This window comes from Eschrichtius robustus, chromosome 14 (genome assembly GCF_028021215.1).
Source record: "Eschrichtius robustus isolate mEscRob2 chromosome 14, mEscRob2.pri, whole genome shotgun sequence".
In the NCBI taxonomy this organism is placed as follows: domain Eukaryota; kingdom Metazoa; phylum Chordata; class Mammalia; order Artiodactyla; family Eschrichtiidae; genus Eschrichtius; species Eschrichtius robustus.
The window spans coordinates 40,089,341-40,233,519 of record NC_090837.1 but is presented as its reverse complement, the minus strand read 5'-3'; the positions used below and the strand labels follow the sequence as shown (position 1 = coordinate 40,233,519).

At 38.4% G+C, this 144,179-nt stretch overlaps 1 protein-coding gene across 1 annotated transcript; it reads right to left on the bottom strand.

Annotated features, from left to right (window-relative positions):
- Positions 1 to 56,505: 56,505 nt before the first annotated feature.
- On the bottom strand, positions 56,506 to 137,997 carry RBBP8 (RB binding protein 8, endonuclease). The gene is made up of 19 exons (XM_068563228.1): positions 137,802 to 137,997; positions 135,062 to 135,266; positions 123,581 to 123,623; positions 118,742 to 118,837; positions 107,669 to 107,781; positions 101,651 to 101,717; positions 90,805 to 90,980; positions 88,768 to 88,872; positions 84,726 to 84,811; positions 83,099 to 83,208; positions 81,133 to 82,012; positions 80,924 to 81,050; positions 79,907 to 79,995; positions 78,879 to 78,996; positions 69,160 to 69,300; positions 65,195 to 65,264; positions 61,306 to 61,402; positions 58,387 to 58,528; positions 56,506 to 57,077 (listed from the first exon to the last, which is right to left on the bottom strand). Exons 2-19 carry the CDS (start codon positions 135,168 to 135,170, stop codon positions 56,980 to 56,982), a joined length of 2,667 nt encoding a protein of 888 aa, XP_068419329.1. The 5' UTR covers positions 135,171 to 135,266; positions 137,802 to 137,997; the 3' UTR covers positions 56,506 to 56,979.
- Between the last annotated feature and the right edge of the window lie 6,182 nt (positions 137,998 to 144,179).

Genomic DNA, 144,179 nt, shown 5'->3' with positions numbered 1-144,179 from the left:
TAGTGTGGGGAAATCCTCAAAATAAAATGGTAAATGATAAAAATCAGGGTATACAACTGTATGCGTGGTACACCCCTAAGGTTGTTTTACACACACACACACACCAGCACAAAATAGGCATCAAAATGTTAATAGAGGTTATCCTTGGATGTCGAAGCTATGAGTTTTTCAAAAATTTTAATTATTATACTTTTCCTTACTTTCCAAATATTCTATAATGAACATTTATTATTTTTATAATAAGAAGATGGATGTAAAATAGTAAAGAGGTTGTATATTGTGATTTAAATGTAGGCAAGAGCTTCTGAAGATTATAGTTTCCAAAGTTAATGTGGTTTTAATAGTCCTGTTTAGTTATGAACAGAAATCTGATTTTGCTACGCTGCTTTCCCTTATTCTAGGGGCTTTTTAGCAGATTCCTATTGTACTGCATGGTTCTTATCTTCTCAGCATGCACAGAATTTCCCAGGAGTACCTGCTAAATGTTTTGGGCAAATGACTTTCAGATGACTGGGGCTCAGCCTAGCAAAGGACTACTGCAGTGCATTGAGTTTCCTTCTAATTTAAAGGAGATTATTTAAATTTGCCTAAAGCTCTCAATGTGCTACTTGAAAGTTCTTGCTAAACATAGAACAAAACCAATAAAAATCTCTAGGGAATAAATGTGACAAAAATAGGACTAAGAAGCATTTTTATGAGCAGATATTTGAATATTAAGTGTTGAAAGACATTTATTAATTGGAGATAAACCTCTGAAAACCTATTGAAACATACACATGGGACATGATCATAATGCAGAGGTATTGATTTCTGCCTTAGAAAAGTATTTTTAAAACTTAATAAAAATAATGCCATTTGCAGCAACATGGATGGACCTGGAGATTGTCATACCGAGTGAAGTAAGTCAGACACAGAAAGACAAATATCATATGATGTTGCTTATATGTGGAATCTTAAAAAAGGCTACAAATGAACTTATCTACAAAACAAAAATAGAGTTACAGGTGTAGAAAACAAACTTATGGTTATCAGGGGGTAAGGGGGGGGGAGGGATAAGTTGGGAGACTGGGATTGACATATACACACTACTATGTATAAAATAGATAATTAATAAGGAACTACTGTATAGGGAACTCTATTCAATACTCTGTAATGGCCCACATGGGAAAAGAATCTAAAAAAGAGTGGATATATGTAATGTATAACTGATTCACTTTGCTGTACAGCAGAAGCTAACACAACATTGTAAATCAACTATACTCCAGTTAAAATAAAAACTTAATTAGAAAAACAAAATGAAAATTAGATTGGTATTTCCTAAAAGTTGGCCAGCCCTCATGGAGAAGAGCAGGGCATCCTCGTCAGGACCTACTTAGCTAGGGCTCGGTGCCTGTGGGATTATGAGGAGGTCTGTGAACACGCCTGGGTTAGAAGTGGGCGACACTGTGTGACAGAGCTTCACCTCTGGGGCTCAGAGGCATGGACTGTGTTCCTGTTTGCTGTCAGACCCCTTCCCTGCCTCTCCCCTGCTCCTATCTGCTATTTCAGGGAAAACACTTCTCAGATTCCTTGCCCTCTGGCTTGATGTAGTTTCCATTTGGCCAATGGAAGCTCCTGGAAGACTGGGGGAGAAGGGTAGAAGCCATGGTACTTTTCTCCCTCTCTCTGTACCTTGGGCGGTGTCTTTGGTTATAGCTTTTCCTCCTTTTTGGTACTGGCTTCTGCCAGGCGATTCCGAATTCTGGGCTCCATCAACACCCTCGGCTCCCTTTGCACTCCCAGCCTCCGTAGCTTCCAGCTGTCGCTAATCTGTTTGGCTTCTCTACTGTTTCATCACTTATATATTAAATTCTCAGTATTAAATTCCCTGCAAAATACTCAACTTGGTTTCTGCTTTTCTCACTAGACTTTGGCAATACAGCTGGTTATAATTTAGGTTCATGCTGGGAAATGCACCCCAGCTCAAGGGAACATACATAGGGGAAGAAAAGTGGAGAGTTTTCAAAGATCCACTGCATCTCAGATATTTTGTCTCAGTGGCAGCAGGGAAAACGCAGGGGCCGCATAGACTGGGGCTTGTTCATGCACAGAGATTTAGAGAGAATTTTAAGCATGTGTCAAAAGAAAAACAAAAGTCGGCTATCTTCATAATTCAGGGCTGATGGCTGATACCTGGCGACTTGTTTATGGATCATGTGGAGAAGCCATTTATTTCCTTAGGAATCAGCTTTGATTCCATGGAGCTTCAAACAACACTTATTCTCTTGAGTAGAAACTTTCTGGGAAGACCTAAATTTAATAAAACTTGAACAAAGTCTGAATATAAGAGGACGTCTCCCATGGCTGTGCTAAGCATGACTGGGTAACAGAGTGTATATAATTTTTAAAAAACCACTCTGGGATAATTACTAGGTGCTTTTTAAATTTTAAAATTCTCGACTCTATAAGTCAGGACCATAATTTGTGAAATCAAAGAATTACCAGTTGCAGGGGCTTCCCTGGTGACGCAGTGGTTAAGAATCCGCCTGTCAATGCAGGGGACACGGGTTCAAGCCCTGGTTTGGGAAGATCCCACATACTGCAGAGCACCTAAGCCGTGCGCCACAACTTCTGAGCCTGTGCTCTAGAGCCCATGAGCCACAACTACTGAGCCCGCGTGCCACAACTACTGAAGCTTGTGTGCCTAGAGCCTGTGCTCCGCAACAAGAGAAGCCACCGCAATGAGAAGCCCGTGCACCGCAACAAAGAGTAGCCCCCGCTCCCTGCAACTAAAAGAAAGCCCTCGTGCAGCAACGAGGACCCAACGGAGCCAAAAATAAATAAATAAATAAGTAAATAAATAAATAAATAAATAAATAGATTTATAAAAAAAGAAAAAAAAAAAGAATTACCGGTTGCTATAGTTTTGTCATCAATGGGAAATCCTTATGATAGAGGCAGGCATAGAACAATTACAAACCGTGCCCTCTAAAGAAAGACGGCAAACAAGACGTGCTCGGTACATAGCAGACAAAATCCTTGCTGAGTGAAGGCATGCACACCTGAAATCATCAATGAACAAGCAATTCTTTCTGTCCGGAATTAATAGTATCTTTTAAGTGAGGTTTTGAAGAATGGCAAGTCATTCTGCAGGCAAAAGCAAAGTAGGATTTCAGGAAGACCCAAGCGATAGAGTGGAAAGAATGAGCAGTGGCCAGGTGAGGCTGGAGTGGGGAGGGTTACAAGACAATGCTGGCTTTGTAGGTCAGATTAAGCAGTTTCGACTTCCTTTTGTGTCCCGGGGGGCACCGAAGGCTTTTGAGTTAAGGAATGACATGACCAGATTTGTGCTTTGCAAGTTCCTCGTGTTATGGAGTCCAAGCTCATACTGCTTGCTGCATGACAGGGCAATAAATCGAGAGATGAGCTGGGAAAGCCAGCAGCCCGAGAAGATGGTGGACTAGTGTCCCAAAGAACCATCTTACCCGAGTTAGAATTCAGGCTTCTTTTGTACTCAAAGGGGAGGGGGTGTGACTGGCTTTTGCCAATTTCTTGATGCCTGAATCCTTTGCTCTTGCATCTCTCCACATAGGTCTGGTCACAATGTCCCTATAAACCTCTGACAGGATGAATGTTATTCTCTGTTCTGCAACGTTTTATCTCTATATGAATGGAAAAGTGTTATATATTTAAAGGTCAGAACCTTGAGAATGGGCTATCCTGTATATTTCAGGCTATGGGCAGCATTCTTTTACAAGAGGTGTAGATCCAGCATGACTAAGCACAGGTAACAGAGCACAAAAGTTAGAGCTAAAGGAATAGATCCAATATGGACTCAGGTTTGTTCTTCTCTGTTACACTTGCATGCACAAGTTCAATAAGTATTTGTTAAACTAAATTTTTGAGAGATGATAATGAAACAGCAGCTAAAAATTCTTCTGAATATAATTACAGTGCTTTAGATTGGGAGCATTTTCATGTGAGGTGTGGTTAACACCTGCTGTTGGTTTCCTAGCAACCATGCCTCATTTTGGTGGAGAAAACCAAAGGGTCACTTAACATCTCCACTTAGAACCACTCACAGGACAGTTTGTCTCAAAGGAGACTTTTACCTCATTTGTTCCCTCAGCTTCCAGAGAATACAAGACAGGTCAGAAGGGATGACATGAGGTTTGGGGTGGGTGGGATTGTGCTTTTGCAGGAGGTTTGGTGAGTACAAGATGGGGGAAGCAGTGCAGTGCTCTCCTATCATGCATGCTTGCATCAGAATAAGGTTTTCACAGTAAATGTAAGCACAAAGGAATTGGCAGAGAGAGACTCAGATGACGTGAGAGGCAGGAGATTGCCAGATGAGCTCCAAGGGTGAGAGTTGGGTGAGGGAGGATGAAAACAGAAGGAGTGAAGAGCAGAGCATCACCAAGACACTGAGAATCTTTTTAGTGATCCTTAGAACAGTCCTGAAGGAAGTTGTTATCATGCCCAGTTTATAGGTGAGCCACCAGAGACCCATAGAAGTTAAGTGACTTGACCAAACTAGCCAGACCAGGGCCTCATCACTCCAGGCATGAGGGGCACAAGCACAGAACTCATTGACCCACTACGGTCACCTGTGGCCAACTTGTGCTAAGTCCACTCTCTGCGATCTTCCTTGACCCCTTTTTGGCACTTGCCCCTCTCCCACTTCCTCCTCAAAACATTGCGTGGTTCCTGTCCTCACCTCTTTCCTTCACCTCCTCCCTCTCCAGCTGCTCCTTGTTGGCGTCCTTGGCTGGCATCTCTTCCCTTCCTCTAAGAGGTGGTGTTCCCCAGACCTCCATGTCCGGCCTCTTCTCTTCTCAAACTACAAACCCTCAGGGGTGATTCGTCTACCATCTGGGCTTCAACCTGCACTTACATCCCACTGATGACCCGTAAATGTATGCCTTTGCTTCAGACAGTTCAGCTGCCTTCAGTTCCATACTTCTCAGATATAAATAGGTGGATATCCCACAATCATTTCAAATATCAAAGCAGAACCCACCATTCCTACCCTGAAGCCCCCATCTGATTCCAAATTCTGTTATGAGTTTCTGATCAGGGGACAGTTTATTTCAAAAATATGGCCAGTGTTCTCTGGGGATCCTTTCAGATCTCAAGTCTATAGTGGCAGAACAAGCATATCACAACCCCAGTTTAATGCCAGCATGGCTTCTCCGAGAGGGGAAAATAAATCTCAATCTGTAATGTGTGTTTTAGAAACCAGATCATAGCTTTGTCCCAAATGTGAGATTTGCTCAGTAAACCTCTCACTCCTCACTCGCACTCTTCCTGGTGATCTTTTCCTTGACTCTATCAGGTGAGAAGAGGAGCGGACGATGGAGAGGAGGGAGGGACAGGAGACCCTTACAGAACTGGGTTGGCAACTGCTGGGAATGAAGTCGATTGCCAAGCAACAGTGCCCTCTCCTCACCTCCCCCTAGATATCAGTTTGTGATATTCCATTCCTCCCTCCTTTCTTTTAGGGCTGCTCTTGTATTTATTTTAACTAGATTGTACCTATATAAAATAGGAAGGAAGGGGATGTATATGTCATATTCTTAGGATTACACAGCTGAATATCGAATTTGCAGATCATAAGAGAAATGCACAATTCTTCAAATAAAGATGTCTTATTTTGGCCATTACTTATTTAACAAATGTTTATTGAATGTGTCTGCTTTGTGTCTGATACTCTGCACAGTATTGAGTTGAAATATCTTCCACAAGAAAGTTTAGAAACAAAAATAGGTCCCTTGGGTCCAAGAAAGACTAAGAATTGGCTGAAGGATCACACATTAAAATTCTAACTTTAAGAACATATGTGGGTTGCTGAACATGACGTCAATAGATTAAAAATCAATTGTAAATACACCAGTAATAAGCATCTGAAAAATACCATTTACAACAGCAACAAAACCACAAAAGAACCTAGAATTAAACTAACAAATGATGTGTTAAGACTTGTGTGGACAGAATTATAAAACTCTATGAAAAAAATATTTGAAGAAATCTAAACAAATGGAGATATCTCTCCCATGTTTGTGGATGGGAAGACATCAAATCCTAAAGAAGTCAATTCTCCCTAAAGTAATTTGTGAATCCAATAGAATTTAGGCAAAATCCCATAGTTGATCCTAAAATTGATACAGATAAGTAAAGGGCCAATAACAGCCATAGAAATTTTAAATACAAAGAACATGGCAGATTTGTCCTACCAAATGTTAGGATTTCTTTTAAGGCTATAGGAATTACGGCAGTGGTGCCAACCACTGGAACAGAATGGGGACCCCTGAAATAGACTTATGCGTAACGGAGTCTTGATACACAACAGAGATAGAATTATCAATTAGTGGTGGAAAAGTTGGCAATTTAGTAAATGGTGCTGAGAAAACTGGCTCTCCACGGGGAAAAAAATTAAATTACATCACCATCGCACACCATCTAAGCAAAAATCTATTGCAGATAGCTTAAATATTAAAGTAAAACTTCAGTAGGCCTAGAAGAATAGGTACGAGATATGTTTATAATGCTGAGGGTCAGAATAATTTCTTAAGACACAAAAACACAGACTGTAAAGGAAAAGATCGATACATTTGTTAAAGGAAATTTTCAGAAAAGGTAAAATCATGACTCTCATACAGATATAAAATGAACGTGTATTAAAGATTTTATTTACTTCATTATTAATGAGGGAACCAGGCAGGCGTTACAACTGTTAAAAGGAGAAAGCAGAGAACCACATGTTTATATGGAATGAAGGAATGTTGAAATAAATTTACAAATGGATGTGAAGCTGGCTTTTCCTGCAGGCAGGTTGTGGGAGGAGGAGTAAGGGGTTTGGGCAGAAGAAGGCAACTGAACCACCACCAGACAGAATTTATTTTCACATCAAGAAACAACAATTATTTTGCATTGCTAGCAGTATCTGCAACTTAAAAGTTGTATAATAGCTCAAAACAATGAACAGCTAAAATCCAGTAACACAGAAGCATGTGCTCTAAACAATGCATGATTTTCCACTGAGAACACACAATAATCTTTTGTGTTTATTCCAAATCTGTCACATATTTGACAACATTAAAAAACAATTTTGCCCATCAAAAGACATTATAAAAAAGTGAAATAATAAGCCACAGACTGAGAGAAGCACTTTGTAATGACTATAATTAACAAAGGATTAGTATTCAAAATAGATAAAGAATTCCTACAAATCAATTAAGAAACATAAAACAGCCAGCAGAAAATGGGCAAATGACATGAACAGGCAATTCTAAAAAGAGAAACTCAGAATGACAAAGAGATGTATGCAAAGATGCTCAACTTCACCAGTAATCATAGAAATGCACATTAAAATCACAGTGAGATAACATTTGACATTCGTCAGATTGGAAAAAAAATAGAGTAGGCTGACAGTTACAAATGTTGAGGACTACATGGCACTATGGGAAAAAAAATTGGTCAGAGTGTGAATTGGTACAACCACTAGAGCAACTTGGTTATTGCTTGTAAAGTTAAGGCTGCATGCCCTCAAGCCAAGTGATTCATTTCCTGCAGGTCTGAGTTCCTGGGGCAGCGTCATGGCTCTGCAGAATGGCAGCAGTCGCCTTGAGTTGCTCAGGCTTTGGGGGGCAGCACCCCTAGCTTTGCAGTGATAGCCGCAGCTTCCTCACATGGCTTCATCTGTGGCTAGATCTGCAGCTCTTGTCTGAGTAGCACTGAGCCCAGTGTTTCAAGTCTTCCAAGAATTCTGGGAGATATTTTTTCTGCTTAAACTGGCCAAAGTCAGTTTCTGTTGCTTGCAATTTAAAATCTCGACTGATATGCCTTATAAAGCAGCCTTGAAATCGATAAAATAAAAAGGATTAGAATCACACAGAGAGACTGACAAATACCATGATCAGAATGGCTTATCCATGTTTTGGGGTTTTTTTAAACATCTTTATTGGAGTATAATTGCTTTACAATGGTGTGTTAGTTTCTGCTGTGTAACAAAGTGAATCAGCTGTACATATACATACATCCCCATATCTCCTCCCTCTTGTGTCTCCCTCCCACCCTCCCTATCCCACCCCTCTAGGTGGTCACAAAGCACCGAGCTGATCTCCCTGTGCTATGCGGCTGCTTCCCACTATATCCATATTTTTTAAGTTGTAAGAATTATGAACTTACTCTTCTCTCTTTGCAAGATAACCAAGAGGGGACAGAAACTAAATTATAAGCTCATATAATTTATGATTCTCCAAGTTTGCTACTTTGTGAATAGCAATAAAATAACTTGACAATAGTGAGAGGACCCAAAAACACAAGAGGTCATTTGATACGATGCTATTTATAGAAAACATGCCACCGTTATAAATTTAAGAGTATTATTTAAAATAGCCAACTGGGAAACCCATGCCACAAATCACCTTAGATTATGGCCTTCGAGGTCATTAAAAAAAAAAACACGACTTTTTGTTTACCCTAAAGTTTGATAAACAGGACTTTATAAAGAAAACTTTTTTTTGGGGGGGGATGATAATGTTGCCCTGTCTACCTTCTTAAAGAACAGAGAGAAATTATTTATTTCATTTGGCAAAAATACAGTTTCTCTCTTCCAAGAACTCAAAGTATGTGTACAAATATTAACTGATAGGCTTGTAGAGATGGAGGAGAAGGGGTGGAGGGCCGTGAAGGGGGAAAGAGGAGGAAGAGGGAAGGAGGAAAAGAAGGAGGCGACTGCAGGGGCACGTGGTCAAGATGATAAAATGATTTTCCTGTTTTACTGAATAATCCCCAAGGTGTCCACACCTAGGTCAGTTCACCAGTAAGTCAGCTGCAGTATACTCTGTCCTCAACCTAACATTTGATCTATAAATGAGAGCGCCCTGCTTTATATGGTTGTTCTTGTTCACTTGTGTCTCTGTCTCAGCTGGGAAAACGTGTAAATATTTATACAAACCAATCTGTTATCTCAGAATCCAGGATTTTCTCAAAGCGGCTTCAGTTCAGCTTAATGAATATTTATTGAGCATCTTCTACCTTCTGGGCATTCTAGGGATTTGGTGGTGGATATATTCATGCAGTGCTTTTCACAGTGCGCTCCTGGGGTGAGTAACCTCGGCACCACCCGGGAATTTTTGAGAAATGCAAATTCCAGGGTTCCACCCCATTGCTACACAATTGGAAACTCAGGGGTCCTGGGCCAGCAATCTGTATTTTAGCAAGTCATCGGGGTGACTGTGAAACAGTAACCTTTAAGAGCCACTAAAGTTGTGTTAATGGATGACTTTCAATACAGTAACAGCTCAGTAACTGTTAGATGAATGGATAAATGACAAAACGAAAACAACAACAACACAAATGAATGAGCTGCTGTAGAGTTCAGGACAGGATAAAGTATTTGCATATTTATAAGAATGGGCGAAAAGGACTCGGTCTCACAGCTTTCCCTGTTGACTTTGGCACACTCCCGTGTTCCCAGAACAGTTGTCGATTTCTTTTTCTCTGCTCATTAATTTATTGGTCATTGTTCACTGCCAGCTGTGGGAAAAACAAAACGACAAGATAAATGAACAAGATCAGACAAAACCAGAAGCAGCAGCATTTGGGAACCGGTGATGTCAGGACAGCAGTTTTGGTTTTCTACTGAGAAATTGGGGTAAACGTGAATAGAGTCTGGTTTGTTATTTATTTAAGAGACGAACAGAATTCATTGTCAATTCACTGTGCCCTGGTGTGGAGAGAAGACAGGCTTCCCCCTCTTTCTGGAAGAGGCTGGCAAAGCTTAGCTCAGCTGTTTTAGTGAAGTCAGAACTTGCCTGGGGACACAGGACTTCCTCCACAAAAGATTTTTTTTTTAATGAAAGAAACACTTTTGTGTCTTCTAAGCTTCAGCTGGCCCCCAGCCTGGCTCTCTGCAGCCCCTGTCTTCCCACGATCTGACTGCGAGTCTAGAGGGGCTTTCTTTGGCATTCTAAACCCTGCGACGTTTTGCCCAGGCCTTGGAGTGAAATAAGGGCCTCCGAGAACCTCTTGAAGTGAATTTCATGGGAGTCTCAGCTGGGAGCCCTGGAACGTATTCTGCCCCTGGGGAGACTGGAGATGAGGACACTTTGGTTTCGTAATGTGACTTTTGTCAGAGTAGAGCACACTTTGGATTCTCACTTCCTGTTTTAATTTTGTCTGGAAATAAGAAAATCTGCTGAGATTTCATTTCAAAAGAGCAGTTCGACTTCTTGAAGAAAATTTCTCTGCAAATTAGAAAAGCGAAGGAGAACAAAACTGTAGTCAGCAGTACAGACAGCCAGTTAAATACTAATTTAAGAGCCAGTTAACACTGGTGGTTAAATAGACAGTATTTAGCATGTGCACCGCGTTCTGAGCACCGTGGCGGCGGGGAGGAGGGGAGAGTAGAGAAAGCATCGCACAGGAGGGGCCTTGGAATGAGATCGCAGAGCTGTTGGGGGAGGGGGCACCGGGAAGGCAGGGGGGAGCACAGGGGTCGCAGGTGCGAGCGGATATCATAGGCTTGCAAGGCTGTCGGGAGTCAGGCTGTGAGGGGTCTTGTACCAAGTTAAAGAAACGTGGACTTCACCCCATAGGCCAGAGGGAGGTGTTGAAGGTATCTCCTCCGGGAGGATGGGCTGTGCCCGCTGGGCTTGCGAAGATCACGGTGCTGGAAAGGAGGAGGCTGCTGGGATAATCCAGGGAAGCAGTGGCCTGCGGGGGCGCAGCCTCCTGGTCTGGGCTCTTCTTTTACCCCAGAGCCCACTGGCAGAGCAGAGTTCACAGCCCCTGCCCAACTGGAGGCACGGCTGGAAACGGAATAAGGCATGCCAGAAAGTTCTTGGAAGTACCATATTTTGCCTTTAAAAAAATCATGCAAATGTTTGCATTCTGCTTCATTCAATCGGGGCTCCAGGAAGCTGGGCCATATCTGTTTCCTGTGGCCTTTGGTGTCCCCTGCATCCCCCAGGGTCACCCATACTCCAATCTGGGGAGGGGCCTGCCCCGTGTTGACATCCCCTTCAAACACCATAGGAGCAAAGTGTTTGAAGGGGCGGTATTTGCAGAAATAATACCTTTCTGTGCCATGTGCACAATGGCTCCACTTGTCTTAAGGATTTACTGAATTGGATTTCCTTAAATGGATTTTATTGTCATTCTCTAATACCTTTAATACCCCTCATACCTCTAATACCCCTCACTCTAACTGATAAATACGTAACTGACTTTACAGATCAATAGCTGGCTACTGAGTGGGTATAGAGTGCCAGGACTGACTCCCAAAAGGGAGGTCTGGCTTTAACTTGATTGCAGAGTATTTCATATTTTATATCTAACTTTTCTAAGATAGATAGTAATAGTTAACATTAACTGGGCACTTACTAGCTTCCAGACACTACACGGGGGTAGGTTATTTCATTTCCTCTTTACAAGAAGCCCCAGGTAGATGTGTTATTGTTATTATTATTATTTCCATTTTATAGATGAGGAAACTGGGATTTGGAGATGTTTTAAGTTTCTTAGATTTCCACAGTCAAGAAATCCAAGAGCCAGGATATGGTCTCAGGTGGTCAAAATCCAACATGTGAGTTTTTAGCCTCTCCACTAGAGGACTGAAATCGAAACTTTGGTGGATGACTAGACAGTAACACTTAAGATCTTTGCAACCCTGACATCCGATGATTTAGTGAACTCTTAAAAGAGCAGATGGATTCTGATAAGAATTGATGGATAGAATTTCCCTTGAAATTACACTTTTTCTCCAGTATGTTATCTTAAGACAAAATGGTACCCAGTAAGACTTTTCCATTGGATTTTTTTCTTCATTTTCATTGGGTATATAGGTAGAAGTGGCAGAGATTAATATATCTCAAAGAAAACTTGATTTTCTTTTTAGTTGTAAAACGAAAATAAAGATATTGTCACTGTCTTAGCCTCCTAGGGCTGCCTAACAAAATATTACAGACTGGGTGGCTTAAACAAGAGAAATTTATTTTCTCACAGTTCTAGAGGCTGCAAAGTTGAAGATCAAGGTGCCAGCAGGGTTTGGTTTCTGGTGAGACCTCTCTTCCTGGCTTGCTGGTGGCTACTTTGTCCTCATGTAGCCTTTCCTCTGAGGGAGAGCGGAGAGAGAGAGAGAAAGAGAAAGAGAGACCTCTTCTTTGTACAAGGCGACCAATCCTATTGGATTAGGGCCCCACCCTTATGCCCTTATTTAACCTTATTTACCTCCTAAAGGCCTTATTTCCAAATGCTGTCACCTTTGGTATTAGGGCTTCAACACATGCAGCTAGGGGACACAGTTCAGCCTGTAGCAGTCTCTGACATTTGCCTTGGCAGGTAAGCTGGGGCAGCGGCCCAGTGACTGTCCCAGGTCCCCCTTGCGCACATGGGGGAGCCAGCCCTTCCCAGGCTGTACATTTCACCTGCCTCACCCTCCTCCATGTGTCTGGAACACTCAGGGCCTGTGCAGATGCCAAGTCCCCATCTATCACTACCTTGCTGTGTTTTTGTTATCTTATGCTTGCAAAGCTTCCCCTGGGTTTAACAATGCAGTAGAAGTCTCATAATGAATTGCATCATTCTTTCTGGTGCATTTAAGTGGAAATCACTGTTATATATGTTCTTCCAGTGAAACTCCACTTCCTTTGCTTATACATTACAGAACAGCAATAATACAATTCATCATATTTCTAGAGCACTTTACAGTTTTCAGATTGATCTCACTTACCTAATTTCCTCATATGATCCCTAGGTGATCAGCAAGATGAGTATTATTACCCCCATTTTACAAATGAGGAAATCGAAACTCAGAGGAGTTCATCGACTCACACAGATAAGCTGGGAAATTCTTCTATCTGCAAATAGTGTTCTTCCTACAGTGTCTCATGTCTCACCTACACCAGCCTCTGTAGGCTTATGCCCCAGTTTCTCAATGGCATCTATTCAGTCTCTTATCTCCTCTGGGTTCAGTACCCCCTTGATCCAAGAACAAATTCTTCCTGGAATTAGGTTCTGGATTGTGGTGACCTTGCGTCAGTTCAAGGGCAAAGTTCTGGAAGATTCGGGGGAGGCTTGTTTGTAGTGTCCCTATGTGATGGCTGCCTCTGGGTGCTTCAGGGTCACTTAGCAGCTGAGACACAGCACTGCCTTGCTCACGAACACCCCTGGCTTGTTTTGACTGTACATCGATGTCATCTCTGGGCTGTGGCTACAGTGGTTTGGGGATGCAAATCTTCACAGATGGCAGGTCAGACTGTAAATACTCCACTCCCATCCCATCGTAAAACCAGTCCAAGGAAAACACCAGAAACTAATTAAAACTAAGACAACAGTGCAAATATTTATGGGGGCAGAAATTCAAACAACGCTAGCAAAAACAAAGCACGCTTTTCAGATCGGTATTAATTAAAGTAAAAGAAACATAATGCTATCTAACGGAAATATATATATTTTTTACCATCAGATTTGATACCTGCAAATGATTGTTTTAACTGGGAGGATAAAGTCATATAAGTTATTTAATCAAAATGGTAATTAATTTCAGCCATTTGCCTTCATACTGATCGTCTAGTGTTGCACGGTGTCATAGGAAGGGCACAGGAACGGGAGTCAGGATAAATGCTGCAAGGAGTTGTGTAACTTTGAGCATGTCACCTAACCCTGTCCAAAGTGACCTTCGGTTTCTTCATTTGAGAGGAAAAGAAGAGAAGAGAGGAAAAGAGAAAAAAGAAGGGATGGGGAAGAAAGACAGCTCTGAAGACACTATCATCCAGAGGGGCTGAAATGTCTAATCTCTAATGTATTGGCTCAGGCTGTGGACTTGAACTGGGGTGCCCAGGTTCAAATTCCAGCTCCATCATTCACTAGCTGTGACAAATTCCTTAGCTTCTCTGTGCCTTTTTTTTTCTTACTTGTAAAACCAATCTGTGTTGTGAGCATTAAGTTAGTAACTGTAAGTACTTTCAATAATGCCTAGCTCATAGGAAATACCTCATAAGTGTTAGGTGTTACTATTATCATCAGATGATCTTTACTTGGAGGATGGAATAATGTGCACTGGAGGAAAGAAAGAATGGAGGGGACTTCTCTAAGGATTCTGTGCTTCTGACTGGGGAATAAATAGCAGAGGGGAAAGAAACTAATATTTAAGTATGTGTTATATTGGAAGCTACTGTATTCCCACTGACTAGATCAGAGATGATACAAATGAGGACTCAAAACAATATTTGTTCTAGTAATAAATAATCCTGTGATAATTTTTTTTTAATTTCTGTTTTTTGGGAGAAGAGTCTGAAGATCAGAGAGGTTAAGTAATTTGTTTGAGATCACACAGCTAGCAATAGCTGAGCTGGGATTTGAGCCCAGGTCTCCGTGGCTCTGAAGCCCCTGCCCCTTCCATCATACCATGATGCTCTCACAAGGGGTCAGCCAGGAAGGGGACACTAATGTGCCCTGCCAGAGTGAGACAGGGCTCCTGCTTGGTGATTGCTGCACAGCAGACAGAACCAGGAGTGCAGTAATTCTACCAAGTGGTGCCTGGGTGCCCCTTTATCACTGGCTGCCACCCTCCATTGCCTTCCAGCTGCTACCATCATCCAACTCTCCCCTCGCCCCTCTCAGCTTCCATCACCAATGCTAGGTCGGGGTGGGCTTGATATGGTGTTGTTTCACATGCAAAATTAGCAGATACGTGGCTGACCCTTAGCTGGCACAAGGCAGGTATTCAATATGTTTGTTTTTCTCCCTTTGCTCCCTTAACCTCTGACAGCAGTTCGGACTGCCTAAGGCCAAGGACCCAGCTGATTTAGATGTTCATGTTAAAGGCCAATCATGGTATGAGCTGTTAGGGATCCTGAGGTGAGTGAAGCCCGCAGGACGCAGGACGCTGCCTTCGGGGAGTTTATGTGTAATCGGGGACAGAGCCATGCTGCAGGGGCGTGCAGAGTGGCGAGTGGTGACGCTAGTGGAAGGAGGAGGGGTGGCTCAGCTGCAGGAGGACTGGGGGGCGCTCCACACAGAGAGCGAGTTTTGAGCCAGGAAGGGGTGCGAGGAAGGGCAAAACAGAGACCACCACAAATGCAAAGGCCAGAGTCACAGAAGACCCAGAGCTTCCAGCACTTGGTGAGTGCTCAGGGCTGCACGTGGTACAGGCTGCCTGGGGAGGACATGGGGCTGCGCGGAAGGGACGTGCAGTGCTCCGGGGCCTGGACCATCCCCAGGGCCAGGGTCCGGGCGACTAAGGAGGAGAGCAACGTGGTTGGACTGGTTTGGGAGAAACTCCCTCAGGCAGTACATTCAGATGCTACGGTGGGGGGATAGGTTTATGCCGGAGGAGCAGTTAGGAGACCCTCCCAATTCATCCGTGGCCTCCTCTAGAGCAGGCGATTGAGGGAGAGTTGAAGAGAAATGACTGAGGCGGCATCATAAGGATTTGGTGACTGGTGGGGGTGAAAACTCAGGGAAAGAATCATGCAAGGGTTTCCAGTTGAGAGACTGAGCAGGTGATGACCATTTAACGGAGGAAGGAAAAGCCAGATGAGGACAGCGTAGGCTCACAGCCCAGCAGTATAACAGAGACAATACTCTCTTTCAAAAAGCACCCATGAGAAGAGTCCGCTCCCAGAGCCTCAGCAGGGAGGTGTGCCGAACCCCTGAGCATCCGGTGTGTGAGGGGGGCCTCAGGGACAGAGCTCTCAGAGGGAGAGGCTCCCCCACTACAAGGGAAGGGATTTCTGAGGAATTGCAGCCGGCAGAGCTCAGCTTTGGAGGAAGGCACTTCATTCATTCATTTCTTCATCCTTTCATTCATGGAGTGCCTGCTGCATGCTGGCTCAGAGCTAAAGGGAGGGAAGCAGAGGGAGGAGAGCCAGTGCTCGTCCTCCAGAGACTCACAGACTAGCTGTGAAGGAAGAAGTAACAGGGGAAGCATGTTCCAGTACAATCCACGCTATGGTAAAAGTGAGACAGGAAAGAATGGGGAAGGCTTCCTGGAGGAGGTGGCATTTGACTTGGCTCTTGAGAGGTTTGTAGAAGTTGGCCAAAGAATAGGACCTGCACCTTCCAGCAGAGGAAACAGCTTTTGCAAAGTGTGGGGAGGAAGCAGAGTGGGACCAGAAAGAGATTCAAGGTGCATGGAATGGGAAACAGGTGACTCTGGATTTTAAAAATGAACTTTGAAGAACAATGGTAACTATGTGAGGTGATGGATGTGTTAATGAACTTGATCGTGGTAATCATTTCATGATGGACACATATATTAAGCCCCATTGTACACCTAAAAAAGAAAAAGAATAATCATATTATACAACCTGATGTATACAATTTTTATTTGTCAATCATACCTTAATAAAGCAGGAAAAAATGGACTTTTGTTACCAACCCTTTCAAGTCAGGTCCCAGCGGGAGTCCTTCTGCCCGGTGTCTTTTGCACCAATAGAACCAGACCAAGTTGGGTTCAGAAGCAAAGGAAAGCTTTATTCTTTGATCAAAGAATGGAGAGCTGCAGGATTGCGATCCAGAGCACAAGGTCTCCCCCAGGCCGTGGGCCGGGCTGCTTTACAGGGATCTCGTCAGCGGGGAGGGGGCAGGTTCTCAAGGGAAGGGCACAGCTGTGCTGTTCACACTCCAGATCGCAGTGCGGGGCGCAGCATGTCTGCAGAGGCCCCCTGTGAGCAAGCGAAACTAGAGGAAGCACAAAGGAAGAGGTTAGACCTTATCGCCTCCATTCCCTCTTATTCCCCCTCCCCCAGCCCAGCGGGCTTTGCTGGTGACACTGAGCAATTTCAGAACAAGAGGTTAAGGATGTTCCCAAGTAGTAACAACAGCCCCATATCAGGTATTAGCCGCCTCACCCCAACTCTGAAGGGCACTGGCGGGACGGCAGGGGATGCACAGGCGGAACCTGCGGGTGACGGAAGTGGGTCTGCTGGCTGAGACCAAGCCAGCTGGGGCACCGCCCGCGCTTGGCCCAGGACACCTGCCGATTCCTCCCGTGTGTGTGGAGGGAGGGACGTGAGCCTCTTGAGCCCTCTCCCGAGTGTTTGCGGTTTGTTCACCAGGGGCTTCCGCCAGGTGACGAGTAACCCGCAACACGGCACTCGGGTCGTGGTGCGGCTTCACCCAGGCCAGCTTAGAGACCCACAGGGACTGAGCGCCCAGGTGTGTTTTACAGTTACCTGTGGACAGATGGGTCCTTGCTGATCGTGGCAGGCAACGTTGATTCTGCTCAAACCAGCAGGATGTCCCCCTGTACCTTTCACCGTGACGAGTTACAGCCGCTCAAATGGGTCAAAATATCTCCTTTTCTCTCCTGAGCAGACGCTGCCCCCGTTCCTCCTTTTCCTGGATTGGAGTCAGGACACCTGGGTCTCATCCATGTTCTGCAGTGAATTTCCCTGGTGAGTACAGGCCAGGCCTTTCACTTCTGTTTCTCCATTTTGAAAATGAGTGGCCCGTCCACACCCAACTCTTGGTGAACGTGTTCAGATCGAGGTGCCCGCTTAAGTAACTTGCTCCTTCTCCCAGCCTTCTCACGCGGGGAACAGGTTATTAATATGAAGTGTTCAACTTCAGCCTTCCTTTAGTGAAGTGTTATTAAATAACCTATTCTTTCTCCCCCACTCCCTCTCTTTCTCTTTGTTTTCTTCCTGCCCCATCCTCGTCAGGTTGAGGAGCTGGAGAAAGAGGACTTGGTCTTAAACTGGGCACAGCTGTGTATTTAAGAAACCATCAATGACACCATTCAGTTTTGACAGGATTCCTTTTCTCCTCACTAGAGGAGCCAGGAATTTCCACTTGATAGTTTGTTCCTACCTTCCTAGACAACCCTACCACATCATTGCAACTTGGTACAGAGAAAGAACCGTGAGCTAGGCATTGGCTGCTGTTCCCTGTTTGTATAATGAATAGATCAAAGAGATAACAGAGGAAAGCATTAATTTAAGCCAAAAGATAGCTGAGCAAGGTACAGACTACATAAGAAAGCATAAACTGCAAATTAATTACCCATTTTGGAAGTACCATAGTTTATCAGATTATTATAAAATTCCAGAAGAGAACTTGGAAATCAACTAGTCCTATCATATCTTTTTATAGATAAGGAAATTTAAGACTGAAAATAAGTTAACTCACTCAAGGTCACAGCAGTATTATTTGGTCTTATTTTGGGGAGCTGTGAAATAAAATGACAAAGAAAAAAAAGGGCTAATCTTCTAAAATAGAGTTCAGCAAACTTTTTCTCAAAGGGCCAGATAGTAAATATTTTAGGTTTGTGGGACATACAGTCTCTGCCATTGTAGCAAAAGCAGCCATAGACAAGTAAATGAATTGGCATGGCTATGTCTCAATAAAACTTTATTCACAAAAACAGGTGATGACACTAGGATGGGGATAGCAATTTTTAAAAAAGGAAAACAACAGGTGGTGACAAGGATGTGGAGAAATTGGAACTCATACATTGCTGGCAGGAATTAAAATGGTATATATAAATAAAATAGTGTAAATAAAATAAAATAGTAAAATGGTGTAGCCACTGTGGAAAACAGTACGATAGTTCTTCTAAAATTTAAACATAGAATTACCATATGACCCAGCAATTCTACTCCTAGATATATACTCAAAATAATTGAAAACAGGGACCCAAACAAGTACATATACACAGATTCATAGCAGCACTATTCACAATAGCTAAAAGGTGGAAATAGCCCAAATGTCCATCAATGGGTAAACAAATCATTGTATACACATACAAGAGAATGTCATTCAGCCATAAAAAGGAATGAAGTACTGACACATGTCACAGTGTGGATGAACCTCCAAACCATTATGCTAAAGGAAAGAAGCCAGACACAAAGGCTACATATTGTGTGATTTCATTTATAGGAAACCTCCAGAATAAATAAATCTGGAGATTTCACATAAATGATAAATAAATAAGTAGAGACAGAACACAGATTGGTGGTTGCCAAGCGCTGGGGGAGGAGGGAATGGGGAGACATTGCTTAATGGGTACGGGACTTTTTTTTTTAATTAATTAATTTTTTGACTGCGTTGGGTCTTCGTTGCTGTGTGCTGGCTTTCTCTAGTTGCAGCGAGCAGGGGCTACTCTTTGTTGTGGTGCGCGGGCTTCTCATTGCAGTGGCTTCTCTTGTTGCGGAGCACGGGCTCTAGGCGCGTGGGCTTCAGTAGTTGTGGCTTGTGAGCTCTAGAGCACAGGCTCAGTAGTTGTGGCGCATGGGCTAAGTTGCTCCGCAGCACGTGGGATCTTCCCAGACCAGGACTCGAACCCATTTCCCCTGCATTGGCAGGCGGATTCTTAACCACTGCGCCACACAGGGAAGCCCCTGGGTACAGGATTTTGCTTTGGAAGGATGCAAATGTTTTGGAACTAGGTAGAGGTGGTGGTTGTACAATACTGTGAATGTACTAAATACCTCTGCATTGTTTCCTTTAAAACAGTTAATTTTCTGTTATTTGAATTTCACCTCAACAAATTATTAAAAAAAAACCCAAAAAACTAAACAGGCAACAGGGCGCATGTGGCCCATGGACAGTAATGTGCCAATTCCTGTTATAACAGAGAGGCTAGGATGGTTCAGTGACAGTGAGTTTTTATTGTCAAGAATGTTTGTTGTTGTTGTAATCATTTATCCCATCAAGGAACAGAAATAAAGCAATTTTCCAGGTGTAATATTTTCATGGCTAAGAATATTGAATGTGAAGATATCTCCAAACCTAACCAGGTGGGTTTTGGACAAATTTCAGACAAAATTTAAATCCATTGACTCTTTTGGTAAAGACCAAATTCATGTTGAAGGGCTTTTACTATTTTTAGAACCTATTGGACATCTCCCATCCCAATTTTGGGAACTAAAATAAATGTTTGGGGCTTTTTGTCAACTTCCTGTTTCTAGGGAAGAAGAACCTAGAAACGTCTCATGTAAAACGTGCCAGAAGCTTTTGGAACATCAAAGAATTCCCAGGAAACAAGGGAATTTGTTCATTGTAAAAGCATCTGAAAGAAGACATTAGATAATTTTATTTAATAAATACACACGATGACTCTTTCTCAAAGATAATTTAAGGGATTTAATCAATTTGGGGTTCAATGACCCCAAAACCATGTCTAATTCAAACATGAAAACAAACTGAGAAGTCTGTGAGCTTTGGAAAGATGAGAAATTCTCACGTGAAACTGGACAGCTTGGCCTTCTAGGGCTCCCTCGTATTTTGAATTCATTTGAACAGTTAGGAAATGTGAGACAAAGAGGCTATTTTCAACGGAGAAGAAGGTAGAAAAGAAATGATGTCTGTGATTTGACTTTTGTGTGCCAGGCCAGCTTTCCCAGGTGATGGAGGTACCATAGCGCAATTCACTGGAGGACAAGCCCCCTTAGGTGGCTTTTGTTCAAAGAATGGCCGTGTTTCAGGTTACGACAGGATCTTACGACAGGTCCCCATTTAGGCTTTAAAAGAGTCACTAACAAGAAGGGCTGCCTGACATTAGAATGGCTCATTCCTGAATGAGGACTGTCTTTCATGGCATCCTGCTTCCTAACTCAGATGCCTAGAGTTCTGGTGTATCCCCCTTTCTCCTTGTAGAAACATCACACAGACCTTATTTACATTTTAGTGCGAATGAGTGTAAGGCAGTGAGTATTTATACTTAGCCAAATTTCACTGTGAAATAACAAGTGCTGTTTCCTGAGTTCTGGTTCTGGGGAGCAGATTGAAACATATCTGGGCAGAAGCCTCCTTGGGGACCCTGGACATTCACTTTATAGGGGCTACCAATTCTGCCCAAGACTAAGGCTGGCGCAGGAAGGGTCAACATGGGTTTTTGGATTGTGGATGGGCAACTCTTGGAGTGAAGGGCAGATGCCAGAACACTTAAGGACATTTCTTGATCCTGGAAGATTCATTTAGCTCCAGATTCATTTAGCTTTAGGTTGAAAAGCTGTTCACAGCCAAGGTCGGAGGAGGGTTATTGGTGATTCTTCTTGTTTTTCTTTGTGCTTTGCTGTATTTTCTGCAATGAGCTGTATTACTTTAATAATCATTTAAAAAATCTAAAAAAATATAAAATTAAAAAAAACATTTTCTGGGCTTCCCTGGTGGCGCAGTGGTTGAGAGTCTGCCTGCCAATGCAGGGGACACGGGTTCGAGCCCTGGTCCGGGAAGATCCCACATGCCGCGGAGCTACTGGGCCCGTGAGCCACAATTACTGAGCCTGCGCGTCTGGAGCCTGTGCTCCGCAACAAGAGAGGCCGCGATGGTGAGAGGCCCGCGCACCACGATGAAGAGTGGCCCCCGCTTGCCGCAACTAGAGAAAGCCCTCGCACAGAAACGAGGACCCAACACAGCCATAAATAAATAAATAAAATTAAAAAAAAAAAAAACAAAACATTTTCTGCCTATAAGTTATTTTCAGTGATCCACGACTCATCCAAACTTTCATTCAATTTGTCATTGCCAACCTTCTGAAACTGCTTCTTAAAATAATTGCAACAGGAAAATTCCCAGAATTACTCTGGGTGTAGCTTTTGGTCAGACTGATCGATGTTTTCTGTCCACACAGCCATGGAGAGCTGGTAGGATTAGATGTTCCAATCACACTGGGGTGTGGACAGATCACCAGGCTTGGTTTGATTGAAAGAGACAGTTGGAATAGTTGTTGGAAGGATTCTGTCCCTGTGTGCGGAGACAGTCTTAGAAATAGATGCCCTTTTGTACCCCTCCCCGCATCCTTAAACTAAAATACCACGAATACTATGCTCATTGTTTATAATCTTATCTGACTGAGGAGAAAGGGGAGGGATGAATGAATGAGGACCCCAGGATACTGCATCATCATGAATTTCAAGGAGACATGGATTGGAAGGAAAAGGAGTATTTTAAAAATGTATATACTAAATATGTATAAATGAAATATAAATATATATACATTTAATAGTTGAAAAATATATCCATGTCTATGCAGCATCCTGGGGTCTCCATTCATTCATCCAGATGTATATATTTGGAGGCAGTCACTGTCTTTCAGGTCATAGGTATGTACCGTGTACAAGTTTTATCTTCAATCCCCACATTTTATACTTTTGTTACTATAAGCATATACCTCTTAGATCAATATCGGTGTCTGGAAGAAGGTAGGAATATTTTACTAGCAAAGAAAGTTGCTGGGCCTGGCTTTACATTTGAGAGCTACAATAAAGTGTTTAATTACCAAACCAGACCCACTTCGCCAGCCACTTTCATCTTAGTGCAATAACAGCACGCCAGCCCCTCCTGCCCCTGCTGGTTTAGATTATGTGAGGGCAGTGGACGGGTGTTCCGCATGCCACAGGCAATCAGCTCAGGAGTCATCAGCTCAGTCTGAAATTCGGCTGAAAGCTGTATAATGTCAGAATGATTATAATTCTCTCCTTTTAGATATTTACACTTTGTAGTAAGATTATAATATCAATGGTTCAAGTTTCAAATCTTCCAACAAGATGCCGTTCTTTTTTTGGGGGTGCGGGGAGAGGGGATTCCTCTCCTTTCCTGGGCAGTTAGAATCTTTGCCAATGCATTCTCCACCCCACACCCACTTTTGTCCCTCGCAAGCTGTTTGAGACATGTCACCTGTCTCTGGTGGAATGCATTTTGTTTCTATTTCTGAAAATAAAGCATGAAAGTCACACACGTATGATGGAAACAGTTTGAGTTTCTGCAGAGACTGTCCTGTTTGAACTCCACGTATCACATCTCTGTTCCAACCTGGGTTTTGCACATTTGGAGCCTCGCATCTTGCAAGGAAAGCACGACTTTGATTAGCTGCCCAGGTCAACCAAGGGGTGGAACAGATGATCTCTTTGGTAATCAAGAAATTTAAGAGAGTCAAGCCATCTGTTTCAGCCTGGCACCCTCAGGGTGGCTGTATGTTAGCGGAGTCACCACGATCCCAACTCTTAGCTTTGCAAGTTCAGATACGCAGTATCATCAGATCCCCAAGAGTAAATCAGGCTTTGGGAGACTGATCCCCAAGACTAAATCAGGCTTTGGGAGACTGATCCCCAGTAATCAAACTCGCAAAAGGCTGATGGATAAACCTAGCTCATCATGTGCTTTTGAGGATTAAATGAGAGCGTGGACATAAAGCTTACTTACCTCTGGCCTGGCACATATAGTAAGTGTCCTGTAAATGTTGGCTTTTATTTGACCCAGTGACCTGTCAAATAGTATTTGCAGCACAGGATAAACACTGACCAGTAGTTACTCTTTGGCTTCCTCTCCCAGTTCTAGAATTCATACAGAGCACCATCCTTCTAACAGGCAGTCAGTCATGATGTGATAAAGTAGGTCATTTTAAAAAAGTTCCTGTCCTCAGGATGCACCGGGCCCAAACTCTAAAGACACCTTCTCTTGATCTGCTGGAGAGGTGCTCTTGTCTCCTGACTGTAGTTGGCAGAGCTGCTGGCCTGCGTTTACAGCTCTGAAGTGCACTGCTTCTGCGAGCAGGTGGCTGATCTTACCGATTCTTTGTTGAGTCTCATTAGCTTCCATTGTAATTGACAGTGCCTGTAGGTATCCCCGGTGCTACCTCTCCCAGCTGCTGTAACACAATGCTCATCAACGATCCACTCACCATTTGCACTCAGGGAGTAGTGGAGGTGCTGGTTTGTCATGGGGGTCCACAGAATTTGGTGGAATTCACTGTAGCTAACACTTAACGTAGGTTACGCCCATGGTCTGAAGAAAGGCTCCACCTCCAATTTCTGTTGTGCATTGAATTGCAGCACTCCCTCCCATCCCTGCCTTTTGAGATAACCAGTCAAGCCCTTGGGAAACAGAGAACAGAGCCCTAGTAGACTGAGATAGGAAACTGGTTATGGTTCACTGGGAGGATGGAGTGAGAGGATGGTCTGGAGCACAAAACTCTGCCCAGGAAGAGAGGACCTGACCACAGGGTGGGGCTGGGGTGGGGGTCAGGGTGCCAGGTAGCCAGGGGCCAGCAGGAAAGCACATCATACTCCCCAGAGGTCTGAGGGGACACTACCTGTTGCAAAGAGGTAGAAGCGGAGTGAGAGCAGATGTCAGCACTGTCCTCCTTTACTGTAACCCCCAGGGTGGCTTCTGTTGATGACAGCGCTGAATGGTGCCACCTGCCTTGGCACGAGAGAGAGATGCAAAGCATTTGGAAGGGCATGGCAGCTGAGATGAGAAGTTAGTATAGCCTCTACTCCGTCTATTCTTGACTTCCTCCTGGGGGAATCAGAGCTGTGTCTGCAGATGGTTACTCTTCATGGAGTGGTAGAAATTTATCTTCCTTTCCTGAGCCACGTGGCCATCTGTTATCTACCTGTCTGTAGCAGTGCGATAGGTCGGCGATAACTGTTCAACATCAGCTGAAGAGGCATGCAGGAAAGAACACTTTCATTTAGATTCTGACTTAAAAAGGAAAACACAGATCTCAGGTTTGAGCCAGGGAGTTAATGTCTTACTGACAGGAAGGTCTTCTCCCAGCCTCAGCATAATCAGTGTTTCTTTGGAGAAGGGGTGGGCAGGTGTGTAAGAAATCACCGAAAGTGCTCTATTTCTCCTTGTCATTAAATCCTCTGAGGCCAGCGTCCGGCGTTTGCCCTGGGAGCCGGGTCAAATCACCAGCGGGATGTGTGTGCCTCCTACAGACGTAAAGGGCCTCTCTGTATCTTCCCCCCAGGGTCCCGGCTGTGAGGTCTGAGCCATAGCCCTTGCGCTCTCGCAGTTCCTCCTGCGCTGGCCCGCGGTGTGAGAGTGGGTTTCTCCGTGTGGATGTGCGTGTGATTCCCTGCGCTGGATGAGCGTGGCCTCGTCCAGGCAGGGCTCCGAGTGCCTCAGACCCTTGTGATGCTCATGTGCCACACTCACATTTCCTTTGAGCACTCTCAGGCAATGTAAAAAGAGGGAGGAAGTCATCAAACCATAGCCCTGGGCATCTTCACCCACAGGCAAAAGTCCCCTGATTTATTAAGAGAGATTCCAGTTACTACGCTGTCAGCTCAACCTCTGCTGTACTCAGCCCTGCCAAAGGGGGCGCTAGAGGGCGGCGCTGCCCATTTCCTGTACTGCTTATCACCCCAGCAGTCTCCACCTTGGCAGCTACAGTTGATTCTAGAAGCCTGAAGTTCCAGTTTCCAGGTTTCCCACCCAGCCACTCGCTTCAGAGACACCAGCACCAGCCCAGCCCCTCCTCTGGCTCCAGGTTCTACTCACGCCCACCCCAGGGTGGAAGCTGCTTCCTGCAGTGAGTATATCTGTGCGACCTCGTGTTCTTGCCTGACCTTTTTGTACTTCAAAACCTGCTTAACCAATTCCCATTTTACATGATGGTCAAAACAACTAGTATGATTTCTGACCGACAGAAGCGGCTCTTTCCATAATTCAATCCGCTAACATTCATGGAGGGCAGTTCTGGGTGAGGCTTCTTGCTGATGCTGTGGTTAAAAGATAAACAAAATGCATCTCTGTCTTTGAGGAAATCATTGCTGAATAATGATAACAATGGTCTGTATAGATCTCTAGTTTTGACGAGCAACAACAAAAAACAAAGAATTAGAATTAACACATCATTTAAAAAAAGAAAAAATGATCTAATTGAAAAATGGGCCAAGGGTATAAACTGGTAATTCACAGAAGAAATAATAAAAATGGTCAACATTTATATAAACTGGTGCTCAACCTCTTTTTTTTTTTTTTTTTACAGTTGGGCATCTTTTTAGTTTTTCTCCTTCAACTGTACATTAGATAGTGAATATATTTTTTAAAACATCTATATTGTAGTATAATTGCTTTACAATGTTGTGTCAACCTCACTTTAATGGAGGAAATTCAAATTCGTTCAGTATACTCATACACAGCTGGAGGGAATATGGGTGTGAGTACAGCCACTTGAGGTCACTTTTTATAACCCATCACCCCAAAGTTTTACTGTTAATGGCTACCCCAGAGACAAACTTAAACCATGTGCTGAAGGAAGCAAGTACAAGGATCTTCCTCATTGTAATGTTATTTATAACAGTGAAAAATTCAAAACAACAGAAATATTCATAAAAGGAGGAATGGCTAAATAAAAAATTGTGCACCCCTTTTATGGAAGACCATGCTGCAATTTTCTAAAATGAGGTGGACCTAATCGTGCTGACATAAAAAATTGTCTAAGCCGTATTGTTAAGTGAAACAATAGATACATCACTTATGTTAAAACACATACACACAGATATCTTTTCTATGGGCAACTCCTAGAAGAAAAGCCTGGAAGCATATATAGTATATTGCTAATAGTATCTATTTTTAGAGAGAGGACTAAGATAGGGGGCATTGGAGAGGGGAACAATCAAAGGGCACAAAAACAAGCCAGAATAAAACCAGCTAATTTGCATATCACTCTTTTACATAAAATGTCGCTTACTCCTTACATTGACCTTACGGTGTAAGCATCATTTCCGCTACAAATGAGGGAACCACAGCTAAGAGATGCCAAGCAACTTTTGCAAAGTCATGCAACTAGTAGACAGAGAAGTCCCTGGGCCTGATGCCTGATTCCCAGGCTCCAAAAGGAATCAGCGGTTAGATTAATTGGAATCTGACATCTTTGTCACGTCTTTTAATTATTTCTCACTGTTTAAAGTGAAAGACACTTTGAGGTACCTCAGACAGTCTCCTGTCTGTCAGAGTAAGAGGGAGGGGAGAGGAGACAATTTGCAAGTGATCAAAAGATATACTGATGTTCAAGATTCTCTTACCTTTCATTTTCCAGGTGGGGTCTTAGATACCTCAGGGTCAGCCATCAAAGGACCAGAGCATCTGCACCCCAGCTCTCTCACTGCCAGGGTCTCCCACCAGATTGGAAGCTGGGATGGGGTACAAAACTCTGCCCCTAGGTCTCAGGAGGGGCAGGGAAGAGGGGAGGCAGTGGGAACAACGACTGAGCTTTGACTAGATGCCAGTCCCATTCCGCCAGTGGCCAGAGGCTCTGGTGGGTATTTAGGGAGGGCCCCTCGAGACCTGGGCCTCACCTTCTTCAAGAACTCTGATTGAGTCTTACGACAGCTTCAAATGAGGTTAGGCATACAGTTGTACTTAGCAAGTGCATGTGCTGAAACCATTGATTTGTTAAATGTAAACAAAATATATCACATTTTTGGTAACTTTGGGAATTTTCTTCCTCCTACTGTCCCTCTACTTCCCCTTCCTCCCTCCGTTTCCATTCTCTGTCTTCTCTCCCTCACCCTCTCCCTCTCTCTCCCTACACTTTCCCTCCCTCCTTCATTCAAGGAGAGGGCCTAGTAGCTGGCCTTTCCTCTAATTTCATACCAAGTTTGATAGAGGTTTCTTAGTGTAGCCTCTACTGGCAGTACAGTTGCTATTTCAAACACTAAAAAAAGTTATAAGTGTATGATGGATAATATTTTGAGATAATAATTGAGGTTTCTCTTTCTCCATGCTTTCTTTTACCCATTGACCTTTTCCTACCACTGGGGACACAGGGGTAGGATCCTAAATGCACTACCCTCAGGAGAGAGCTGACAAAGAGACAGTCTTAGCTCAGAATTCTAAAGTAGGTAAAATAAAATAGATGTACAGCAAGAGGAAAAGTCTTGAAAGCCAAGGCTTCTGTTGTTAAGAGCTGGGTTTTTAAGACAGAGAAGGATTTTAAATTCTGAAAGTTTGGCTTTGACAATCAATAGCCAGTGACCTCAACATCCAGGGGTGTGCCTGAGTGGGCCTACACCTGTTCCTGAGAGCCGACTGTGGACGTGTCTTCTCAACTCCACGTTCAGTAGCTTGAAATCAACCGTGGTAGCAGTGTGTTCACCATAGAAGTTGGCAAACACTACAAACCAGGGCTTTTTTCCTAGAGAGTCTGTTGTTGAGATTTTGGAAGGAGGGGGACTAGGAGAAAAGAGTACAGGTGAACTGCCGGGTAGACCCTTCCTGGGCTGAAGTCGGGGTGCAGAAAAATTTCCAGATAGGGCGGGCTGGGGCTAGGAGGCCAAGGTATTGCATCTCACTTCCCACCTGCAACTCTGTGAGAAGGTAGCAGCTACACAGAGTGCTGTCTGTGAAAATGGGCAGAAATGAGAGCAGAGCGGGTCTAGGTGTAAAGACGACCTGAGAGAGCTGGTCTCCCTGTCCCCCACCCCCTGTGCCTCCCTCAACTCTGTTGAGGCCTAGGAGTCCAGAGAGACTTCCTGTTGGACGCCGGGATGGGGCAGAGATCAGCTCAGAGTCTCAGAGTGCATGAGCCAGTGGGGTCACGGTCCTTCTCTTGGGCTTACTAACTTTTTCCACCAGTTTCTCCTGTGCTATGCTTTTCTCACTAATGAAATCCCATTAAATGTGCAGCCACCCCAAGGATCTCACTTAAGATACATCCTATGGAGTTTCCCCCTCTCTGAGTGTTGAGTTCATTAAAATGCTGGATTGAGTATCAAAAAATTAGGAAGAAGATGCCCCAGAAGTCTGCCTGCTGTAGGTTTCCTCATAGTTCTGACAGACATGGATTCCTGTGGCCTCCTTTTAAACATAAGCCACCACTATGTTAAAAAAAAAAAAAAAAGAGGGGGAAGATTGGCAAAAACCATGGAAAATGGCAGCTGAAAAGTTTTGTGCTGATGGATGGAAAAAGGGAAAGGGGAACACGTGGAGGACAATGAGAGTAAAAGAAACAGGGAAATAGAAACAAACAAATGACAACAATACCAAAGAGAGCCACAGAGGAAACAGGGAGAAGAAAATGGATTCTGTGAGAAATACTGTATAGAGAATGCTGCACCAGGAAGTAGCAAGATCCATGGATGCACAAAGAAAATAAAGAAGAAAAACCGAGAGAGACGTCGTGAGTTCCAGTGTGACCAGGACCCCTAAGTTCCTTGCTTCCTGGGATTGCGATATAGGTGGGGAGCTCTTCCATGGCTCCTTAATTCCCGTTGAGAAACAAGGTGTTTCATGGTTTGCCAAACCTGGCAGGTACTGGCCTGTGAGAGCCGATTGCTAAATTTTCAGGAATTTTGTTAAACATGGTTATTTAAAAAATTAAATTATATAAACCTACAACTAACTAAATTACATTTAAAACATGTAATACTAAAAACTCATCACATTCTGATAATTTTAGTATATTTTACTGTCTGTGTATCTATCAATCTATGTCTATTATGTGGAAATACTATACAGTGGTTGTCACTGCATACACCTCCCCAACTCCACCTTTAAGTGACTTCACATTGGTAGATTGAAATCAGCCACAGTGGGAGTATTTACACCATGCAAATCAGCAAATGCTACAAATCGAGGCTTAAAAATACTGTCTTATTGATTGGCTAGGTGTAACAACCATGTAACAACGTGGTGGAGACAATAATAATGTAGATTAAGCTTAAAAGTGCGTTGTGCCTGTGGTTGTTACATTGTGAATAGGAAGAAAATGAGAACATGTTCTTCCAGTATTCAAAAACCTTCATCTGATTCATCAAAAAAATTGCTCACATCATTAATGAATGAGTATTTTCGTCATTTCACTTTTGTCTTATTTCATGAAAATATCAACCAACATTCATGGCACAACTGTACTTGTTCATCAGTCGCAACCATTGTTGGCTGCAGACACAAGAGTTTGGCAAGTCAATGAAATTATTCTGTGAAAATCAATTGCTATGTGGAATTTAAAATAAAGAGTGTTGTATGTTTTATTAGTAGTAGTAGAAGTAATTGTAAATTGGGTGACTCACATCCTTTATATCAGTAAAATTTATAATAAACTTAAATAGCAATATTTGCACACAAGAGTTTTTTGTTCTTGTTGGAGAGCCAGTTGTTAAACATTTACCAGCACATCACTGGCTAGTTTAGTCACTAACCATTGCCTCACTTAGCAATGATGACACCCAGAGGCCTTCCTTTAGAAAAAGACCCGGAGGCAGTGAAAAACACGGATATATTCTCCTGCCTTTTTAAAAAATTGTGGCCAAATATACATAACATAAAATTTACCATTTTTTCTTTTTCTATGATATATTTCTCTTGTGGGAATTGGAATATGTAGGTATTTATAATGAGGAATACTATTTTTATTTTTTAGTTTTAATTTTTAAATTTTTATTTTTTAAGTTAAATTTTCTTTTTTAAAAAAAGTGAAGTACAATTGACATACAATGTTATGTTGGTTTCAGGTGTACAATATAATGATTCAACATTTGTATACATTGTAAAATGATCACCACAATAAGGCTAGTTACCATCTGTCACCACACAAAGTTACAATTTTTTCTTCTTTTTCTTTTCGTTAATATTTATTTATTTATTTAGCTGCGCCTAGTCTTACTTGTGGCACGCAGGATCTTCCTTGCGGCATGCAGGATCTTTAGTTGTGGCATGCGGGATCTAGTTCCTGGACCAGGGATCAAACCCGGGCACTCTGCATTGGGAGCACGGAGTCCTAACCACTGGACCACCAGGGAAGTCCCTTTAACCATCTTTAAGTGTGTGGTTCAGTGGCATTAAGTACATTCACATTATTGCACAACCATCACCATCCATCTCCAGAACATTTCATCATGCCAAACTGAAATTCTCTACCCGTTAAGCAACTGTGTATTCTCCAATTTCTCAGCCCCTGATAACCTCTATTCTACTTTTTGTTTCTGCAAATTTAACTACTCTCTGTAACTTGTATGAGTGGAATCATTATAATATTTGTTCTTTTGTGTCTGGCTTATTTCATTTAGCATGATGTCTTCAAGATTCATCCATGTTGTAGCATGTATCAGAATTGCCTTCCTTTTTATGGCTGAATAATAATCTATTGTATGTATATACCGCATTTTTTAAATTGAAGTATAGTTGATTTATAATATTGTGTTAGTTTCAGGTGCACAGCAAGGTGATTCAGTTATATATATACACACACACACACACACATATATATACACACATATTTTTCAGATTATTTTCCATTATAGGTTATTACAAGATATTGAATATAGTTCCCTGTGCTATACAGTAAATCCTTGTTGCTCATATATTTTATGTATAGTAGTTTGTGTCTGTTAATCCCATGCTCCTAATTTCATCCCCCATCCCCCCACTTTCCCCTTTGGTAACCATAAATTTCTTTTCTACGTCTGTTTCTATTTTGCATATAGATTCATTTGTATTATTTTTAGATTCTGCATATAAGTGATATCATATAATATTTGTTTTTCTCAGTCTGACTTACTTAAGGAAAATATTCTCTAGGTCCATCTATCTTGCTGCAAATGGCAATATTTCATTCTTTTTTTATGGCTGAGTAATATTCCATTTTCTATATACACCACATCTTTTTTTTTTAACATCTTTATTGGAGTATAATTGCTTTACAGTGTTGTGTTAGTTTCTGCTGTATAACAAAGTGAATCAGCTATATGCATATGTATATCCCCATATCCCCTCCCTCTTACATCTCTCTCCCACCCTCCCTATCCCACATCTCTAGGTGGTCACAAAGCACTGAGCTGATCTCCCTGTGCGATGCAGCTGCTTCCCATTAGCTATCTGTTTTACATTTGGTAGTGTATATATGTCAATGCTACTCTTACTTTGTCCCAACTTACCCTTACCCCTCCCCGTGTCCTCAAGTCCATTCTCTACGTCTGTGTCTTTATTCCTGTCCTGCCCCTAGGTTCATGAGAACCTTTTTTTTTTTTTTTTTAGATTCCGTATATATGTGTTAGCATACAGTATTTGTTTTTCTCTTTCTGACTTACTTCACTCCGTATGACAGTCTCTAGGTCCATCCACCACACTACAGATAACTCAATTTCATTTCTTTTTATGGCTGAATAATATTCCATTGTATATATGTGCCACATCTTCTTTATCCATTCATCTGTCAGTGGACACTTAGGTTGCTTCCATATCCTGGCTATTATAAGTAGTGCTGCAATGAACATTGTGGTACATGTCTCTTTTTGAATTATGGTTTTCTCAGGGTATATGCTCAGTAGTGGGATTGTTGGGCCGTGTGGTAGTTCTATTTTTACTTTTTTAAGGAACCGCCATACTGTTCTCCATAGTGGCTGTATCAACTTACATTCCCACCAACAGTGCAAAAGGGTTCCCTTTTCTCCACACCCTCTCCAGCATTTATTGTTTGTAGACTTTTTGATGATGGCCATTCTGACCGGTGGGAGGTGATACCTCATTGTAGTTTTGATTTGCATTTCTCTAATGATTAGTGATGTTGAGCATCCTTTCATGTGTTTGTTGGCAATCTGTATATTTTCTTTGGAGAAATGTCTATTTAGGTCTTCCACCCATTTTTGGATTGGGTTGCTTGTTTTTTTGATATTGAGTAGCATGAGCTGCTTGTATATTTTGGAGATTAATCCTTTGTCAGTTGCTTTGTTTGCAAATATTTTCTCTGATTCTGAGGGTTGTCTTTTCATCTTGTTTATGATTTCCTTTGCTGTGCAAAAGCTTTTAAGTTTCATTAGGTCCCATTTGTTTATTTTTGTTTTTATTTCCCTTTCTCTAGGGGGTGGATCAAAAAGGATCTTGCTTGACTTATGTCATAGAGTGTTCTGCCTATGTTTTCCTCTAAGAGTTTTATAGTGTCTGGCCTCACATTTAGATCTTTAATCCATTTTGAGTTTATTTTTGTGTGTGGTAGCTTTGTAGTATAGTCTGAAGTCAGGGAGCCTGATTCCTCCAGCTCCGTTTTTCTTTCTCAAGATTGTTTTGGCTATTCAGGGTCTTTTGTGTTTCCATACAAATTGTGCAATTTTTTGTTCTAGCTCTGTGAAAAATGCCATTGGTAGTTTGATAGGGATTGAATTAAATCTGTAGATTGCTTTGGGTAGTATAGTCATTTTCACAATATTGATTCTTCCAATCCAAGAACATAGTATATCTCTCCATCTGTTTGTATCATCTTTAATTTCTTTCATCAGTGTCTTATAGTTTTCTGCATACAGGTCTTTTGTCTCCTTAGGAAGGTTTATTCCTAGGTATTTTATTCTTTTTGTTGTAGTGGTAAATAGGAGTGTTTCCTTAATTTCTCTTTCAGATTTTTCATCATTAGTATATAGGAATGCAAGAGATTTCTGTGCATTAATTTTGTATCCTGCTACTGTACCAAATTCATTGATTAGCTCTAGTTTTTCTGGTAGCATCTTTAGGATTCTCTAAAGAATCATGTATCATGTTATCTGCAAATAGTGACAGTTTTACTTCTTTTCTGATTTGGATTCCTTTTATTTCTTTTTCTTCTCTGATTGCTGTGACTAAAACTTCCAAAACTATGTTGAATAATAGTGGTGAGAGTGGGCAACCTTGTCCTGTTCCTGATCTTAGTGGAAATGGTTTCAGTTTTTCACCATTGAAAACGATGTTGGCTGTGGGTTTGTCATATATGGCCTTTATCATGTTGAGATAGGTTCCCTCTATGCCTGCTTTCTGGAGAGTGTTTATCATAAATGGGTGCTGAATTTTGTCAAAAGCTTTTTCTGCATCTATTGAGATGATCATATGGTTTTTATCCTTCAGTTTGTTAATATGGTGTATCACACTGATTGATTTGCGTATATTGAAGAATGCTTGCATTCCTGGGATAAACCCCACTTGATCATGGTGTATGATCCTTTTAATGTACTGTTGGATTCTGTTTGCTAGTATTTTGTTGAGGATTTTTGCATCTATGTGCATCAGAGATATTGGCCTGTAGTTTTCTTTCTTTGTGACATCTTTGTCTGGTTTTGGTATCAGGGTGATGGTGGCCTCGTAGAATGGGTTTGGGAGTGTTCCTCGCTCTGCTATATTTTGGAAGAGTTTGAGAAGGATAGGTGTTAGCTCTTCTCTAAATGTTTGATGGAATTCGCCTGTAAAGCCATCTGGTCCTGGGCTTTTGTTTGTTGGAAGATGTTTAATCACAGTTTCAATTTCAGTGCTTGTGATTGGTCTGTTTATATTTTCTATTTCTTCCTGGTGCAGTCTCAGAAGGTTGTGCTTTTCTAAGAATTTGTCCATTTCTTCCAGGTTGTCCATTTTATTGGCATATAGTTGCTTGTAGTAATCTCTCATGATCCTTTGTATTTCTGCAGTGTCAGTTGTTACTTCTCCTTTTTCATTTCTAATTCCTTTGATTTGAGTCTTCTCCCTTTTTTTCTTGATGAGTCTGGCTAATGGTTTATCAATTTTTTTTATCTTCTCAAAGAACCAGCTTTTAGTTTTATTGATCTTTGCTATTGTTTCTTTCATTTCTTTTTCATTTATTTCTGATCTGATCTTTATGATTTCTTTCCTTCTGCTAACTTTGGGGTTTTTTTTGTTCTTCTTTCTCTAATTGCTTTAGGTGTAAGGATAAGTTGTTTATTTGATATGTTTCTTGTTTCTTAAGGTAGGATTGTATCGCTATAAAGTTACCTCTTAGAACTGCTTTTGCTGCATCCCATAGGTTTTGGGTTGTCATGTTTTCATTCTCATTTGGTTCTAGGTATTTTTTGATTTCCTCTTTGATTTCTTCAGTGATCTCTTGGTTATTTAGTAGCATATTGTTTAGCCCCCATGTGTTTGTATTTTTTACAGATTTTTTTTCCAGTAAATGATATCTTGTTTCATAGTGTTGTGGTCAGAAAAGATACTTGATATGATTTCAGTTTTCTTAAATTTACCAAGGCTTGATTTGTGACCCAAGATATGGTCTGCCCTGGAGAATGTTCCATGAGCACTTGAGAAGAAAGTGTATTCTGTTGTTTTTGGATGAAATGTCCTATAAATATCAATTAAGTCCATCTTGTTTTATGTGTCATTTAAAGCTTGTGTTTCCTTATTTATTTTCATTTTGGATGATCTGTCCATTGGTGAAAGAGGGGTGTTAAAGTCCCCTACTATTATGGTGTTACTGTTGATTTCCCCTTTTATGGCTGTTAGCATTTGCCTTATGTATTGAGGCACTCCCATGTTGGGTGCATAAATATTTACAATTGTTATATCTTCTTCTTGGATTGATCCCTTGATCATTATGTAGTGTCCTTCTTTGTCTCTTGTAACAGTCTTTATTTTAAAGTCGATTTTGTCTGATATGAGAATTGCTACTCCAGCTTTCATTTGATTTCCACTTGCATGGAATCTTTTTCCATCCCCTCACTTTCAGTCTGTATGTGTCCCTAGGTCTGAAGTGGGTCTCTTGTAGACAGCATATGTATGGGTCTTGTTTTTGTGTCCATTCAGCCAGTCTATGTCTTTTGGTTGGAGCATTTAATCCATTTACATTTAAGGTAATTATCGATATGTATGTTCCTATTACCATTTTCTTAATTGTTTTGGGTTTCTTATTGTACGTCTTTTCCTTCTCTTGTGTTTCCTGCCTAGAGAATTTCTTTTAGCATTTGTTGTAAAGCTTCTTTGGTGGTGCTGTATTCTCTTAACTTTTACTTGTCTGTAAAGGTTTTAATTTCTCCATCGAATCTGAATGAGATCCTTGCTGGGTAGAGTAATCTTGGTTGTAGGTTTTTCCTGTTCATCACTTTAAATATGTCCTGCCACTCCCTTCTGGCTTGCAGAGTTTCTGCTGAAAAATCAGCTGTTAACCTTATGGGGATTCCCTTGTATGTTATTTGTTGCTTTTCCTTGCTGCTTCTACTATTTTTTCTTTGTATTTAATTTTTGATAGTTTGATTAACATGTGTTTTGACGTGTTTCTCTTTGGGTTTATCCTGTATGGTACTCTCTGTGCTTCCTGGACTTGATAGACCATTTCCTTTCCCATGTTAGGGAAGTTTTCCACTATAATCTCTTCAAATATTTTCTCAGACCCTTTCTTTTTCTCTTCTTCTCCTGGGACCCCTATAATTCGAATGTTGGTGCGTTTAATGTTGTCCCAGAGGTTTCTGAGACTGTCCTCAATTCTTTTCATTCTTTTTTCTTTATTCTGCTCCCTGGCAGTTGTTTCCACAATTTTATCTTCCAGCTCACTTATCCATTCTTCTGTCTCAGTTATTCTGTTATTGATTCCTTCTAGAGTATTTTTAATTTCAGTAATTGTGTTGTTTATCACTGTTTGCTTTTTAGTTCTTCTAGATCCTTGTTAAATGTTTCTTGTATTTTCTCCATTCTGTTTCCGAGATTTTGGATCATCTTTACTATCATTACTCTGAATTCTTACTCAGATAGGTTGCCTATTTCATCTTCATTTATTTGGTCTTGTAGGTTTTTACCTTGCTCCTTCGTCTGTAACAAATTTTTTTGTCATTTCTTTTTTTTTCTTTTTGATGGGTGGTGCTGTATTCCTGTCAACCTTACTGGTTGTTTGGCCTGAGACGTCCAGCACTGGAGTTTGCAGGCAGTTGGATAGAGCTGGGTCATGGTGCTGAGATGAGGACCTCCGGGAGGACTCACTCTGATTGATATTCCTTGGGGTCTAAGGTTCTCTCTTAGTCCAGCGGTTTGGACTCGGAGCTCCCACCACAGGAGCTCAGGCCTGACCTCCACCCTGGGAACCAAGATCCCACAAGCTTCGTGGTGTGCCAGAAAAAAAAAAAAAGAAGAAAGAAAGAAAAAAAGGAGCAGTACAATATCAAAGAATAAAAAACAAAATAAAATTAGAAAGATAAAAAATATATTAGGAAAAATAAAACTATAATTGAAATAACTGCAACAAGGTAAAATAAAACCACAACAGAAAAAAAAAATAAAAAGGGGGGGGGGAGCAAGCCAAAAGGAGAGATTACTAACAAAGTATAAAGAATAAAATAAAATTAGAAAAATAAAAGATTTATTAGGAAAAATAAAAATATAAAAGAATGAACAACAATGAATCAACAAGATAAAACAGAACCCCAATCTAAAAGAGGAAAAAAGAAAAGAAAAAAAAAAAGCCTAGACTATGGGGGCAGAGTTTAGGCAAGGGGTGGAACTTAGGCAGGGGCTGGGTTTAGGGTGGGGCAGGGTGCCGTTTGAGCATAGGGCGGGGCCTAGGCGGGGCGATGTTCAAGCATGGGGCGGGGCCTCTGCTTAGGACCTGCGCGAAGGGGAGAGGCAGCATGTGGAAAGGAGGACCTCTGGAGTGTGAGGTTCAGGAGTTTGGAGGTAGGGCCCTGAGTGAAGGTGTGTGGGTGGGGTTTAGGCCCAGAGCATTGCAGGGGGTCTCAGAGGGGGTCTCTGAGTGTAGAGGTGTGGCCCTGGGTGGGGGTGTAGGGGCGGGGCTTGGACTCTGTGCGGCAGGAGGGAGGCTCGGAGGGCAGAGGATTAGGCCCAGGAGCCCAACAGGCTTCCTGGTGCCTAACTGGACAGGGAAAGCGCTGGTCGCCTTCCCTTCCGTTCCTTTGCACCCTCCCCCACTGTCTCCCCCAGGGTCTCCCCCTTCACCACTGGACCCCTAACTGTGGGTGGGTCCCGCTGGGTGTAGGAACTCCTCCCCTCCCCCAGCCGCCCCTCAGGGGTGCCGGTCCCAGAGGTCCAGCCTTTACTTTTGCTCCTCTTCCCTCCCTCCCACTCCCTCAGGACCCACATGGCTGGAGGGGGCCTAGCTGGGCAGAGGACCAGGCCCAGGATCTCAGCAGGCTCCTGTGGGCCCATGGGGGCAGGGGAAACCTGGCCACGCTCCCTTTTGATCCTCTGCCCTCCCGATGGTTCCCCAATTTCCCCCTTCGGGCATGGGATCCCTTCCCCTCCCCCTGCCGCCCCTCAGGGGTGCCAGTCCCATCCGGCCTCCACTTCTCCTCCCCCCTCACTCCCCCCTATGACCCACGTTCTACCCAGTCACTGGGGGTTCCTCCCGTCACCTTAGGTGTCCGTGGTCCCCCACCGGTGCCTGGTAGGTGCCCTAGTTGTGTGGAGATGCGAATTTCGTGTCCTCCTAGTACGCCATCTTGACTCCACCCTACACCACATCTTCTTAACCCAATCTCCTGTTGATGGGCCCTGGGCCGTTTCCATGTCTTGGCTATTGTAAATAGTGCTGCTGTGAACATTGGGGTGCATGTATCTTCTCAAAGTAAAGTTTTCATCTTTTCTGGATATATACCCAGGAGTGGGATTGCTGGATCATGTGGTAACTCTATTTTTAGTTTTTTTAAGGAACCTCCATGCTGTTTTCCATAGTCGCTGCCCCAAATTACATTCCCACCTACAGTTATACCCCACATTTTGTTTATCTGTTCATCCATCTGGGGACGATTGGGTTGTTTCCACCTTTTGGCTGCTGTGAATATGCTGCTATAAACATGGGTGTACAAGTAACTGTTCTTTCCTTCCTTTTTATGGATGTCTTGAATTCTGGAGCCCCTAAAGGGCAGATGAGAGCTGGATGGGTCAACATGGGGGCCCTAGACCCATCTTATCTCTTGTCCTCCCTAAATGCTTGCTGGCTGTTTCTGCTCCCTCTTCTCAAATGAGAGGCTGTGTGCTTTGGGAACAGTACCCAGAGAAGTACCCAAAGCTTGGCTGTTGATGCGTGACACCCCCTAATGCCTTCGCCAATGGCTGGGTTAGTTTCACTGTGAACTGTCCCCACAACGGGAACCACCGTGCCCCCACTCCATGGCCACCCTGAAACTGTTGGCGGAAACCACGGAGGGGTGGGGGTGTGGTGAGCAAAAGGTCTTTGATATTGTGAGAGGCAAGTGGCCTCAAGGGATGAGAGGAGCAGCCAAGGGCTTGGCCCCTCTTCAGCGTCAGGAAATGCCAATGACACTGAGTGACCAGTGCCATGTGGATCTAAATAAACTTTTTTTTTTAAATGCTGGAAATAATCCATCCCGATTTGTGCCTGGTTGGTGACAATGCCATTGGCCTTTTCTCAGATGGAACAAATGATTTGCTATTAAAAATTTGGTTAAAAATAACGTATCCAATCAATGTGTTTCACTGTCAGCTTATCCTTTAAAAGGAACTGAAGAGAAAATGGAAATGGGAAAAGTTTTGTCTTTTTTTTCTGAAGGAGAAATCAGACATGTTCAGTTCCTCTGAGCAAGTGGTCGAGCCGTGTTCAGCAGGGCAAGGTCAGTGCGACGAGTCTTTTTATGCGACATCAAATGGTGTGCAGACAGTGGAATCAAAGCTTGAAATGAAGAGCACTTCCAGATAAATTTTTAAAGTCTTTGGTTAGGCTTAGAAAAGCTTTCCAAGTTGTGGAGTGCTGGCCGGTGCTGATATGTTAAGAGCCTTGATAAGGTAGGTAGGGGCAGAGGACTGAAATGTTGGGATTGCTGACTAAGGTCGAATAATACACAGCAGCCACCTTCCTCCACACCGCCTGCTCTCCAATTCCTGTCCTCCAGCACCCCCCAGTTTAGAGGCATTTGCAGTCCCTTCCTTAATTCTTGCCCACACCCCGCTGGCCACGTGACTCTCTGGAAGCTGAGTCTGTTCCGGGCCCAATATCTATAGACTGAGCCAGTAATCAACCTGGGCAGCCCTCTCAGTTGTGCCCAGGTGGTCCTCAAGACCATCACGTGGGACAGCCAGGTGCTCTAGATGGAAGCAAGCCCCTTCAGTCCACGTCTTCACCTGAGGCAGCTCATACTGGGCTTGGCACCCTTTTGCTCAAAAAAATGCATATGAATCAGCAGAGCTGTGTGTGTGTGAGAGTGTGTGTGAATCTGTATCCCCAGAAGGCAGGAAAATCTAAGCATCTAGGGAGTCAATGTGCTTTATTGTTTTCTGACCCTATCTTAAAAACTGGTACTTACCAGGTGGGCATAAACAACCCTTAGCACCTCAGAAATTGCTGTGGGGTAAAGCTAACTTCCACTTAAATAAATTTTGCAAGATGGGCTTCCTATGGACAAAAGTAAGCAGATTTCCACTTCAAGACAAACCATTTTCAACAGTTAAAAAAAAAAAATCCAATCAGAAAATGGGCAAAAGATATGAAGAGACGTTTCTGAATACAGATGATATACAGATGGCAAATAAGCACATGAAAAGATATTCAGCATCATTAGCCTTCAAGGAAATGCAAATTAAAACCACAATAATGAGATACCACTACATATCTATCAGAGTGCCTAAAATAAAAAATAGTGGCAACAATTTGGTGTTTGGTGTTGCTGGCAAGGATGTACAGAAACTGATCACTCATACGTGGCTGCTGAGAATGTAAAAGCTACAGCCATTCTGGAAAACAGTTTGGCAGTTTCTTATAAAATGAATCATGCTATTACCATACAATCCAGTAATTACACTCTTGGGCATTTTCCCAGAGAAATGAAAATTTGTGTTCACACAAAAATCAGTATGTGAATGTTCATAGCAGCTTTATTTGTAATAGCCCCAAACTGGAAACAGCCCAGATGTCCTTCAACAGGATAAACAAACTGCGGTCCATCCACACTGTGGAACAGCAGTCAGCAATAACAAGGAATGAAGTATTGATGTATGCAACAATTTGGATGAATTAATGCTGAGTGAAAAAAAGCCAATCCCCAAATGTGACATGCTGTATGATTCTATTTATGTAACACTTTTGAAATGAGAAAAGCTTAGAAATGGAAAACGGTTGTCAGGTGACTGTGGTGGATACCTGAGCGTGTGATAAAATTGTATAGAACTAAACACACACACACAAAGGTGTATAGATGAAACTGGGGAGATCTAAGATGGGTGGATGGTATTGAAGGCGGTATCCTGGCTGTGATATTGAGCTCTAGTTTTGCAAGATGTTACCACTGTGGGAAACTGGGTGAAGTGTTCACGAGATCTCTGTATTATTTCTCACAACTGCATGTGAATCCACACTTATATCAGTAAAATTTTTTTTAATTAATTTTTTTTTTTTTGGCCACACCGTGTGGCATGTGGGATCTTAGTTCCCCGACCAGGGATTTGAACCCGGCCCCCTGCATTGGAAGTGTGGAGTCTTAACCACTGGACCGCCAGGGAAGTTCCCCAAATTTTCATTAAAAGAACATGAATCATAGCACAACATTTTCTTTAAAAAGCATAAGTCCAGGAAATCTCTGGGCCAAACTTTCAATTCTCTTATGGGATGCCACACGTCAGATCACCCTCTTCCTATACGTCAGCTTGGATGTACTCACCTGCATATTTTTTCCCCCTAAAGCAGATTTTATTTTCCCTTTCTAGTCCCGCCACCCTCCCTCCACCTCATCCTAATCCCTCCACCCCATCCTAGAGTAGACATTATTTTTTAAATAATTTTTATTTTATTCTATTTTTTAAATATTTATTTATCTATTTATTTATTTTGGCTGCTCCAGGTCTTAGTTGCAGCACATGGGATCTTTGTTGTGGCATGTGGACTCCTAGTTGCGGCATGTGGGATCTAATTCCCTGACCAGGGATCAAACCCGGGCCCCCTGCATTGGGAGCATGAAGTCTTGCCCACTGGACCACCAGGGAAGTCCCTAGAGTAGATGCTGTGTTCTTTGAAGGTTGGTGAACTAATCTGTAGCTAATGTGACCCTGAGACTTGCAGCCCTTAATGGCCCTCCAGCTCCTAAAATCTCATATGAAGAGATTTCCTTTCTTGGAGGTCTTGAAATTGTCTAGCAGATGATCCTCAAAGCATTAAAAAGATTATGACTTTAGACCTACTAAAAGAGAAGTCTTACATACTGGAAATAAAATCTTTTTATAGGAAAGAAACTAAATTTTTTAATTTTAATTTTTTTTAGTTCCTACTACGTGCCAGACATGAGGCATATTACTTTGCTTTGTTTCATGTTCTTAACAAGCCTCTGAGGGAGGATTAGTTTTGCTATCTTACATATGTAAAAAACTGAGGACCAGCCACATGGTGGTCACCTGATCACATAGCTCATTAGTAGCAGAGTCATGACTGGGGTCTCGGCTGATTCGACCCAAAGTCCCCACCAGACCTGCAGTTCTCGAAATTTTTGGTGTCAGGACCCCTTTTAACTTACTTAAAAATTACGCTTTGGTTAATGTGGATTATATTGATTGATATTTACCATATTAGAAATTAAAAGTGATATATTTTAAATACTTATTAATTCCTCTAAAAATAACAAAAATAAACCCAGTTTGATGTAAAATATAAAATTTTCATGAAAAATAACTATATATCTCCAAAAAATAAACTTAGTGAAAAGAGATGTTTCAAATCTCTTTAATGTTTGGCTTAGCAGAGGATAGTTGGATTCTCATGTCTGCTTATGCATTAATTTGTTTGTGATATATTGTTTTGGTGAGGTATAGGAAGAAAACTAGGTCTCACACAGTTTTTTAAATAGATTTTCCAGATAATTTTGGATATTAGTCTTTGATGCTATATCAGTACTCGACAAGTGGTAGTTTCTTAAAGGTCAGTTACAGTGAGGAATCTGAAACCATATCAATGAATTTTTTTTTGTACCCTGTTGTATTAAAATCCATAGGTCTATCTTGCAGTTTGGTTCTTTTACCCATGCATGGTTCATAACAAATCATTGGTCATTTGAAAAATATTGATTCAGCTGAGGTATATAGATCTTTTTTTATCTATACTGAAACGTGTTTCAGTATAGATAAAAAAGATCACATTCATCTACACCATCACCGACCTCATCAGAAAAGTCTTTAAGTAGCAGTACCGGCTTTCCAAAATTTTAATTTTTACTTGAAAGCTCAAATTTTATCACTGGCAACAAATATGGACATTTGTTTTCCTTGCAGTGACAGGCTTACTTCATTAATTTTTGAAAAAATGTCTGCCAAATAATCAAGTCTGAATAATCATATTTCTGTTATTCCTTCTTTTGAAATGGCATTCCATGCAGAACGGATGGTTCAGCTTGCAGCTCAACTGTACAAGTGCTTTTCCTCAAGACAACCATCCCTATGCAGAATATTAAAAAGATGTTAATATTTAATAAAATTAATATTTTTTTTACTGCTTCAGAAAGGACATTCCTTTTTTTTTTTTTAAAGATTTTGACTTCTTTTTTTTTTTTTTTAAGGAAATCACCACATCAATTTTAAATTTATTTATTTATTTATTTATTTATGGCTGTGTTGGGTCTTCGTTTCTGTGCGAGGGCTTTCTCTAGTTGTGGCAAGCGGGGGCCACTCTTCATCGCGGTGCGCAGGCCTCTCACTATCGCGGCCTCTCTTGTTGCGGAGCACAGGCTCCAGACGCGCAGGCTCAGCAGTTGTGGCTCACGGGCCCAGCTGCTCTGCGGCATGTGGGATCTTCCCAGACCAGGGCTCGAACCCGTGTCCCCTGCATTGGCAGGCAGATTCTCAACCACTGCGCCACCAGGGAAGCCCCAGAAAGGACATTCTTAAGTGGAAGTGGCTTTTCTCCTTGCCGGTGCCTGGCAGTGAGGAATACAGTGAAGAATACTGCCTTGACTGTGTTAAGACCAGTTTTACCTACCTACCTACCTAGCACCAGTTTTGCGCTCTCAGTAAAAATGCCAACACAGAGGAAAAGGCAGATGATGTTGGTATTATTATGAAAAGGACATCAAAGGACCCCCTAGGGGCTATGGACCATACCATATCATACCTCTACCAGTTGAGGTAGAGCTTCTCAGATTTTGTTTTTTAGCATCAAACCTGCCAGGGTTGGTGCAGCAACACGGACAGCTGAGGCATATTTATTCAAAAGTCCCCATAGATGTGCACAATTTCCACGCAGACGAAATATCAAAACCAGGAGCCAACAGGAACCATCATGAAACATTCTCTTCAGTGTCTTGTTCCCAATATCCCAGGTGCTCTGGGCTTCCTGCTGCCCAAGGCCACACAAGAGGGGCCCCTGCTGTGTGGTGTAGCTTTAAAGAACAGGTGTGGAAAGAGCAAGGCTGCCACCACCACTGCTGTGCTCACTGCACAGAAATACAATTCTAGGAACCCGAAGGAACAAACTTGGGATGCCCAGCAGACTCCACTCTGCTGGCTTTCCTGGGCAGTGGCTGAGCTCTCTGCTCTGTGTGGAGTACATTGTACCTTGGACTCTTCAACATTTCACTTTCCAGAAAACCCTTCCCCAAGACCCTGTTCTCCTTTGCCAACTTGGCAGCTGGTTACCTGAGAAGTGAATTGCTGCACAGGTGAGAATGGCCATTAAAGTGTTCAATGTTGTGGGTAGGCATGTTCACCTTTGAACAGGAGCCTCCTGGAGTTCTGTAGGAAACCTGACCATGAAGAAATAATTCTGTGATGAGGAGCATTTCGTTAGGATCACAGGCAAATGGGGGTGGTTCTGGAGCCCCTGAAGTTACATCAGGGGGTCTCCTCAGCTGAGAGCAAGTCAGAGGAATTGGACGATAAAATGATTGGAGGAGGGAGACAAAATCCACACAGCAGTGGTTTATCTCCTCGTGAGACGAAGGCTGTAGGTTTTTATTTCAGTCTCTAATGAATGAAAAACGTGCAATGTTTAGGTTGTCAAAGGACAAATAGAACCATGATGTACATCCTCATTTACACAGCTGATTTCATGGGTGATTCCATCTCTAACATTTCCACACTGTTCTCCCTTGCAGGTGTTTGGACGTTACTTAAGTAGGTCATGTTTTAGTAGTTTGGGGGGAAGTCTCCTCAACATGCCTCCCACTGTAGTTTTCTTGATTAAGGAGGCTTTCATCTATTTTCTACGCAGGGAGAGAGGGTGGGGTGTGCTGGGAGTGTCTAGATAATTCAGCAGCTGTGTCAGGTTGACCTGGCTACCCCTCTTGTCTGGAACGAATGGGGTGCCCAGGAAAGTAAGTTGGGGTATAGGTGGTGCTACCCAGCAAACACCTTGTCCCTGAAATGCACACTCACGAGCTGAGCTATCAGCCTTCTGTGTGCTGCATCTGCAGACAGGCAACCTGGCTTCTCTTTCAAGCCCTGAATTATAAAACAAGGTGGTGCACGTTTTGGAAAATCCCTTTGTGGGTGTTCTTCTGAAAGTACTAATTTGGTCTTTTGGTTTTCATCTGGGACTGGGAAGGCTTTTCCACTTCTGCCTATAGTCTCTGCTGACTTCAGTATGAGCAAATAAGGTCAATTAATATCTATGGAATAAAACTTACAGAATTAAATTCACTTTTGAAAAATGACAGCAGTTGAAATGACTCTATGGCCTAGAAGTGACAGCTGCTCTGTATTCCTCCTCCAGAGTCTGAACGTTTAGGGAGTAGGGAGGATCCAGGGGCTTAGAAAGAGTACTGGGGTCATGGAGCCTCCTATGTGCAGTTTTCCTTAGAGATCCCGACGTAAGCACCCGTGTGTGCCCTATGGGCTGTGACTTCCCTGGTCTCTCCTACCGGGTAATTCTCTTCTCCTTGCAGCTCCCACCACTGCCTGAAATACCCCTCCTGTTTTACTGCCTCTATATGACCCTTGCCCTTTATGAGCCCCTCTCTCCCACCTTACTCCCCGCTGGGTCTCTCTAAATCCCACCTAGTTGTTAAGGCTCAGCTCAAATTCTGACTTCTCCAAGAGGCTTGCTTTCTGATCCACCACCACCATCTCTGCAATACTGACAATAATGATAACAGCTATCAGTAAGTGAACAGTTACTATATACCAGGCTCTGTAATAAGTTCCTGTAACATCTCATTCAATCCCCACAATAACCTTGTTACTTGAAGGTGCAGAAATCTTGGAGAATTTGAGTGCCCTGGCCATGTCATACCCCAAGTGACAGAGCTGGAATTCCTGCCCTGACTTGCCTGGCTCTGAAGGCCACGTGTTTAACTGTTCCCCAGTCTGCCCTCCTGAAAGGGGTTAATCATCTAATTGTGAGAAGCTGATGAAGCTAGCTGATGACGGTCATACTGTCCAGTCCTCTCATTTTACAGGTGAGGACCCTAAAGCCCCCAAATGCAAAGAGACTTGCACACGGTGAAGTGGTGGCCCAGCCTAGCAAGTACCGGTTTTTCTGGTTCTCAATCTCACTCATCCTTTTTTTTTTTTTTTTAATGATTTTTGAGATTTCTACTTATTTATTTATTTATTTATTTATTTGTGGCTGTGTTGGGTCTTCGTTTCTGTGTGAGGGCTTTCTCTAGTTGTGGCGAGCGGGGGCCACTCTTCATCGCGGTGCGCGGGCCTCTCACTGTCGCGGCCTCTCCCGTTGCGGAGCACAGGCTCCAGACGCGCAGGCTCAGTAGTTGTGGCTCACGGGCTTACTTGCTTCGTGGCATGTGGGATCTTCCCAGACCAGGGCTCGAACCCGTGTCCCCTGCATTGGCAGGCATATTCTTAACCACTGCGCCACCAGGGAAGCCCTCACTTATCCTTTTTTCATTCAACAAACATGTATTAAATCCTTCCGCATTTAAGGCACTGTGTTGTGCCCTGAGTATCTTTCCTGCTGCACATTCTCTGGGTGCCCCTTTTGCAAGCTTAATGAATCCACACCCAAAGCTGCCTGAAGATGGGGATTGGGTAAGCCCCTGCCTCCTCTTAGTGTGGCTCTGTGTAGAAGCGCCATGCACCTCTGAGGCCCCAACATGGAACCCTTGTCATTGGCCTGTCCCACACTCAGAGCAGCTGCATAGGGGAGGATGTGCTGGAGACTGGAGGGGAGGGTGTTTGATTACAGGGTAATGTGAAAAGTGCAGAAAGGCCCGGTTTATGAAAATGATTCAGTGCTGCTCCAGTAACTGTTTCAAAAACAAGCATTAGAAAACAGGAAGCATGACTCCTGGTTTTGCCAACTAAGTCTAATCCAATTCCAAAAGATGTGTCTCTCTTTTGCTGTCGTTTGTGTGTATATATATATATATATAGAAGTCACCAAGCTTGTCCTCTTAGGTGTCTCCCATCCTGGCACCATGTCTGGCTTTATTATTATTAATTTCATGGGCAGATTTGGCTGAGGATCCTTGGAGATGCCCGAAAAACCCTTTCAAATGAGCTGACAGGACTTGGGGGACGCAATGAGGTCCCGTTTGAGAACTTGAAAGGAAATGCAGTTGTTCCTTGAGAGTTAAACAGTAATGTCAACACACACTAGGGTCAGAGTAAAGGTAGACATGCACGTGGATGTAATGGAACAAGACTGGCGACCGGATCGGCAGCATGTGACTGCAACTTATCTTGTCACCTTCCACTCAAACAAGGGTGACTGACCAGACTGCACACAAACAGCCCTTTTGAAAACTGCGTCTACTGGGGAACTCTGCTGTGCAGGATCCTGTTGTGCATCACATTCTCGTGCAGCCTGCGGTGATCTAGAGAGGCCAGACGTCAGCCTGTAGGGAGCCTGGCCCTTGGGCTGTGAAGCTTTTATGCTTCATGGTTGGGAAGCACCCGCAAAGCTCAGTCTGCCCCAGGTAGACCACCTTCCGCTCCCAACATCCCCCCTTCCTAACACAAACTTCCTGACAGGTAAGGCCAAGAAGGAGGCTGTACCTACCACTGATTGGCCACCTGCTCTAAAAGACCATCAGGATTCCTGCCAACATGCCCTAAAACCCAGTACCTCTGTTACTAGAAACCCAAACTGCAATCAACCCTCCTCACCCTGATGCTTCTATGAGTACAGATTCATATAACCGTAATCTACCTCAAGCTTCCAGATCTCTTCTTGTTTCTATCTAGTCAAACCTTGGTGATCTCATGCAGGTCAGTTGCTTCACGTAACACCTAGAGGTTGGACTCCCAAATTGATATCACCTACTTGGCCTCTCCCCTGAACTTCAGAGTCACATATTCAGTTCTCTACCTCATGCTAAGCAGCTTAGTCTTGGAATTAAGATTGGAAGCCTGCTAAGCATCTTAATCTTAACGGGTCCGAAGCAAATTCCTGTTGCTCCACTGCAAATCTGCTTCCTCGTTCACCTAGCTGCACAAGCCAAAAACTCTGGAGTGATACCTAACTCTTCATTTTCCCTTAGACCCTTTAAAATCACCCAGTGAATCCTCCGGATGCTCGACCTTCAAATAACCAACTCCACTGCTACCCTCTCAAACCACCATCGTTCACAGGATAGCTGCAGTAATCTACGACTCCCTGCTCCCACCTCGGCCCCCCTGTTATCTCAGCCCTTTCTCACATCAGCTTGAATAATCCTTTTAAAACAGGCCAGGTCAAATCCCCTCCCCTCCCCTTATGGTTCCCCATATCACTTAGCCTAAAACCCAGTCCTTTCTGGGCACAAGACAGTACATCATCTTGGCCTTGCCTTTCTTTCTGACCACACCTCCCGCCAGATTCCCTGGTTTGCTGCGCTCCAGATGAAGACTCAACATGCTAACAGTATGCTCCTACCTCATGGCCTTTAAGTTGCTGTTCTGTTTGGAAAGCTCTTCCTCAGATATTCCTGAGCTCACCTCCTCACTTCCTTCTGATCTTCTCAGCAAGGCCTTCCCTGACAGCCCCTATCAACAGCCCCTGTTCCTACATCATAGCCCGCCAGGCCTTTCAACTAAGAGTCTGGTAGTTAGTTAGTTAATCTGGTAAGTTAGTTAGTTTCAACTAAGAGTCAGGGTAAGTCCTGAGCGTCTCTTTAGCACCAACAATAGTCTGTTGAAACTGTTAAATTTTTTTTTTATTGTGGTAAAATATACATAAAATTTACCACTTTAACTATTTTCTTAAGGTTTTTAGCATAGCTTTTTAGCCTCCATCCCGTGTAACTTCAACATTTGACTAACATCTTGAGGACAGAACTGTGAAGGAGGCTCCTCAGGTCTCCAGTTCTGTCGCTGCAGCCTTGGGAGACTACCAGTGGTTCTGTCAGGCTCTCCCCTTCCTGGAAGTGACCCTCTGGTTGGTGAGGCCTGGATTTCTCAGCCTCCTTCCCCAGGGAAATACCGTTAGCAGAATTCAGCTCACCTGTTGGAGTCTTCTGTCTCTCTCTCTCTCTCTCTCTCTCTCTCACCTTAGTATCTCCAGCCATTGTTGCTTCAGCAGCTCTCTAGGGCATTTAGAGATGATCTTTAATCTCTCCCACCTGGAAAGCTGAATACCCTTCTCTAATTTAGAGGCTTTCCCTAGCTTGCCCTCCTCTCTCTCTTTGCAAGAATTACTGACTGAGGTTTGTTAGGATCACTAGAAATCCATATCACCCTTATTTTGAGACCACTTTTTTCCTCCCAAATATCTTATTGAAATAGATCGATGGTCTGTATGGCCAGGCCACTCAAGGTGGCTGTTCTCTTGCTCTTTGTGCATCCCCTGCTCGACCAGTGCCTGCTTCACCTACACTCTGCTCACACGAACGTGCTTGCTCTCTGCCCCAGCTAGCGACTGTTCTAGTCCTTAGGCCAGACGGCTCCACCTGCTAGTTTATTAAAGGGAAACATCTGCCCTTGTGATGGTTGTTAACCTGAGGGCCTGGGAGGGACCTGCCCCAGCTGCTAGTTTCCCTGGTAACTGATGAGCCAATCTGAGGTCAATTTCCCCTATAAATGGTAGCCTCTTCCCCCCAAGTAGAGAGATGGTTGTCATGGCCTGCCTACCCGCCTGGTGGGGTGGAGTGTCGCTCCAGGACCCTTTGTTTTGGACATGTAAGATCCCCCTGTCCAATAAGTCACTGATGTTTCTGTCTCCGGGCTCTTTCTTCAGTCTCGAGACTGGGCAACTACAAGGCTTGCAGCCCAACAATTGGTGAGCCAGCCAAGAGGCTGAGGAAACTCCCGTGAGCCCTGAGATGTGGGGAAATAAGGACGGGGAATGGAACATTGCCGGGGCAATCCCAAGGTGGCTGGCCCCCAGCATCCGGGGCCCTGTGGTAGCTGACTACCGTGAGAGATGTCTTCCTCTTCTGTTATATTGATATCCTGTTAACCTCGGAGTCTCCTTCCAGTTTAAAGGTAGCAGCCCCGTGCTCGTGGCTCATCTGACTGCAGGGTGATGGCTGGTGAATACAGACAAGATGCAAGGACCTGGATTCGCTATCAAATAATTGGGTGTTATCTGGTCAGGTAAGATAAGCATACCCCTGACCCACCACTCCTAAACAATTACAGACACCAGCTTTAGGGATGTTAACTCAGGGACAGGCTTATGAATTGAATGTGGCCGGTTACCCAGAAGGGTTTGGTGGGGGTCTGAGGCAGCGGCAAAATAATGAAAGGGTACTCTTGGGCTTCTGGTCCCAGCTGTGGAAGGGGGCAGAGCAACGATACCGTGTGATGGAACAACAGCTCTGTGCTGCCGACAATGCGTTACAGCAGGTGGAGGACATTACAAAAGGCCTACCTGAGTCATCGAGCAACACACAGAAACCCACTATCTGGGGTCTAGAACAGCTGTGTACGACATATGGGACCCCACCATGGACATCGATAGTGACCAAGGAACCCACTTTACCAGCCATGAAGTTCAGGAATGAGCTGATTAAGAATGACGTACACTGGCATTTCCTTATTACCCCACTGCTGCTGGGCTATGAACGGACTACTGAACAATTGAGATGGGAAACCGGCTCTCTCAACATGTGACACATCCCAGGAGCAACTGTCCCAGTGCCTACACCATGTTAACCCAGAAGCAACTAGTCAACACAAGCCGAGTTCACCTGTTGGCCACTGAAGGACCGTTGCCAGGTATTGGTCAGGACAGTAACTTACTTTTGCCCTTGCCACAGGGTCTATCCCCAGGAACACGTTATAAAATGGCCCTGGGACTGGCAGGTTAAGTCCCTGGTGGTTTGCTTTTCCCACCCCATGAGGAATAGGATTCGAAAGGGACTTATAGATTTCACCTGTCTTCTACCCAGCCCCACCTAAGACTGCTAAAACAATCCAGGCCCCCTACTGGAGAAAGGCACCATTGTATTAGCCTGTGGTCAGTTGTTATACCACCTCTCCAGCATTCGGCACCGGCTCTGAGGACTGAGGGTGGGCAAGCAGTATAGCACTGCAGGCCAGGACATGGGGGCAGACGTGGCGGCAGAGGTAGTGTTCTCTCAGAATGCTGTTACTGCTTGTATTTTGCTTAATGGTCATGACCTTCCCTGTATGGTGCCTGTTAAAACATCTTACATTTTGTCCCTAGTCTGAATGGAGGGAATCTGTTTGTGGACTGGGCAACAGTGGTGGCCTCACTGCGAAATGAGTTTGATTGCTGGAACTACAGCAGGATGCAGTTGTTGTCCTCTGGAATTCCATGAAAATTTGACCTGATGAGCTGCCTGGCTCTAAAGTTTGCCCACCTCCTGGACTCCTGATACTCTTTAGCTTCTGTTGTCTGTATTGCATTTGCGGTATTCGGTTGCAGGGCACCACTACGTACCTGACCCCAGGGGTATCTCGGAAGAGGGGTGAACCAAGATTGTAAGGGTCGTGCAGGGTATGTGGGGTGGGGTGTATGGCCAGGCCACTCAAGGTGGCTGTTCTCTTGCTCTTCGTACATCCCTTGCTCGACCAGTGCCTGCTTCACCTACACTTTGCTCACACGAACGTGCTTGGCCTCTGCCCCAGCTAGTGATTGTTCTAGTCTTTAGGCCAGAAAGGCTCCAGCTGCTAATTTATTAAAGGGAAACATCTGCCCTGGAGATGGTTGTTACCCTGAGGGGCTGGGAGGGACCTGCCCCAGCTGCTTGTTTCCCTGGTAACTGATGAGCCAACCTGCGGTCATTTCCCCCTTTAAATGGCAGCCTCCTCCCCTGACTAGCAAAGATTGTTGCCATGGCCTGCCTGTTGTCTGTTCTACATGGTAGGGTGACCCCTTGTTTCGGGCGTCCAATAAATCGTCTCTGTACCTGCCTTGGGGCTCTTTCTTCAGTCTCGAGGCTGGGCAACTACAAGGCTTGCAGGCCTGTGGGGTGCAGCCCAAAATGGTCTAAGGTTGGTCTGAGTTTCATCTCTTATTAGTTCCTGCCAACCTTTGGAAATGTTAAAGAACACTGAAAGGTCCAGAGTCAGCATGAATGAATGATTATCTGAGTGAATAAATAGAAGGATCAGTACAAAAGAAAACCTCTTGGACAAACCTTCAACTGGATAATGGGCCTCCCTGAATTTGAGTGGAGAGTAACATATACGAGGGAAATGCCTTAGAAAGAGTACTAGAGGCCAATTGTTACTGCCCTATAATCTGGCCTATGATTTCATAAACTGGTTTGTTGGGCAAATGTCCACTATGTAACTGTTGCTGGATTCTTTAATGTGTGAAAGTTCACTTCAGAATTAGAGATGAATGTACTACTATTTAATAGTTTTACAATTATAAGTGATGTGTAAAACAAGGGTCTCTTCCCATTTCCAGTGCGAGACCCCATCCAATTGATCGTTATGTCCCTTGTTACCACTGAATTGGTTATCAGCTCACTGAGGAGAAACTGTCATATTCATCTTTGTATCCTCCCTCAGCTGCCACAGTTCTGGTAACAATCATTCAATTGCTTAAATTTCTTTCCGATTCCTACTGCCACCTTCTTGGCCCAAATGTTCTTCATGCTTGGAATATTACTAAATTTCTTTATTGCACACCTGATTCTATGCTTGACTACCCCCTGCCCACCACCCCCCAAAACCCTCATTTTATGTATTATATATTGCTGCCTGATGATTATATATAAATTAATACGTTACTACCCAACTCAGTATTTTCAGTCAGGGGATGTTTGAAAGCTTATCATGCTGCTATTTCGTTTTCCCTGTTGTCTTAAGCAATATTTCTTAGATTTGACTCATACCAATAATCTGAGAACTTAAAAAAAAAAAAAACAAAACTCAAGTTACACCTGAATCAAAATTCCCACAGAAGGAGCCCAAGAATCTCTATTTATCAAGCATCCGGGTGACTTTTATGACTAAGTACTTGTGGTTATCGTACTAGCAGCATTAGTATCACATGTGAAAAAGTAAATTTGGGGCCCCTTCTCACTTTGGGGTCCAGCAATCTGATTTAATAAGTCTTCCAGGTGATTCTGATGTACACTGAAGTTCAAATACCATTGAACTAGCCTGTAACAATGACTTAGGGCAGTGGTTCTCAGATTTGGCTGCACACTACAATCATCTAAGGAACTTTTAAAAACAAAAACAAGACTGATACCTAGACCTTACCTCCAGATATTCTAACTGAATTGGGGCGCAGCAAGCATTTGACTAATATATCATCATGGATGCTGAGGCTGATGTAACCTACCACCTATAACTCATCTCAAAATTTTGTATTTATCTAGCCATACTGATTGGACTTATATGGTGACGTTTGAATTCTTAACATAAATGTGTGCATTTAAGATATTGAGGTTCTATGTAGACTAATTTGAATAAAGGGATCTGCTACTAATGGTTTGAAAACCACAAGCCTACAGACTCAAGTCCAAACTCTTCAGTCTTGCCTTTAAAACACGAGTTTATTGTCTCTCTTACTAATGCCGCATAGCCCTACTCTCTAGCTTGGCCAAAAAGTTTGTTCGGGTTTTTCCATAGCAGCTTGTGAACGAACTTCTTGGCCAACCCAATATACCTGTAGGAAGTATGCTTCCTAGCACCTAGGAAGGGGAAAGAGCACCAGACTGAGGTCCCAGACTACAGTCTAGTTCCAGCCTGTTGGACCTTGGCAAGTCACTAACTCTCTTTTGGCTTGTTTCCTCATTACGAAGGGAGGGGCCAGCGACGAATGATGTCTAGCACTCCTTCTGACTTCGTGTTTTAGCATTTCCACATTCAGGTTCATTTCCAACTTAGACTGTGTTGTCCCTTCTTCTGTAGGATACATCATCCAAAGGCACAGTTCAAGATCTAATTATCCTTAGCATTTCTTTGGCACTCAGTCCAAGCTTCTTTGACCTCTTAGGCATCTTTGTGTGTTTATGTCTGGTCTCCCACTGGGTAACAGAGTTCACATATCTCTTTGTATCCCTAAATGCCCAGTATAAAAGTCCATGTTTGTTATTTTCCTCAGGACCATGAATTATGGCCGCTGCCATTTGTTTTATTCCAACAATAGCTATGTTGAAAGCTTGTTTTTGCTGAGCGAGCTCTCATGACTGTACCAAAGGTTTCCAACTTATATCCTACTTATCCTACACATTTTTTTATGATAGTCCTATTCAGCCCCTAGTTTCCATGATTATTCTCCAAAAATGGCTCTCTTGTGGCCTCTGCTGGTTTGACAGCAGACCACTGCTTCACTGATTCCTTAAATGCACACTAAAGGATTCAAGTGTAAGGTCACTTCAGCTTCCCAAGGAAGCATTCTAACAGCATCCACTCAGCAAAGAGAAAGATTCTGAGATGTCTCTTAAACTGCTAGGCTTGCTGAGAACAGACAGTGGTAAAACCTGAGAGATTTTTAAATGCTTATTTCTGAAGTGGCATTTTTCAAAATTAAACTCATGCTTGTTAAGATGTTGGGAATAAGTGAATAAGATTCTTAGGTGTGTTCTTTAAAAGCGTGCCCCTTTGGAATAAACTTGTCAAAATTTGCCTGATTCTGATACTTGTATTATACCTGGCAAAGATAAAAGTGCTTGATAAAGGTTTAAGTAAATGTACTAGTGTTATTTGGTTTTACGTAACACTATTCCTTTTTGACAACTAAATTAAAGATGATCTAGGCAAGAATCTTTTCAGAGTTATTTGTTTTAGAGGGCCTAAGAACGTTCTCTGTTAAGTTTTAAAATACATATGCTAGATGCAATTTAAATCGAGTTACTATTATGTTAAGCTGCCTTTCCAGTTGGACTTTGGGAAATTTTTCACTACGTGAGAGGTGTTAAGAATATTCTTCTGCTTCATTTGTTCTTTTCTCAAGGTAGCATGTTGTATCTTCTATATACATTTGGATACCTATGATTAACTCATTCGAACTGCTGCCTCTGACAACCTTACATTTCAAATGGTTTAATCGGGATGCCTGTCAAAGGCAGGAAAGGTGTTAATCCAGTGTGAAGTGCTGACATCGAGGTTCCGCATGCTTTCAAAGTTTAAATCACAGGTCTTCAACTTTAAAAAGCTCACAGGCAACCTGTAACTATATGTAACTACATACAGTGATTGATACATATCTGTATGAAAATACTGTCTAACAAACATATATAATGCTTTACAAATGAGGAAGCCCTTTCATATAATTATCTTAAATCACAAACTGCAGTTCTGTGTTTAAATGCATCTGTCTGACTCAAGTGTTTTTAAAAAGTGTCTATTAGATTACTTCATTTAAAGGTAGAGCTGGTCAACAGCAGATGAAGAGACCTCAGTTTACCCAACCTCACAGGCTTACTGAGGAAAAATGAAAAATGCTGGCTAAAGGTTTGGATTTCTGTCAAGCCACTATCAGGTAGACAATCTCTTGTGTCTGCTTAGGCTACCTTTTTAAAAAAACAGATCACTGGAGATATACAGCTCTTACTGCACATCCTGTGGTGCCCTGTTCCAATCCAGGTGTCTCTCAGTGACTAGTCTGGCCATTGAGACACAGGGAAAGTTACTGAGAGGGGCCTTCTGGAAAACTTTTTAAAGAAGGACAAAAACAAATGACATGTGCCTTTTTCTTTTCCCTTCTACCTGCCTGGAACATGGACATGATTCCAGAGGTGGCATAACTATTTAATAGTCACAAGGATGAAGGCCACATACAAAATATGAAAGAGCAGAAAGCTAGAAGAAATCTGGGTTTACGAGGGCATGGACCAGCTTTGGACTGCCCATCTCCAGACATTCTAATGTGAGAAAAAGAAAACTAGTCATTTGTTGTTTAATCTTTTTTGGATCTATTTTTTTGCAGCTTAGTGTTAAGCTGATACATAAATTCACAAGATTATTTGAAGATTAAAAGAAAAATCTATGTGAAGAGTGTAACACGGTTTCTGGAATATACTAAGTGACCAATGAATGGCTATTATTTGGGGGAGATTAGTTGACTGCCAGCAGAGAACAAAAAATCAAACATAGGATAAACAATTTGGGAAGGGAAGAAAAGTGCTGAATAGAAGCTATGATAGGTCCATTAAAAAAAAAAAATTAAGAATCACATTCAGAGCCAAACAATGTACAAAGAGGGTCTAACATAAAAGTAGATACTAAATATAAGTGATTTATTTTCCAGTCCCCTCTGTGAAAACATAAAACTGATGTCATTTATTCATGAAAACCTTGATCAATGAGGAAGACGAGACTAAACAGATTTTTAAAAACTCTGAGAAGTAAAGGTTATATCTATAAGGTAATTTAGATTTTCGTGAGGCATTGCATTCAGTGTGTCATGTACTCCTGCTTATGTAATACTGTCAAGATCTGGATTAAAGGAATACACAAGACACTGATAAAATGCCACTAGAAAAGGTGACACAGATGCGGTCAGTCATCTTGATGACTCAGACACTAGGTTCTGGAGGAGTAAAAAGTTGCTAAATACAGAAATCTATTTTGTTCACAAATTGGAAGTTCATAACATTAGTCAATCCAGAGAAATACAACTAACTGAATTTGAACACGTGGGTGGAGAAGAACTCAAATTCAGTTTGAAAACTGCACTAGGAATAACAAGTATGATGAAAAGAAAACATGTGAAGAGCTGGAATAGTATGATGTTAATTTATAGTACGTGGCAAAGGAATGAAAGTTGATATTTGTAGTCATCTTGAAAGGAATTCACTACCGAGTAGTACTTCATTTCAAGTCAATGAAAGAAAGAAGCTGGAAAGTTAAAAGGATTATTAAAATTTAGCCTTTTAAAAGACGTGAATGCCAGACATTGGAATGACCTACATAAGAGCAACTTGGTTAACAGAATAAAAATCTATGTTAACATGAAGTCACTGCTGAATGTGAATACCAAGGGAAGATGGAGTAAAATATCTGAAAGGCAACAAATCAGACTACAACTATCATATTTTCAAAATTGTAATTAGGTATTACCAAATAAAGTAATAAACAACTTTTAACTTAGAGTGCAAAATAAAAGCACCTTATTATTTTAAAGGTGCAAAAGCAAGAAAATACGACATAAACTTATCCATTTTTAAATAGTCGTCTGTGTGATGGGTAAATGCCATTTCAAAACATTTTCAATAGAAAAATGATTTATAAATCAGTTTTCAGAAGATCAAAAAAATCAATGTTTAATACCAACTTTAACTATAAATAAAAAGAATATTGTCATCTCTCCTGTTTTTGCTTCAACATTTATATCTTCTGCTCTTTGCCTTTTGGAGAAAATATTGCATTGTAAGGCTGCCGTCTTTTTGGACGAGGACAAGGATCAAGATCTTCTTTAATGTAACCTTAAAAATAAATCACAAATTTAAAAGACAATATCTGCAACATATTTCAGCATATATCCAGTAAACATGTGTCTCATTTAATGCGTTTTAAGTTCACATGATTTTTCTATTAGCTGGTTGTGTTGATTAATGATTTCACTTCTTAGCATCAATTTTCTCATTTATACTAAAAACAATAGCAAACATTTATGAAATGTGCTGTATACATTATCTAGGATAACTCTCTCACTCCTCTGCAGCAGCTTCCACTATGCCTATTTCACAGCTGAGCTAATGGAGACGCAGGGAAGTTTGATATCTCGCTCAAGTTCCCAAAGCTAGGAAGTAGGAAAGCTGGCGCCCTGCCCAAGATCTAACTCCAAAACCAGAGCACTTAAGCACTTTCCTATTCTGCCTCCCATTGGTTGCAAATGGGGACAAATGGTAAACATGAACTTTTTACTATTATGATAAATTCCAGGTGCTTATCAAAAACTTTTTTCAGTAGCTATTTGATGAGATGACATGTTCCTATATTCTTCAGACTATTCGATTCTCCTAAGGTGTCTCCATTCACGTAGTTTTCAGGGGAGGATTCTGCTCTGCCATACCCCTAGGCCATATTAGGGGTACAAGCACAGGCTCTATCCAGACTGTCTAATTCTATTTGATGACCAAGCAGAGACATCATGTCAAAGAGGACTTGTTAATGGGGAAAGTGGAAGTATGGTAATAGCTGTAAGAGACTCTGCATCTTTTGGAAAAACTTACCACTAAATATCTGGAGCTTTAAAGCTGCATATGTTCTCAAATTACATTAAATGTAAGTGCTGTATTTGAAGGGGCTAGTTGCATGTCAACAGGCTCCCAAACAAACAAAAGTCCTTTTTACTCAAATATGTTTTATAAATAATTAGCATTCTGGATAGTGAGGTTTTAACATCTAAAATTCAGAGTAGTCTCTTTAAAAAAAAAAAAAAAAAGATGCTTTTCAACAATATAACTTTGCTGCCAACTTTTGTAAAGTTATGAAAAGTCATTTTGATGACTGGATAAAACAAATTACTTTCTGAAATCTGAATGAAAGAGGAGAATAATGCATACACAATCCCATTAAAGTGCTTATAAACAATCTATGATTCCAGTGAAGTTATTTGAAGAGTTGAAAGTTAAGCCTTTATCTTTACAAAATTGTATTTATGTCACAAAACTGGCACCCAACTTACAGCAGAAGGTAGAGAACCGTGGAGAAAAAGTTTAGTGTTTAGACTCGGGTATACACAGTATTTAAAAAAAAGAAGTTCCAAAATGTTACAATCTGTATTCTCACCTCTTTCCATACAAGTCTGAGTGGAAGGAAAACCAACTTCCCAGAAATTCTCTGGTGTGTTGGGTGGAATGTAGCGAAATCGGTGTCTTGAGCAGGAAGCCAACTTCTTTTCTCTTTCTTCTGCTGGAAAATCTGCATAATACTGATAATAAAACTGGTGAGTTTTCCACTTAGGAATAATAAATGGAGTGTTATGCTTACTGGTTATAAACTAGAAGCTAAGAAGACTATTATTCAGCATGCTAAGGAAACTGAATTCTCACTGATGATAATATTAGTAAGTAATACTATCTCTAAGTAAATTACTATATAAATTACTAATAATAATTAGTGCTGGTCTGTGAAATGTTTGCTCCATAAAGAAAAGGAGCCTGTATCACAATGTAAAAAAACATACTGCTTCCTGCTTCAGTAAAGTCTTACAAGTAAAAAAAACATGCCAGCTGAACTTTATAGCGTGCTTAGTGGTACAGCTGATTTATATACTGGTGCTGCAAACTCTTCATCTTTCTCAGACCAGTAACAAAAAGGCCAAGGCCTGCACTCTGAATAGCACATTTCTCAATTGTCATTTGAATATAACGTGTGTTTTGAAGTAATTTTCCTTTCACTACAATTTTTTAAAATAAAAATTTAGCTTTGAATGTTGTAGGCTTCACGACTTCCCCCTTTAAACTAGATCTTTCAATTAGGATCAAAGGCATACTACTTTTTGCAAGTGTGATCATAAGGAACCTGAACTTCATGCAAAGAAAGATAAAACTTTTATGTGAAAACTATACCGGTCTTCAAGCTCTAGATCTAAAGAAAATAAAGCAGTAGTGTAAAGTTTAATAGAACACAAATGATAGGATCACATAATCCAGCTAATTCCATTTTACACTTGAGGAACTGAAAATCAAAGTGATAATTCACCAAAGATATCACCTATTAAAAGTGGCAGACTTAGGACTAGAAATTTTTTGAAGTAAAGGGTTTCTAATATATTTTTCTTTTATATAGATTAATTAATTAAAGGTTTTAGAGTATCTCTGAAACTTTTTTGGGGGAGGGTATCTTTTTCTTCATTCTCATTGCCGTGAATATAAGCCTTTGTTACCTTAGCCTGGGAACTGCCCTTAGAGAATCATGGTTATCAGTCAGTGTTAGAGAAACATTGCCACCAAATTACAACATATTTGAAAACAACAGTAGGCTAGTGTAGCTGTTAACAGCAGCGAGCAAGCGGAAGAGTGTTAGAAGATAAAGTCAGAGAGGAGGTGGGGTGGGAGTCTGCTGTCCTTGATAAGGGCTTTGATACCATTTCTTAGAGAGGAAGACAACTAAGGATTTTGGGCAGAAGAGTGACATGATTTAACTTTTATTCTAAAAAGATCATTTGGAAAAAAGACCATTCATTGCTGTGTTGAAAGTACAATCAATAGGATTTGCTGATAGATCCATTACTGAGATACGAAAGAAAAAAGTAGGTAACTACAAGATCTCTGGTTTAAACTAGAGAAGAATGGACATATAAAAGGCTCAGAGGTAAGGTTTGAGAATTGGAGATAGAAACTATGTGTTTGCTTTAGGACACGTGAAATTTGAGGTGACTATTAGCCACATGTATGTTGCATATTCCACATGTGGAATAGGCAAAGGGAAAAATTTAGGAACTGTAATTGTAAGCATACAGACAATATTTAAATACATGGGACTGGCACTTTCACTCCTGGTCATGAGGGAGTAACAGGGAACAGAATTACCCTCTACCTTAAAAACTGAAAAAATGGAATAAAATGCATGAAATAGTGTTTTCAGAGACTGGATAACAGCACAAAAAATGATTCCTGAGAGGAGGAAAGCAAATTAACAGTGTTTCCAGCAAAAGAGCTTTATTCTCACTGGTAGTAATAGTTCCACTTAGAACTAAAAACTGGAGGTTTACTTAGTATAGACCATATTCCTTAAGAAATCATGATACATTCGTGTTATGAAAACTCATGATACAGGAGGAGGTTTTGCTTGTATCACCAAACTGCTTTCCAAAATAGTGATCTCAATTTACACTCCCGCTGTTAGTATATGACAGCATTTTTCTCACCAAATGCTTACTGCACTGTAACCTATTCATACATAACTTTAATGTGCTTGGTTATCAAATTCTCTAGCCATAGTTTTTAAAAAGAAAGTTTAAAAGGGGAAGTATATTGCTGGAAGCAGGTATCCAACAGCTAAAGGATAGCAAGGGAAGAAATAAAAACAGTAAGTTTCAAAAAGACACAGAACCTGCCTAGCACTATTTATTAAGAGGACAATTAGTACAGTCTACTTCAAGATATACTATCTAGTCCAAGACACCCGATGTATAAAAGGAAAATACAATTGTGTTTTAAGGATGAAGTAGAGCCTATTCATCACATTTTGTTTAGAAAGGAAAATGTTTGGGGGGGAAAAAAAAAAGAGCTTATGGTTGTACTAGTTATTTAGAAAAAACAATTATGAGTACATCTCATTTCCTGAGAGTGCTGGTGCTTAAGTAAAAAATAAAATAGCCAAGTTTCCAACTAAAATGTCAAAATTTCGCCCAAATAGTATATGTATTAGAGCCTCTGCTGTAACATAACACAAGGTAAAAAAATTAAAAGATATACAAATAAACATAGAAAAGACAAATGGCACAAATGTCTTCAGCTGGAAATAAGAACTACTGCTTAGGCTCCAGATTCACTTAGAGAATCTAAGAGAAATTGAGGGCTTGCGTTTTCATCTATATCTCTCAGGTCCCAGCCAGTATGTATACTCTATGTATTCATTCTGTTATTCCTGGCTCAAACTTGTTTCTAGATACAAATACGGTTTGCATATGTGATTTTTAAATCATGCATATAAAGCCATCTTTACAAAAACCCAAATGACAGTATTTACATTAGTACTTACAATTTCACATTCCTTACATGTGTGTCCAAGCAATTTTCTTCTTTCTTCTTTTTTCCGGATTACCTCAATATGAGGAAAATTTTGTAAGCTAGTCTCTCTGGGGGGAAAATGAATTAAATTTATCTGTTACTATAGAGACCTTTGGTTTAGGTTTTAAATTAGCAAAGGTGAGCATCCAGAGGAGAAATAATCCCAAAACATTCATTCATTTTATTTGAAATGCTTCCCCAGAATGTGAAAAAAACAAGCATTTCTTCATTCACTCTCCACTAAAATATTAAGTATTTTACACATTACATAGTATTTTACATAGTATTTTACATATCAGGTATTTTTATAGATATTTTTCTCTAACTGAAAAAGATAACTATTACTTCCTATTTTTGCCTCTGGCTGGCTGAAAATAATTATTAGGTTGGCAGGTAAAATATAAAATAACCTAATTATAAAGGAATGCTGTATTATTAAACTCAGGAATTGCTATTCTATAACATAACTGAGAGAATACTGCCTGTTAACTAGGTTTCTAGTACTAAAAACCCATAAATCAGGGCTAACCTACTCCTCCCTAAGGAACAAATTCATTTGTTTGCATGTCGTTTACTATTTTCTCCAACAATTTCTTTTGTCGCTTCCGTCTACCTTAAATTCTTCAAAATGTTAGGCACAATTATCATTTGTGCTTGTCCTTAAAGACAAAGATTCTATTGTGAACCACTGGAAACCTAGGAGGGGTCAAAGCCACTGAGGTATGGATTGATGAGGTATACAGTTCTTTAGTAAGAAAAAGCAATCAGGAAGCATGGAACATTTCTTTATAATATACTTGCATCCTACTTTTAAGCCCAATATAGAAAACACCAAATTTACAAGTAAATGAAGACTTATGTAACACCATATACGTTTGTTTATAATAGAAACATCACCAGTGAACTTAAACAGTCTGACTCACAAAAACTGACTTTTAAAATGACCTGTTGGTAACACATCTACTCCTTTGAGGTATTTTGATAGTTGGCAAGTACTGTTCTTAAAAAAAAAGCTTTAAATGCTCTATTTCAAAACATATCAGGTTATATAGGTCCTTTTTGTGCTTAAATCCAACAACTCTCTGGAGCAACCGGTAAATTAAAAAAGACCAAGAAACAACAGATAAAAAAATATTGCCATGACTATACTTTCTTTCAAATAGTTTATGGAATCTTAGGTTTATATAGAATATAATTTAGCCATATCCTTTCCTCTGAATCTAATCTATCCTGTTTCTGTAGTGTACTATAACGCAGCAGGGAATCCACTAGTAGACTGGCAGTTGCAGTAGACATCAAGCATCACCTAAAAGGTTACTAAGCTTCTTGTCCCTGAAATAACACAACCCATCTTCCCAGGGTTTGCTAGTACTCTCAGTGGGGAGAGGGACCATACTAACTCTGAGACTTATACCATCCTTGCATCTTTACCCACGTCCTGCATCTCCAGCTATCTAATGGTTTCAGAATAAATAAAACTACTCATGTATTTTTTTAAAAGTTAGTGAACCTATGGGACTTCCCTGGTGGTCCAAAGGTTAAGAATCCACCTTCCAATGCGGGGGACGCAGATTCGATCCTTGGTCGGGGAACTAAGATCCCACATACTGCGAGGCAACTAAGCCTGCGTGCCAAAACTAATAAGCCCGCACGTCTCATCTAGAGAGTCTGCGTGCCGCAGACTACAGAGCCCAAGCGCTCTGGAGCCCGTGCGCCACGATGAAGATCCGACACAGCCAAAAATAGAAAAAAAAAAAAAAAAAAAGTTAGTGAACCTATACTAGAAACATCTGAAATGACAGTTCTTACTGTGCAATCTTACTTCTAGGGATCTATTCCAAAGATGCACAGGCAAAAATTTGAAAAGAGAATGCACAAGGCTATTCACTGTAGCATTATGCATGCTAGCATAACTGTAAACAACCCAAATGCTCATTGCTAGGGAATAAACTATGTACAAACAACAAAATACCATGAAATTAGAAAAAGAAATGAGGAATATCACTATATACTACTATGAGTGATTTCCAGGACATATAGTTAAATGAAAAAAGCAAAGTAGAGAAAAGCATATATAGCATTCTACCATTTGTATAGAGAAGAGAGTACAATTATCTATATCTACATCAATTTCAAGATATATAGAAATTTGCTTTTACTTCTTAAAATGTCTGGAAAACCATAAATTTTTAACAAATGGTTATGTGTGTAGGAATAGGAAGCTATCAAAACGAAGGGGACTTCACTATAGAAGACAGACTTCGGAATATACCCTGTTTTGCAGCCTCTGGTATCATATACATAATTTCCTTAATTTTAAAGAAAGAATTAAAGATAAAAAGAAAAAACAATTTCTAAAAAATCAAAAGCAAAATTACACAAACATGGATACTGGGTTGGTAGCACAACTACAGAGAAAATAATTATCCTAAGTGACCTGAAAACACAGTGATTTGACTGTACCTTTCTGATGGGATATATCGTAAGGACAAGAAGACTCAAAAAAGTCTTAAACCATTTTCATAAATCATGTTATTCATAATAGTTTGAATTATTCTGAGAGTGTTCTGTGGAATCAAGTTAAATGAAGAATGATGTTAGTGGCACTGAGAAGTGGGATTTTCAGTAAGCGGGGAACTAGATACAGATGTAACAGAGGAGGTTACAGAGAAATCCTGTAGTCCTGAACTTGAATTGAAGCTATCAGTATGAACATATGTAGTTTATCTTAAAAAACAAAATGAAACAAAAACTTTACTTCTAACTCTGTCCAGCTAAAAGGTCCAGAAACAATGGCTAACTGGATCCATGAGCAACCCCAGCAGTCAGACTGCGGCCTAAATACTGTTAAACTAGGGCTCCTGGAGAAATGGCAGATTCCAGCCTATGGCAGGAGCCTAGAACATCTTCTCATACCAGAGCAAGGAAGCTATGAAAGACAGCTAGAGTAGTGTCCATTCAAAGAGGCTTCTGCTGGGCAAAGATGGGACAATCTGAGTATCATAAGGGTGATAAATGCAATGGATTGAAATGCATCAAACATATTTAAATCCATTAGTTCATAATGATACTTAAACAAGACTCTCTCTAGTCACATTTGAGATGCTAGGGTACTATTTCTTTGGAAAACTGGTGAATAAAGGGAAAGAATTAATCATTTAGCAACAAAATGACAGCTCTTATCTATTAGAGTCTTACAGGCAACAGTAGAAATTTATCTTGGCCTGTCAGATTTCTAAATTCTTGATCAAAGTATAACCAATAACTTTACTTATTGAGTGACTGAATTTGCCAACATCATAACTTAAAGAAAAAAAAGCATAAAAAGTTTTTTTGAATAAACTGCTATGCCTTAATTCACTTCTAGAATGAATAGTACATGACTGAAAGTTAGAGAATTTGCATATTTGCATAAAAGGCAGAAAGGCGCATTATGGTTTCAAATCAAGATGCTTAAATTTTTTTTTTAAATTTAAAAATTCTCGTAAGATAATTCTGAAGCACAGCCTAAGGCCTGCCACCCAAAGGCTATACTATATACAAGTTACAGTATTCAATAAATTGCTGAAGTTCAAATAAAGTTCACAATAAAATAGGATAAGAATAAAATATGTTATAATGAAGCAGAGAAAATAACTGTCATCACTGTCCAAAACAGGGTAGTGGTGGTAAAAAAATTTCCTTATTTTAAAAATTTGCCATTTTCATACTTGAGTTCCATTTTTGTTATGGTCATAAAGTAAACGATACAGACTCTATTTTAACCAAAGTAGCAATATTAATAGGTCAGAGATCCTCAAACAAAGATAGCTCTGTGGTACTTCCAATCACATTGCTGGTATTAACCAAGGCCAACTTACCTTTCATCATCTTTAAAATATGGCTCCACAAATGCTTTCTGTTTGACTTTATCTTTTTTATCACCAGGAGCTGTAAACAAAACAATCATACCACAAACTGAATGTAGAACTTACTTAGAAATAATTAGCTTTTTTGGGGGAAAAAAAGGACGTATACCAAAACTTCTATTTTTCTTGGGTTTCATACTCTGGTCCCTGGGCAATTAGTTTAAATTTTCTATAACTAATTCCTTCCTTTCTTTTTCATCTGCATAATAAGGAGAGTGCTGATTATCTCACCTAAGAATTACTAAAGAGATAAAAATCGTAACTATAAAAAGTATTTTAGACTTTAAAAGAACTACTCAGATGTCCATTATCATCTGGCACCAAACAACAATAACAAGGTGGCTTTTAATCTGTTCACTTATTAGTCCCGTTGATTTTTATAATGTGTCTTTAAGGTAGCTGATAACTAGGAAATAAAAATATTTTAAAATTTTATCAGAATATTGGTGACAAAATAAGAACTAGAGCCCATGGACGTGAATCCCAAGTTGTCTAGACTCAAATAGCTAACTGCTATCATCTGTTCAAATAATCAAAATTTACTGAGCATTGTGCTAAGTTCTGGACATAAAATGTAGAACAGGAGAGACCAGGTCTCCTGTCCTCACGGAGTTTACATTGCAGTGAGGGAAACAGACATTAAGCAAGCAGACAGCTAAGGCTACCTGAACACGTAAGGTAATAACTGATGAATACAGAGAAGTCAGCCGTGAGAAGAGGTACGAATGGGGAATGTTCTAGGTAAAGGTCCTTGATGGCAAAAAGTTTGGCACATTATAAGAAGTAAGAGGAGGATAGTGTGGTTGAGATTTAGCAAAAAACGGAAGTGTTGGGGAAGATGAGGCTGGGGTGGGGGGAGTGGGCAGGTACCAGATCATGAAGGGACATGGAGGCCAAGAGAAGGAGTTTGAATTTTATTGCAAGTGCAGTGGGAAGCCACTGAAGACTTTTAAATATTATCTACTTTACTGAGGCATAATTTACATACACGGATTTTAAGTGTACTATGATGAATTTTGACAGATGTATATTCCAGTGTAACTGCTAATACCCAAATCGAGACAGAGAACATTCCCATGAAAGTTTCCTATTCCACTGTTTCTCCTGCACAAGAATGTTCTCGTATGTCTCTCCCCTCCCCAACAATCACTGATTTAATTTCTATCACCATAGCTTAGTTATGTCTGTTTTAGAGCTTCATATCAATGAGATTATATAGTATGTATTCTTTTTCATCTTGTGCATTTGTCTAGCTCAACAGGTTTTAGAGACTGATCCATGTTGATGAGTCTAGTAGTTCCCTCCTTTTTGTTGTGAAGTAGTGTTCCATCATGAGTATACCACAATTTATTCACCTGCTGATGGACATTTGGGTTGTTTCCAGTTTTGACATATTACAAATAGCACTGCTATGAACATTCTTGAACACATCTTTCCGTGAACATGTTTTCATTTTTCTTGGGTATATATCTAGGAGTGGAATTGCTGGGTCACAACATAGGTATACGCTTAGCTTTTACAAAAAACTGACAACTTCAATAAAGCTGTTAAAAAACCCCTGCTGAACTGTTTTCCAAAGTATAGTCAATTTTCTACTCCACCAACAATGCATGAGAGTTCCAGCTGCTCTTCACACTTGCTAATGCTAGATGTTAGCAATCTTTTTAACCATTCTGGGGGTGTGAACTGTTATCGCCATCCCTGACTGTCCAAGAATGTTGATCGTCTTTTCATGTGCTTATTGGCCATTCAAATATCTTCTTTTCATTGAAGGATTTTTAAGCAAGAATACAATCCAACTTAAATTTAAACTAAATCACTTTTAATTCTCTGTAGAGACTGGGCTAGAGATAAGAGATACATAAGAAGACCAGTTAGGAGGCCTGGAATAGAATAGGTAGAGATCAGAGTGGCTGAGACCAGGTAGTGGCTACAGAGATGGAGAGAAGTGAAGTGTTATGAAATATATTTTGGAGATACTGCTGCCAGGGTATTAGACTGGGCATGAAGGTCAGGTGAAAAAAGTCAAATATGACTCCCACATTTCCATCTTTAGTAAATGTGAGGATAGTAACTGAGGCTTAATGAAACCCAGAAAGGCAGAGGAAGATCAAATTTGGGTAGAAAAATAAAGATTTCTAATTGGAATATATTAATTTTAAGGTGCTTATAAGATGTCCAGTATGTAAGTGGAATAAAGTCTGAGGTTCAGAAGAGAAAGGACGAGGGTGGGAGTAATGAATATACAGAAACGTCTTTTTCACTTGTCTTACAGAACAGGACATACTCTCGTGTTCTTCCTACTTCATAGGCTGCACCTCCTTCTCAGTTTCCTTTGCTGGTTTCTTCCTTTTAAAGTTGCCATATCCTAGAGGTCAGAACTTGAAATACTCCTCTTTTCTATTTATATTCAGTTCTTGGGTGTTCTCACTCAGTGTCATGACTTTCAGCTCCATCTACTTGCTGTTCACCTCCTGCCCACTAAGTCATTTTTTTTAATTCTGGATTTCCTGTCCAAACTTGACACATGTCAACTGCCTACAAACACCTTCCCTTGAATATCTAGTAAGTACTAACATGTCCAGAACTGAGCTTTTGATATCCTGCCCGAAATCTACTCCTTCCTATGAGGGAAGACTAGGTAGAATTTTGTGATATGGGGGTCTAGAAAACGAAATAAATGGACAGAAAGTCCTAAATTCTATGCCTCAGTGACTGGGAAAAATAAAAAAGTCTGAAAGGTCACTTGGTAGGAAATAAATGGAACTTGGTTTAGATATCTTAAGTTTAAGCTGTTGAAGAGACGCAAAAGTAGGATTACTAAGAAATGCAGGGCTGGGATTCATTGGAGAAATCAAACTAGAGATGCAGATTTGGAGTTTTATTTTCAGAGGTAATTTAATAAAAGCATGAGAGAAAATGAGTGTGAGGAAGAAAACAGAGTCTTGGGGATACTCTAGGAAACAGAAGTTGCCAGAGATCAGAAGAGCAGTGCAGCATGGCCACAAAAGCTAAGTGAGAAGAAATTCTGGGATGTTCAGTGTGAAAAGCAACTTAAAAAAAAAAAGATAGAAATTAATAATTATACCTTATAAAAGAATATCTTTTTTTTTGAAGTGAAACCAATTTGCAAAGGGCTTGGGGAGAAAAATGAATTGAACAGTTGTGAATTTTTATCACGAAATTTGCTTGATCAAGTTTTTGCCATGGACTGAGCAAACAAAAGCATGCTGTTATGTATCTTTGGTTAAGGTCTCATCCTGTGGGCTGTCACTTTAAAAAGCACAGGGAAAACATAATCAAGATAGATTTATATTCAATGCTTTGACTATTGTCATAGCAGAAGTTGTGCTCATTTAAGCCACTATAAAACCACCTTTGCACTAAATTAAAAATTGACCGTTTTATTCACAGTAAGAAAATTAGATATTCAGCAAGAATTTTAACTAATTTTCAATTCAGATTATCTACTTAAGAGTTTCACTTAGACTGTTCTTCTTTTGATTGATATCCTACATTATGAATTACTGCTTCTAATAAAACAGATCTGAAGAAGACAGATATAGTATTTTATCTGGGAAGGTAAAGTATTCAAGCAGGAAACGGGTCTGAATTTTCTGCAAAACTTCCTCTTTTCACTCAATTACAATAATTCACTTAATTATGGTATCACTTAACAAAGAATTTTCTCAAAACTTTTATAAGCTGAGTGAAAGGTTCATAGGAACCCTCTGAACTATTTTTGGTAACGCTTCTATTAATCTGAAATTATCTTTAAAAAAAAAGAAAAAAATTTATTCAAGAAGCATGAAACTTGGTTAAGATATCTCATTAAGCCTCTGTTAATAAGCATGATGACTTAATTTACTAAACTCAGTGTACTGGAAAAACCATAATTAGAAAGGAAACTGCCTTACAGTTTGGTTTTTTTGTAGCAGTTGACGACTCCTCTTCATCTGCTACTTGGGGGAAGCTATCCACCAAACACGATTCATATTCTTCATGTGTAGTCCGATCAAACATATCTTCCAAGCTATCATTCATTTTTCTTTCTCCATCTATGTGAAAGAGCATTGGCTTAGGCAACAAGCAAACTTTTTGCTTTCTATGTAGACCAATGTGAAACTTGTAGGAACTGCCACAAAATAATTCAGATGTGTATGAGGCAACAGTAAACCCCAAGCCTGGGTAGTTACTGCACATTTATAAAGGTTTTATGTTATGCCTTCAAATGTCCTTTACTCATGTGAAGGGAATGCTAGTTTTTGTTACTGCCATTATAAATGTTAAAGTCTTTTTCTCTCTATCAGCTCATGTATCAATATAATTCATACTAAACCAAAAGGAACTACCGAAAGGAATGGTGAGGAACAGAAAACACAGCATAATAAATGGTGAAAAATACGAAGTTTAAATAAACTATGTATAAATAACTAACATCAAAATCTCTATAGAGTTTTGTTTACCTGCTTATTTTTTTAATGTGGTAGCAAAAAAGTATTTTCTTGCATTATCATTAACACTTGGAAGTTCAGTGTTACAGAAATAATGAATTCAATTCCATATTTGATATGCAAAGTGCTAACTTCATCTTCAGAGTACTAACTACATTTCCATTATATATTTTTCAAAACACCAGTTTACTAAAAATAGAAATAGATTCAGTTGGCTAACAGATATGACAAAACTGAAGCCTACCAAGATTACTCTATATAAAGTAACTACCACCTCCCCCCCATGCAGACTCTCTGGCACCTCACCCCGTTTTATCTTTCCCTAGCACTTGCCATCATCTAGCATATCATACTTGTTTGTTTCTCCCCTATTACAATGTAAGCTCCATGAGGTAGGTACTTTTGTTCTGTTCACTATTATCTCCAATTCCTAATACAGAACTGTGTCTTGATAATTATTGAATGATTAAACATTTGTTCATTTTTCATTTTGAGGGTCAAATCTGTAAGTAAAAATAATTTCTATGTGCCAGGCAGTATGCTAGGCATTCCCAAAGCATTCTGTGTATGCTGTTAGTAAATCACAATAAGTTAATGATTTATTTTTTTGCGGGTCAGACTTCTGATTGTAAAGTGCTTGAGGACAGAGACCATATCCTTATTGATCTTTCTATCATAGCATCTACTAAGTCTAACACAGAGTAGAGATATAAAAATCAGTTTTGACTTGAAATAGTAGTAATTGGGAGTTTAATGGTATGTTTCATCTTTAACCAATTCTAAGTATGAAAAAGATCTACCTTATGGGTAAAATAGGCAGACTGTTTTTTTCCAAGTATGGGCTCAACAATATCTCCTATTACATTTGCTGTTCTTATAATGTGATCTTGGAACTCCTCCTACTGAGCAACTTCTGAGTCCAGATCATAAAAATACCATGCACTTCTGCCTTGCTCTTTGGGGATGCTCACTCTGGGAACCTAGTGTCCAAGTAATGAGGAAGCTCAAACTAACCCATGTGGGAAGACTATGTGGAGAAGCCCTGAGACTGAATAAGGAGAGAGAGAGATGCCAAGTATCTCCCATCTGTCTAGCCCTCTGCTGTTCCAGCTCCAGCCACCATCTGTCTATAACTGCATGAGACCCGGAGACAGAACCACCCAGCCCAGACCTTCCTGAATTCCTGAGGCACAGAAACTATGAAAGATAAGAAAATGGTTGTTGTTCTAATCCTCTAAATTACTGGAGTGACTTATTTTTCAGCAATAGTACTCACAACACCTTATTTAGTCAAAATTATCTAGGTAATTTTAGTTTAAGTCCTAGTTAAACTCATTAGTTTAAGTTCTAGTTTCACCTCCATATGATACTTGCTTCAAATATATTGGGGAAACTATCATCTTCTTAGATTAACTAGATAAATTTGAAGCCAAAGTTGTCATACTTTAGTTTTTCCCTTTTCTACAAAACTGAGGAAAACATTATCAGGAACTGGTCCCAGGAAAAAACTAATCTTTTTTTTTTTTTTTTTTTTTAAATAAGTTTATTTATTTTTGGCTGTGTTGGGTCTTCGTTTCTGTGCGAGGGCTTTCTCTAGTTGCAGCGAGCGGGGGCCACATTTCATCGTGGCGCGCGGGCCTCTCACTGTCGCGGCTTCTCTTGTTGCGGAGCACAGGCTCCAGACGTGCAGGCTCAGTAGTTGTGGCTCACGGGCCCAGCTGCTCCACGGCATGTGGGATCCTCCCAGACCAGGGCTCGAACCCGTGTCCCCTGCATTGGCAGGCAGGTTCTCAACCACTGCGCCACCAGGGAAGCCCCCAAAACTAATCTTAAAAGCAAAGTCATCTTCTTAAGAAGAAAGTTATTTAAGCATCATTTACTATAAAAAGACAATAAATCACTGTTAAGGTTTACTTTTTTTTTTTTTCAACATCTTTATTGGAGTATAATTGCTCTACAATGGTGCATTAGCTTCTGCTGTATAACAAAGTGAATCAGCTATACATATACATATATCCCCATATCTCCTCCCTCTTGCATCTCCCTCCCACCCTCCCTATCCCACCCCTCTAGGTGGTCACAAAGCTCGGAGCTGATCTCCCATACAGCTGTGCCATACAGCTGCTTCCCACCAACCATCCATTCTACATTTGGTAGTGTATATATGTCCATGCCACTCTCTCACCTCGTCCCAGCCCACACCTCCCCCTCCCCGTATCCTCAAGTCCACTCTGCACGTGTCTTTATTCCTGTCCTACCCCTTTGTTCTTCAGAATCATTTTTTTTTTAAGATTCCATATGTATGTGCTAGCATATGGTATTTGTTTTTCTCTTTCTGACTTACTTCACTCTGTATGACAGACTCAAGGTCCATCCACCTCACTACAAATACCTCCATTTTGTTTCTTTTTATGGCTGAGTAATATTCCATTGTATATATGTGCCACATCTTCTTTATCCGTTCATCTGTCGATGGACACTTAGGTTGCTTCCATGTCCTGGCTATTGTAAACAGAGCTGCAATGAACATTGTGGTACATGACTCTTTTTGAATTATGGTTTTCTCAGGGTATATGCCCGGTAGTGGGATTGCTGGGTCGTACGGTAGTTCTATTTTTAGTTTTTTAAGGAACCTCCATACTGTTCTCCATAGTGGCTGTATCAATTTATATTCCCACCAACAGTGTAAGAGGGCCCCTTTCCTCCACACCCTCTCCAGCATTTATTGTTGGTATATTTTTTGATGATGGCCATTCTGACCGGTGGGAGGTGATACCTCACTGTAGTTTTGATTTGCATTTCTCTAATGATTAGTGATGTTGAGCATCCTTTCATGTGTTTGTTGGCAATCTGTATATCTTCTTGGGAGAAATGTCTATTTAGGTCTTCTGCCCAATTTTGGATTGGATTGTTTGTTTTTTTGATATTGAGCTGCAAGAGCTGCTTGTATATTTTGGAGATTAATCCTTTGTCAGTTGCTTCGTTTGCAAATATTTTCTCCCATTCTGAGGGTTGTCTTTTCATCTTGTTTATGATTTCCTTTGCTGTGCAAAAGATTTTAAGTTTCATTAGGTCCCATTTGTTTATTTTTGTTTTTATTTCCCTTTCTCTAGGAGGTGGGTCAAAAAGGATCTTGCTGTGATTTATGTCACAGAGTGTTCTACCTATCTTTTCCTCTAAGAGTTTTATAGTGTCTGGCCTTACATTTAGGTCTTTAATCCATTTTCAGTTTATTTTTGTGTATGGTGTTACAGAGTGTTCTAATTTCATTCTTTTACATGTAGCTGTCCAGTTTCCCCAGCACCACTTATTGAAGAGGCTGTCTTTTCTCCATTGTATACTCTTGCCTCCTGTATCAAAGAAAAGGTGATCATATGTGAGTGGGTTTATCTCTGGGCTATCTATCCTGTTCCACTGATCTATATTTCTGTTTTTGTGCCAGTACCATATCGTCTTCATTACTGTAGCTTTGTAGTATAGTCTGAAGTCAGGGAACCTGATTCCTCCAGCTCCATTTTTCTTTCTCAAGATTGTTTTGGCTATTCGGGGTCTTTTGTTGTTTCCATACAAACTGTGAAATTTTTTGTTCTAGTTCTGTGAACAATGTCATTGGTAGTTTGACAGGGATTGCACTGAATCTGTAAATTGCTTTGGGTAGTATAGTCATTTTCACAATGTTGATTCCTCCAATCCAAGAACATGGTTTATCTCTCCATCTGTCTGTATCGTCTTTAATTTCTTTCATCAGTGTCTTATAGTTTTCTGCATACAGGTCTTTTGTTTCCTCTTCTTTTTGGTGCAATGGTAAATGGGAATGTTTCCTTAATTTCTCTTTCAGATTTTTCATTGTTAGTGTATAGGAATGCAAGAGATTTCTGTGCATTAATTTTGTATCCTGCTGCTTTACCAAGTTCATTGATTAGCTCTAGTAGTTTTCTGGTAGCATCTTTAGGATTCTCTATGTATAGCATCATGTCATCTGCAAACAGTGACAGTTTTACTTCTTTTCTGATTTGGATTCATTTTATTTCTTTTTCTTCTCTGATTGCTGTGGCTAAAACTTCCAAAACTATGTTGAATAATAGTGGTGAGAGTGGGCAACATTGTCTTGTTCCAGATCTTAGTGGAAATAGTTTCAGTTTTTCACCACTGAGAATGATGTTGGCTGTGGGTTTGTCATATATGGCCTTTATTATGTTGAGGTAAGTTCCCTCTATGCCTACTTTCTGGAGGGTTTTTATCATAAACGGGTGTTGAATTTTGTTGAAAGCTTTTTCTGCATCTACTGAGATGATCATATGGTTTTTCTCCTTCAATTTGTTAATACGGTTTATCACACTGATTGATTTCCATATATTGAAGAATCCTTGCATTCCTGGGATAAACCCCACTTGATCATGGTGTATGATCCTTTTAATGTACTGTTGGATTCTGTTTGCTAGTATTTTGTTGAGGATTTTTGCATCTATGTTCATCAGTGATATTGGCCTGTAGTTTTCTTTTTTTGTGGCATCTTTGTCTGGTTTTGGTATCAGGGTGATGGTGGCCTCGTAGAATGAGTTTGGGAGTGTTCCTCCCTCTGCTATATTTTGGAAGAGTTTGAGAAGGATAGGTGTTAGCTCTTCTCTAAATGTTTGATGGAATTCGCCTGTAAAGCCATCTGGTCCTGGGCTTTTGTTTGTTGGAAGATGTTTAATCACAGTTTCAATTTCAGTGCTTGTGATTGGTCTGTTTATATTTTCTATTTCTTCCTGGTTCAGTCTCAGAAGGTTGTGCTTTTCTAAGAATTTGTCCACTTCTTCCAGGTTGTCCAGTTAATTGGCATATAGGTGCTTGTAGTAATCTCTCATGATCCTTTGTATTTCTGCAGTGACAGTTGTTAGTTCTCCTTTCTCATTTCTAATTCTATTGCTTAGAGTCTTCTCCCTTTTTTTTCTTGATGAGTCTGGCTAATGGTTTATCAATTTTATCTTCTCAGAGAACCATCTTTAATTTTATTGATCTTTGCTGTCATTTCCTTCATTTCCTTTTATTTCTGATCTGATCTTTATGATTTCTTTCCTTCTGCTAACTTTGGGGTTTTTTTGTTCTTATTTCTCTAATTGCTTTAGGTGTAAGGTTAGGTTGTTTATTTGAGATTTTTCTTGTTTCTTGAGGTAGGATTGTATTGCTATAAAGTTACCTCTTAGAACTGCTTTTGCTGCGTCCCATAGGTTTTGGGTCGTCATGTTTTCATTGTCATTTGTTTCTAGGAATTTTTTGATTTCGTCTTTGATTTCTTCACTGATCTCTTGGTTATTTAGTAGTGTACTGTTTAGCCTCCATGTGTTTGTATTTTTTACATTTTTTTCCAGTAATTGATATCTAGTCTTATAGCGTTGTGGTCAGAAAAGATACTTGATACAATTTCAATTTTCTTAAATTTACCAAGGCTTGATTTGTGACTGAAGATATGATCTATCCTGGAGAATGCTGCGTGAGCACTTGAGAAAAAAGTGTATTCTGCTGGTTTTGGATGGAATATCCTAGAAATATCAATTAAGTCCATCTTGTTTAATGTGTCATTTAAAGCTTGTGTTTCCTTATTTATTTTCCATTGGATGATCTGTCCATTGGTGAAAGTGGGGTGTTAAATGTCCCCTACTATGATTGTGTTACTGTTGATTTCCCCTTTTATGGCTGTTAGCATTTGCCTTATGTATTGAGGTGCTCCTATGTTGGGTGTATAAATATTTACAATTGTTATATCTTCTTCTTGGATTGATCCCTTGATCATTATGTAGTGTCCTTCTCTGTCTCTTGTAACAGTCTTTAAAGTCTATTTTGTCTGATATGAGAATTGCTACTCCAGCTTTCTTTTGATTTCCATTTGCATGGAATATCTTTTTCCATCCCCTCACTTTCAGTCTGTATGTGTCCCTAGGTCTGAAGTGGGTTTCTTGTAGACAGCATATATATGAGTCTTGTTTTTGTATCCATTCAGCCAGTGTTATGTCTTTTGCTTGGAGCATTTAATCCATTTACATTTAAGGTAGTTATCAGTATGTATGTTCCTATTACCATTTTCTTAATTGTTTTGGGTTTGTTATTGTAGGTCTTTTCCTTCTTTTATATTTCCTGCCTAGAGAAGTTCCTTTAGCATTTGTTGTAAAGCTGGTTCGGTGGTGCTGAATTCTCTTAGCTTTTGCTTGTCTGTAAAGGCTTTAATTTCTCTGTCAAATCCGAATGATATCCTTGCTGGGTAGAGTAATCTTGGTTGTAGGTTTTTTCCTTTCATCTCTTTAAATATGTCCTGCAGCACCCTTCTGGCTTGCAGAGTTTCTGCTGAAAGATCAGCTGTTAACCTTATGGGGATTCCCTTGTATGTTATTTGTTGCTTTTCCCTTGCTGCTTTTAATATTTTTTCTTTGTATTTAATTTTTGATTGTTTGATTAATATGTGTCTTGACATGTTCTCCTTGGATTTATCCTCTATGGGACTCTCTGTGCTTCCTGGACTTGACTATTTCCTTTCCCATATTAGGCGAGTTTTCCACTATAATCTCTTCAAATATTTTCTCAGTCCCTTTCTTTTTCTCCTCTTCTTCTGGGACCCCTATAATTCGAATGTTGGTGCGTTTAATGTTGTCCCAGAGGTCTCTGAGGCTGTCCTCAATTCTTTTCATTCTTTTTTCTTTATTCTGCTCTGTGGTAGTTATTTCCACTATTTTATCTTTCAGGTCACTTATCCGTTCTTCTGCCTCAGTTATTCTGCTATTGATTCCTTCTAGAGAATTTTTAATTTCATTCACTGTGTTGTTCATCATTGTTTGTTTGCTCTTGAGTTCTTCTAGGTCCTTGTTACACGTTTCTTGTATTTTCTCCATTCTACTTCCAAGATTTTGGATCATCTTTTCTATCATTATTCTGAATTCTTTTTCAGGTAGACTGCCTATTTCCTCTTCATTTGTTTGGTTGGGTGGGTTTTTACCTTGCTCCTTCATCTGCTGTGTGTTTCTCTGTCTTCTCATTTTGCTTAACTTACTGTGTTTGGGGTCTCCTTTTTGCAGGCTGCAGGGCTGTAGTTCCCATTGTTTTTGGTGTCTGCCCCCAGTGGGTAAGGTTGGTTCAGTGGGTTGTGTAGGCTTCCTGGTGGAGGGGACTGGTGTCTGTGTTCTGGTGGATGAGGCTGGATCTTGTCTTTATGGTGGGTAGGACCGCGTCTAGTGCTGATTTTTGGGGTCTGTGAACTTAGCATGATTTTAGGCAGCCTCTCTGCTAATGGGTGGGGTTGTGTTCCTGTCTTGCTAGTTGTTTGGCATGGGGTGTCCAGCACTGGAGCTTGCTGGTCGTTGAGTGGAGGTGGGTCTTAGCACTGAGACAAAGACCTCTGGCAGAGCTCTTGCCGACTGATATTATGTGGGGCCGGGAGGTCTCTGGTGAACCAATGTCCTGAACTCGGCTCTTCCACCTCAGAGGCTCAGGCCTGAAAGCTGGCTGGAGCACCAAGACCCTGTCAGCCACATGGCAGGAGAAGGTGGGCCATGAGTTGGGTGTCAGCCACTGCCCTGTTGTAGCTCTGTCGCAGCTGTCTCCAAAGGTCACCCAGATACATTGGGTTATTCCACCATTCCTCAGAACTTGCACATGCCTGTCTGGGATTTGTAGATGTCCTCCTGATACTCTTCATTGAAATACCTTGCATTCATGGTGGTGAGAGGTATGCTAATAGTGTTGGTTCTCTTCAGTTCAGAGACTAGGACAGCCTGAGCCTTCATGTGGCCAAGTCAGGAGCAGGTGGCCAACGGTCCCAAAGTGATAACATGTCAGATTCCAAGAAGGCTTTCTGTAGCGCCTGAGCAGTAGTCCCAAGCAGCCGCTCAGCTGCAGCACTGACCGGGGAACTCGGTGGGACCCTCAAACGAGGATTTCTGCCAGCCCTAGAGCCTAACTTGCCCACCCAGGCAAGGAGCTGAGGAGAGCGTCTTCTGGCCCCATCTCACCAGAGGAGCGGACACCTGGTTAAGGTTTACTTTTAATAGGTACTGTCCTCTCAACGTAGGCAGCCAGGTACTTGATTGAATGGATGTTATTACTCAAGAACAAAGAATTAAGGCAAAGGCTATTAAAATTTTCTCTCACTTACTGCATTTGGGGCAGCAAGAGATAAGGTGTTTCTTAAGAAGCAAGGACAAGACTGGCTGTTTTACTACTGGGCCCTGAGTAGGTAGACTAGAGAATATTCAGCAGAAGATAGAAAATGCACACACAGTCTGAATGTCCTCAATTTCTAAGAGACGATCATTGGAAAAGGCCTCTGTTTTTAGCCCTGCATCCTCATGTGGCAGGTCCTAACTCTTTAACACATAAGGGTGATGAATGACAACTATTCCCAGTCTAGTTGATCTCATGTCATATGCCTCTGTAGTTAGGAATGTTGCTAAAGTGGTGCCAAATGAAATCCTTCCATTGTTCCCACCTCTTTCAGAAAATCAAGGCTTTAGATGAAGAATTAACAGTTTCTCACTACAATGGGCTGTAGACTCCTAGTTTTGCCAAATCTCCTTTTCTATAGAAGTAGAATATGGCAGAGTCACTCACTCATCATATACACTATCATTCTTAGTTTACTGCTAATTTGCAAATCTATACTAATACTTCTCAGTGGAATCCTCCCTTTTTTTCCTTATCAAATTGTTTTTGGAAAATAATATTTCGAAAACAGGACTCTCAAGATTCCTTTTACACCTTTTATAAAAAAATTATCTAAACCAGGGATCAGGAAACTTTTTCTTAAAGGGTCAGACAGTAAATATTTTAGGCCTGTGGGGCCATAAGGTCTCTGCAGAAACTACTCAGCTCTGCTGCTGTGTTCAACAAGCAGCCATAGGCAATAAATAAACAAGTGAGTGAGGCTGGGTTCCAGTAAAACTTTACTTACAAAACTGGCAGCTGGCTTTAGTTTGCTGACCCCTGGAAACAACTTGAATTCTTTTGGAAATAAAAATTATTTTTACTAAAGATTTTTTTCCTGAAATATTGACACTAAGCTTTACTAAAGAGAAATCTAGTATTATGAGAACAGGGGGAAAAAAAAACTGGTTTATGGTGAAGAGGTCACTTATACTCATCAGTGCAACGGTATGTCTATAAACTTCCCTCCACATTTGTATTAAAATTAAAAAAAAAAAATCAAATCTTACTTGGACTTTTTTCTCTCTTCTGCTCTTGATTCTTCATTTTTAAAAGCACAGTTTCACTAACCAATGTACAGTCCATGTCCACTGTCTCTCCTCCTGCTAATCTTGACTGACTGCCATCCTGAATAAATATTTAAAAATTCAAAATTTTAACAATTATTCCTTTATGGCCTAATATTTACTTTTTTTTGGGGGGGGGTGGGGTAAAATATACATAACATAAATGTTTCCATTTTAATCATTTTTTAAGTGTACACTTACAGTTCAGTAGCATTAAGTAATATTTACCTTTACCCTTTAGGAATGTAGATACATTTAGGTTTAAATGCCTGTAAACCATTTTTAGCTTTGACATACAAGCATCGTCTCTCAAGCCTAGGAAAAGGAATGCTGCCAAGCATGAGAGAACTGTGTGTTACCACGATCCCTGGAGCTTCCTTTCTTCCCTAATCTGCTTCACAGAAATTAACATCAATGTACACTAAGAAGAAAAGTTCGTAAGTCAAATTTGATTTCTTAATGGATATCTATTACTCTAGCAACTGTTAAATAGTTTATTAATATGCTACCAAGTGAAAGAGAACCTCTCAAACTATGAAGAACCTAAATACAAACCAAAAAATTTATTTATGCTATGAATTTTAATGAAAAAATACACAGCATTTAAAAAAATTAGCCAACTGGGAAAAATGAAATTGTTTTCTTGAAGGTAGATTATTTTAAGTTAATCAAGGCATATGACAGATTATTTTGATAAAAAATAAAACTATTTAAAATATGTAATTAGCATTTTACATTAGTTTAAAACTATATTTTTCAGCAAAGTTCTCTAAAGTCAGAAAGTATTATTACACTTTCAAAAATACCATAATGTTGGCATAATAAGTGTTATTATTTCATAGTTTTCTGAATAAATACATGAAGGCTGTAAGAGATATGTGATTACCTCAAGGTCACAGAGTCAGGACAGCAGGGTGACTAACAATACACTAGAATAACCACATGGGCTTTGGTTCTTTTTTCTAACTTACCTTTGTATCTACTACAGTAATATCCATTTTATACTGAGAAAGGTCTGCTCCTGGATCTATACTCCACTGGATGTTTTCAAAGGATACATCTTAGATAAGGAGAAAAAAATGCACAATTAAAAACAAATTTTAAAAATTCTCATCACTTTAAAACATTATGGGACCCACAGAATGAGAGAAAAGTTTTGCAAATCGTATGTCTGATAAAGGACTTGTACCTAGAATATACAAAGAACTGTCACAACTCAATAATAAGACAATTACTCCAATTAAGAATAAGCAAAGGACCTGAATAGACAGTCATTCAAAGAAGATATACAACTGGCCAATAAGCACATGAAAAGATGTGCAACATCATTAGCCATCAGGGAAAGGCAAATCAAAACCACAATTGAGATATAACTTCACACCCACAGGATGGCTAGAACCAAAGAGACAGACAGTAACAGTGCTGGTGAGAATGTGGAGAAACTGGAACCCTCAAAATGTGAAGAAACTGGAACCCTCACATGCTGCTGGTGGGAATGTAAAACGCTGTAGCTCCTTTGGAAGAAAGTTAGATAGTTCCTCAAAAGGTTAAACACAGAGTTAGCATATGCAAATGTTTACAGATATACATGTAAATGCAAAGAAAAGGACAGGCTATCTATGGGGTGAGGAACAAGGTTTGGATGATAAATTTCTACTTTTTATATTTAAAAAATCTGTATAGTTTAAATTTTTTAAAGCTTTCTTTTTGTAAAGAAAATAAACAACTACATAGAACAGGTAAATCTATAAAATCACCTATAAAAGTAGGTATTAAAGATGTCAATTTATTTTTTCAAAAAGCAGAAGAGCAGGAAAATCACATGTAAAGTGAAACCAATAAGAATTGTGCTATAAACACAGAAACACACAGGGATAAGATATTTTTTCTGAAAATAATTCAGTCTATCCAAAGAATATACATAATATATTACAATACTCAATTTAAAGTCATTAAAAGAGTAGAAATGCTATTTATAGTGTACATACCTTGGTTGTTTTGTAGAGACTTTGTTTTAGCAATTCTACATGGATTTAACTGAAGAACTGATGCAAGTTCACATGCTCCATGGACTGACCTGGTTTTTACTTTTATAGGCTCACGAGAACCAGCACCCTAAAACAGAAAGAATTATTAGCATCTAGGAGAAATCACAAACAACCATTTTAATCAGAATCCTTGAACATTTAACACAAACCTTCATGTCGTCAAAAAGATTCTCTGTCTCCAAACTTTCACGTGGACGTAGAGGGATTTTAAAGATAGAATTTTCTTCCTTTATTTGTAACAGTGTTTTATTATCCGGAGATTTACTCAAGGACTGGAGGGACTCCTGTAAACTGCTGGGCTCTTCTGGGGAATCTTTGGTTAACCCACAGCTCCCACTCAAGGCCTTACGGCTTGAGGAAGAGCCCTTTGGAACAGGCTTCAAAACCTCGTAGAGAGTCACTTGCCTAAATCCGATTTTAGAGTTCTCACTTCCTTGGCTTTTCTCTTGACGCTGAATAGCTGAAAATCGATCAGACAGATCCAGGGGTTTATCCATCACATAGTCTCCATTCATGTAAGAATGACTATCCGGTGGAAAAGGAAAAGCATTTTCTTTATCAAAGGAGGCTTGGGGGCAGCTTACTTCATCTTCACTTTCTTCCTCGATTTTCTTCCTTTTGGTTCGGCCTCCCAGTGATTTCAGGGGTACCACATGTTTATCTTTATCAGTAACAGTATCTTTAATGTGATCAATACTATCCTGTTCACTTGTATTTTTATTTATAAGCATCTGCTTATTAGAAGATGACTGGTTAGTGATCTTCTTCACTTCAGCCCCAATATTATGATGTGTGAAAAGGGCACCATCTTCAGATTTTGATCTAGGATTCTCTGATCTAGAATTAGAAGTGTTGCTGAAAGGCATTGTTTTCAGATGGTTTTTTTTCCCAGTCTCTAAAAGAGAAGGGGACAAACTTGTATTCAAACCTAAACTACTTTTCACATTAGAGGTAGCTCCAAATACAGGAGATGATACCCGAGTAGTCAATTCTTCTTGAGGAGGAGTCTTTGAATTAGAATCTGAAAATCTAAAAAAATAAAGAGTGGTAAAGCTTTTTTCCTATTAAAGAAATAGAGTAAAAATTAAAAAACAAGCATAATGAGAAAACTTTTGCTAATATAGAATTATTAACAGTAAGGTCTTATCCACATCTCAGAGGCAGACCATTAACCAAAATTTAAGATACAATATAGTTGCTGGCTTCTCTTTATTTGGCTGACAAAAAGCAGAGGGAAATGATACAGCAAACCTATCTCAATACAATGATATTCCTATCTATAAATATTTTTCCTAAGTAACTTAAATAAATTCACTATATAAGAAAATCATATTTTAATAAATCCCACTAGGGACCCAAATTCTTTTGCTGTTATGAAATCTTATCGTGAGTAACTCCAAGAAACAAAATTCTTATACTACAGAATTGAACATAACTCAAGACCCAGCCTGCCTGTAGCAGAGGAGACAGCTGTGGCAGTAGAAAGAGCATTAGGGTTAAGTTTGAAGACGTGGAATGGCTAAGAGCTCTGACTCTCATACTTAATAGTTGTGTGGTCTTAAAAAGACATTTAACCTTTGTGAAGCTGCATTTTTGTTGACTGTAAAAAATGGGGGTAATAAAACCTACTTTAATGAGTTACTATGATGACAAATTAAATGTGATACATGTATCTAATACTGAAAGCTCTTTTAAAAAGCAAAGTGCTACATAAATATAGGTATTGTTAGTTAATGGATGTTCTGAAATTAGTAAAAACAAGATGTATCCCAATCTTGGAAGCTCATCTGAACTAATGATGGATTTCATAAAATGTCCAGTTTTTGAAAATACAAACCCAGAAGGGATGATTGGATCTTTAAAGGAGATAAGGCTGGGACCTCTTAAGTACTCCTTGATAGAAGTACAGAAAGAATTTAAAAGTAATATCCATCTCTCTACAGTAACACAAAAAGCCCTCAATTGGTCATAAACTGGGGGCAATATTTTTTTAAGTAAAAATTAATACAACCAGAATAACAAGCTGAGGGAGAGAAATAGTTTAAATATATGGAACTCACTGTAATGGCATTTCATCGACAGTTTATTAGTTTTTACCAAAGTGCCCCAAATTACCTTAAACTATCTTCACTATTTCTTCTAGATTCCTCAAAAGGTTTTTTGTGATCTCCTTCCAGACAGTGGTAGAGCTCATCACCAAGAGGGCTCATAGGACCTCGAGATTCCTTCAATAATAAAAGATAAAGTACATAAATACAATGGAAGATTATTAATTCTCTCTTTTTTTTTTTTGCCGTGCCACACAGCATGCGGGATCTTAGTTCCCTGACCAGGGATCAAACCCGTGCCCCCTGCAGTGGAAGCATGGAGTCTTAACCACTGGACTGCCAGGGTAGTCCCAAGATTATCTGTTCTTAAAAAGGAATGAAATACTGATACACGTTATGATGTGGATGAGGCTAAGCGAAAGACGCCAGACTCAAAAGCCACATATATGATCCCATTTATATATGAATTATCCAGAATAGGTAAATTCACAAGGACAGAAAGCAGACTGGTGGTTGCCAATTCCAAAAAACAAGATTAGTTAGATTAGAGGAAGGGAATAGAGATGACTGATTATACTTATAGGAGACAAATTTAAAAGGATCCTTTAGAGAGCCGTGCTTCCCGAACTTTAACATGCATACAGATCAACTGAGGATCTTGTGAAAATATAAGTTCTCTTTCAGTAGGTCTGGGGTTAGGTTTGAGATTTTCTCTCTCTAACAAACCTCCAAGGATGCAGATGCTGTCGGCCTGTGGATCACACTTTGAGCAGCAGGTCTTTAGAGATCAGTTCCCTTACTAGATTTGGTGTCTAAACTACTGACTTGCCAGGTTTATGGGCAGGACGGAATTTAAAAACCATTAAAACATTTAAAGTTCAAAGGGTAAAAACTACCCACCATCACTTGAAGAGAGATTTAAAACTAGAAAGGACCAAAAAAAAAAAAAAAAAAAATTCAAATGCAGTGAAAAACCAATTCAATGGTTTGAATATATATTTACATATATTAAATGTATATTCAATGTATACATTTACTGACTAAAGCAAAAGAATAGTTTTAAAGCTGTACCAAAATGAAACTTCCCTAACACTGAAGAATTCAAGGTTTCCATTTTTTAGGGATCAATTAAGAAAAAAAGTAAATGTGTCTGATGCAAGGAAGAACTAAAATAACAAAAAGAAAATCATGGGGTCAATTTCTGACTCAATCCCTAAAGCTTTGGTCTAATTGGATTGGCATTTATAAGGACAAAGATGAATTAAAGCATCTATAGTAGATCCAAGAATTCAGCCTGTCTTCCAAATCAAAGCCTGGTTTAAAGGATGTTGAAAAGATCCAATAAATTCTGAAATCAACCTAAAGGTTTAAGACTTCTCTTAAAGTCTTCTGTTAGTTGGAACAGGGTAGGGAGGAGAGGGGGATGGGGAAGAGGGTTGCTAAATCCTCTAAGCCATATAAATTTTGATTCAACCCACAACCTATATATCCCAATAATTCTAAAGATTCTAGATTTCTGCGACTGCCTGGGGTGAATAATATAAATGGGCCTTTCTAGTCACATCAATTTTTGTTCTAGGCCTTTATCCAATAATCTTTGGATAAAATAATTTTTCTCTTGCTCAATTCTCTAAAAACTGACCTCAAAAGACACTAATTAACTCATATTATCACCAAAGTAAACAATTACTTACAGACTCATCTTGAACACTAAGTCCAAGTGTTTCAGCAACAACTGTAGCTAAATTATCAGGAGGATAACTGCTTTTTCCATGTGTATCTAAGTTTAAAAAAAAACCAACACATTATACAATTGTAGAAACAAGACGTATGAAAAAATACATAAAAGGAAAGAAAAAGCTCAAAGGACCACTTTACAAAATGGCACTGAACAATTTTTAAAATTCTACGTAAAGTTCAAAATATCTACTATAAATTGCAATAAGTTGCAGGTATCTAGCATCTACTCTTGCCAAACTTTTTCAGCTAGGTTTTCTATTTTTCCTAAATGAATTGAATGTTAACAGGTAGATTATTTTTCTTAGTGCCACTGGAAAAAAAAAATCATAAAAAACATATAATTAAATGGATTTCTTGTGATACAAGACACAGCATGAGTATCAAACCGTATTTATATAGTAACCTTTCATGAAAACACTCTTTCATGAGAGTTTCACTTCATGAAAACTCTCACAGTGCAGAGAGATTTTCAGCACTGCATAATTTTCAAGTTTTAAGCTAACACATATTTATACAGAATTCACCTGTGTTCAAATATTTTATAAAGTTTTATGTACACAGAGTTTCAATAAGTCAACAAGTATTTATGTAGCACATACTATGTTTCAGGCATTGTGCTATGAAAAGAAAAGGTTGTTGTCCTCAAGGAGCTTATGGGCTGCTATAGTTGAAAGGTAAAAAGAAAACTGCAATAAAATGTGATAAACTTTAAAGGTAAATAAAAGGGGTGATTTAAACACAGAGCAAGGACTCCTAAATCTGCCTTGAGAAATCAAGGAAAGCTCACCAAGTGATGACTAAGCTGACCCTTGAGAGAAAAAGGAATTAAACTGGGCTGGGGGCAGAGAGGATTCTAGGTACGTGGAAGGTGCGACATGTGAAACAAAACTGCAGTTCAGGCAACTACATGTGGTTCAACTGCTGGAAATCAAAGTGCAAAAGATATAATGGTGGTTAGGACATGAGCGCAGACAGGTTGATAAGGGATCAGATTATGCTAAAGAATTTAAAATTTATCCTGTAGGCAATGAAGAGATATCCAAGGGTTTTTTAATGGAGGACAGATGCAATATTTGGGCTAAAAAGGTAATTCAGACAGGCTGACAGAACAAGAAGCACTCACTAATAGGCAAAGTGACTAATTAGATTACTAAAAGAGTCTCATGAGAGATGCTGATGGCCCAAACTAGTATAATGTGGGTGCAGAAGAATGTGCATGACAGATGTGTAGGAGGTGCAATCAATAAGACTTGGAGACTATTTACATATGAGAGTTGAAGAAGCAGGAATCTAAGATGACTCGAAGTTTTCTGATTTAGGCAACTCAAAGAGGTATGTAAACTGTCATTCACTGAGACTATAAATAAAAGGATGAGCAGGTCTGACAAGAAAGCTTCACTTTGGACATGCTGAAGTGGAAGGATATCCAGGTATAGATGTTCAACAGCAGGCAGATACATCAGTTTGGAATTCAAGAGAGAAGTCTTGGAAAGAGATAGATTTGCAACTTATTATCATATAGGTGGTAGCAGAATACTAACTCTAAGTGAAGATTCCTCCAGAAACAGAAAATGAGAGCAGAATAGGCCAAGGATCATATATACTGGGGACAGTGACATTTAAAAGACAGATGGAGAAAGAATAGCCAGTAATGGAAGGTGAAAAATGAACAATAAGTAAGAGAATCAGGAGAGTGGCACCACTTCAAGAAAGAGTGTGTGCAATGTCAAATGTCATAGAAAGGTCAAGTAAGATAAAGACTGGTAAGCATTCACTAGATTTAACAACCAGGAGGTCTCTGATGACTACTGCCGAGCAGTTCCAATGTAATGAGTGAGAGAAGAGAGTGTGAGGATGTGTCCCCTTTTCTCCCCCGCTTCCTCTCCCTCTTTTCCGCCCTCCTTCCTCCCTTCCCCTGCACCCCTTTTTCTTCCTGGAGTGAATGGAAGTTGACAGAAAGGAGAAATTGAGCACAGACTGCTTTTTCAGCTTTGAAGAGAAGCTCTAGCTAAGAGTGGAGACAATTAAGAGGGGGTTATTTTAAAAGACAAAAGATAACATGTATGTTTATGTTGAAAAGAAAGAACCTGCAGAGAAGCTGGAGATACAGGATAAGAGAACAACTGATGGAGTAAAGTTCTGGCAGCAGCAGAAGAAAACGGGCTCCCGAGTGCTGAGAAGCAAGGTTCTGACACAGTCTAACATCCCCTGCAGCCTTTGCCTGACAGTCTGTCTATACACATGCACACAAACATATGTACACTAATATAAAATGATTTGTAGCTTTCACAGTATAGGCTCTGTACTAATATAAAATGGTAAGTGATTAACCATGGCCAGTCCTTCCACTTGTGCTCTGCATTTCATCTCCTCTCACTTTTTCAAGGATCTAGCAATTGTTCCCTCTTTCTCCAGAATTACTCATTTCTCTCTTTACAAGATCATTCCATCAGCATAAAAACATGCTGAATATGCTATAATAGTCCATCTTTTAAAATCCTCCCTGGACCCATGTTTCTCTTTAGTCACTGTCCATTCTCCCTTCCCTCTTCACCACAAAAAGGCCCTGAAGGACTTGTTCACAAGTGCTCCTTCCCGTTCTCTTGAACATGATAGTCTAGGTGATCACCCCTACACTTTAACAATTCTCATTAAGAGTTAAACACTCAATGATCCCCAGGGGACCAAATCCAACGGTCAATTCTCAGTCTTCATCTTCTGCGACCTATCAGCACTGTTCTCCACAGTGACCACTCCCTCCTTTCTCTCTTGGTTTAAAGGACGCCACTTTATCTTGGTTCTCCTATCTCACTGGCAGCTCCTTCTCTGGCTACTTGGTTGTTCCTCATTTTCACAATCTCTAAATCACCATCCCAACAGCTGCGATACTGCCTCCGAGGAGGTGAAAATGGTTCTTGGGGGGCAGAAAAATCTTTTTATGTATGAGACAGAGAAACATACACTCAATACAGTGTATCTGCAGTATTAAAATCCCATGGGGGAAGTGATGGGGAGGGGGGGGTCTAAAAAGGCCAGGTGGGAGTGATAATAAAAAAAAGCTGAGAATCACTCCTTTACATAATGGAGTGCCTCAGGGCTAAGTACTGGAATATCTCTTTCCCATCTTCACTCACTTGCTTGGCGATCTCATCCAGTCTCGTGGCTTCAGACACCACCTACATGCTAACAACTTCCATTTGTATCTCTATGCTAGACTTCTCTACATTCACACCCACCTACCCATCCAAAATCTTTACCTGAATGTCTACCCGGCATCTGAAAACAAAATATCCTCAAAACCAAACCCCTACCCTCAGCCACCCTGCAAACCTCCTGCTCCGTCTCTCTCCTCTTAGCAAATAGCAACTCTGAAGAACAGAGTTGCCCAAACCAATCTCCCTTTCACTCACTCCGCCCCAGCCACACAGGGCTCCTTAGTGTTCCTCAGTCAAACCAAAGAGCACCCTCACCTCAAGGCCTTTGTGTTCACTGACTTCTCCACCTGGAATGCCCTTGCCCCGGAAATCCACACGACTCACTTGCTTCCCTCAGTCTCTGCTCAAATGTTGCTTTTAAAGTGAGGCTTTCTAGTATCTCTTCTTACCCTGCTTTATTTTTCTTCAGAGCCCCTGATCCATCTGACATATATTTATTTTCTCTCTTCCCCAACTAGATTGTAAGCTCGATGAGGTTAAAGATTTTGTTTTGTTTAGTGCCCGGTATACATTAGGCATTCAAATATTTGCTGAATGAATGAGTAAACCACAGTAAAGCCTTATTTACTTAAAATTACTAGCAATTATAATTAATGTGGATAGGGATATTAATATGAATTAATAACAGGATAACATTACATTCCAATATGAAAAAGACTGCTAAACAACAAATAATACAAACAAAATTATATGGAAAATATTTTAAAATGTCGTCTAATTCAGATGGTCACTCTTGTCCACCAATTTTAAACTTATAAAGTAATCTCAGTATCTTGCTTACTAGCCACTGGAGCTTGACTCTGATCATAAGTGTCAGCCACTAGAATTTCACATTCATTATGTTTATGTTGTGGATGAGTTGAAGACTTTGGTACTTTTCTCAATTCTAAGGGAAAAAAGAAGAGAGATTACATATAAACAATCAATCATGAAAGATGATAAGCCAATACAAATCTATCTTTAAATGCACTAGAAGTGCATTTTATTGACGTAACTAATATTCTAAAAAGGTTATTCCTTTAGTTTCACTGAGAAACAAAGTTGGAAGTTAGGACAGTGGGGTAGAGAGGACTGGAACAGATAAATCCTTCTGACCTAAGCCTTCTAGAGTTGTAATATTTTAATGTATCTTTTCCTTGTGTATCATTGCAAATCAGTAGGTTCATCTGAAATGAATATTGCATCATACAGCTTTTTCAATCTTTGTTTTAGAGTTTTCATTTTCTGGAAGGAAAGCTGAAACATGCTTTATCAGAAATCATTCCACTATTTAAGGGTTTAATTCAAAGAAAACCAAAAGAAGGACAAAGTAAGGGGAAATAGACTTTTACTAATTATAACTAGAAATTATCATTAAAAAGCAGTATACATGTAAAAATAAACAAGCATGGGTGGTTAGAAAGAGAAAAGGAGTAACTAGTCATTAAATTAGTTTTAACATAATTTGCATGGCTCAAAAGCATATTTTAAAAGCAGAATTTCATATTCCAAGTAAAAATGATCAGAACAAGATTAAAACTGACAAAGTTTTAAATAGTTACAGGTTATTCTCATACAATGAAGAAATAAACCAAGAGCATTTTACTAGATACAAAAGACGACTTTTCCTAAAAAAGAAAATTGCTGTGATTTGTTTTTCTGGATATTCTTTCAGATGGATTTAAACATGATCTAAATTATGCCGATGCTTATCTGTAGTGATTCATGTTCTATCTGATACCAGACTAAAAGGCCCACAAATGTTCATTCTAAATCCATGATCTTACATTTTAATTTAGCTAATTACGTGTAAGATTTTTAACAATTCTTTTGTTTTCCACTAGATGGTGATGCAAGCTCATATAAAATGGGGGAAAACTGTGTCAATTTTCCAGTATCAAAGATTAAGATCTACTGTTTCTTTAAAAGGCATAGCTACTGTCAACAATTTATTTGCATTAGAAAGATATCTCTAAGACTGTGCATACTCCTTCCCCTCAAATGCTTTCCTTGTTACAAACAGTTTAGGTTAAGATGAAAGTTTTAGAAATATTTACTTTTAGATTAATATTAAAAGGAATAAGCACTGTATCACGTCACAGGATAAATTTCAGGACTATGTGAAAAGGTAGTTCCAAAGCATTTAGGAGAAATGGTAAACTGGCCTGGAATTAGAAATATGCCACTGACAAGCCACGAAGTAGATACATTATAAAGCCATTTCTTGATTTACCACCAAGTGCTACATATTATAAAAAATAAAAATAGCTAGTTAAAGCGTTGGTGGGAGTAGCTGTGGATAAGACTTGGAAAGTACAAAAGTTTAGAGCCAGGAAGATCTATATTTGAATTTTGACTCATCTACTTACTTGACAGGTTACTTAACCCCTCTAAAGAGCAAATCTTTCCTCATCTATAAAACGAAGGTGCTAGTAGCTACCTCAAACCTGTCATGAGGATTAAAACACAGTAATAATGTATTCAAATCAGCATGATAACCAGCACACAGTAGGTGGAACTTAATGTTAGGATATCTCCTCTTTCCATGTATCCCACTCAGATATATACACACAGGAATAGTTTTTAAATAAAAAGAAAAAAGGGAAAAAACTATTCACCACCTTTGTAAAATGCTGAGTGTTTACATATTCAGATAAGCAACACACATCGATACATAATACGGGCAGTAGATGCCTTCCCAGTCACTTCACTAATGGAAGTTAAACTTACAGTTGTAATAACGTAAGCTACCTGAAAAATGACTATCTTCCTAACAATCGATGAATACTTTTTTTTTTTAAACAGAATCAGGTAACTAAACTACAACTCCAATCCTCACCATGTGCACACCCAGAGTGCTCCAGTTTAGTATGTGTTTGTTCTACGTATCGGACGTGGAGGTTCTCCTTCCTTCGTAGTCGGTTAGCGCCAGAAAATGAAAAGGTTGTTATTGGTGAATCTGGAATAACATCTTCCTCAGTTTCAAGATCGGTTGCTTGATGTGGTTGATCATTCCTAGAGAAAAATAAGGACAACTGAATGAAAATTAGTTTGATAAATGTTTATTAAAACATCTAGCATATGGTATGAGTGACAGCAGAACACAGGTATGAAGCTGTAGGAGATATAATTCCTTGCATCTGATGTTCCAAGTCTAAATACAAGGATTAGAGAAGTACTCACATGACTAGAGTACCAGGTGGGGAATATTACTGTGAGAAGTGAAGTAGAAAGTGTAGTTGGTGGTACTTGAGGTGAAATTAAAAGAATTTCAAATGGCAGAGAAAATCAGCAGAGGATCCTCCAAGTTTGAGTAAAGGCTGGCAGTAATGTGTACTTGTGTTAGAGAAAGACAAGCTGGAACTACATGAAGGAGAGCCTCGACTAAGTGCACACATAATTTAGAAAGCAAGAGGAAAGGAATTAAGGTTTTAGAGCATGGAAGTAATGTGACAATCTAGCAGCAAGACTGTGCAAGATTGACTGGGACAGAAAGAAAGGAAGTAGTGGCTGTAATAGTTCAGGCAGGAGCTTCTCTGGGTTTGAACTGGAATTCTGAAGATAGGTATGGAAAGGAAGGGACCAGTGTTAAACACTGTGGCAACAGAATCAACGAGACTTGGCAAATGACAAATTCAGGGTGATAAATAATACTAACACTGGTAACACCAACATTTGTTGCAGGTTTACACTGGCAGGCACTGTTCAAAGCGTTACATGTATCAGTTTAAGTATAAGGTATTATCATTATTACTCTCATTTTACAAACAAAATACAGACACAGAGGTTAAATCACTTACTAAAATAAAATAGTAAGGGCTTCCCTGGTGGCGCAGTGGTTGAGAATCTGCCTGCCAATGCATGGGACACGGGTTCAAGCCCTGGTCTAGGAAGATCCCACATGCTGCAGAGCAACTAAGTACCTGCACCACAACTACTGAGCCTGTGCTCTAGAACCTGTGAGCCACAACTACTGAAGCTCAAGTGCCTAGAGCCCATGCTCTACAACAAGAGAAGCCACCACAATGAGAAGTCCGTGCACCACAATGAAGAGCAGCCCCGCCTCAACCCAACTAGAGAAAGCCCACGCACAGCAACGAAGACCCAATGCAGCCAAAAATAAATAAATAAATTTATAAAAAATAAAATAAAATAAAAACGTTTAACAGAAGCAGGACCTAAACCCTGGCAGCCAGACTCCCAGGACAACACTGTTATCCTTGGTGTAGACCATGGGACTGATGACTGACTACAAGTAGGACTCAGACTTTGAATTTCTACTTCTGCTTCTATCCACGCTCACAGTACTCTCAACACATCAGTCAGAACAGTCTTATTAAAACTTACGTCATATCATGTCACTCTTCTGATTAAAACCTGCCACATCTCCCCACTTCACTGAAAACACAAGCCAAACTCCTTATAATGATTGATCTGATCATCCCCCTCCCCCATTACCTCTGACTCCTCTCCTATTACATTCTACTCCAGCCACCCTCGCTTCCCCGAGGCTCCTCAAACACACCAGGCACACCCCTACTTTATGTTCTTTGCTCCAGCTGTTCCATCTGCTTGGAATGCTCATCCCCAGATTTCACATGGCTAACTACCTCATCTTCTTCAAGTGTTTGCCTTCTCGTCAATGCCTGCCTTGAACATGCTATTTAAAACTGCAACCCCCTTCCCACACCCTAGTACTCTGGTTCCTTGTTATTCTGCTGTTACTTTATCCATAGCAGTTACTGCTTTCTAACATAGTACATAATTGATTTGTCTATTGCTCACCAGCCAGAAAGTAAGCTCTAAGAGGATAAGGACCTTTTTGATTCATTGATACATCACAAGTGTGTGCAATAGTGGGTACTTGGTACATGCCCAATAAATATTTATTGAATGAATGAATATGAGAGGTTCCCAGATTTCACTAGAAAAATAAATTTGTGCTGATCTAGGCATATGTTCTTGCCCAATTCAATTCAGGCCCGAAGGCACCTAAAGACTGGGTTCAGACTGAACTGTGGGTATTGAGTAAAATAAAGTTAATTCACTTTAACTCAACTGCCTTTCCCATGTCAAGCCATCACTGACCTTATTTGCCACCAATTTTTATCAGTCTGTCAGGCATTTAGGCTTTACATGACAAAACCAGTCTGTCCTAATATACTCATATCAATTTGTAATACTACATATTTCAAACAAAGAATAATGAGATTTTTATAAATTATGACCAACAGAGATTTTTTTTAATTAAAAGAGATTAATTTTTCCTAATGGATTTGTATCTTAATTTCCTAGATAATATGAATATTATTTGTGGTCTATAATCCTATACTCTATACTGAGTAAAATCTTTAGAGCTAATATCTAATCTCTACCTACAATTCTACCATCTTATTCTGGAAAAAACAAAGTAAACTAAAGTCATACGAGAAACCCTTACAAATTAATGGAGTATGAAATCTATCTGACCTCACTCTAATTAATCACATCACAGGCTACCTGCCTATTAAGTCATAAAAATTCAACCTGAAACATGAATGAGTCACTAGAAGAAACTGATTTCCTGGCAGAGTCAATCTAGAAGTAGCTGGGATCACAAAAAGAAAAAACATACAAACACACACACACACACAAAACCAGCTCTAACTAGAGGTGTCCAAACTAAGTAAACGTTTGTGCTGGCTTTGTCCTCCTTTGTCCTTTGTCATAAAAGAAAAAGAAAAAAAACAAAACAAAACAACTTTCCATGTGTTAACCAAGTTTCTTCTTTAAAGCATTAGGTCTCATTCTGATTTTCTGAGAAAAGTTAAAATTTTATGCCACAGCTTTAGGTTAATTATGTACATTGGCCATCTTTCTCCTTCCACTTTTCTTTCTAACGGCCTGAGAGCCTCCCCTTAAATTCCTGTCAAAACAATTTTAGTTGTTCATTTTTCTAAGAGCTGTAAGGATCCAGGGTCTCCCTTCATAATGAGTCTGTAAAAAAGCTGTTAATATTCAAGCTTTTCTCCTCCTCCAAAAACTTACACTTCCAGTTAAAATATAATTTAAATTTAATGTAGTTACAGCTATCAGGTTAACTTAAACATTCTGATTTTCAAAAAAGAGGGTTCCCTGAAATATACACTAATGAGTCTGATACCCTGCTTTCTTGGAACCAGTTTATTATATGAATAATTCAAATAAGACTAATTTTTAAAAACAGGGTTATTAAGCCAGTTTTCTGAGGAATGCTCTACTGCATATCTCGCTCTCAGGAAGGCATCTGACAGTGACTCTCTTGATATCTTCTCACTGTAAACAAAAGGGAGAAATACAAACTTGGTACTAATAGAGAAAGACAGACTCCAAACTGACTGAACACCATCAGACAAAGAATTATATCGATGAGGAAACCTGCGGAAGTATGCCTCAGGGCTCCATCCTCAGGCAGGTTTTATTCAACGTTTATTACTGATTTTGATGAGGGCGCTGAGGGCAAATTCATTGAATTTGTGGAAGACACAAAGTTGAGAATAAAAGCTAACCTAATACATGGTAGGAAAAAAAATCAACATACGAAAGACCCCCAGAGGTTGGAATAATGGGCCAAATCTAACAAAATGAAATAGAACAGGATAAATGCAAGATAAAAAGCCTCACTGAAGTGAGTCAGAAGACAGGGAATCCACCTACGCAGGGTGACACCATGCAGGTAACCTTCTAAGGCTGTTTTAGCACAAAACTATACAAAGAGTTTAAAAATTCTGAAGTTGAGGTAGACCTGGGTTCAAATCCTGCATCTGACATTTACTAGTCACACTGGGTAAGTTAGTTAACCTTTCTGAGCCTCTATTAAAGTAGATACAGTACTGTACTTTCCTACTTCATTTTTGTGGGAAAGTCGTGAGAAAGAAATAATATATGTAAAAATGTAATGTGATGCCCAGAAAATAGTATTTAATCAATAGTGCTCTTTACCTTACAATGAAGACTCCTTTGATATAAGGTTTCCATAACAACTACTATAAAGCCATAGGGAAGACTTTGACTTAGAGGTTCTAGTTAGCAGTAAACCCGGTAAGGAACCACCAGTAATGTATGTATGTTTTGACCACATTAATATAAGTAAAAAGATACAGAAAAATGGAGGGAGCAGTATTGCTCTACTGGTCAGACTATACCTAGAAGACAACTGAATTAATTAAAATATTGACAAACTGAAACATTAAAGAGAAATGATAATTTGTTTTTTGAGAAATGATAATTTAAAGAGTCTTGAAGTAATGTCTCACAAAGAACAGTTAATGAATAGAGAATATCTACTCTGTATATTTACCTATTTACAATTAAGACTCAGGAGGGCCCCGTACCCTGTCTTCATGTAAACAAAGGGCCATCAAATAGAAGGCGGGGGGCGGGGGGGGGGGGTAAACTTGTTCCAGATGGTCCCAGAAGGCAAAAATCAGAATCAACAAATATCACTCTGTGCAGTGATTTCTACCCAAACTTAGAACTTTTAACAGTATAATCTCGTTAAAATTAAATAGGCTTGGGACACAGTGAACCTGTATAACAGGTATTCAAACAATGGCTATTTGTTAAAGAAGTTATACAAGGAATTCAATTTAAAAGAGAGCACTGAGGGAACTCCCTGGCAGTCCAGTGATTAGGACTCTGTGCTTTCACTGTCGAGGACTTGGGTTTTAAAAAACAAACAAACAAAAAAGAAGACTCCTTTAACTTTCACATCCAGCTCATCCATTCCCCAAAACAAGTCATGACCTCAACACTTAGCTTATTTAATTACTTGCTTTCTGTGACTGGTACAGCTGAGTATATACTTTGAACTTTATAACAGCAAATTTTTTTCTGAATAATTTCTTACTATAGTGTCACTAAACAAATGTCCTACCATAAAAGGTCTCTGTGGGACTTCCCTGGTGGCGCAATGGTTAAGAATCTGCCTGCCAATGCAGGGGACGTGGGTTTGATCCCTGGTCTGCGAAGATCCCACATGCTGCAGAGCAACTAAGCCCGTGCGCCCCAACTACTGAGCCCACGTGCCGCAACTACTGAGCCCACGTGCTGCAACTACTGAGCCCACGTGCTGCAACTACTGAAGCCCGCACGCCTAGAGCCCGTGCTCTGCAACAAGAGAAGCCACCGCAATGAGAAGCCCGCGCACCGCAACGAAGAGTAGCTCCTGCTTGCCACAACTAGAGAAAGCCCACGTGCAGCGACAAAGACCCAATGCAGCCAAACAAAACAAGACAAAAACAACAACAAAAAAGGAAGGTATCTGTTACACCAAACCCAGATTAGGTGAGTCAGAATTACTGCATTTAACAAGTATAAATAAAATAATACTTTTTCTAAAGTTCAGGGAAATTTCAGGCAAGATAATACTTGTTATTTTTTTTTCTGACTGAAAGCGAAAGGGAATTTGAGGAGAACAAGCTGTAAAAGAAGTTGGCTTATGAGAATAACTATCTTAAATTTCAGGAGAGAACTGAAAGACACAACAGATTACCTCCTAAACTGTTCTGACTAAGGCCATGTACTAAATAAAACATACATGCCCTGAGCTCATCTATATGACTGATCTTCACTGTTATTACAAACTTCAGCTTTTACTTCTTTTCTAATGTATCAATGAGCTTCAACAGAAAAATCTGTGAATTTGAGAACACTAAAAATAAACTAATTCTGAACAAATTAGAATTCACAGTTGACCAAGCAAATGACATTATCTAGTTACAATTCACTTTATAACCTTGGTTTTGGAGGCATTCACCCATCTAATTCTGTATAATCTCTACAGACTAGTTATCTTATTTATCTTTGGAATTCATAAATATCAGGGCTGATGTGTTCAAAATACCATAAGCTACATGCGCAAAATTAATTCACAGAACATAAATTAATGTAGGTCAACCACCACTTATCTGAAATCTTTGGAACCAGATGTGATTCAGAATTCAGTTTTTTAAAAATGAAGGGTACACCTAAAGCAACTAGAGAAAGAAGAACAAAGAAAACCCAAAGTCAGTAGAAGGAAAGAAATCATAAAGATCAGAGCAGAAATAAATGAAATGGAAATGAAGAAAACAATTGCAAAGATCAATACAACTAAAAGCTGGTTCTTTGAGAAGATAAACAAGTTGATAAACCCTTAGCCAGACTCATCAAGAAAAAAAGGGAGAGGACACAAATCAATCAAATTAGAAATGAAAAAGGAGAAATCACAACTGACACTGCAGAAATACAAAGGATTATAAGAGATTACTACAAAAAACTATATGCCAATAAAATGGACAACCATGAAGAAATGGGCAAATTCTTGGAAACGTGCAATTTTCCAAGACTGAACCAAGAAGAATTAGAAAATATAAACAGACCTATCACAAGTAATGACATTGAAACTGTGATTAAAACTCTTCCAACAAACAAGTCTAGGACCAGATGGCTTCACAGGTGAATTCTATCAAACATTTAGAGAAGAGCTAACACCCATCCTTCTCAAACTCTTCCAAAAAATTGCAGAGGGAGGAACACTCCCAAATTCATTCTATGAAGCCACCATCATCCTGATACCAAAACCAGAAAAAGATATCACAAAAAAAGAAAATTATAGATCAGTACCACTGATGAACATAGATGCAAAAATCCTGGACAAAATGCTAGCAAACAGAATCCAACAACATATTAAAAGGATCATACACCATGATCAAGTGGGATTTATCCCAGGGATGCAAGGATTCTTCAATATGCGCAAATCAATCAGTGTGATACACCATATTAACAAATTAAGGAATAAAAACCATATGATCATCTCAACAGATGCAGAAAAAGCTTTTGACAAAATTCAATACCCATTTATGATAAAAACTCTCAGAAAATGGGCATAGAGGGAACCTACCTCAACATAATAAAGGCCATATATGACAAACCCACAGCAAACATCATTCTCAATGGTGAAAAACTGAAAGCATTTCCACTAAGATCAGGAACAAGACAAGGATGGCCACACTCGCCACTCTTACTCAACACAGTTTTGGAAATCCTAGCCACGGCAATCAGAGAAGAAAAAGAAATAAAAGGAATACAAATTGGAAAAGAAGAAGTAGAACTGTCATTGTTTGCAGATGACACGATACTATACATAGAAAATCCTAAAGATGCCACCAGAAAACTACTAGAACTAATCAATGAATTTGGTAGAGTAGCAGCATACAAAATTAATGAACAGAAATCTCTGGCATTCCTATACACTAACAACGAAAAATCAGAAAGAGAAATTAAGGAAACAATCCCATTTACCAACGCAACAGAAAGAATAAAATACCTAGGAATAAACTTACCTAAGGAGGTGAAAGGCATGTACTCAGAAAACTATAAAACACTGATGAAAGAAATCAAAGATGACATAAACAGATGGAGAAATATACCATGCTCTTGGATTGGAAGAATCAATACTGTGAAAATGTCAATACTACCCAAAGCAATATACAGATTCAATGCAATCCCTATCAAACTACCAATGGCATTATTTACAGAATTAGAACAAAAAGTTTTACAATTTGTATGGAAACAGAAAAGACCCCGAACAGCCAAAGCAATCTTGAGAAAGAAAAACGGAGCTGGAGGGATCAGGCTCCCCGACTTCAAACTATACCACAAAGCTACAGTAATCAAGACAGTATGGTACTGGCACAAACACAGAAATATAAATCAATGGTACAGGATAGAAAGCCCAGAGATAAACACACACACATATGGTCACCTAATTTACGACAATGGAGGCAAGAACATACAATGGAGAAATGACAGCCTCTTCAATAAGTGGTGCTGGGAAAACTGGACAGCTACATGTAAAAGAATGAAATTAGAACACTCCCTAACACCATACACAAAAATAAACTCCAAATGGATTAAAGGTCTAAATGTAAGACCAGACACTATAAAACTCTTAGAGGAAAACATAGGAAAAACATTCTTTGACATAAACCACAGCAAGATCTTTTTTGACCCACCTCCTACAGTAATGGAAATAAGAACAAAAATAAACAAATGGGACCTAATTAAACTTAAAAGCTTTTGCACAGCAAAGGAAACTATAAACAAGATGAAAAGACAACCCTCAGAATGGGAGAAAATATTTGCAAACGAATCAATGGATAAAGGATTAATCTCCAAAATATATAAACAGCTCATGGAGCTCAATATCAAAAAAACAAACAATTCAATTAAAAAATGGGTGGAAGAGCTGAACAGACATTTCACCAAAGAAGACATACAGATGGCCAAGAGGCACATGAAAAGATGCTCAACATCACTAATTAGTAGAGAAATGCAAATCAAAACTACAATGAGGTATCACCTCACACCAGTCAGAATGGCCATTATCAAAAAGTCTACAAACAATAAATGCTGGAAATGGTGTAGTGAAAAACGAACCCTCCTGCACTGTTGGTGGGAGTGTAAACTGATACAACCACTATGGAGAACTGTATGGAGGTTCCTTAAAAAACTAAAAATAGAACTGCCATATGACCCAGCAATCCCACTACTGGGCATATACCGTGAGAAAACCATAATTCAAAAAGAGACATGTACCACAATGTTCACTGCAGCACTATTTACAATAGCCAGGACATGGAACCAACCTAAATGTCCATCAAGAGATGAATGGATAAAGAAGATGTGGTACATATATACAATGGAATATTACTCAGCCATAAAAAGAAACGAAATTGAGTTATTTGTAGTGAGGTGGATGGACCTAGAGTCTGTCATACAGAGTGAAGTTAAGTCAGAAAGAGAAAAACAAATACTGTATGCTAACACATATATACGGTATCTTAAAAAAAAAAAAAAAAAAAAAGAAATGGTACTGATGAACCTAGTGGCAGGGCAGGAATAAAGACGTAGACATAGAGAATGGACTTGAGGACACAGTGGGGGAGGGGGAAGCTGGGGCGATGTGAGAGTAGCATGGACATATATACACTACCAAATGTAAAATAGATAGCTAGTGGGAAGCAGCAGCATAGCACAGGGAGATAAGCTTGGTGCTTTGTGATGACCTAGAGAGGTGGGATAGGGAGGGTGGGAGGGATGCTCAAGAAGGAGGGGATATGGGGATATATATATGCACATGGCTGATTCACTTTGTTGTACAAGAGAAACTAACACAGTATTGTGAAGCAATTATACTTCAATAAAGATCTATTAAAAAAAAAATGAAGGGTGATGCAGAGCATATACAGCTTGTTACAAAACACCTCCAGTGGAGCCTCAGGTATCATCCTGTAGTCAAACACACTGATATTATCACAGTGAAGCATAGGAATGCTCACAGGAAGTGGGACAAATAATGACTATAATAAAAAGTATCTTGTCAATTGAAGTGAGATTAGGTTGTAACTTTTCAAAAAAAAAAAAACTTTTGTGTTTTGGAATCATATAGAAAAGACTGTGAATTTGTGTTCTAGCTTCACTTCAATATGCAGCATGAGTAAAATGAGAAAGGGTTGACATTTTCATACACACGTTTGATAACCTCCATCTGGCCTGACAGCCTTCTTTCCTCATCTATTATCCCCCCTCAAAATTCTCTTTGGCTACGAATATTCAGTGGGCTGAATATTGGACCAATATTCATGATAACATGGGAGAAATATCAAAATCCTACTGGACATCCACTACTTAAAAATATACTGATATGATAAAGATGTTAATTCCACTTGTGATATGTGTTTATCCATAAGACAGTAACTACTCGTAAGCCAAAATAATGTTACGTCTACATAGTTTAGCAAAGTTTTTGTAGATGTCCACTCAGATGCAACAGAGTCTTTAAAACCCTATAAACCATTAACACTATCCTGAATCCTAACTTTTAAAAAATATTATATAAGCTTTACATAAATGGGAACTAAGAACTGGCCATAACTCTTCTTGGCATCAGACTAGACCCAGAAAAACAGATTCTTTTTTTGAGACGCTGTCAAATAATGGAAAGAACAGAGGCTTTTAAGTCAGAAGATGGGGTTCTGAGTGATGTCTCATTATCTACTAGTTGTGAGACCATGGCAAGTTACTTGACTTCTTTAAGATGTGGATTCCTCATCTATAAAGTAAAGATAATAAAACTACCTTGAAGAGTCACAGTGAGGATTAGAAATAATAAACATAAAACACAAAGAAGAGTAACTGGAACACAAGATAAAAGTTATTATTTTTATTATGAGAAATAAAAAAGGAGGAAGTTCTCCAGGCCTGAGAAGTGTATAAGAGGAAATAATTATTCAGATTGCTTTTATAAAGTTTCTGGGACAGGGCTAGAAAGGTGGTAACAAAACTCAAATATTTAAAATATAAGTATTTCAAATAATTTATTTGAATGATTTGTTATTTATAATAAAGTTATAAAAATTAAAATGCCTTAAATTAAAATGTTTTGATTTTTATATATTCACACACTAAGCTAAGAGATGCATACACACTCTTCATATATACTCCCAGAACAAAAATATAGTGATTTTCTTTATATTTTCATTTGCAGAATACTTTATAATTTTTAAAAATGAAACCTTTAACTCTTAACATATCTTTACAGTTTGCAAAGCTAAGTAAAATGAAGAAAGAGAAGCTAGGGGAAAATATTCAATTTTCTGCCACAATTAAGAAAAAATACTTACTCAATTTTCTGCTGCAGCTGTTCAAAAAGCTTTTTATTTTCTTCCTGTAGAGTATTCTTTTCATTCACTTAAATATAATGTGAAAAGAAAGCACAAATTATAGCTATAATAAGATGTATGTCAGGTTCTTTCAACAGTTACAACAATCATGGAGAATTAGGATTTCAAATTCTAAGTCATAATGTTAGTCAGGGTTAATGCTACTGTTCAAAACTAATTTGTTACTAGGTAGTGATTATTACATCTCATATTGTGCAAGTTCCATGTAAATGATTAACTGGTAATTCTATGTAATGCTTGTGGGCAAAAAAGAAAGAGTACCTCATGTACTGGGGAGTATAGTTTAATTATTCATACTGAGCAAGAAAGCATTCCATCTGGTTACTCAGTCCTACTAATTTCAAATACCATTTATTGAAATAAATCTGATCATAAAATGTAACACTGAATACCAGTGTAATTTTTATAATGTAAGCACACTTAAGTAAATTTTCTTCCTTAGTCATACTCTATGTTTCATTAATAGTTATGTTATCAGTAACTTAAATATACTATTGAAGTAGTATCTCCTTGTTTGAATCTACCTTGACTAAATTTTCCTATCCATCCTTATTTATAAAGCAGAAACTCAGTTTTGGGCTATAATTTCTACCGCTGCCAGCACAAAATTATCAATCCTTGATATTATGTCACTGCTTAAGCATGTGTTTTACTAGGAGGGATATATCAAAGAAATCAAGTCAGAGTAAGTACAATTAACCTCTCAGAAAGAAAGTTAATCATACTCCAAAAATCTGTTAATAATTTAGTGGTTTACAAATCCAAACATATTTTCTTACACTGAGTAAATAAGAATTTGTTGACTATATATCAATACAATATGTGAGGGTTACTAAACTACCTCCTGTGGAGGATCTGGAAAAAAACAGAACAAAACAAAAACCTGAAGATATGACAGTGACCTAGAGGAAAGTGTAGTCTAATGAGAGACAAGATATTATATAAACATATTTTTTACAACTGAAAGTGACAAGGGCATTAGAGAGGTACAGATAAAATACTAAATGAAATTCCAAGGAGAAAAAATGAAATTCCAAGGAGAAAAAGGTTACATTGAGCCGTTGAAAAAATCAGGAAAGGATTTGAGAGGACAACTGACCTGGACACAGGAAGAGAAATCCAAGAGCCTCCCAACTCCACCACCACAATCAACAACAAAAACAAAACAAATTGTGAGCTAAAACCCAAGCAATGTAAGCAAGCAGATACTGGTATCAGCACTGGTGGGGGGACTGAACTTGAGATTTCCAGTTTAAGCCTGAACTCCTGGAATGAGCCAAAGTGATCTGAATTCACTTACCACTAGAGTCAGTAGAAAATAACTCATATACAGATTCCCAAGTATTTCAGATAACAGAATTATTTGATAATGAAATGTTTTAAGATTTAAAAGATGGAAAGCTCAAAACTAACATGATAAAAGTGATTACCAAAAATGAGTAGACAGACAAGATTGAGATAATTTGAGCATCAATAAAAATAATGAACATAACTGAATGACACACACTGAATATATAAAATTCCACGTCTATTATGCTCAAAAAAGAGAAAGCTCCATTCATGTCAAAAGCAAAATGAAACGTAACATATACAACACACAAAACGTCATTTGTCCTAGAGACTGTCATACAGAGTGAAGTAAGTCAGAAAGAGAAAAATAAATACCGTATGCTAACATATATATGGAATATAAAAAAAAAAATGGTTCTGAAGAACCTAGGGGCAGGACAGGAATAAAGATGCAGACGTAGAGAATGGACTTGAGGACACAGGGAGGGGGAAGGGTAAGCTGGGACGAAGGGAGAGAGTGGCTGGGACGAAGGGAGAGAGTGGCATGGACTTATATATACTACCAAATGTAAAACAGATAGGTAGTGGGAAGCAGCTGCATAGCACAGGGAGATCAGCTCGGTGCTTTGTGATGGCCTAGAAGTGTGGGATAGGGAGGGTGGGAGGGAGAAGCAAGAGGGAGGAGATATGGTGATATATGTATATGTATAGCTGATTCACTTTGTTATATAAAGCAGAAACACACCATTGTAAAGCAATTATACTCCAATAAAGATGTTAAAAAAAAAACCTTATTTGTCACCATTGTAGGTAACTATTATACAAGATATTACTCTGAAAACTGGCAATTAAAGGGAAAATATTATGATGTATCATGCCTTTCTAGTAGGAACTACATCCCAAGGTAACCAATAGCCCCAAACTGATGAGGGAGAATTCTTGTTTATAGAAGAATGCCAGCTGATTAAGAATAACAGAAATGGAAAATTATCATTTTGTAGTCTGGAATTAAATAATTGATTCAGGCCAGAACCACAAATGGATATTAAAACCATTAAAGAAAGATTGAGGGAGAATTGTATTTTTGCAAGATTTCAAAGTATCACACATCCATCCTCCCAATTTAGACTACTTGGTGGTACTCAGGGGAAAATATAACTCTATAATGGAGAAATCTGGCCACCAATCCCAAAGAGTGGAATAACCTGACAATATCTATATCCTAATATGATACAATATAAAGTAGACAATTTTACCTATTAAGTACTGCTGTCAAAAATGTTTAATCTGGACCTAATCAAGCCTTCAGATACAATTTCTATTTTATAGGAAATAAAGAAACAAGATAAAGAAAATGATGAGAAAAATCCAGAAGGTGGCATAATTTTAGGAAAACAGCCCTACTTCTTCAATAAGTCAATGTCATAAAAGAAAAAAATAGGAAGGGAGCTTATTCCAGATTAAAAGACAAATGCAATGTGTGGTCTGTGATTGGCAGGTGTGAACAAAACTGTTGCAAACTACCGTAAGAGGGACAGCTGTAGAAATATGAATATGGACCGGTTCTTAAAGAATATCAGAGCAAATTATGGGTAATCTTTGGTAGGCAAGGTAATGGTATTGTGGTTAGGTATAAATTATCCAAGTATTTAGGGGAAAAATGTCCTGATGTATGTAATTTACATTAAAATATTTCAGTTCGAAAAGAAATGACGAAAATACAGCAAAATATGAACAACTGTTAAATCTATGTGATAGGTGTATGAGGGTTCCTTACTATTCTCCTTACTTTTCTATATTTTTAAGAAATTTCATTAAAAAAAAAAAGGACTACACAGATTTGAAAAAGAACCAAACAGAATTTTTAAAAATGAAAAATTTGGTTACTGAAATAAAATAACTCAGTGTAACAGAGCTGAAGAACTTAGTATAATAAGCAAGAAAGCTGAAGAAATTACCCAGAACACAGCAGAGTGAAATGAGGGGACGAAAAATAGGAAAGAGATGTTAAGAGACCAAAGGATCGAATGACAAGGCCTCATCATAACCCCCAAATAAGGAGAATGGAGAAGACACAATATTTGAAGAGCTAGTAGCCGACAGTTTTACAGATATGATTAAAGAAGTGATTCAACAGATTCTGTAATGTATACTAAACAGACTTTTTTCTTAAAAACCTACTTGAAATTGCACTAAAACTACAGAATACCAAAAACTAAGGAAAAAATCTTAATAGTAGCCAGAGAAAAATAATTGTTATCCTGTAAAATAGCCTTATAAAAATAACGGTAAAATAAAAACATTGAGGATAAAAACTGAGGGTTTAGAACCAACAAATATCCTCTAAAGGAACTTTTAAAGAATGAATCTCAGGACTTCCCTGGTGGTCCAGTGGTTATGACTCTGCACTTCCACTGCAGGGGGCGCAGGCTTGATCCCTGGTTGGGGAACTAAGACTCCACATGCCATACAGTGTGGCGTGGCCAAATAATAATACCAGAAGAAAAGTGAGATGTAAAAAGCAATAATAAGCAAAGAAACTGCTGCACATGTAGGTAAGTTTTTTAAAAACTGTCTGAATAAGGTAATTTTTAAAGACATTTCTAACTTGCAGGGCTTAAAAAAAAAATACAGGCCATAAACAGTATGTAAATGGAGAAGGAAATGATCAGAGTGAAAGTGTTTTAAAGTCCTTGTATTATTCAGAAGAGGGTAAGATACTATCTTTATATTTTAGGAAAGCATGGTAAAATTTCAAGGTTGATCAAAAAAAAATAGAAATAAAGAGTTTAAAAAAAAAGTAAAGGATAAAATAAAAATGAAATAAGAAGATAAATATCCTCAAAATGCAATAACTGGAAAAAGTAAGAACAAAAAAGAGAGGCAGGACGGGGGGAAAAAGGTAGCAACAATACAGAAACACCAAGAATTCATAAACATGAAGCCCTTAGTATTTTTATTCATAAAATAACTTTGTTTGGGATTTGACCTCAATGATTTTCCTGTTGTTCATTTTAATGTAAAATTAGTTTTCCTCAACTTTTCAGTAATCATTAGTAAACATTGGGGGTATTATTAGTGGTATTATTCTAAGACTACTGTGCTATAATATGAGATTAAAAAATGAGTACTTAGGGGGTATTTTAATTCTATCATCCCTGTGTCCTTGAGAATCATGATTCTCGGTGTGGAAGAAAGGGGATACAGATGTTATTAGAAGAGGTTAGCAAAAGCTCTATAGTCTTGAATTTGAATTTTCAACATGAACTCATGAAGTATTTTATCTATCTGAAAATTAGACAAAGGATATTCAAACCAGTCACCCAAGAAGAAATGCAAACTGAAGATCAAGTAAAAAGATACTTGACCTGAATAGTAATAAAGAGAATGCTAATATTAAAAAGGTGTATCATTCTTTACCCACTGAACTGGATATTGTCAATTAATACATTTTTGCACAAAACTGAAGAGAATGTAGGGAAACTGAAATTCTCAAACACTCAAACAAAAAATTGACTTGTTCATCAATATGAGAATGGGTAAATAAATGGCATCTACACAATGCAGCCATGAAAAAGAATGCTGTCTTATTCCTTAATACCTAGGGTTTTTGCTTGCTGAATTTTGGGCTATTTTTCAGACAGTTAAAAGTTGCTAGAAATCTGACTATTAGACATGTAGACATTACTGCAGATTATTTCAAGTACTACTAGTAATATAACTGTGGATCTCAACTATGTCTATTGAAATGTAATAGTTTTCTACTCATTGATAATCTTATATTCCTAAATAAACTCATGCATGCATTCATTCATACACACCACAGAATCTATGGGTCTAAATATATAAACAAACATATAAACATGTAAAGACTTCTAATATATAGTCTAAAATAAAATAACATATGTCAGAACAAGAAGTATGATATGATCCCATTAAAAATTTAAAAGAGAAGATAGAGGAGGGGGTAAAATGAGGGAAAGAGACAAACAGAAAGATAGATAAATCTGGACCTGTAAAGATATTTATTATATTCTTAATAGTAGTTACCTCTGGGAGCAGAATAACACTATGTTCCTTCTATCTCTTTTTAAAACAATCAGCATACATTCATATATTCTTGCTTGAGTAACCAGAGGACAGCAATATAATTAATAGAAAAAAAAAAGTCAAAATACCAAATTAGTTTGGAAAAGAAGATAAATGTAAGAAAATCCTACATAAAATGGTAAGTAGACTAAAGTAAAAATGGTATACATATGTAATAGTGTGTCCAAAAAAATAGTGAAAATCAAAAAAAAATACACCTTTGTAGAACAGTAAATTGTCTGCTTTGTGTTTAAATTTACTAAATATAAATAGTTGAATTAATATGAAATAAAACCAAAGAAGCAAATATGGATATAACCAAAGAAAATTTGCTTCTTGTCTTACAGCTGGTGAGACTTTAAGGCCAACGAGGACAGTATTTGCACAACCTTTCTGTATCCAATTTCTTACTAAAATAAGCATGAGATTAAATCTACAAAAAGGGAAAAAACAACATTTGAACTTTTGCCTAAAGAAAAACAGGTAAACAATCCATCTGATTGTAACCAATTTAATAACAGGTTTTAACAATAGCATACTATGCTTTACATACTTAATGAATGAAGAAAGGAAACTCACTAAGCTCTGTGATAAGTTTAAGATTCTGCTGTCGAATATTTTCAAACTCTTGTTGTTTCTTCCGCATATGTTCTTCAGTTACTGCACAGCGATCACATAATCCTGCTCTTAATCTACAAAACAAAAACAGAACATTTTCAGAGTAGAACTTAAATGTTCTCATCAAAAAATAAACAAATAAAAAAATATGTGAGGTGATGGATATGTTAATTAACCAGATGGTGGGAATCCTTTCACAATATATATCATTTATCAAATCATCATGATAAATACTTCTTAAAAAAAATAATTTTATTTGTCAATTATAACTCAATAAAACTGAAATTAAAAAAATTTTTCAACTACTAAAAGATACTTCTTCATATTTGAATTTCAAGATTTTTATACTTTATGAAGAACTAAAAAATTTACTTGGAAAATACAGAGAAAATTAACTAGTTATTATACCTTTAACATATTCCCAAATAGGCTGAAATCATGCTACATCATTTTCTACAGACTGCAATTCTGTAAAAATCTGCCAATTTTAAACTCTATTCAAGGGAACTTATTTATTGAAGCTCCCTTGTTTTTATTAGAGCCAAAATATGAACCCAGTCTAGTACCAATGGACAGAATTATATCTTAAGCAAGCTTGCATCTGCTTAGCATAGCATATAACACATAATGAGTGTTCAACAACTAAGTTTTAGTTGAATGAATACTAAAGGTCAAAGAATACAAAGTTTAAAAAAAGTAATGCTCTTTTCAGCATTAAAAAAAGACTCCAGTGTTAGTAGAAATTCACAGTGTACTACTATGTAAAAAAAAAAAAAAAAAAAGATTACAAAATAGCTTTTACTAATTATTTGTGAGTGCTGAAGGGAAAAGGGAAATACATATATTACACAGGAGGGGTGGGTGATGGAGAGAAAGGTGTATTTCAAAATGTTAATACAGTTATCTTGTAGGTACCAGTAATACAGAAGATTTTCTTTTTAGTGTTTTGCTATATTTTTCAAAATTTCTCTAATTTCATTATTTATATAACCAGGAAAAAATACGGTTGAAAAAAATGACACATATCCCACATTAGGAATTTAGAAAATACAAAATCTAAGATAATCATTTTAACTCAGTGACCTAAGTCAATAAGATACTAAGTACGTGAGTGTCTATGGAAGTCACAGCATGGTAGTACATGCCATGACTTTTAAAATAAGGAGACAAAACATGAAAACTATACAACTAAAACAAACAAAAAGAACCTAGAGATTTTTTATATAAAAGTAAAACTCGTATCAACAGTGTTGATATGGATGTAAAAAATAAAGATTAGAGATCATAGGTTGCATTAATAGGACTAAAATTTCTAGAATGAAGGAATAAAGAATTGGGCAACATGGTTTAATTGGAGTACATTCCAGAAACAGGAATTAGGCCAATCAAGATCTAAGTAAAGATGACAAAGTGAACATCTGCATCTACTGTTGCTTCCTCCCCAAATCCCACAAAACTACAGTAAAGATCTGTGTATATTTTTAAAGACACAAGACTATGAGAACTGGGAGAATGGGAAAGAAAAACAAATGAATTAAAAGCAAGGAGCTGGTGGACAAATAGAAACTGACCTGAGAATGCTGAATCGTAGGCTAACTATGGGAGAAGTCTAGAACTCTTGTCCAAAATGGTAGCCACAAGCCACATGTGGCTATTTCAATTTAAATAAACTAAATTAAATTAAATTAAGAGAGAAGATTAAAAACTAGAAGATTATCCTAGAAGGTCCATCATATCAAAGAGCAAGGCGGGGTTAGGTACAGAAAAACAGGAACAGAGGAACAAAAAAGACTTGAAACATATAGAAAGCCAAACGACTAGCATAAATCCAACCATATCAATAACATTAATCATGAATTGATTAAACACTCCAATCAAAAGGCAGAAACTGTCAGACAGGACAAAAAAAAATAAGATCTAACTATATGCTGTCTACAACAGACACACTTTAGATCTGAAGATACAAATAAGCTGAAAGCAAAAGGATGGAAAAAGAAATACCATGCAAACAAAAACCAAAAGAGAGCTGGTTATTAATTAATTAGTATCAAACAAAAGAGACTTTAAGGTAAAAGTGTTACTAGAGACAGTGAATTCTATAACAAAAGGGTCAATTCATTAGAGATATAACAATTAACATTTAACACAAAAGCCCCCAAATATGCAGAGCATGCATTCAACACGAAAGCCCCCAAATACACAGAGCAAAAACTGACAGAATTGAAGAAAGAAATATATAAATGCATCAATAACAGTTACAGACTTCCACTCTCAATAGTGGATAGAACAAGACAGACAGAAAATCAGCATAGATATAGCAGACTTGAACACACTACCACCTAAACCTACCTGACATCTACAGAACACTCCAGCCAACAACTGCAGAACACACATTCTTCTCAAGCACACTTGGAACATTCTCTAGGACAGACCATTTTCTAGGTCACAAAACAAGTCTCAATAAGTTTAAAAGCACTGAAATCAGACAAAGTATGTTCTCTCACCACAATGGAATTAAATTAGAAATCAAAAAAGAAGGAAAATCTGGAAAATTCACAAATATGTGTATATTAAAAACAATGCACTCCTAAATAAGCAGTGAGTTAAAGAAGAAATCATATGGGAAATTATAATAATAGGGCTGGTAGCTGAGTGCCCCAGTCTAAAATCCTACCCAGGTCAAAGGATAGCTCCTCATTTTCTTATTGAAAAGTAAAGCTCCCATAACATATACAGAGTCCTCAGTTGACTTTCCTATTCATAGGAAAACTCCTGCGGGAGGGAGAATTGGGAATGGCCGGGGTAAAACAGATAGACAATTAAAAGCAGAGTACATCATACCAACTAATGCAGAAAATTCATTGCAGTAATACACTACTAAATACAGACAACCAAAGATCACTAGTGTATGAAGCAAACCAGTAACATAAAAGAGCTAGTATCCCTGGAAAAATGAGAAGTGATGTTGACATGAAACAAGAAAAGGGTACACATACACACATGTACATATAAATGATCAACAAACAATAAAAAGTTCTTGGATACTAAACATGTGATTACCAAAACAGCTTCAATAATAGGGTTGGAGAGTAAAATAGAAGAAATCTCCCAGAACATGGAAAAAAACAAGTAACAGAAACAAGACAAAAGATTGTAAAGGATCAGTTTATGACTAAGAAGTGCTCCATAAAGAGAGAACCTACAAAAATGGAGAGAGGAAATAATAGACAAAAATAGTATCTTAAGAGATACTAGTCTTCAGGTTAACAGGATGACTGGACAGCACAATGAAGGAAACACACACACACACACACACACACACCCCATATGAAATTCAGAATTAGGATAAAAAGATCTTACATTCCAGAATGGGAAAAAAATCTATTACCTATAAAGGAATGAACATTAGAATGATAGCTCTGGATGCTCACAGACAATGAGAAAATGTCTTCAAAGTTTTGAGGGAAAACTATTTTCAACCTAGAATTTTATATCCAGTCAATATACCATCTAAATGCAATAGTAAAATAAAAACATTTTCTCAGATATGCAAGACTCTTTGAAAATTTACTTCCTGTGCATTTTAAAGCAGTTACTTGTGGGTGAGCTATAAGGGAAAAAAAAAAAAGGAAAAACAGGCCCACATTTTTCCAACCATATATACTAGTATATCTTCAAGGTCTAAAATAGTGCCTGGCACAAGACAGGAGCTCCATAAATATTTGTTGACTAACATGAGTTGAAAGAAATAATGGAATTAATGTAGGGATCCAGTGAGAGAAATTCCAGAACTGATGTTGTAGGATAGCCTAGAAAGTAAATGGTCCAAATTAGTACAGGAAGTTTTTCAGCCCAAGAAGTATGTCTTCAAGAAAAAGAACAACAAAAAAGATTATAATCAAATAGAATAACAGGCATTAAATAATATTAATGACATGATGAGGAAAACATTTCTAATCTCACTAAGAAAAAAGGTAGTTAGAAATTCTAAAAAAAACAAAGCAAACTTATACAAGTACGTCTTTATCGTAATACAGTTATAGGATGACTTGAGCAACTGATTTGGGACAGAGTAGAAAAGCATCTATTTGACCTGGACATTAGAAACACTCTCCTTGAGTGGCACAGGGGTCATGACAATGGATCTATAGAGAAGGAAATGAATCCTGGCTCAGCAGTGAACAGTCAATAAGTAAACATTGTTCATTATTTTCCAACTTCTACAATTAACTTGTAAACAAAATACAAGGGATTGAAATCTGGTAACAGAAAAGAACGTAGCAACTATCAACTTTGTCAATATTTATAGGTTATTGGTTCAGCTGACACAAGGCAGAAGGCAGAAAGAGAGGAAGAGTGATGCACGTAAGGGTGAAAGCATCAGTATCCTCCTGTGATACAGAGGTGAGTTCAGGGAGACTGTTCAGACATCTCTCTCTAAAATATCTTCATGTAAATATGTATATCTGCATAAATGTATGTATTAAGGTCCAAAAATAAAACAGCACTAAAATAACTTCAAAAATAGGTGAGGGAGGGAAAAATTATTCCTCTTCATAGCAAGAAGTAAACAACTATTGTCTCAAATTGATAAATCAAGTGTTAAAGTGAAAATACATCATTTAGAACTTTGGAGAACTAAAAACTGGGACAGGCATGGGTGGGAAAGAGTGGAACAGGAAACTATTGGTTGATGATAACTATACAACTTTATACTGTACATGTATTACTTGAATAAAAATTATAAAAGGAAAAACGTAAAATCAGCTAAATAGTACGTTATACTCCTTTTCGTCATAGCATTTTAATTTAATAGAAATATATTCTAGTAAACTTTACATAAAATTTTTTTGAGAATTAAGGTACTAAGGACATACACCTTCTTATCTTTCTGCTATAACACTTAATGTTTTCAGGCTTTCAAGCATTTCCAAAGCTAGTAGTAAAGTCTATTTATGCCTTTAAAATTCCAAAGGAAATAAGAATAAAGTTCTCTCTAAACTATTCCAAAACCAAGACATTGTTAAACTGTTATAAGAAGAAACTCAATTTTAACTATTGGTTTAAAATACTCACATTTCACTTTTATATTTCTCTTTTAAGATCTATTCAAATTAATAGCTTTGGATTCATGCAATAAACATTCAAATAGTTGACCTGATTGTGGTAAATAATGTATACACAGAACTACTAAGCTAGAGAGGCCAAAAAGAGCACTGACACTGAAAGGTCACTGAAGAACACTGAAGGAGTTAAATGGCATTAATCAATCCTAATTAAGTATTCAAATGTCACCCTACCACTTTGTCATTAAAAACCGAACACCTTATTGTTTCCAAGAAATCAACTCTGATATATTAAAATGTCATAAGGTATCATGGAAGACAACCTCTTGAAACCCTTAGTTTCCAAGTTTAAAAATGCCACAGTATAAACTTATAAAATGAAACAATATTCCCTAACTTGTTTATTACATCTAGTTTTCTCCAGTTAACTGCCACTCTTGATAATACCTGTGAAAAAGAGTCAACTCTTGATTGTTCACTGATCCTAGCTTAAATTTAAATGAATGTGAGAAAACAGGCTAGCTCCTATTCTATCAGCAGGATTCCACTGTTTTCTTCTTGCCTATCTTCAACTGCTGCTGTCAGAGAAAGAAAAAGCAGCCTCAATTTCACAGGAGAATGCAATTTCAGTAGCTATAAGCAGGTAAACAGGAAAGAAGAGTAATTCTACTTGTAAGGGCTGAAAGTATCATGCATCCTGAGTTATATTCCAGCTTGTTCATAGAGATGAAGAAAGAAAAGATTTCAGTTTGCAATTAAAACTTACCAGATAAACAAGTATGCTCAACTGTTTGCTATACCCTAAAAAGATTTCCTCAAACTTACTCATTTTCATTCAAAAGGGTTTTACTAAACACCTACAGGGAGTACTGTAAGTGCTAACATACAACAGTGGCCAAGATAATGTCACTTCTTTAAAAGAGTTTACAGTGTACTAAAAAAAGAAAGACAATAAAAAGTAATTACAATAAAGTATGATTCACAACGTTAAAGTGGAAATACAGGGTACTATGAAACCACACGGCACAACTAAGTCGAGTCTAGGAAGTCCGGGAAGGTCTCCTGAAGAATACACTTAAATTCAAATCCATAAGTAAGAAGAGTTAGCAAGACAAAAGGAGACATTTGGTCAGTATTTCAAAAATAGAGAACCACAAATCCTCTGATTATGAGTACCAATTTTCCCTTTTAACAACAGTTGAAATATGAGTTTCCTAATATTGACAAAAATGCTTTTAAAAATATTAAAATCTATCAGACAACTATGGTTTAACTGCTTTGTTCAGATTTTGTTTTTAAAATGCCTTCTATCTAGTACAGTGACTGTTCCTTAGATTAAGTGAAATAGTTTGGTTTCTTGAGGGAACCTGTAAATGGTTCCTGTAAATAGTAATGTAATAACAGTACTAGTAAAACACAAACAAGCCACATTAAATTAGAACTTCTTATTATCTAATTTATCTTTACTGAATAATTCCTTTCATCTAAACATCTCCTGATGTTTTCATAATATTAGCATAAGAAATAAGAATCACTTCATCTTATGAAGGGTAAACAGCAAGTTGCAGAATTACCATTTAGAAATTTTAACAAAATATACGTTGCTTTTAAAAGGTCTCAGCAAAACATTAATTTTTATAGATATTTAAAGCTTACTCTAGGATTATCATTCTTACATATGACAAAATTAAAGTAAAATTTTAAGTAAGGCAGAACTTTACTAAATGTTACCTACTTTGACATTTAAAGGTAGGATTTAGTTAGTAGCAATTTAAAAGAAAAATAACCAAAAACAAACAAGCAAAACAACCTTCCAAGAAAACAAGACTAGATAATAGGCAATGTTGAAGACTTAATATTTCAGAGTACTTGTTTTGGTAACTTTATATCAAGCATAAATACTTTGAGATAATCAGTTAAGTTGTAATTCATTTACACATTTATAAAATTAAGACAACACACAGACAAGGCATTGTCAAACAGTAGAAACTGGGAAGTTTGAGGGGCAAATTTAACCTAATTATCCATTAACTATGTGATCTTGGGAAAGTTTCTTAACTCTTTGTCAGCGTAGTTTCCTTATTTGTAAAATCGATTTATCATCTACCTCACAGAGTTAAGGTGAAGATTAAGTGCTGGATGGCTGGGTATAACGTGAGCCCTCAAAACTAGCAGATCCTACATTAAAAAAATAATGATTAGATCTACATCGTTCTTGGTTTCATTAAATGAAGCTTCATAAAATGAGGGACAAATCTTAAAATAATCCCAGAAGGAAATTTCAGATTTAAAGAAAGGAAAGAAAAAGCATGTGAATAAAGAAATGAGCTACACTCCTTGTCCCACCCCCAAATTAATACCATGTAATGAATTATAGGCCCACCTACCTAAAAATGTAAAGGTGAACAGAATGAGAGGCAAGAGAACATTTAGGGTAAGAAACAGCACAGAAGTATGACATCCACCTGAAATTAGTGAAAATAGATGATAAAAAGAAAAGAATCTAGTTTTTAAAAACTGCAGAATAAAAATGATAATTTTAACAATTAAATATATTAACTGAATAAAGGATGGTAATTTAGAAAATACTTCAATGGGAAGGGTAGGGGCACTCATCCACTAACATTTCTTCTCAGAATGAGCCTGGAGAAGAAAAATTCACTTAAGAAGAGAAGCACAAGATGCAAAGAATAAAAGAACAGCCAAAACTTTAAATCATAAAGTGAAGAAATGTTCTGAAGATATTAGAAAGGAGTGTCTTCAAGAGCTAAGATGAAGAACACTATATCTTGGGGATGAAATGGAGAGCCAACTGTATTAAGCCAATTTGTGCAAAACATAATGAAAACCTTACCTTGTGATTTTTTTTCAGTGCATTGAGTCCTAAACAACTTGCTAATGATCAACTAAACAGAAAGAATGCTGGAAATAAACACAATCAGTCTTTGAGTGTGGCAACCATGAAAACGTATCTCCTATTGTGGGAAGTAAAATCACTGGCTCCAGCTGTTGTGCTCTGAAATCCTTTACCCGCCAGACAGGTGAACACACCAGGCATCCCACAGTCAGAAGCCAGCCAATGAATGAGTAGAGCAGGGATACTATGGCTCCAGAACTCCCCATTGGCCTTGCCAAAGCTTTCTTAAAACTGCAGTGCAGTCTAAGACCTTCCTTTTTCTCTCTTTTTCAAAAGGGTTAGATGCATGGACATCTCACAGCTCTCCCAGTCTCCTCCAGCTCCTTCTTCATTTACCTTACAGGTGTGTTTCCCCCCAGAATCTCTTGAATATCTAATGTCATCTTGATGTTTGCTTTCTTAGAGAACTCAGACTTAAAATTTTCTATACTTGGGAATCACTGAACAGAAAGCAAGTTCTTAATCTCTTGCCATTACTACCATTATTATATGGAAGGAAGAACCTCATCGCTTGTAGAAAGTAGTGGAGCAGTAGAGATGAGAGAAAAAAATATGGTAAAGTAAGAGAAGGAAGTGCTTCAATCACTGGAGAGTTAAAGGCTGAGAAACATATGCTCTCCACCCTTCCTCCTCAATCCTGTACTACATATCCAGAGAAAACAGAAGGAAATGCCGCACCACACTGAAGGAAGAGTAACTGATGATTTCCTCTTTGATCCTGGACTAGGGAAGAGTGAGACGGACAGATGGCTTTCTAGTTTCCAGATGTCTCAGCTAGAGAGAGGGACTAGTCTGGCTGTGTGTAGAGTACAGACTAGAGCACTAGAGGTTGGAACCATACTCACCAAACAGGAGGGATATTGTAAGTCTTTTTAAGCTTCCATTATGTATTTTTACTTGCACTATCTCATTTAACGTTCAAAATAGCCCTGTGAAGAAGGTATTGTTAGTGTCATGTCATATGTTCTTGGCTCTTCTCCTACTCTGGTAATTCCTTTCTCAATCTTTTTTGCTGGCTGGCCGTTATTCTTCATTAAACCTTAATTAGTATGCCCAAGGATTCAGCCCTGAGCCCTCTTCTATGCTTTTCCTATACCTTTAAAGATGTCCTTAGGAGATCTTATCCAGTCCCAAGATTTTAAATGCTGTTTATATACAGCTGATGATTTTCAAATTTGTTTCTCTAGCTCTAACCTCTCCCGTTAGTTCCAGACTCACATATGCAACTACCTACTTGACATCTACATTTGGATATAACAGATGTTGTCAGTACCTGCTTGTATCCCTTTGGCATTCCCCTGCTTAAACCCTCCAATGGCTTCCCAATGCAATTAAAATCCAAACTTTTTTCTGATGTCCCTACTGAATTTAGTTACTTCCTACCTTTCCAATATTATCTATCATTCATCCTCTTACTCATTAAGTTAGAATCACAGTGGATGTCCTACTCCTCAAATATTTCAAAATCTATTTCCACCAGAGGCTTTTTGCATTTGTCCTCTTCTTATCTTCAGTTCTTCAAGTGACGGCTCTTTTTTGTATCACTCAGGTCTCAGTTCTAATGGCACCTCCTCAGAAAGGTCATCCCTGACATCCATCAATAGCCCTTCATTTCCCAATGCTCGTAGTCACTCAATTACATAATTCATTTTTATTTCTTCTTCAGCTCTTGTAATCTGAAATCATCTTATTTGCAGGCCCACTCCCAATCTTTGAAAATTAAGTATCAGCTCCATGACATACTAAGGATAGTATTCCTAGCCCCTAGAACAACACCTGGAACGTAGTAAGCGCTCAACTATTAATTGTTGAATTCAATTAAGGAGATAGTGTGAAGTTGGAATTCAAATTCACATCTATGATTCCAAAGCATATGGAGCCTTTTCCCACAACAGGCTGCCTATTCCAGTAAATGTGCATCCACTGAGATAGCCGTCATGGAAGAAAGAGTACTCAACTTTAGTTTGCATCATGCAGAATATCAGATTATTCCACCACTAAGACACAGTGGCGAATTCAAACCACCAGCCTTCCCGTAACATATACAAGAATGATAATAATGGAAAAATATTAACTATAAATAAAGCAAGAAACGTAGTTTGCTATAAATAGTTCAAGTTCCTAAATAGCACTTACAGTTCAGACAAGGGAAAACAGCAAAATCTGAAAGCCTTTTCTAATGTAGAGTGTTAACCTCATAGGAGTGGGAAAGAAAAAAGTCTGTACATGAGGTGAAGTAATAGGCATTATCTTGGGAATATTCAGTAAAAAGAATCCCTAGAATGCCTGAAAGTGGGGAAATATGCAAGGAAGAAAAGAGAATGGCAGGAGTAAGAAAATAAGACAGGAATAGGGCTTCCCCGGTGGTGCAGTGGTTAAGAATCCGCCTGCCAATGCAGGGGATGCGGGTTCGAGCCCTGGTCCGGGAGGATCCCACATGCCGCAGAGCAGCTAAGCCTGTGCGCCACAACTACTGAGCCTGTGCTCTAGAGCCCGCGAGCCATGACTGCTGAGCGCGTGCTGCAACTACTGAAGCCCGCGTGCCTAGAGCCTGTGCTCTGCCACAAGAGAAGCCACTGCAACGAGAAGCCCGTGCACCGCAACTAACAGTAGCCCCTGCTTGCCGCAACTAGAGAAAGCCTGCACGCAGCAACAAAGACCCAACACAGCCAAAAAAAAAACAAATAAAATAAATAAACTAAAAAAAAAGAAGACAGGAATAGAATTGTGAAGCAGTTTCCACCTACTTAGAAGTAAAAATGGAATGAAAGCATCAGATGTATTAGAACACTGCTACTCTTGAGCTTGTCCTACAACAAATACCAGATAAAGAAACATCATTTAAAGGGTAAATTGATGTGATTGCTGTAATTATTGAAAAAACAAACCTGTAAGTTTGTTTTAATTTCATAAAGTATTTATCCAAAGTTGACATAGAGTTGGAAAAAAGATCATTTTAACTCTCAGAATGGATTACAAATGAAAACAAATGTATACTCTATTAAGAGGGAAATCACCTCTTACAAAAGAAGACCCAAGAACCAGACTCACCGATCTTCTAAAACTTTAATGGTTTCATGAAGGACTTTCTGCTGCTCTCTCAGCTGTTGATTTTTGGTAAAGAATTCTTCTAGTCTCTGTGCATCTCTAAAAGTCAAGAAATAAGTCATTTTTTTTTAATGGAAAAATACTCTAACAAGACTATTCTGTCATTAAGAACTCCAAAGCATGATCTCACCACTTACATATTATGAATTTGTTGTATCAAAACAAACAACTTAGAAGGTGAGGTTTGAATATCTTGTTAATCAGAGTTCAAATTATACTAGAATTTGCTCTACAGTGTTTTTATTTTCTACAGAAGTATCTTCCTAAGCACCAGGTATTCATTATACAATGCTGGAACACAGATGAAGGAGTAAATTCTGATGCCACCACTGACTCAACATTGTCAAAATTGCTATTAAAATGTACACTCGGGCTTCCCTGGTGGCGCAGTGGTTGAGAGTCTGCCGGCCTGTGCAGGGGACACGGGTTCGAGCCCTGGTCTGGGAGGATCCCATATGCCGCGGAGCGGCTGGGCCCGTGGGCCACAACTACTGAGCCTGTGCATCTGGAGCCTGTGCCCTGGAACAGGGGAGGCCGCAGTGGTGAGAGGCCCGCACACCGTGATGAAGAGTGGCCCCCGCTTGCCCCAACTGGAGAGGGCCCTCGCATGGAAACGGAGACCCAACACAGCCAAAAATAAAAAAATTTAAAAAAAAATAAATTAATTAATTAAAAAAAAAGTACGCTGTTATTTTAATTATTTTATCTACATTCGATAATGTAAATAGGTAACTCCACTCATATCCTTCCTATTCCAATTATGAGGGATTTATACTTTCTATTTTACTAATTTTTGTGTTGCTTAAACTTTTACCTGGTATTACTTTTAAGCCAGGGTCTACTGTGAAGTAGAAGTACACAAACCCTACATCCTGAAGCCTAGGTTTGAATCTCAGCTGTCACGTACCAGCTGTGTGAGCTGGTGCAAGTAATCTAAACTCTCTGTGCCTCAAAAAATGTGGATACATTAGTAGTATCTACTTCATGAGACATTTGCAAGGACTAAGTACTAATGAATATACAGCATACAGAACAGTACTGGCACACAGTAAGTTCTATTTAAGTAATTACCATTTTGATTTTAGTCAGGAAAAAAGAAAGACACCTAAAATTTTCTTCTAGTAAACTACCTGGTTACTTTCCAAGGTTGTGCCATATTTTACCTCTTCATCATTATATTTCAAACAATCACCTATATAAAGTATGCATATATTTTAATTCTATGAAAACCCATTAGAAATTGAATCAGGATTCTCTGTGTAATCTGGAATCTGAAAATATAGGATAATACCGTGGTTCAAATATCTTTCCCCAGCCCTCTCAAGGGTCCGAAATATCAAATCAAATAAAGGTGACAAATCAGTCTGCCACAAAAAGATGTCCAAATGACTGTGTCAAAATTGCTAAAACGTAGAATGTAATATCACTGGCAACAAAAGAGACGAGCAAAACAACTAAGTCAAAATGTCAGATACCAATACGAGGGTACTTCTTATATACTGATTGAATATTTGATATTGAATGAAAAGCCAATACATCTAAGAGTGGCCTCCTGCTATACAACAAATATTGTTCTGGTAGCATATGTATATATATATGAAATTTTGGAAGTAATAGATAGCTGAAGCTAATGATAAAAAGTTTTCTAATACCTCTAGAAAATGTATTTAATTCAGAAGCAGCACTAGGTTTTCACTTATCCTATTTTGGGAGTATTCAACAAAAATTCAACAGTCAACATTTCTATTGATACATGTGTAATTCTGTAAATGAACCTGTGTAAAAGAGGAGCATTAGTCATGTGCAGAGACAACTATCATCAAAACACAGGTCTGAAGCAATTAAGTGATAGACAAATATAGTACAGTTATTGATTTCTTTTCTAATTGCTTCTTCTAGGTGGGAATCCCTAGGACTGAGATATCTCACAAATAAAGCTATTCTAACAATATGGAGACCAGACCTCCTGTTACTGTACCCTGACTGTCTATCATAAAATATACTTGGAAAGGAGAGTTATGGTCATACAGGCAAATCCGAGTTCCCGGTCCCACAATGCAATGACCTATCCTCTACAAAATAAAGCATCCCTTTAATTCTCTGATTACTCAGGAGATTTAGTTACTTAGCCATGCTTCCAAAATGCGTAACCCCAAGCTACCTAAGGTAGGCAGGTACAGAGTAATTACAATATATATTAAAAGGTTGCTAAGAGGATCAAATGACTGAGAACTATACAGTGAAGTAAACCGTTATTATCACCTACTGAACAACCAACCAGCTGTGTTTCCATTCTTTAAGATTCAGAAATGTTTTACGTGATCTTTGAGAAAGTAATATTCAACAGTCATTTACGAATTAAAGAAGGTTTTTCATGCAGTTGTTTGGTTAGAGGTATGGAGAAATACATTTTGTATAAAAAGTCTCAGTTAAAAAAAAGTACATTTGTTATAAGCAAATCTAGATCTTTTAAAAAATTTTTTATTTATATTATTTTTGGCTGCATTGGGTCTTAGCTGTGGCATGTGGGCTCTCTAGTTGTGGTGTGTGGGCTCAGTAGCTGCGGTGCGCGAACTTAGTTGCCCCACGGCATGTGGGATCTTAGTTCCCCGACCAGGGATCGAACCCGCGTCCCCTGCATTGGAAGGCGGATTCTTAACCACTGGATCACCAGGAAGGCCCTAGATCATTTCTAACTATGTCTAATCATTCAATCTGCAGGGAAATGATTCTGATTCTAGCTAAGAGGAAATATTATTTTATAGCTATAAATCTATCATTTAAAATAGTAACATTTTAGAAAATAAAATTACTAGGTCTACAAGAAGGATCCATTTTTAATAAAACTAAACTCCTTCAAAAACATTTAGTGAATGTAGTTTAAAATGTAAAATCAAATAGCAAACACAATGTTTCTAAAAACTGACCAACATTTTGATTCTAAAGGATGTCATTCTAATCAATGGTTGTTAATCTAGGATTTACAAGGTCATTTACTTCCTACACTGAACCAAGGTACAATATAAAGAGCTCACTGTCTAACTACTGATCAACTCCAAAATATTATACTTTGGGTATTATAATGGTAAGAGGGAACAAGAATTCCTATACAGTATTATTATATATAAAAGAGGAGATTTGTAGAATAACTCCAACAAATAGTAATTAGCTATTTAGTGTGGTATGTGTTAAATGAGCATACCAAGTCACTGATAGTACATACTCATCTGCTGATTAACAATGCTTGTAGCAACCATCACTAGCTGGGCTATAAACAAAGGTGAAGATGAAAACAATAGAATAAGTGTATTTCATAATTTTTAATCTCAAACCACTCAAAAAAAATTTCACCACTGAGGAAAAGCCTCCTTATCAACAATATATTTACTTATTCACTTAATCCTAGAATACATATAAAGTAGTGCCAGAATTAGTGTAAGCCAATCATGTTAATTCAGTTCTCTTTGCCAGTTATTATTTAGGAATGAACATCGTCAATGAGTTAGAGGAAGTCTGCTGGGGGCTGCTTCTGACAAACTTTTATAATTAGTAAAAATAAAAGGACACAAAGATGTTGTGCAAGTGATAACTAGAATGATGACAGCCAGCTTGCCATACTGCAGTGAGTCAAGACTAACAGGGCAAGTCTGAACACTAAAGATGGCAGAGAAGAAAGATAGAAATAAGTGATAACCAGTCCTAGAATCTCCCTACTTTGGGCCTTCTATGTGAAAGGATACATCTTCTTTACCATAAAAGTCACTTCTGGTGTCTTTTTGGTCTCACAGTAAGAAAATATGATCAACTAATAAGATATACATCCTGAACTTAAATGTTTAAATGACACCTTTAAGGTAGGAACAGGTACCTTTTCAACATGCAAAGCATTTGAAAGTGTCAGTAATTAAGAATCATAAAATTATTCTTCAAAAAAACTGTTTTAAAAATTTATGATTTCTCATTTCTGTATCTAGGTCATCTTCCAAACATGACTTTACAGGTGTAATGGAAAACTTCACAATTTCTGTTTTCAGATTATAATAGAAAAAATAGTGAGGTGTGTTTTGATGAGTGGCTGGTACTCCAGCTTCTGGTTACAGTCTTGGAAGCTTTAGGAATATGAAGGAACTGAGACCTATTGGTATATACTGTAAAGCAAATGCAATTATTATTAGTCACAATGATATTAATTTTTGTTATGAGTAATAATACTCTATTATGCCATCTGTTTCAGATTCCTGAATGCAGAAGTTCTAAAGAACCACGAGTAAAATCTGCTCCTGACTTAGAAAATCAGATCTGATTCTGGGCTTAATAACCAAAACAATTCAGGGGAACTGCTGGTAATTTCAAATTAGTTAAAAGGATTCTCAGAATATCCATTTAGTTCCCATTTCTTATATGAGTTAGAAATCCCAGACTTATCCTGCTCCCCAGCTTGTAGCATCTTCAATTCCAGGTATTAATCATAGTTGAGAAAAAAATGCCACTAACAGATCAAAATGATTTATAGATCAGTTTCCATCTTAATAAATATTTTAAGGAAAAAGATTATACACATATTAAAATTATGTTAAAATATAAATATATGCAAATATTAACTAAGGCTATACTCAAAATTATTCTTTTTCCTTTAGAATTTTGAATAACTCACTGTCAACTACACAAGGTCCACACTAAGTAAAGCTAACTTCCTTATAAATAAAACATTGAATTCAAATAGGACATCAATATCAATTACTTTATAAATAAGACATCAGTGTTATATATGCTGATACTTACAAAATTCGTTCCTTTTTCAGTTTGGTTACTTTTACTTGTAAACCTGAAAAAGAAAAAAATCCTCAGTATTTTATTTATACATTTTATCATTTCGAAAGCAGTTAATCTAAGTTTCTTTATGAATCTAATGCTACACTATTAAGTTACTTGAGCCTGGCCTCTGAACAATGAGCCAGGTTCCATTAGTTTGAAGAGTGTATTTCCCTCACTTGCACCCTTAGGTCACAAAAGAGTATTTGCAACATTATTGCTCTTAGTCTATTGTATGACAGCCAAATAGAATGAAATTTTCTCCACCTAAAGTGAGTTACTTCCTAAATAGCATGGGCAAGCATATAACTAGAAGTTCACTATAAATGAAGGTTTATGTTCTGGCATAGCCTATGTATTTTGCTAACAGCAATAGTGCTTATGTAGGCTCAAATCTTCTGGGATTAAAATAGATTGTGTCAGGAAGTCCTGGACTAGGAACACAACTGCTTACAAAAAAGTACTTAACATAAGGCACTACTGTTTTTAGCTCAAGATATGTATTACATGTGTTATATGTATTTTTGATTTTAATTGCGTCTGATACAAAATAGAAGACCACTGCCTATGGGACTTGGGTAATTATTGTTAAGAAAGCAGGCTGATGAGCATTGAGACTGCAAGAGAGGATATGAACAAAATAAGAGTGACATTCCTCAGTCTCACAAACAATAATTAAAAGGAGAAAACCCACCATTAAACAAACATGAAAATACATCCAACACCACTAGCAATATAAATCCAAACCCAAAAAATTACTTAGCAAAATTATAAAAATTTTAATACCCAGTGTTGATAAAAGTGTTGTAAAACTACACTGCCATGCTTTGCAGGAGGTATTATAAATTAGCACAATTCTTCTGGAAAGCAAGTTAGTGACATATAATGGGACTCTTTTTCATCAATATCCCACATCTTGGATTCTAACCTAAGAATATAATCCAAACTACAGAGAAACTGATAGTCACAAAGAATATTGAACAATGTATTGAAATATAAAATGCTTAAAATAGGGACGAGTTTAAGTAAAATATGATGTAACCACTAGACAGAATAATACACAGCTATTAAAATCATTAAGTAAAAAAGAATAAGTCTATTTAGCAACACTAAACTATTTGGTTCTCTATTTTCTCTATGCTATTTTCTGCAATGTGATTATTTAAAGGGGGGAAAAACTTCTGTGTTTACATTTTCAGATTCCTAAACCAATCTTTTTACTATTCTACAATTTTCCCACTTGTGGATATTATATTCACTTTTAAAAATAGTGCCTAGAAAGTTTAAAAATTCTATATCTACTTAAGAATTTCTTTTATTTGGGGCATAATTAATCCCCAATAAATGGTTATTAGTTAACTAATTTATGAAAAATTAAAGATTGACTGTCTTTGGTAGTTTATGGCTTCTAGTAAGTTATACATTTAGAAAAGCTTTCCATATAATTTGTATAGAAACATTAATAAATTTGTCACTTCTAAGAACAGGATTTTTCATTACCTGTCTGAACAACATCATTTAGCTAAGTAAGAGTTTTAGAAAACAGACCTATACATTTCTCCACAATCTCCCCCTCCATGGTGCTGACTAGGGATGAAATTAAAAGTCATATAGATACTAATGGGCAGTCACCTTTTCTTATTGCCCAAGAGGTAAGGATTTAATGCCAGGAAATCCAGTTATTATAGAAAAATAAAGGCCCTGGAGAATTTTTTAGTTATACTTTTGCCCTATATCTCAAATTTCACCTCTAGGAAATGTCCAACTGATATGATACATTTACCCTCATTTCTATGGCCTATAATTTGAATAAATAAAATGTTATGAATAAACCTGTAATCAAATGTTCACAGCAGCTTTATTCATAACAGCCAAAAACAGAAACAACCCAAACGTCCTTCAATGAGTGAACTGTTAAAAAAAACAAAATGAAACAAAACTGTGGTACATCCTTCTACCACATGTACTACTCAGCAATAAAAAGAAAAGAAGTATTAAAATATGCAACAACCTGGATGGACTACAAGGGAATTATGCTGAGTTGGAAAAAAAAGCCAACCCAAAAAGTACACCCTATGTGATTCCACATACATAACATTCTTAAAATGACAAAATTATAGAGATGGAGACCAGATTATGGGTGGCCAGAAGCTGGAGGGGTTGAGGTGGGAGGAAGGTGGTTGGGGACTTAAAAGAGTAGCTTTAAGGACCCTTGGTAGTCACAGGGATCAACACATGTTAGTGAATTAAAACACACACACAAATGAGGGCATGTAAAAGTAACAGAATCTCAATAAGATTGATAGATTGTATCAATGTCAATTTCTAAGTTGTACTATTATACTATAGTTATACAAGATGTTACCACTGGGGTGAACTGGGTAAAGGGTATATACTACAGTGTGAATCTACAATAAGCTCAAAATGAAAAGCTAAAAAAAAAATTATGGAAAAATATTTGCCCTAAGAGTTGGAATACTGTTAAAATACAAATTATTATAATAAAGGGAAACATTATTTTTTCACTGTTAAAAACTGGTGTGATCTTTTGATTTTTAAAAAAATCTTTTCCATCTGTCAAGTTCGTAGCTGGAGAAGCTTCCTTCTTTTTCAGGTAATGATGACAAACTCACAAGACCTTTAAAGTACTTAGTAAAGCATCAAATCATTCTTGAAGAATTAAGAAAAGAACTTGTGACCCTACTAGGCCAAAGACTAGAGTCAGCAGTTTTTCACTCTCTTTTACCCTTCCCAAAGTGTGTGAAAATTTACTTGCTGTTAGATTTTCTTGTTTTTTAATTTTGGCCGACTCTAAAACTCAGGTCTGCCTTTAGAAGTGAAAAGTGCACCCAAGATGAAATGGATTATTGCCATAAACCATTTTAAGAAAAGAAACAATGAGATAGAAAATCCTTATAAACTTCAAAAGAAAATTCTTGGGAAATATGTAAAGACTACTCTTTTATCTTGTAAGCATTCAACACCTGTGAGGCATTTGTTCTGTCATGCAGATCAGCCCTGAAACACGTTTGTGTGTGTATGTGTATGTATGTGTGTTTAAATTTTAGCATTTGCCATTCATCAAGTCAATTAGGCATCCACAATTAGAACCCCTATAAAGTGTGCTTTAATCCTGCTCCACACCCATCGGAAGGAATGAGGCTATACAACAATGCAGCTCCTGTATGAACAGGTAGTCTGTTCAAAAAAGTATTTAGGATTGTAACACTGGCAACCTGAGACACCTAATGAGGAAACAGCGCTCAAAAGACCAAAAGCGCTGCACTACAATTAACCTTATAACGTGTATGTGAATTTTGAAAGAAATGAAACAATTAAGGGCCCATGTGTGTAGTCACATAATACAAGAAACAACTTTAAATAAGAATTCAGAAATAAGCCAAGAATTCAATTTGTGATAATCAAAATAAAAATCATTGCTATGTTAATTTTTACTCATTCTCGTTCGCTACCCAGAACAAACCATATATGTATGTACTGTCACTGTACAACAAGTTATTTATGATTCTGAATTATAAATTGTAAGCCTAATAACACTTTTCTTGATAAATAGTGGCTTTATATATAGCTCAAATAATTAAGCTTCTACCAAAAACACAACTACTAGTATTTCTGTAACTGCCAAATCAATTATTTCAACTCCAAAGTAAAGACACTTGCCTTTATGAGATGCAGCCATATTTAAGGTGTGCTTAGTTTACTCTTAAGATTTAATTACCTCAAAATGGGTAAATTAATTTTTTGTGGATATTATCGAATTTATGTTAACACAAATGGAAAATAACATGTGAGAGTTAATGATAGTACTCTTTTTTTTATTGACAATATAGTTGATATTGTTACAGGTGTACAATATAGTGATTCCCAATTTTTAAAGGTTACACTCCATTTATAGTTGTTACAAAATATTGGCTATATTTCCCGTGTTGTATATATCCTTTTTTTTTTTTTGGCCGCACTGTGCAGCATGTGGGATCTCAGTTCCCGGATGCGGGATCGAACCCAAGCCCCATGCAATGGGAGTGTGGAGTCTTAACCACTGGATTGCTGGGGAAGTCCCTATCCTTGTAGCTTATTTTATACCTAATAGTTTATACCTCTTAATCTCCTACCTATATTGCCCCCCACTTCCCTTTCCCCACTGATAACCACTAGTTTGTTCTCTGTATCTGAGTCTGAGTGAGTCTGCTTCTTTTTTGTTATATTTACTAGTTTGTTGTATTTTTTAGATTCCACATATAAGTGACATCATACAGTATTTGTCTTTCTCTGTCTATTTCACTTGGCATAATACCCTCTAAGTCCACCCATGTTACTGCAAATGGCAAAATTTCTTTTTTTATGGCTGAGTAGTGGTCCATTCTTTTTTTCTTTTTTTAAATGGCTGAGTACATATACACACCACATCTTTATCCATTCATCTGTTGATGAACACTTAGGTTGCTTCCATATCTTGGCAATTGCAAATAATGCTGCTATGAACATTGAGGTGCATGTATCTTTTCGAATTAGTGTTTTTGTTTTTTTTCGGATATATACCCAGGAGTACAATGGCTGGGTCATATATGGCAGTTCTATTTTCAGTTTTTTAAGCAACCTTCATACTTTTTTCCACAGAGGCTGCAACAATTTATATTCCCACCAACAGTGTATGACAGTTCCCTTTTCTTCACATCCTCGCCAACATTTCTTATTTGTGTTCTTTTTGATGATATCCATTCTGACAGGTGTGAGGTGATATCTCATTGTGGTTTTGATTTGCATTTTCCTGATGACTAGCCTTTCTTAATGAGTAGGACACTGATGTTATGGACCAAAATTACTTGCAACTCCTTTCATTGCTAATTTGTGTAGTCTTAATATGAATGTTATCTTTTTGGAATTTTTGATGAAACATCTAAGAAAATAAATGGAGCAATCCAAAATTGAATCAAAAAATATTTATCCTGTCATATTAGAGCCTCTTTACTTTCCGTTTCTTCAATGGGGCTCCAACTCTGTCCTCAAAAATCTGCCTAGTTTTCTATGAAATTGATTACCTTATTTACCAGATATAGAAAATACTACTAGATGAGATGTTGATGGTAAACCATAGCATGGACAAAAACCATTTATTAAAATGGTGACATTCTGAAAAATATTCTAAATTCCATCTTATTACCTGTGCTTTTTAATAATAAACCTGATACTGAAAGGGATTTTAAAAGCAAAAAAAAAAAAATTGTATCCAAACAAGTTCAGATGCATTTAAGTTCTTATGCGTATCTAAGAAAAATTATGTAACTCAAGTACTACCTTCGTATCTTTTCTTTTCCTTTTTTTTTTTTTTTTTTAACCTGGCATGAAGTTTTAAAAGCAATGACTGAATTTTGATTCCTATATATACTTCAAAACCTGCAAAGTCTGGACAAGTCCATGTTTGACGTCTTTCAAATAGCCTCTTATACTGGTTTTTCCAAGTGGATCCTCTACTTAAAAAAAAAAAAAAAATTAAGTACCCTTTAGGCATGTCTTTGATGCTATCACAGAGTCAGAGGATCTAATTTTATATGGAACTATCTGGAACACATTGACAAGGGACTGTCAAAAAAGTCTTCCTTTCAACAAATTTGCCTGGGCCCAACCAAAATGTTTTTAAATAACATACTAATTTTTAAAAAATAATGCGCGATCACTTAAAACTGAAGAATCTGTAAGTGATTTTGAAATTGGTAAAAGTAGCCTGATCAATATATTATAATATGCCGGAAGTTATCTTCTCTCATCAGCTCAAACATATATCCAATACCTACCATTCATAAAGCACATATATATTAATCAAAATCATCAACAACTGCTGTATTCCTCCCTTAAAGTTTTTCCATGTATATAAACTAATGCTCCTGAGAGTGTGATGGCTACTAAGAGTATGGCCATGAGGAGTACACACTTTAAAAAAAAATTATCCATTATGTAATATTTGTGAGTCTTATATGTTCTATAATCTGACGAATGGCATGTTGTTCATATCAAACAATATGTTATTTATTTTCTTGATGCTTCCTCATCATAGAGGTCTCCTGAAGACCCTGAAACACCAATGAACATGAGGAAGAAAGCTGCCAAATACTTTATCCCTGTTAAATTAGGAGCCTAAAAAATAAAACTGTCCCAGTTTTAAATGGGTATGCCTAAAAATTCTAAAATGAAGATTATGAAAAACAAGCAGTTTGGTTAAGTAATGAAATAACCACAAAAATAAGTCACATAGGGCTTCCCTGGTGGCACAGTGGTTGAGGACCTGCCTGCCAATCCAGGAGACACAGGTTCGAGCCCTGGTCTGGGAACATCCCACATGCCGCAGAGCGACTAGGCCCGTGAGCCACAATTGCTGAGCCTGCGCGTCTGTAGCCTGTGCTCCGCAACAAGAGAGGCCCACGCACCGCGATGAAGAGTGGCCCTCACTTGCCGCAACTGGAGAAAGCCCTTGCACAGAAACGAAGACCCAACACAGCCAAAAATAAATAAATAAATTTATAAAAAAATAAATAAAATTAATTAATTAATTAATTTTAAAAATCCTAATGTGATAAAAAAAATCAGTCACATATAAAACAGTATGTACACTGAACACAACAATACAATAATCTACATGCATTTCTTTTAAAACTAGGAAAGAATAAACAAATGCCATTCCTATAAAATGGTGATTTATTTTTCTTTTCTCAACTTTCTACAGTATCATCTAAAATTGAAAATTTAAAGTAAATGGGTAGTAAAGCATTTCAGGGTTTTAGAGATATAAAATTTTGAGATTTTCATATATTATGGGATTTTAAAAACTTATGTTCAAGAAAATGTTTCATTGACGCAGCTGAACTATGCAATTCATTCAGATACCATTTACTAATTTCTTACTATGTGCCAAGCACTTTTACCTATGGAAATGCAGGTAGAAAGATGAGTAAGATAGGGACTCTGCATAATAAAATTTTAATGATCTTCTTAAAATTTTAATGTCTTGTTATAAGACAACGGAAAGTAATCATTTGAAGGATAAAGAATTTAACCTTATACTTGAAGATGGCAGAATGCTAATTCTTCTCTGTTAAATGTTTAATAAAAACTCAAGTACATCTGGTCCTATTTAAATCATTTGAAGATATTGTATTTGCTTTACCTCCAGGTCACAAAGAATAAGCTTTTTTATAGTGTATATCTCCTATAATAGTTTAAACTTGAAACTATTCCTATTAGTAAACTTACATGCTGGGGTCACAGTATTATAAACCAAGAGGAAGATATGGCTTCTCTTCAACAGAAGTTGGGAGATGTTATTATTCCTTTGCAGTTTTAAAAGTGCACGTAGCTGATTACATTGTTATTATCAGTGTAGCCATTATACAAGACAGAATATCTTGTATCTGGATTATTTTTGCTATCATTTCATTATGTAACTATACTGTATAAATATTTTCCTAAAGAGAATGAATACAATGCCCCCAAAACCTACTGTGTCTTCTTCACTGTTGTATTCTCAGCAACTGCTACCATTCCCAGCATATAATTCAATAACTGCTCACTGAATGAATAGCAAGTGAATACTAAAACTCAGAATACTTCCTCAATGTTTCACACTACATTTTCTGGGGGAAAACAGTGTAGTCAAATGAAGAGCAGAATTAATGTAAAATACTCCTATTTGTCCCTGAACATATGACCACAAGCACAGTCACTTAAAAATCAGATCTTTATCACTAACAACAAACTTGAATTTCTAAACTTTCAAATATTTGAAGTGAACTAATCTGCCTCAGATATAAACAGCTCCTATCAATTGATAGGGAAAAGGCCAACTACCAAAGAATAATCAGGTATATAAACAGTTCTTGAGAAAGAAATACAAATCACCCTCAAGCATAAGCAAAGATGCTTAACCTCATTCATAAGGGAAATATAAACTAAAACTACACTGAAAATAATCAATAGATATATTAATCAAACACAACATGGAGAATTCTTCTAGATACAGATGGGAACAAACCAACTATAAAAAGACATTTCAGATAACTGGGGAAATTTGAACACAATCATCTAATAGGTATAAGATGACATTAAAGAATTTGTTTTGTTAGTGCAATAATGGCATTTTTTTGTTAAAAAAGACTACTGGAATATATTGAAGTATTTATAGATGAAATTATGTCAGAAAGTTCAAAATAACTGAGTGGAAGAGGGATAAAGATGCAAATGCAACATAAGTAAAACAAGGTTGGCTGTGTACTGATAATGGTTGAAGCTGAGTGATGGGTAAATAGGAGTTCATTATGCTATTCTCTTTACTTTTATAAATGTATAATATTTCCTAAAATTAAAAAGTCTTAAACTTTAAATTTAAAAAAATGGAAGAATACACACACAAAAGATAATAAAAGTGGTTACCTGTTTGTGTGTGGGGAGAAGAGGGTAAATTTTTGCTGTTTATTTTGTGTTTTCACAATTTTAGAAAAAAAAGTTTAAATTAAAAAAAAAAATGGATAAAACAATAATAACTCCATTGACACCTGGATTTCTAACCGAACACTAATGTACCCTGACTGCATCAGCAATCCTAATATGCTGAAAGAGAGCTTTAATGGAAACATGCATCAGAATAATCTACCAAAGAATGAGCATAATAGAGCAGTAACAGATGCAAGTGAAGTAGTAGATGTAGTTGAACTCCAACCTTTCATAATAAAATTAAAGAGTTTCTAATATTTTTCTCAGCTAAGAATTCAAAAACTACAATTAAGAAATAGACACTTTCAGCAAAGTTGTAGGACACAAAGCAACACACAAAAATTAGTGGCGTTTCTTTACATTAACCACGTGCACTCTGAAGAGGAAATTAAGAAAATCCCATTTACAATAGCATCCAAGAGCAGCCAATACAAAATAAGGAATAAGCTTAACCAAGGAGATGAAAGACTTGTATGATGAAAACTACAAAACATCACTGAAAGAAATTTAAAAAAGGAAAGACATCTTATGTTCATGGACTGGAAGACTTAATATTGTTAAGATGTCAACATTACTCAAAGTGATCTACAGATGCAATGCAATCTCTATTGAAATCCCAATGATGTTTTTTTGCAGAAATAGGAAAATATGTCCTAAAATTCATATGAAATCTCAAGGGACTCCGAATAGCCAAGACAATCTTGAAAAAGAACAAAGTTGGAAGTCACGTTATTTCCTGATTTCAAAACTTAATAAAAAGCTACAATAATCAAAACAATATGGTACTGGCATAAAGACATACATACAAACAAACAAACAAACAAAAATTAGAATAGAGCCTTGGCCCCCTTCTCAAAAAAATGGTTTTTGAGAAGGGTGCCGAGACCATTCAATGGGGAAAGGACAGTCTTTTCAACAAATGGTGCTGGAAAACTAGATATCCACAGCAAAAGAATGAAGTTTTACCCTTACCTTACACCATATACGAAATTCACCTCATAATGGATCAAGGACCTAAACATAAGATCTAAAACTATAAAACTCTTAGAAGAAAACACAAGGCAAAACTTAATGGCAACGGATCTGGCAATGATTTCTTGGATATAATACCAAAAATACAGACAACAAAAGAAAAAAGTAGATAAATTAGACTATATCAATATTAAAAACTTCTATGCATCAAAGGACACAATTAACAGAGTGAAGAAGCAACTCACAGAATGGGAGAAAATACTTGCAAACCATATATCAGGTAAGAGATTAATATCCAGAATATACAAAGAACTTCAACCACAACAAAAACCAATATGATTAAAAAACAGGCAAAGAACTTGAATAGACATTTCTCCAAAGATACACAAATGGCCAATAAGCACATGAAAAGCTAACATCACTAATCATTAGGGAAATGAAAACAGTATGAAGGCTCCTTAAACAACTAAAAAGAGTTACCATATGATCCTGCATCCCACTCCTGGGCATATATCAGGAGAAAACTCTTATTCGAAAAGATACATGCACCTCAATGTTCATAGCAGCACTATTTACAATAGCCAAGACCTGGAAGCACCTAATGTCCATTGACGGATGAATGGATAAAGAAGATGTGGCACATATATACAATGGAATATTACTCAGCCATAAAAAGAATGAAATAATGCCATTTGCAACAACATGGATGGACCCAGAGATTATCATACTAAGTGAAGTAAGCCAGACAAAGACAAATATGGTATCACTTACATGTAGAATCCAAAAAAAATGATACAAATGAACTTATTTACAAAACAGAAAGAGACTCACAGACACAGAAACCAAACTTATGATTACCAAAGGGGACTGGGGGGCGGGGGTGGGGGAGATAAATTAGGAGTTTGGGATTAACATATACACACTACTGTATATAAAATGGGTAAACAACAAGGACCTACTATACAGCACAGGGAACTATATTCAACATCTTGTATAACCTATAATGGAAAAGAATCTGAAAAAGAATATATATATGTATATATATGTGTAACTGAATCACTTTGCTGTACACTTGAAACCAACACAACATTGTAAATTAACTATACTTCAATTTTAAAAAAAAGAGAAAGCTATTCAACTGAGGGGAAAAGAAAAAACTATAAAACACTGTAGTATTAACCTATGGTTGCAGTAGGTAATCAAGAAACAAATGTAATATGAAGCATTTCCCACACATGGGGGAAATGTATTATATGAAAGTCACAGAATTAGATAGGTATATTAAGGCTTACTATCAAACCTTGAGTTTAGCTTTAATAGTTTAGCTTTTAATAGTACATTTTAACACAATCATATATAACATTTATATACTCAACCTAACCGCAACAGCTCAATTCTCTGTATGCTCATTGCATTTCATATAAACCTTTTAGCTCTTATTTCACTATACTGTTAATTATCTGTTCACATGACTCTCTCTCTACCAGACTGCAGGCTCTTTGAAGGCAAACTGCCATTTACTTTTGGGTCTCAGGGCTTGGTGGCAAACCTAAGCACTGAGACACAAATTCTGAAGGTTTGTCGAATGACTTAGGTAGTACTTTTATGTCAATAAACAATCCTGCAAATAATTTTACAGAAGATAATTAAGTCTAGAGGTTATGTAACTTGCTGAGATCACAGAGCAAGTACATAAATGAAATTAGAATTCAAATCCAGATCTTCGGTCAACAATTTCTATGCCCCTTCCACCACACCATACATATTACCACAAGTAACTACAAGCTGTGCAAGAGCTACATTCTGTGGTAGTTGTCTGTAGTCAAAAAGCAACAACTCAACCATAAAAATGAATCTCCCAAAATTGGAATAGTAAAGGTCCCTTAAAAATGAGATCTTTGAACTGTCATAAAAATTAGTTATTACTATTATAGTCTCAGCAGAATACTGCTACCAAGTATTTCAGAAAAAAATTACCTTGTACTTCTTTATCATGATACTCCTTTAGTTTTGTCCAAAGATCCTTAAAGTCATTAGATACATCTGTAGAACTAGGGCTTCCACAACTGCTTCCCGAGACGTTCATCTTACTTAATATGCTCACACTTCTACTGCCTAATGTTTTCTGACCTTTTCTGTTACATTATACAGGTCTGAAGTTGTCTTTGGCCAGTTCAAATACCTGAAACAACAGATTGCAACATAAGTGAATTCTGCATTTATCTTTGTGTAATTTGAAATCAGTATGACTTCAAGCCCAGGCAGCTGATCTCAAGTTTTCCTTATTTACCTATGATCAATCACTTCAGAATCTGAGGGGGTGGAAGTGAGGAAAAAAGATGAGTATGGTGAGAAAAGCCCCAATTTCAGTTATCTGGCTTTAAGTTAAGCTACACTTTCAGGCAAATTTTTTCTTATTCCACCTATGAGGAAGTAATTACCTACGTTATGTTAAGTTGAAAGGATTATGATATAGAGAGGTTTGTAATCATTCATGGTCAGTATTGTTTCCACATTCTAAAAGAATGTATTGCTTTTTTAACTGTTGAGTTGATATGGAATACAACAATATACTGAACCAAAAACTGGAAAACACTCTGAAATATTCTTGACTTAATAAGCATTCGCATCTAGACACACAGACACACACACTGTAAAAGAGCAAGAAAGATGACTGACATAACACGAGTATCTGAACAGCTTTCTCGTAACAATGAAATCAGTGAGCAAGATACAGACACAGCCAAGATCTATGACTACAGAAACATCTAAAAACAAGGCAAATATGGGTAAAGCTATTTTGTGTCTCTCAGAATAAAGGTGAATGATTAAGTTTATTATTTGTGTAGCCCCTGAAGGAAGCAACAGGCTATTAAGTTCAAGTGGATTAATAAATATTTTAATATGTGTTCTTAAACTGAAACCATTAACTAGCTACTACTAAAAAAATAAAATAAAATGATTAACAAGTCTACTAACCCTCACATCCGGCTTCTTAGTCAATGCCTTACCATTGCTAACAAGTGCCCAAACGGATTTAAGTGTCTTTTACTAACCATTTCCTGAGGTCTCTGATGAAGAGGCTAAGATAAGCAATGGCATGTCTAAAGGGAGCAATATTATGTGCAGAGCCACTTGGTAAACTATAAAGCACTACAGAAATAAAAATACATTAAGCTTTTCAAAAATTGTGATTATACTTTTTTTAAAGATAATCAGTGAAAACTGAACAAGTACTAGATTTTACATAATATTAGGAAATTATTTTTAATTTCTAAAGAGGCTTGTATTCAACTATGTATTAACTCTAAAAGATAAATCAATGGGTCTATACTACTGTCAATAAAAGCCACCATTTATTAAGTGGAGTGTGCTGTTTTATATTCCCTTTTAATTTAATCTTCACAATTGTATAAAACAGCTACTACTGATATTATTAATTTCATTTTAGAGTTGAAGAAAACAGGCTTAAGAGACTAAGTGACTCGCCCAAGGTCACATCGCTAGGACACGGCTACTACGGCCACGTCCCCGCTGCAACTCAAGTTGTGATGCCAATGAACTCCAAAATACTTCTAAGAAGCAAAAAAAACAAAACAAAAAAAAGTTAACTATTTTTATTAATCAAAAAGTTCAAAACAAAGTTTTAGTTACTTTAATGAACAATTTAAAATTGTATATTTTAGTATTAAATAGTTTAAAACCAATAGTGTAAAATAAGCTTCCTTTAATAAATATATCTACCTTCAGGGGTAATAAAAAGGTTAAATGTTTTTTTCCCCCCACATAACAATTTATCAATACTAAGCTGTTCAGATACTCGTGTTATGCCAATCATCTTTCTTGCTCTTTTACAGTGTGTGCGTCTGTGTGTCTAGATGCTGATTAAGTCAAGAATATTTCAGAGTGTTTTCCAGTTTTTGATTCAATATATTGTATTCCACATCAACTCAAAAGTTAAAACCCTTTCCAATCTATTTTGCATGCTTAGCACTTTTTGCTGGCATTTCTTTTGATATTGAACCGTTATTCGCTGCACGAATAATTTCTCAAAAATGTGCATCTCGCCTCTCAAGTTGCATCCTGGGCTCAACAGTTTGCAAAAATTTAACACATTTCTATGCTTCCTGTTGCAGTGTAAACCATAAACCACCACACTGAAGGTGCTCAAGAGAAGATTTCTTTCCTGTCACACCGCACACATTCTTAGGTGAGGCAAGAGCCGCTCCTCAGTTCACACAAGGGCCCTGGACAAACTGAATAGGGACTCTGACTGCTGCTCTTACGAGCAGAGCAGAGGTCCAGTGGCTCCCATCCCAGGACCCTTAGGCATCAGCCTCCTCCCGCGCCGCGAAGGGCTGGCGGTCCGCCCTCACCAAAGCGCTCCCCCAGCAACCCGCACGACCGGCGCCGGAAGCCCGCGCGGCGACCCCGGGCGCAGGTCGGCGCATGCGCGTGGCGGGCCCGGCGCCAGCAGGCAAGTTCTCAGCTGGTGCGAAGACTAGGGAACAGCACTGAGTGCTGGCTCGTCCGCAATCCGGTCTACCTCCCGCGGAGTTTAGGCCGGCTGCAGCCGACTCCTCAGATTCAGCCCCAGAGCCATACAGCCATCCCCACCCCGGGTCCAAACGCCTTCGGTCAGCCGGCAGCTCCAGACCGGAAATAGCCCGCTAGGACCCAGCGCTTTGGGTCGGGGAAAGAGATTCCTTCTACTCACGGCAAGATTGCCTCGAGATTCTCGAAATCCCCAGCAGGAACGCGAGCACGCTCTGGAGCGGGGAAGAGACGGCCGTTCGCTTTTCTGCTTGTTCCCTCACTAATCTGCCAAACCGCCAGCAGCCAAGCCGCCCCCTCGGGGCAGCCCGCGCTTTCCAGCGCTGGGGGAGGGCCCGAGGGCGGCCGGCTCCGCTCGCCCCGCCCGGACCTCGCGCGACGTCACGCAACGTCGCGTGGGAGTTCCCGCGACGTCACGCCTCTTCCTCCTCCTCCCGCCGCGGAGCGAGGTGGCGCCCCTCACGACCGCTGCGGAGGAGCTGGGTCGGCGTTGAGTCCCACCGCGTTGGGCGGTGACTGGAGAGTGGAGCTTCTCCTTTGAGCCGTCAGAAGAGGCTCCGAGAGCTGGCGGGCACCACCGCGTTTTTGAGAGGGCCTGGAGAAAGCTCACGCTGTTCTGTCTGCGGAGCTTTACGTTCTCCTAAGAAGTGATCAGTGTGTCTGACTTAAGCCCGTTTCTGGGAAAGCACGTAGGAGCGGCCTGTACCAGATGGAAAGTAAAAGTTAACTGAGGGAAGGGATACAGATCAATCTAACGTAGCTTTCCGGCTGGTAGCTCTTACCTACAGTTTAGTGATGCGACCTGACGGGACTGGGTGGCGAGGCCGCGTAGCAAAATGAACGATGTATATTTTGCACAGGTTAAAGAAAGTTTCTGACGAACCTGAAATGAGACGGAATCAGAAGTGACGCATTATTTATTGGAACAACATGCTGTTAGGTAATTTTTTTAAGTCAACGTTTTATGTGGCTGTTCGTTTATAAACATTCAAGTTGTTAGTATATTTTCCTATTTATATTTCCTATTTAAAAGAAGCGTTTTAGCGTTAGAAATTATAAATATATGAAGTTGAAGAAAATAAACAGAATAGACAGTATCATAATATTTTTTAAACCAGTTCAGTACTTTTCTTTAATACTTATAAGACCTGGGAGGAAGACAGAGGATATTATAAACTTTAAAAAGTAGAGTTGTATTTGGGAAATCATAGATATAAAATGTAAAGTAATTTTCTCGTTCATTCCCGGTCTTAAGGGATGAGTATCACAGCTTACTCCTTGCGAGTGGACATAACAGGATGTTTCTGTACCATCCTAGCAATGCTGTAGGAACGTTGGCATCTTTAAAAAAGAGAGCTGATGAACTTTCATTACCCTGTTAAAGTATCATTCACTTCCAAATTTTATCTTGTTTTAGTCTTTTCTATCAGATCCTCTTATAGCACTATGTGCTATGTACCTTCCTATCTGACACTTATTGCAGTTTTCATTATTTATTTAATTAATTCTGTCTCCTCACCTAGACTCTTAAGTTTCTTAAGGTCAAAACCATGTCTTGTTCACCTTTTTATCACCAGAAACTAACCCAGTGCTTGCCAGAGAGTCAGTCTCCGTGTAAAATGAATGAATTGGGCGTTCCTTTAGGGATTCATCTCTTTCATTTCAGCGGAGAATATCTTTGAATCCATTCTAAATTCTTAGATTCTCTTTATGGGATTTTATGATAATCACTTTAACGGTGGAAACGGTAGGCATACTTGTAGATATCTGCCTCCAATAAGGAGCCTTAAGACCTACATATAAATTATGAAGTCCTATGAGAAAACTTCTATGAGAAAACTTCTTTAACAGAGAAGCAGATATTTTGAACTCTTTGTAATACTGGATTTCTCAAATTTTATGGCTTAGAACAATGCTTCCCAAACTTTTTCAGTACCTGGAAAAAGAATACTTGTATTACATATTGTGATAAAAAATGAGACTGCTTCCATCCAGAGGTAACAGAAACTAGGATTCCAGCCACCTCAGGCCCAGCACTGCCACCTTGAGGGTTGGGAGTTTAATGTCCTAGCATACGTATTGGAGGCCCTTGGTTAGGTTACTCAATTTAAAAATTGTGTGGTGAAATGGTTAAAACGGTAACTTTTATATATGTACACTTAACCACAATGAGAAAAATTGTGTACTAAAAACTCTAGGATTCTTAGAACTGTAGAATTTTGGAACTATGTAGATTTTGAAATCATCTAACTCAAGCCATTTTACAACTGAAACTCTTTGTTGATTCATTCTATACAATCTGCTTACCTCCTACAGCTGGGTAGCTGAGGGTTGTGACGGGAAAATCACATAACAGGTTAGACTGATAGCACTAAAATTACATGGTTTCAGACGTCATATAGGGCACCAGTTAATCTCTAGAATAGCCTTTATTTAGCTCCTTCTGTTTCCTTTGCTGTCTTCCAAACCTTCACTGTTTTCCTCAAGCCTCTATACAGTATTCTCACTCTCAGCAGACACCTTCACCTCTTGGTTAAATAAGACAATGGGACTCAACAAGTGTGATCTTCCTGAACTTTCCTTTTCCTTTCTCAACTTTGTGAATTAGGCAATACCATTTTGCAGAGAAAAATGCAACCCTAATCCAATTGCTTCTCATCACCTCGTCTGTATCCACCCTGGGCCAAGCCACCATCATCTTAAACCTCTTCTGCAGCAATAGCCTCCCTTTTTTTTTTTTAAATCAACTATCTTTCTACTTACACTGTTTTCCCTTTACAGTGTATTCTCCAACAGCAGTCAGAATGATTCTTTAAAACCTAAGTCAGAACATGACACTCCCTTAGCTTAAGACATGCCAGGGTCTTCCCATCACTTTAGAATAATATCAACCCCCTTTCCATGGAGTCAGGACAGGTCAATCACTGTATTCTACTGATGTTACCTCCTAAATAGAGTTCTGAATTAGTGCTTTCCTATCCATCCTCACTCTTTTTGCCCTAGTTTTGGCCCTGATATTTCTTACCTAGACTATGCTTCCAATCTTGCACCTAAATGCAGTTTCCACACAGCTGCCAGAATGCCCAACCATTACTTCTGATCTTGGCATTCCCTTGTTTAAAACCCTTCAGTGGCTCTCAATTGCCTAAAGATTAAAATTCAATCCCTTTAAAATGTCAAAGAAGCCCTTCTTAACCTTGCACCTCTACCCCGCACCTTATCCTTTCCCTCTAAAACAGGAGACTGCTTATACTCCTCCTTCCTGCTCTTTGCTATTTCATTGTCTTGGCTCATACAATCCTCTTCTCTTGAAATTACCTCCACCCAGATCCTTTATATTTCACCCCCTTTCTACTTATCCTTTAAGACTTAGCTCAGGTAGTGCAGCTTCCAGGAGACTACCTTAATGTCTCTCTTCACCCCTTCTTCCTACCCCCTTCCACAAATAGCCCTCCTCATTCTCCCATACCCTTCTATATGTATCTTTGTCACTGCATTTAATGCTATTATATTGTAATTATGTTTATATCTTTTATCTTACCCAGCTAGGCTGCAAGGGGTTTCTTGATAGCGGAGACTGTGCTTTCTTCATTCTTCTCGGTATTCCTAGTTCTTATCAGAGAGTCTTAGAACAGTACTACCCAATAAAGCCACATATATGATTTAAAATTTTCTATTAGCCGCATTTAAAAAGGTAAAATGAAACAGGTGAAATTAACTTAATGTTTTGTTTAACCTAATTTATCTAAAATATTATCATTTCAACATGTAATCCATATACAGATTTATGAATGAGGCCTTTTACATTATTTTTCTTCATACTGAGTCTTTAAAATCTGATGTGTATTTTACCTTCATAGGACATCTCAATTTGGATTAGCCACATTCCAAGTGCTCAAACTCACATGTGGCTAGCGGCTACCATATTGGCACAAAACATGCCTAGCATATATAATGAACAGATGAGGTTACGTGATTTACCTGAAGAACCAAGATGGAGCTGATTCCTATGGAGCTGTTTCCTACTCTAAGGCTATTTCTGTTATTTGTGCTGGGCATTTCCCATCTCTCTCCCACTCTACACATCATGCCATTCTCTTCCCCTCCCAGCAAATTTTTTGCCTGTATCCCCAGGCAAAAAATTTAGTGATTAAACCCATTGTGATTATTTACGTAATAATGTCCAGCACCTTTAATACGAACACAAAATACTAGTAAACTGGAGTGAGCTGTATACCTACAGTCAGAACTACTTTAAGAGCAGAACAAAAGAGATAATAAGAGAAAGATAAAAATAATAAAGAGGGATAAGAGGGGAGAGAAGTATTAACATAATGGAAAATTATGCTGTCAAAATTTGTGTCAACCTAAATGAACATGATTTAATTTTTAAACAGTTGTTTACAGTAATTACTAAGTGTTGTTTGGGGTTAGGGGTACGCATCAATTAGTGATCTTGCCCCAAGTGCCAAAATGTTTTATGATTTGAGTCGATGGTGCTGAGATTCCAGTTAGGTTGAGCAGTTTTATAATTGTTTTAAAAGATATATTTAACATTCATGGAGGATGTCAGTATCACAGTTTTTCTTTTGACAGTCTTAGGTGGTCATTAAAGTGCTTATAAAAGACATTAAAGATTATACATTGCTTTCTGATTAGAAAAATTAGCCTCATGTAGTCTAGCCAACTTCCAACTTAGGTAGAGAAACTTTATTTATTTTGATTATCACTATGGCTACATATACCTTCTTCATTTCCCTTTGTAAACTATTAAAGTAGTTTGTGTTTTTGAGTACTTAGCTACTTCATTTCACATCAGCAATGGGCAAAGTTTTATTAGCTATATAATTTTCCCAATTTAGGAACTATCACTTTATACTTGATAAATAGTGTTATACAGTATACTGTGTGCTTGCCTGTTGGCATAGGTTTAAATGATGGTGGGCTGATCCAGGATGTTAATGATCTGCTATTTATTGTCAATGGAAAGAGGCATCTTTTTCTTCCAGGTCATCAGTTTGTATACAGTGGCTGCTTGGGCAGTATTTCATATCTCTGCAGTATAGGTTAATGAAGCCTAGGAATTTTGTTAGATAGCCCTTAGGCCCTTTCTGTAACACTGGCATTTGTAAGAACCTCAGAGCTTAACCGCTGCAGAGATGATAAAAGAATTTAAGAGTGATCCCTAAGACTGTAGAGTGGAAAAGTGGATTGTATTTTGGGAATCTTGAAAAACCAATCTTTATCTTTTTATCCAGTAAATGTAGTTCTATACAACATTGTCCTGTGTACATATGTATAATGCTGCCCTGATGGAAACTGTGGGAACAATATTTACAGTAATGTAAATGGAAAATATTATGGAGAGTTAACTGTAGGAACAAGTCACTGACACTTGGAGTCTATTAATTAAAGCATTCCTTGATGGGTTCACAGGAGCAAACACGTTTAATATTCATTGCTTTGTCCACTTAAAAAAATAATGATGCTCGTCTTAAATGGTAATTTTTCCATCTATGAATTAATGAATTTATTCACTGCTGGCAAATAGTTGTGATCTTTAATGTACTCATGCCTCACAAATTGCAGATATGTCTTCAAACACACTGGCTGACTTTTTCCTCCATTTTTTTCTTATTCTAACTATGTTTGAGAAAAATAGACTTTTTAAAAAATAATGACATTTTGCTTTTCCTAATCCATATGTCAGTCTAAGGTTAAGGAAGCTTTGATAATTACTGATCCAAAAATGTTTTACGTTTAAAATTCAGTTCTTAGAGGAGGCCTTTGGTTTTAGCCAATACTTTTCTATTTTACTTAAGTTATAATCGGAAGTATTAGAAGTGAATAGTGAAATTAAATTATGTTTTAATTGACTTCTCACCCTTTGGGACAATTTGTTTTTGCAGACTATTTAGGATAGATAGAATTCCTCTTTCCAAACCTAGTACACTTATATAAAATGACCATATGCCCTGGCTTACCAGCAACAGTTCTGGTTAATGTCTGTTCTTCTGGCTTAACTATTAACAGGGCTCCCATTTACTCTAAAAAATGTCCTGGTTTGGGTGATAAGTCAAATGGTCAGAAGCTTTAGGGAATTTGAAATATAAACTAATAAAAAGGGGAAGATTCAAATGACCTTTTGTTGTCAGGAGTATTTTCTTCTCAACTATGTACAGATCTATCTAAACTCGTTTTAAAGAATATTATGATATAGATCATGTAAGCCATAAAAGAATTGCACTTTTTGATTTATTGCTAGTACTCTGAAATTCCCATTAGTTGGGAAGTGGTTTGTTTAATACTGATAGAAAATGGATTCAAGAAAAATTTGCGATGATAAAAATACAAAGTACTGTTCCTACTTCTCTTTGGAACCTAAAAATAACTGTATCATACAGGTAGAACAGGTACAGTTTTCATCTTTTCATAAAGGTTGATAAATTAGATGGTGTGACTAGCACTATATGTACAAACTAGTAGGTAAGTTGACCCAAGACTTTAAACCCAGTCTTCTGGACATGAGTCCTGTGTCTAT

Bases quoted from the DNA above. Each gene is read 5' to 3' on its own strand.
- RBBP8 (XM_068563228.1), bottom strand. From the start codon at position 135,170: ATGAACGTCTCGGGAAGCAGTTGTGGAAGCCCTAGTTCTACAGATGTA. The intron at 82,013-83,098 runs GTAATTTGGGGC...TTATTTTTTTAG, and splicing joins AATAGTGAAGATAGTTTAAG to ATTTTCAGATTCTAATTCAA. The intron at 61,403-65,194 runs GTAAGTTGGCCT...TTTTCCCCCCAG, and splicing joins TATTTTAAAGATGATGAAAG to AGAGACTAGCTTACAAAATT.